The sequence below is a fragment of the Leptosomus discolor genome, chromosome 27 (genome assembly GCF_034619465.1).
Source record: "Leptosomus discolor isolate bLepDis1 chromosome 27, bLepDis1.hap2, whole genome shotgun sequence".
In the NCBI taxonomy this organism is placed as follows: Eukaryota; Metazoa; Chordata; class Aves; order Leptosomiformes; family Leptosomidae; genus Leptosomus; species Leptosomus discolor.
In genome coordinates this window covers 3,105,432-3,246,102 of record NC_141417.1, presented here as the reverse complement: position 1 = coordinate 3,246,102, position 140,671 = coordinate 3,105,432, and the positions used below count along the sequence as shown (strand labels likewise).

Genomic DNA, 140,671 nt, shown 5'->3' with positions numbered 1-140,671 from the left:
CAACCCTTGGGCAAACGCCATGGGACTGCAAAATGTGACATGATGATCTAGAAGAACAGGTCCTCTGTTCATCTTCCCCACAAGTCCTCTCCAACAAAAAGGCTCCTGCCTAAATAAGCAGACCCGAGAAGACCCACAGTCACTAACGCACTTCACTTGGGAGGGCGGCATTGTGTTCCCGGGCAAGAGCAAGCCTTCGGGCAAGGCTCACCCTGTTCAGGACACCCTGCAGGATGCAGAGGACTGCAGCCGCCACTTTCTGACCCAGTGCTGGGCTTCACCCTGCTTGGAGATGGAAAAGTCCTAAGACAGACCGTCCCTCTCACAGACCTTGCTGCCCAGGTACACAGGTGTAGCTGAGACAGGGAAGTGGAGAGAAGACCAAGCCTCTTCCAGGCTTCTTCCTCAGGACAGGGCTGATCAGTCCCAAGGCAGCTTGCAAGCCAGCCACAAAAGGAAGCGTCAGCCACCGCCCCAGGGGAGACCCACACTTTCCAAAAGTGAGCCCAGAAGCTGAATTTCACACCGTCACACATGCTCAGGACCATGGGCTCAGGGGAGGTACAGGGTTGACATCACTGCCCCCTCTCCATTCCTGGGGCTGTACATACCCACCCCTGCACCCTCCTCAGGGACCAACAAGTTCCCTCGCCAACACCCTCTCTGCCCCAAGAGCTCCCCTCTCTTTTCCTTCACCACATCCAACGGTCACCATCAAGCCCAGCTCGGAGCCATCATGCCCCATCACACTCCCTCTCACCTGGCTGCCTGCCCTTCTGACTCCAAGGACACATTCCAAGCAGCACAGCCTGCGGCCAGGCCCCGGGAAGCGCAGAGGGGATCACACTTGCGCACAGCCCAGGCAGAAGCCAGCCAGCCACCGCAGCACTTCAGACAAGACACCCTTCTCCACCCTAGCAGGGTCTGACCAACCCAGGCTGTTGGCCCTGCTCTCTTCAGAGGCACAGGTACCGCTAGTTCATGCAGGGAGCTGCTCTACAGGGCTGAAAATCCTTCCCCCTTCCCCTGGGAAAGGCAGTTTACCCAGCTCCCATCCCCCTCGCAGACCCCAAGGAGCATAGAGCCCAGGGCAGCAGGCAGGCATGTTGCATTATTAACCTCTCCTTTGCTGCAGTGCTAGAAGGACACAGAGCACTATCAGCCAGCGTCCTCAAAAGCCCTGCTGCAGGCTCTGAGGTGAGACCTGACAGCACAGGCACTGTCTCCTTCTGAACACCAAAACCAGAGCCCCCGGGGGGGTTGAAACATCTTTCCTGTCATCATTGCTGCACTCACCAGATCAAACCCACAGAGTAACTGGGCTCACTGGGTCTTGCAGAGGACACGGAGCTGCAGCAAAGGCAAAGACAAGGGCTGCAACGAGGATTCAGCGAGAGGAGGGAAGCGCTGGCACAGGCAGCTCACACGAGCAGATGGGAGCATTCACTGCTCCCAGGTTAGCCCAGCGCTCGGTTAAAGAAGGGACTGACAGCGAGACTCCAGTCACTTGAGCTGCTATCAGAACGCTTCCTACCGAGCGACTGCGGGGAGTGACTGCGGCGAGATCACTTACCCAGCTGCAACTTGATGAAGTCACAATCATGATGTCACAATAGGCAGCCCGTAGTCCTCTTCAATCCAAGCAGGGTTCGTATTGGTTTTCTTCTCAGAAGGAAGGAAAATAAAGTTGGCTCATTTAACCACGTTTCCCCTGCCTTCCTCTGAGCAATGCAATCCCATATTGCAGGGGGGAACACTGACAGTTTTGGATAACATAGACCTCAACAAACAGCCCTGCGTTTGCTTTCTCCCTTTTTATTCCCATGACAGGAACCAATTTTATTTCCTCACTTTTTGCTTATCTTATATCTCACTTCCAACTCCTGAACTGCTTCGCTACTCCTTTTCTAAATCAAGACAATATTTCAAATGCCCACATTTTTGGAGACCCTGACATTAACTGTGCAGCCATGAAATCCAAAAAGCGTAAATTGGTTTTTCCCCACTGCTTTTTAAAACAAAGTCAAGTCCTTGGCCCCAGCAAGTGTAATGCCTCCTAGGTTTTCTTTTTCCTTAATACTATGAAACCATTTAATCCAGCCAGTTGTCTTTGTGTAAATACAGAAGAAAATTTATAAGCTTCAAGACATTACTCACGCTTCAAGGGGAATCTCTGACATAGAGGTTAGCAAGGCAGTAACTGAGGCTGTGATTGCCAGGAGACAATGCCACAGGAAGATGGGTAGATTTTGCATGGAGGTTCAGGCCTGACTCAGCAATGGCATCTCAGCCTAAACAGGAAAGCTGACAGACGCCAAGGGCACTGATCACCTACGCAGTTACCGCATGGTTCGACAGTTGTTCCTGGGGCTGAGACTCCCTTGATCCCAACTGTCTCGGCCTCATGTTTCCCCTGGCAGCTAAAAACCATCTAAACCCCCATGATACTGAGGACAGAAACATGCTGCAGTACCACCACACGGTAGGACGAGGGCTTAGTGGTCTTTCACAGTCAGAGGCAGAGCAGGGGTCAGTCTCTCCTCCTTCACACCCAGCTCTTTTCATCTGGCAGGGTCCTGCCGGGGCATTCTCCATCCCACCCAGTGCCATGGGGCACCACAGGCTGGGGAGCACCAGGCCCTCCCTTCCTCCACCCAAGGCACAGGACATCCTTCAGAGCCTGAGCACATGGCAGCTCTCTGCTCCTCGGCACCACGCGCATTTAAAACCGCGGCGATACCTGAGCACCCCCAGCCCAGCAAGACCCTTCGGTGGGCAGCTCCGAGGGCCACGCTGAACGCCACAAGCGGTCCTCCCTTCCAACTGCTCCAGGCCAAGAAAAACACCTTCACCTGCTTAAGCCGGGCCACAGCAGCTTGGCTGGCATTTGCAGCTTCTGGCATCACTTGGCAGCTCCATTTGCAGCAGGACGAGGCTCCTTGGCTCCCGGCTTCACAGCGAGTCGGGCGTTCACAGCCCCAGCAGCTCTCACCCCTCTCCTGCAGGGGACTGTCAAACACCAACATCTGCGTCTGTGATTTGAAGCCTGGCAGAGGAAGATTAGAAAAAACAACGGTTGTCAGTGGGACACGGGGAAGGGACAAACCCAGCCCATGACACGGGTTCCAACATGAGCCCACAGGAGCCCCTGGCACAATCCCAGCAGCTACGAAGCACCACAGGGTGTTCAGCAGCAGCGCTGGGAAAGGAGGAGCTGGTTTTATTTATCACTTGGGAAGCACCAAAGGGACAAGCTGGTCTCCTTGCCACTGCCAGGCCAGCTGGGGCAGCTCCCTGCAGCACACAGGGCTGTGCTGAGAGGTGCTGGGACAGCCTGCAGGCACCAGCCCTGCTGTGCAAGAAGTGACAACCCGAAGCAGGCACTAAGAAAAAAAATGTCAAAGCTGAACGTGGCTTTACCTGCTCTGGGCAGTTGCCTTCACAGACCAAATCCAACCACGCAACAGCCACAGTGGCCGAGTTTGAACTCAAGCAAAATCCTGAAGCGATTCCCGATTTGCTCAAGGAGGGACTGCTGGATCCCCTTTTGCTTAGGCAAGTATTTGGCTGCATTTGTGTCCAAGTCTTTTGCCAAAAAGACTGGGAGTTTTGTTAAAGAGTAGCTACGCAGAGGCTGTCCTGGGCTGGAACCTGAGCCAGGGCTTTCTGGTTTTTAAACAGGGCACCTACTGCATCCCTTAAAAGAGCCTCTGCTCTCTGCCATGCGTGTACCACCAGACTCTACAGCTTTTACGTGATCCAGGCCTCCATGCCGACCCCCAGCACATCACATTTTGGCAGTGGGGTCAGAGGGGCAGGTTTTCATTTTCCACATCGAGATTGTCCAAGCTGAACTGTTAAATGAGTTCCTCGGGTTCTGCCTTTGAACTGATTCCCATCCTTCACATGTCCCAAGAACTACCAGGAATCAAAGAGCCAGCAACAAAACCAGCCCCAAGCATCTCCTGCAGATTGTTCTTGAGAGAAACCGTCGCACTCATGAAAGCCCAGCTTTGGAATAAATATATGGACTCAAAAGCAGAGGGGAAAATCCTTCAAAACACAAAGCAGGAGTGGAGCCACTCAGGAAATTAAGCGTGGTTGATCAGAAAAGCCAATCGGTCTGTGCAGAGAGCACCAAAGGCCTAAAAAATGAACCTGTCAAGTCGCTGATGTCATTTAAAACAGCTGGGATTTTAGAAGACAAGACAGTAGCCACATTGAAAAAACAAAGATGAGGATAAGAACATTAAAAGACGGGCACCCCAGTGGGTCCAGGAACAGCCGGGTTTGCATCTCTGTGACCGTCAGCACAAGCACCTCTGAGTTTCAAGGCTCGGAGTTGCAGGACAGACCCACCCGACGCAGAGCTGCCAGCCTCACTGCAGAGTTCTTGTTTCCCCTTACCAGGTCTGTTACAGGAGCAGCTCCAGCGGGTGCAGGTTTGATTTGAGCAAGCTCTCTCTGCCAAGGATGAAAGCAAGAGCCCAAATACCCCATTTGTGACTTCCTCTCACATTAAAAAAATCTTCCTAGTGCACTCTGGCACCCGATCCCATTCAAAGGGAAGAGAGGGAACCGATGGAAACGTGAAAAGAAGCTGACAGCTGCCAACCACTGACCCCATCTGACTCCATCCCTCTCCCCGCTGCAGCAGGAGCACAACTGGCTGCTCTTGGAAGGACAGCAAGGCCAGCAGGAGACAAGGAAGATTTCAGGCGGGCAACAAACAGCAGAAGCAGATGAAATCTTGGTGAGTAAGAGCTCCTTTTATCAGGAAGAAATTCATCTGCAATCAGGAAAGACAACACATGAGGACTGTGCCTTGTCTGGGAACCCTCCTGTCCCTGCAAACAGTGAGGAGCGCGGTGCTGGCTGGAACAGCCGTGGTCCCTGAGGCCATTCCAGCATGCCTCTGCCCCCAGGCACCAGCAAAGCCAGCAGCAGAGTCCCAGCACACAAGCTGGGATCCCCAGCAGGGCCTGCAGGAATCTCACACTCCTGTCTCTCAGCCTACTGAACTACTGCCTGTAGTTCAGGCAGTCACGCGTGCTAGGAAGCCTCAGCAGACCCAGCTGAGGTCCTGTACCCAAGACCATGAGAGAAGGTACGTCTATCCACCACCCTTCCTTTCAAGGGGTTTGCTTCATTCCTGTCCCCAGAGCATCCCCCTTGGGCTCCTCCAGAGACAGCCCTGCAACTTTCCCTTATCAAGCAGCACAGGGACTCCCAGGGCACCCAGGCCACAGAGAAGCCTTCCCCATTTCCTTACCCAACCCAAAACCTTTCTCTCTTTCCCATAGGCAGGAAAAATCCCCCCTCTCATGTCAGAGGTAGCACATAACATAAACTAAGGAGAACACTGAAGGTCACCAATTTGCACCCATCTATTACAGCTCTGCCAGGGATCAGGCAACGTGTTTCATCTCTCAGGGACTCAACTTTCCTACCTACGAGGCAAGTCCAGCAATACTGATTTGGAAAAGGCAAAGTCACAGGGACTAGCAAAGAGCTCACATTCACCACCATGCTGTGAATATATGGAGAGGCTGATCTGTCCTCCCTCTCTGTAATTAGCCTCTCTCTAATGCCTGAGCAGCCCAACGTTTTTAGCAATGTAGAATAAGCTTGCTTGGTAGAAAGTAGTATCTTTTACCAGACTGACTTGATGGGAACAAAAAGCATTCCTGACAAACCTTACCTTACCCATCTCCTGACAGCACGCTGGCTAGAGCAACAGAGCTAAAACGCGCGCCTGCAGCAGCTCTGAAAGACGGGGGGAAAAGCAGCTCAGCTTTGTGGCTGGAACGGCGATGACACTGCACGGGAAAATGAAGGTTTAAGTTTATTATACATCAGCTTTTCTCCAGCATCTGCCTACAAGCAGGGTCCTGACCCACAGAAGACGCAAGGTGTCATACTGCACATGTGCTGTGGGCGTAGATGCCCACCACATCTGCAGTCAGGTTACAGCTGCCTGCCTCCTGCCTTGGTCACCCACCTCAAAACCTTGGAGAGGGAAACTGAAGGGCACCGAGCATCCAGCTGGTGCCTTCAGCCCTCAGCATCCTCTCTCTCTCTAAAGAAAAACGGAACAGGGCAAGTCAAATTATGCCCAGGCACCAGGACCTTCTAGAGGCATCCATCAGCTGAATGTCTACCCAGAGACAAATACCCACAATTCCTCTTTAGCACAGCCTCGAGGCAGATACCTTCTTTTAACCCTCCCTGGCTGCTGCTCCCACCTTTTTGACTAGGAACTGGACGCTCATTTCTCCCAGACGGGTTCACAATAACTTGCTGGGCTGAACACAGAAAGACGGCTTTGGTTTAGTTCTCCTACGACTAGAAGGCAGAGGTTTCCAAACCGGTTCGGAAACTACTTTTTTCCCTGGCTGGTCCCACCAGCACTGAGAACTCCTTTTAGAAACGATGTCTCGTTAAAGATACATCTGGGATTAACCAGGCTAGCTACATCAGACCTTCACAAGGAAGAGCTGGGCTGCAAGGGGAACTGATGGCTCCCCTTCCGGAGCAGATCCGGGTAATTAGCCCAGCAATGAGACTGCTCAGGAAGCCAGCTTGTGAGTAACACTTCTTCCCCATGAGCAAAGACAGTGACAGCTTGGCAGGCTGACTCTGGAAGGCTCCAGCTGCTAACAGAGCACAGCTCCCTCCTCCACTGGCTTGCAAGCCCTCCCTCCCCAGCCAGAGGCAGCGGATTGGACAGCAAACCTCTTCAGCCGCGGCACTGGAGTCCATAATGGCAGCTTCGGTCCCTGGGCTGAGCTTTGCTCCTCTCCACTGCTCAGAAAGCTTTTCTGCCTCCATGGACACGCTGGTCCCTCCCTGCCCTGAACTCGGGAGAGGCCCCTGGGGAGGTCAGACCAGCCCCTCCACGCTTTCAAGCTTGCTGCGCTGGATCTCTGGGCAACCCCCAGGCCCTGCACAGAAGGGCAGCCCTTTTTTCAGCCTCCCTGGCAAAGCAGCGGGGGAGGAGCATTCACTTGGGAGAGCAGGATTTCTCCTTCCCAGTCAGCAGCATTTGCAGGGCAGCAGATAAACTGGCTGACATCTGCAGAGAGCTCTGAAGGCACACAACCCTCTGGAAATGCCCATCATTAGTCTTGCTGTTCTTGGCCCACACAGCTTGTTTGTCTCACAAAAGCCGCGAGAGAGCACAACTCTCCCACACACCCTGTCTCCCTGGGAACTAAGGAACTGTGCTTGTCCTCCTTGCCTTGACTGTCCATTTGAGCCCACAGCAAAATTTCAAGGCCTAGAAACACCCGGCATGGAATGAAAACAAAGGTCAGACACCAAGTACAACCTCTCCTGGGGATGTATGCCCAGCACAAACCCCTCTCTCGTTATGGGGGTAATCCAGGTGAGCCTGAAACAGCTGCTCTGCAAGGGAGAAGCAACACAAGGAACTCCTCAGCACATCCCCCCCAAAGCCCTGCTCGGTCCCCTGGCAGGGCAGGGGCTGCTGCCAGCAGGGGCTCCCTGCCTTCCCAAATTCCCCCCTTGACATTCTCACTTGCCCCAAGCCTACACACAGGTCCATCTGGCAACTTCACACCAACCAACAGCACTTTTACTCTTTCCAGGAAAATAACTTCATCTAGGAAAGAAGAAAGGCAGCTAGCATCCGCTCCCTGCCAGAGCTTGCAGCAGACAGGAAAATTGCTACGTTTCTACATGTTTTATAAAGCTTTTTTCTCTTCCTCTCACTTCTCATAAAGCAGGTCATCAGTGGGATCGGGCACAGACCCATGGAAAAATTTAGGCGAAAAAGGCTTTGGATGTCTCTGGTCCAACCCCTCCACACAAAATGGGTAATTCAAAGTTAAAACAGATTGTGCAGGGATGCATCCAGCACCGTTAAATACCTCTCAGGGTGGAGATTCCCCACCTCTGGGTCACATAAGCCTTTACCTGCCTTTAAACTTACCAGACACACACGTTTGTCCTCAGCTACAGCACAGGCTCCAAGAGATAGTGTGTGTTGTGATCATCCTGCAGCCCTTGTTCTGGAAGTTGACCTCAGCACACACCTTCAAAGTCCTTGGCTCCTTGAAAAGAAGAGTCTCCTGTTTTGCATGGGTTTTGTTTTTAAGCGGCCATCTGCTGAACTGCCATCTGAGCCCAAAAGGCCAGCTGCTTCGTCCCAAAGGGGAAAGCCACTGTACAGCAGAAAGGCACTGAGGTTTTCTGCCTCGCACACACAAGTGCCAGAGACGTGCGATGGACCAATAACCCCACGGAAATAAAAGCCACCTTTTTTAGCAGCCTTTATCTTTGGTCCTGCAAACGTACTAAGGTACCTACCGCTTCTTCATGGTCTCCTGCAATCCAACAGCACCCAGAGGGCCGGTCGTCACGGCCAGGGCAAACACTAGCCCACTGCTCTGTACAGGGGTGCCGCCAGGGAACAGTGGGCAGAGAAGCCCCTGGTCCCACACCGGTCAGAAGAGCTGAGCGTTAAGGTGGAAGAACCACCAGGGCTCTCAAAACTAAGACAACGCAGAGTTGGTAACAGAATAGGAAGTGCCACTGCCAGATCTTTGACTGGCAGCAGGAGCCATAGTCCGGGCTGGGTTATCCAACAGACTCCCAGGACGAGCCTTCGCACCTTGCTCTGAAAAAGCTGGTTGCACCCAGCCCATGGGGACCCTTGCGTGTCCGGGGACCTTTGCAGTAAGAAGTACAGGCAGACACAGGCCTCCAGACTCGTGCCAGAGAGAAGGGGAAGGGTCAGCATGTCGGTGATTCCTGCTGAGCTGGCTCTGGTAACCAGTCAGGAGGAAGAGTTTGATTGTTTGGTATGTTGTGCTGCATCTCTTTGTGCTGCCTTCCTGGCAAAACTGAAGGTGATCGTTGGAGCGGTAGCGCAGAAAGGGCACATCCCAGCCTCAGTCCTGGTGACAGGAATGGTAAGGGCTGGTCTCCCAAAGCCAGCCGGAGCTCCCTGCAGTGGCAGTGCTAACTGTGAAGCACTGGTGTCTGTTCCACTTCCTGGTCTGCCAGCTGAACACACACATAGCAAGGCAGAGATGTGGCAGAAAACACCAAATTTAGGATGTTACAAGTGTGTGTGTGTTTTGAGGCTCATAACCATAGAAACGTCACCAGGTGGTTACAGTTTAAAAACTAGAGAAACTTGAAACCTGCCATGCATCAGTGATACTGCCTGGAAATCCCCTCACTTTTCCCATCTTGATTTGAATATCAAGAATTCTAATTAGTGGATATTAGTAGGAGAAACTAATGATTATTTTGGGGAAAATAAGTCTCAAATGGAATAAATGATCAAATATAAACTAAAATCTGTATTGCCAATGGTGCTAGCATACCCCTGTAAAGTCCCAGACCTAAGGTATTTATTAACCAATAATTAACCAATAAAGTGGTTAGAAACAAGGATAATGTGTTATTGTCCAAGATGTCTGCTGGACAGGATTTATTATGGTGCCCATTGTGTATAATCTTTGAATTGTGACCAAAGCAGGTACGAGCCAAGAGCCTACGAGCCAAGAACATGTTCCTTGACCACACACGGTCCATTCGAGGAGTGGTCGAGACCTCCGACTCACGGACCACCTACCCAAATTATATCCCCTACTCACAAGGGAACAATGGAAGACTACGACTGAGGCTGCATGCTAATTTGCATCAGAAGCGAGAGAAGAAGAACCAGTCAAGAGGATGATGCTGAATATGCATTGCATAGACTGAATATGTGTGAATTTAATGTACAAATATCTGTTGACCGCAATGTGCAGGCGGACATCTTGGGGAAGGATCCCATGTCCCCGGGGCGCATCGTTATTAAAGGACGTCTCTACTGATCTCACTGTGTGCAGAGGAGTTTTCCTTACCAGTGCAGACTGGCAACAGGGACAGGCCACAGGGCAGAGAGGGAGGATTTAAGAAAGGGCCCAGTAAGGGGGGCAGAGAGAGACTCAGAAATACCAGAAAGCCTCGATGAGCTCAAGGGGGGGAGACAGAGCAATTAAAGACCAGGGACAGGGAGCCAGGCAGAGACCAGCGAAGGCAAGAACAGGCTGTGGGACAGATGGGGAAGAATGAAAACACAGGGACAGGAACCTGGAACGAGAGAACGTCAGGGGCTTCTGGAGACACTGTCCACGTCCGTCTTGCCGCCAGCATGACAGCTTTCTCTCTTGCTTGCTTCTGGAATCTGCCTTTCCAATGCTCTGGGTGATCCTTGTCCTGTCACACCCTGAAGCTTTGGGATCTTGGAAAACTGACAGCGGAAGTTCCTGCTCAAACTGAGAGCTTACAAAGGATGATGAGGTGGAGCTAACGCTTTCATCAGCCTCTTTGGTCGTTTTGTGAATAGAAGACTGCAAAGATGCTCTGTTGGAAGCTGCTACTTCCACCTCCCTCCATCTCTTCTCTGGATTTGCCCGCTCAGGCGGCTCTTCTGGCAACGAGCTCCGACAGCTTCTGCCAGGGCTCCCTTTGGAGGCTGTGGCCAGCAGTGAGGGGACACGTGGCATGCAGGGGTGCCTGAATCGCTCCTCGGGAATGCCCAGCATGTGGGTGCAGACCCCCAGGGCCCCCTCCTGCTCTCATGCTTTGGGTGAGCTGAGCCAGCAACAGAACCTGGTGGAGGGTGGGTCTGTCTCATGACGGGTGCCTTTCTCTCCCTGATGCCTTCTCCATCTCCCTGCCTCCCTGAAGGCTGCCCTGTAGCTCCACACAGCCCCCAGCCCCACTGAGCACTGACCGTTACTCTGCCCCGGCTCCTGACAGGCCAATGCTTTCCCTGTCGCCCAAGGGCTACTGACATCGACCATGGCACAGGAGCAGGCAGAGGTCATCTCTGCCTCAAGAAGGGCTGCCATGATCCAGCCCAGATCTTCCACACACAAGTGGAACTGAGCCTGAAAGCAGGAAAGGAGGACGGAGGTTTGGGATCATGGTGCCTGCTGGGTTGCACTGGGATCCCGCGCAGAGGTGAGCAGGGAGGGCCTGGTGCTGACGTCCTGAGCTGTTGCCTTCATCTCCCCTTGTACTTCCATCTCCTCCATGGAAAGAAAGGACAAGACGTGCCGGCAGCACTCAGTCAATCTGTTGAAACTTTCTTCACTGCTCAGAGGTGGCTTCAGCCATCTGGCCAGGAAAAAAAAAAAGGAAGAGCCACTTTATGGAAGCGCCCCACTTCCTTTATGCAAATTAAAATAAATAATGGCTCTTACCATTTTGAAAAACACAAGAAAAGCTTGTTCGCAAGAGTAGAAGCCAAAGCATGTGGATAGAGTTGACATGTTCTTGCTACTAGCATTGCCCAGGAAACCCCACCAAGAAATCCCCGCAGGCTGGAGGAAATGCCACGCCCTAGAATGGATGCATTACAGTCAGCCTGTAGTCTTTCAATACCTGAGTATATTCCTTCAAATCTGCAGCACTTGCTTCACAATATATAGAATACTTTGTCCACTTCAGCCGAGAGCAGATCAACACTGTGACTTTATACTGTCTTTGTTTAAAGACAAGACCATGCAAGAACTAGTAAGAACAAAGAGGACTAAAACATTTGAGAAAGTAAGTGCGAAAGCACTGACAGCAGTCGCTCAACATGTGTAAGTGCTTACGCTGTGATCACTGCGGGGTGCTGGCTTTGTGGAGTTACCACCTAGCATACGTCTCTGTGGAGACATGAATTAAACAAATATCTCAACTCCATGTGTATTTTGGCTCATTGCACACTGGGTAAAGAACCCTGATTTTTGGGACAATGGACTGAGTTGCTCCCGAACCAAAAGTTGTGTTATTAAGCTGCAAGCAGGCTAGCACTAATACGGTACTAATACTAGCTTTAAAAAGTTATTTAGCCAAGAGATTTGGAGGCTGATCATGTATTGTAACGAACAAACAGTGCACAACGAGCCATCAGTATCAGACACCGTAAGGTACTTACCTTGGTGGTGAGGAAGAACAGTGAGACATTTCTGTAGCTGCCTTACTACTGGTTAACATCCAGAGAAATGTAAAAAATTTGACGGTGCACATGTCTTTGGTATTTTTACTTTCTACCACACCTGAGATGCTATCAGCTGCCTCACGGGGTAGTTTTCAGTGCTGCAGACCGCTTGTTAGAGCCGTGCCACAGCCCACTGCCAGTCTGTTGGCAGGTGACTGTCCTCTAAAGGAAGGCCCCTCAGCTGTGCGCGTGAAGTCTTCCAATGCGTCTGCGTGAGGAAGGCCAGACCAAGAGAAACACTTCTCAGGGCTCACTTGTACAGGCAAAGTACGCCACATGGGCACCTGCGTGTGATTTCACAGAGCAGTTTGTGTGCTCCTAGCACAGCTCCTGCTGCCTCTCTGCAGAGCCGACAGCACAGCCCTGCCGCAAAGCCTCCGGCTGAGCAGCGGGAGAGGAAGGTGATCAGAGGAGAATGAACCAAAGGTCCTGCAGGACACCCAGAGGAACACCATGGCAGAGGTACTGACAGAAGCCTTTCCACTGACAGTCAACTACCTCAGTTTTCAGGCTGCCCCTCCCTTTTCCTGCATGCAATTACCTCATTTCCAAGCCCCTTCCTACATCTAAGATTAAAGCAAGGCTCCTAGGGACAAGCTGGCTTTTTGATGCAGCTGACTTATTCCCAAACCATGAGCAGGGGAGAAGGGCACCACCAAGATTCTTATCTGATGTACAGTCATCGAGGAAAGGTACCAAAAGCTCGACTTCAGCCTTTTCGTGCTGCATAAAATAGTATATTAGAAGATGCTCAGGAACAATTTATTTTAGTTTTGGCTTGTAAGACATTCACTACGAATACGAGTCTTGAACATGAATAGTCTTATTGTAGAAGTTGCACAATCTATCAAGGAGAAAGCTTACTCACTCTTAAATTTATTTCCTCTCGATGTTTTAGTTTTTCAAACTGTAATAGGTAACATATTGTGCTTTGTTCATTAAACCTGTATGGGAGGGTATGGACGATTTATGTATGGAAAATTTATGTATGGAAGATTTATGTGCTCGCAAGGCTTGATAGCTTAACCGAAGGACATTCGGCAAAATAAACAAGACCCGTAGCTGAGGGGAGTTGAGTAATCACATTTTTGCAAAAGTTCAGCCACAGGGCAACGAGGAAGACCTTCAGCCTTCATCCTTACGACTACCAGGAGGCAGAGAAAGACCCCCTAGCAACACAATGCAGAGGCGCAGAAAGCAGCAGAAGTATACATGGTACAAGGAAGTAGAAGAGTATAAAAACCAAAGACTCTAGGGGGGAAGGCGCGAGCCGTTGGTGGAGCGAGGACTCCCCGGCCACCCAGTGCTGTTTGCTTGCTATCACTTGCTTGAATTTAATAAAACTTGAATTGGATTTTAGCTAACTCTGTCCAGTCAATTATTCGGATGACCTAACACATAACAATTCCTGTATCCATTGACTCTTAATTTGACTATAACATAAGTACCCCTTGGGCGACAGGGAAAACATTGGCCTGTCAGGAGCCGGGGCAGAGTTACGGTCAGTGCTTAGTGGGGCTGGGGGCTGTGTGGAGCTACAGGGCTGTCTTGGTTTGAAAAGACAGGTGTCTGTGGAGGAAGGCAGGAGCCTCCCTTGAAATGGAAAGTGCAACCCCCTTCCCTCCAAATTATTATAATTTTGAAATTAACAGGCCTTCAGGCAAAGATATGGGGAATAGGAATAACAGTTCTTTACTAATATATATATATATATAACACAAGGCAGGGAAAAACAAACAACCCCCTGGTTTACACTGACAGAGTCAGAAATACAACCTGCCACCCTGTTAGGGTGGCAGTAGCAGTCCGATAAGATGCTGGCTGCAGTCCTCCTGAAGCGATGGATGTAGTTCTGTGGAAGTAGCTATCAGGGAAAAGAGTCTGGTCTTCCTCCGAAGGTCCAGTGGTAGGTAGGTAGATCTGTCCTCTGGAACTCCAGTTGGGGGAAAAGCTCCTCTGGGAATCCAGTGGAAGAAGGCTGCTAGGGTGTTCAAAATCTCCGTTTTTATTTGTCATGGACTGCTTGGCTCCTTCCCCCCCCCCCCCCCCCCCCCCCCCCGGGCGGAGCATCTCACAATGGGATGGGGAGTCGTGAGGCAGTTCCTTGATGGGCCATTAACCAGAGATAGTCCAGGAGGGAGTTATCGATGGGTCAGGCGATAAGGCATTGTTGTGCCCGTTGACAGAAGATGGTCCAGAGGGAGGAGGCAGGGAGCACCACCCCACCTGGTCTCAACAGCTCCTGAAGATGGTAATAGAATAATTTTTTTTTTTCCTTTTGGCGCATTTTACACTGTAACCCAGGACAAGGGCAGCTTTCAGGGAGGTAGGGAGATGGAGAGGGCATCAGGGAGAGAAAGGCACCCGTCATGAGACAGACCCACCCTCCACCAGGTTCTGTTGCTGGCTCAGCTCACCCAAAGCATGAGAGCAGGAGGGGGCCCTGGGGGTCTGCACCCACATGCTGGGCATTCCCGAGGAGCGATTCAGGCACCCCTGCATGCCACGTGTCCCCTCACTGCTGGCCACAGCCTCCAAAGGGAGCCCTGGCAGAAGCTGTCGGAGCTCGTTGCCAGAAGAGCCGCCTGAGCGGGCAAATCCAGAGAAGAGATGGAGGGAGGTGGAAGTAGCAGCTTCCAACAGAGCATCTTTGCAGTCTTCTATTCACAAAACGACCAAAGAGGCTGATGAAAGCGTTAGCTCCACCTCATCATCCTTTGTAAGCTCTCAGTTTGAGCAGGAACTTCCGCTGTCAGTTTTCCAAGATCCCAAAGCTTCAGGGTGTGACAGGACAAGGATCACCCAGAGCATTGGAAAGGCAGATTCCAGAAGCAAGCAAGAGAGAAAGCTGTCATGCTGGCGGCAAGACGGACGTGGACAGTGTCTCCAGAAGCCCCTGACGTTCTCTCGTTCCAGGTTCCTGTCCCTGTGTTTTCATTCTTCCCCATCTGTCCCACAGCCTGTTCTTGCCTTCGCTGGTCTCTGCCTGGCTCCCTGTCCCTGGTCTTTAATTGCTCTGTCTCCCCCCCTTGAGCTCATCGAGGCTTTCTGGTATTTCTGAGTCTCTCTCTGCCCCCCTTACTGGGCCCTTTCTTAAATCCTCCCTCTCTGCCCTGTGGCCTGTCCCTGTTGCCAGTCTGCACTGGTAAGGAAAACTCCTCTGCACACAGTGAGATCAGTAGAGACGTCCTTTAATAACGATGCGCCCCGGGGACATGGGATCCTTCCCCAAGATGTCCGCCTGCACATTGCGGTCAACAGATATTTGTACATTAAATTCACACATATTCAGTCTATGCAATGCATATTCAGCATCATCCTCTTGACTGGTTCTTCTTCTCTCGCTTCTGATGCAAATTAGCATGCAGCCTCAGTCGTAGTCTTCCATTGTTCCCTTGTGAGTAGGGGATATAATTTGGGTAGGTGGTCCGTGAGTCGGAGGTCTCGACCACTCCTCGAATGGACCGTGTGTGGTCAAGGAACATGTTCTTGGCTCGTAGGCTCTTGGCTCGTACCTGCTTTGGTCACAATTCAAAGATTATACACAATGGGCACCATAATAAATCCTGTCCAGCAGACATCTTGGACAATAACACATTATCCTTGTTTCTAACCACTTTATTGGTTAATTATTGGTTAATAAATACCTTAGGTCTGGGACTTTACAGGGGTATGCTAGCACCATTGGCAATACAGATTTTAGTTTATATTTGATCATTTATTCCATTTGAGACTTATTTTCCCCAAAATAATCATTAGTTTCTCCTACTAATATCCACTAATTAGAATTCTTGATATTCAAATCAAGATGGGAAAAGTGAGGGGATTTCCAGGCAGTATCACTGATGCATGGCAGGTTTCAAGTTTCTCTAGTTTTTAAACTGTAACCACCTGGTGACGTTTCTATGGTTATGAGCCTCAAAACACACACACACTTGTAACATCCTAAATTTGGTGTTTTCTGCCACATCTCTGCCTTGCTATGTGTGTGTTCAGCTGGCAGACCAGGAAGTGGAACAGACACCAGTGCTTCACAGTTAGCACTGCCACTGCAGGGAGCTCCGGCTGGCTTTGGGAGACCAGCCCTTACCATTCCTGTCACCAGGACTGAGGCTGGGATGTGCCCTTTCTGCGCTACCGCTCCAACGATCACCTTCAGTTTTGCCAGGAAGGCAGCACAAAGAGATGCAGCACAACATACCAAACAATCAAACTCTTCCTCCTGACTGGTTACCAGAGCCAGCTCAGCAGGAATCACCGACATGCTGACCCTTCCCCTTCTCTCTGGCACGAGTCTGGAGGCCTGTGTCTGCCTGTACTTCTTACTGCAAAGGTCCCCGGACACGCAAGGGTCCCCATGGGCTGGGTGCAACCAGCTTTTTCAGAGCAAGGTGCGAAGGCTCGTCCTGGGAGTCTGTTGGATAACCCAGCCTGGACTATGGCTCCTGCTGCCAGTCAAAGATCTGGCAGTGGCACTTCCTATTCTGTTACCAACTCTGCGTTGTCTTAGTTTTGAGAGCCCTGGTGGTTCTTCCACCTTAACGCTCAGCTCTTCTGACCGGTGTGGGACCAGGGGCTTCTCTGCCCACTGTTCCCTGGCGGCACCCCTGTACAGAGCAGTGGGCTAGTGTTTGCCCTGGCCGTGACGACCGGCCCTCTGGGTGCTGTTGGATTGCAGGAGACCATGAAGAAGCGGTAGGTACCTTAGTACGTTTGCAGGACCAAAGATAAAGGCTGCTAAAAAAGGTGGCTTTTATTTCCGTGGGGTTATTGGTCCATCGCACGTCTCTGGCACTTGTGTGTGCGAGGCAGAAAACCTCAGTGCCTTTCTGCTGTACAGTGGCTTTCCCCTTTGGGACGAAGCAGCTGGCCTTTTGGGCTCAGATGGCAGTTCAGCAGATGGCCGCTTAAAAACAAAACCCATGCAAAACAGGAGACTCTTCTTTTCAAGGAGCCAAGGACTTTGAAGGTGTGTGCTGAGGTCAACTTCCAGAACAAGGGCTGCAGGATGATCACAACACACACTATCTCTTGGAGCCTGTGCTGTAGCTGAGGACAAACGTGTGTGTCTGGTAAGTTTAAAGGCAGGTAAAGGCTTATGTGACCCAGAGGTGGGGAATCTCCACCCTGAGAGGTATTTAACGGTGCTGGATGCATCCCTGCACAATCTGTTTTAACTTTGAATTACCCATTTTGTGTGGAGGGGTTGGACCAGAGACATCCAAAGCCTTTTTCGCCTAAATTTTTCCATGGGTCTGTGCCCGATCCCACTGATGACCTGCTTTATGAGAAGTGAGAGGAAGAGAAAAAAGCTTTATAAAACATGTAGAAACGTAGCAATTTTCCTGTCTGCTGCAAGCTCTGGCAGGGAGCGGATGCTAGCTGCCTTTCTTCTTTCCTAGATGAAGTTATTTTCCTGGAAAGAGTAAAAGTGCTGTTGGTTGGTGTGAAGTTGCCAGATGGACCTGTGTGTAGGCTTGGGGCAAGTGAGAATGTCAAGGGGGGAATTTGGGAAGGCAGGGAGCCCCTGCTGGCAGCAGCCCCTGCCCTGCCAGGGGACCGAGCAGGGCTTTGGGGGGGATGTGCTGAGGAGTTCCTTGTGTTGCTTCTCCCTTGCAGAGCAGCTGTTTCAGGCTCACCTGGATTACCCCCATAACGAGAGAGGGGTTTGTGCTGGGCATACATCCCCAGGAGAGGTTGTACTTGGTGTCTGACCTTTGTTTTCATTCCATGCCGGGTGTTTCTAGGCCTTGAAATTTTGCTGTGGGCTCAAATGGACAGTCAAGGCAAGGAGGACAAGCACAGTTCCTTAGTTCCCAGGGAGACAGGGTGTGTGGGAGAGTTGTGCTCTCTCGCGGCTTTTGTGAGACAAACAAGCTGTGTGGGCCAAGAACAGCAAGACTATGATGGGCATTTCCAGAGGGTTGTGTGCCTTCAGAGCTCTCTGCAGATGTCAGCCAGTTTATCTGCTGCCCTGCAAATGCTGCTGACTGGGAAGGAGAAATCCTGCTCTCCCAAGTGAATGCTCCTCCCCCGCTGCTTTGCCAGGGAGGCTGAAAAAAGGGCTGCCCTTCTGTGCAGGGCCTGGGGGTTGCCCAGAGATCCAGCGCAGCAAGCTTGAAAGCGTGGAGGGGCTGGTCTGACCTCCCCAGGGGCCTCTCCCGAGTTCAGGGCAGGGAGGGACCAGCGTGTCCATGGAGGCAGAAAAGCTTTCTGAGCAGTGGAGAGGAGCAAAGCTCAGCCCAGGGACCGAAGCTGCCATTATGGACTCCAGTGCCGCGGCTGAAGAGGTTTGCTGTCCAATCCGCTGCCTCTGGCTGGGGAGGGAGGGCTTGCAAGCCAGTGGAGGAGGGAGCTGTGCTCTGTTAGCAGCTGGAGCCTTCCAGAGTCAGCCTGCCAAGCTGTCACTGTCTTTGCTCATGGGGAAGAAGTGTTACTCACAAGCTGGCTTCCTGAGCAGTCTCATTGCTGGGCTAATTACCCGGATCTGCTCCGGAAGGGGAGCCATCAGTTCCCCTTGCAGCCCAGCTCTTCCTTGTGAAGGTCTGATGTAGCTAGCCTGGTTAATCCCAGATGTATCTTTAACGAGACATCGTTTCTAAAAGGAGTTCTCAGTGCTGGTGGGACCAGCCAGGGAAAAAAGTAGTTTCCGAACCGGTTTGGAAACCTCTGCCTTCTAGTCGTAGGAGAACTAAACCAAAGCCGTCTTTCTGTGTTCAGCCCAGCAAGTTATTGTGAACCCGTCTGGGAGAAATGAGCGTCCAGTTCCTAGTCAAAAAGGTGGGAGCAGCAGCCAGGGAGGGTTAAAAGAAGGTATCTGCCTCGAGGCTGTGCTAAAGAGGAATTGTGGGTATTTGTCTCTGGGTAGACATTCAGCTGATGGATGCCTCTAGAAGGTCCTGGTGCCTGGGCATAATTTGACTTGCCCTGCTCCGTTTTTCTTTAGAGAGAGAGAGGATGCTGAGGGCTGAAGGCACCAGCTGGATGCTCGGTGCCCTTCAGTTTCCCTCTCCAAGGTTTTGAGGTGGGTGACCAAGGCAGGAGGCAGGCAGCTGTAACCTGACTGCAGATGTGGTGGGCATCTACGCCCACAGCACATGTGCAGTATGACACCTTGCGTCTTCTGTGGGACAGGACCCTGCTTGTAGGCAGATGCTGGAGAAAAGCTGATGTATAATAAACTTAAACCTTCATTTTCCTGTGCAGTGTCATCGCCGTTCCAGCCACAAAGCTGAGCTGCTTTTCCCCCCGTCTTTCAGAGCTGCTGCAGGCGCGCGTTTTAGCTCTGTTGCTCTAGCCAGCGTGCTGTCAGGAGATGGGTAAGGTAAGGTTTGTCAGGAATGCTTTTTGTTCCCATCAAGTCAGTCTGGTAAAAGATACTACTTTCTACCAAGCAAGCTTATTCTACATTGCTAAAAATGTTGGGTTGCTCAGGCATTAGAGAGAGGCTAATTACAGAGAGGGAGGACAGATCAGCCTCTCCATATATTCACAGCATGGTGGTGAATGTGAGCTCTTTGCTAGTCCCTGTGACTTTGCCTTTTCCAAATCAGTATTGCTGGACTTGCCTCGTAGGTAGGAAAGTTGAGTCCCTGAGAGATGAAACACGTTGCCTGATCCCTGGCAGAGCTGTAATAGATGGGTGCAAATTGGTGACCTTCAGTGTTCTCCTTAGTTTATGTTATGTGCTACCTCTGACATGAGAGGGGGGATTTTTCCTGCCTATGGGAAAGAGAGAAAGGTTTTGGGTTGGGTAAGGAAATGGGGAAGGCTTCTCTGTGGCCTGGGTGCCCTGGGAGTCCCTGTGCTGCTTGATAAGGGAAAGTTGCAGGGCTGTCTCTGGAGGAGCCCAAGGGGGATGCTCTGGGGACAGGAATGAAGCAAACCCCTTGAAAGGAAGGGTGGTGGATAGACGTACCTTCTCTCATGGTCTTGGGTACAGGACCTCAGCTGGGTCTGCTGAGGCTTCCTAGCACGCGTGACTGCCTGAACTACAGGCAGTAGTTCAGTAGGCTGAGAGACAGGAGTGTGAGATTCCTGCAGGCCCTGCTGGGGATCCCAGCTTGTGTGCTGGGACTCTGCTGCTGGCTTTGCTGGTGCCTGGGGGCAGAGGCATGCTGGAATGGCCTCAGGGACCACGGCTGTTCCAGCCAGCACCGCGCTCCTCACTGTTTGCAGGGACAGGAGGGTTCCCAGACAAGGCACAGTCCTCATGTGTTGTCTTTCCTGATTGCAGATGAATTTCTTCCTGATAAAAGGAGCTCTTACTCACCAAGATTTCATCTGCTTCTGCTGTTTGTTGCCCGCCTGAAATCTTCCTTGTCTCCTGCTGGCCTTGCTGTCCTTCCAAGAGCAGCCAGTTGTGCTCCTGCTGCAGCGGGGAGAGGGATGGAGTCAGATGGGGTCAGTGGTTGGCAGCTGTCAGCTTCTTTTCACGTTTCCATCGGTTCCCTCTCTTCCCTTTGAATGGGATCGGGTGCCAGAGTGCACTAGGAAGATTTTTTTAATGTGAGAGGAAGTCACAAATGGGGTATTTGGGCTCTTGCTTTCATCCTTGGCAGAGAGAGCTTGCTCAAATCAAACCTGCACCCGCTGGAGCTGCTCCTGTAACAGACCTGGTAAGGGGAAACAAGAACTCTGCAGTGAGGCTGGCAGCTCTGCGTCGGGTGGGTCTGTCCTGCAACTCCGAGCCTTGAAACTCAGAGGTGCTTGTGCTGACGGTCACAGAGATGCAAACCCGGCTGTTCCTGGACCCACTGGGGTGCCCGTCTTTTAATGTTCTTATCCTCATCTTTGTTTTTTCAATGTGGCTACTGTCTTGTCTTCTAAAATCCCAGCTGTTTTAAATGACATCAGCGACTTGACAGGTTCAATTTTAGGCCTTTGGTGCTCTCTGCACAGACCGATTGGCTTTTCTGATCAACCACGCTTAATTTCCTGAGTGGCTCCACTCCTGCTTTGTGTTTTGAAGGATTTTCCCCTCTGCTTTTGAGTCCATATATTTATTCCAAAGCTGGGCTTTCATGAGTGCGACGGTTTCTCTCAAGAACAATCTGCAGGAGATGCTTGGGGCTGGTTTTGTTGCTGGCTCTTTGATTCCTGGTAGTTCTTGGGACATGTGAAGGATGGGAATCAGTTCAAAGGCAGAACCCGAGGAACTCATTTAACAGTTCAGCTTGGACAATCTCGACGTGGAAAATGAAAACCTGCCCCTCTGACCCCACTGCCAAATTGTGATGTGCTGGGGGTCGGCATGGAGGCCTGGATCACGTAAAAGCTGTAGAGTCTGGTGGTACACGCACGGCAGAGAGCAGAGGCTCTTTTAAGGGATGCAGTAGGTGCCCTGTTTAAAAACCAGAAAGCCCTGGCTCAGGTTCCAGCCCAGGACAGCCTCTGCGTAGCTACTCTTTAACAAAACTCCCAGTCTTTTTGGCAAAAGACTTGGACACAAATGCAGCCAAATACTTGCCTAAGCAAAAGGGGATCCAGCAGTCCCTCCTTGAGCAAATCGGGAATCGCTTCAGGATTTTGCTTGAGTTCAAACTCGGCCACTGTGGCTGTTGCATGGTTGGATTTGGCCTGTGAAGGCAACTGCCCAGAGCAGGTAAAGCCACGTTCAGCTTTGACATTTTTTTTCTTAGTGCCTGCTTCGGGTTGTCACTTCTTGCACAGCAGGGCTGGTGCCTGCAGGCTGTCCCAGCACCTCTCAGCACAGCCCTGTGTGCTGCAGGGAGCTGCCCCAGCTGGCCTGGCAGTGGCAAGGAGACCAGCTTGTCCCTTTGGTGCTTCCCAAGTGATAAATAAAACCAGCTCCTCCTTTCCCAGCGCTGCTGCTGAACACCCTGTGGTGCTTCGTAGCTGCTGGGATTGTGCCAGGGGCTCCTGTGGGCTCATGTTGGAACCCGTGTCATGGGCTGGGTTTGTCCCTTCCCCGTGTCCCACTGACAACCGTTGTTTTTTCTAATCTTCCTCTGCCAGGCTTCAAATCACAGACGCAGATGTTGGTGTTTGACAGTCCCCTGCAGGAGAGGGGTGAGAGCTGCTGGGGCTGTGAACGCCCGACTCGCTGTGAAGCCGGGAGCCAAGGAGCCTCGTCCTGCTGCAAATGGAGCTGCCAAGTGATGCCAGAAGCTGCAAATGCCAGCCAAGCTGCTGTGGCCCGGCTTAAGCAGGTGAAGGTGTTTTTCTTGGCCTGGAGCAGTTGGAAGGGAGGACCGCTTGTGGCGTTCAGCGTGGCCCTCGGAGCTGCCCACCGAAGGGTCTTGCTGGGCTGGGGGTGCTCAGGTATCGCCGCGGTTTTAAATGCGCGTGGTGCCGAGGAGCAGAGAGCTGCCGTGTGCTCAGGCTCTGAAGGATGTCCTATGCCTTGGGTGGAGGAAGGGAGGGCCTGGTGCTCCCCAGCCTGTGGTGCCCCATGGCACTGGGTGGGATGGAGAATGCCCCGGCAGGACCCTGCCAGATGAAAAGAGCTGGGTGTGAAGGAGGAGAGACTGACCCCTGCTCTGCCTCTGTGACTGTGAAAGACCACTAAGCCCTCGTCCTACCGTGTGGTGGTACTGCAGCATGTTTCTGTCCTCAGTATCATGGGGGTTTAGATGGTTTTTAGCTGCCAGGGGAAACATGAGGCCGAGACAGTTGGGATCAAGGGAGTCTCAGCCCCAGGAACAACTGTCGAACCATGCGGTAACTGCGTAGGTGATCAGTGCCCTTGGCGTCTGTCAGCTTTCCTGTTTAGGCTGAGGTGCCATTGCTGAGTCAGGCCTGAACCTCCATGCAAAATCTACCCATCTTCCTGTGGCATTGTCTCCTGGCAATCACAGCCTCAGTTACTGCCTTGCTAACCTCTATGTCAGAGATTCCCCTTGAAGCGTGAGTAATGTCTTGAAGCTTATAAATTTTCTTCTGTATTTACACAAAGACAACTGGCTGGATTAAATGGTTTCATAGTATTAAGGAAAAAGAAAACCTAGGAGGCATTACACTTGCTGGGGCCAAGGACTTGACTTTGTTTTAAAAAGCAGTGGGGAAAAACCAATTTACGCTTTTTGGATTTCATGGCTGCACAGTTAATGTCAGGGTCTCCAAAAATGTGGGCATTTGAAATATTGTCTTGATTTAGAAAAGGAGTAGCGAAGCAGTTCAGGAGTTGGAAGTGAGATATAAGATAAGCAAAAAGTGAGGAAATAAAATTGGTTCCTGTCATGGGAATAAAAAGGGAGAAAGCAAACGCAGGGCTGTTTGTTGAGGTCTATGTTATCCAAAACTGTCAGTGTTCCCCCCTGCAATATGGGATTGCATTGCTCAGAGGAAGGCAGGGGAAACGTGGTTAAATGAGCCAACTTTATTTTCCTTCCTTCTGAGAAGAAAACCAATACGAACCCTGCTTGGATTGAAGAGGACTACGGGCTGCCTATTGTGACGTCATGATTGTGACTTCATCAAGTTGCAGCTGGGTAAGTGATCTCGCCGCAGTCACTCCCCGCAGTCGCTCGGTAGGAAGCGTTCTGATAGCAGCTCAAGTGACTGGAGTGTCGCTGTCAGTCCCTTCTTTAACCGAGCGCTGGGCTAACCTGGGAGCAGTGAATGCTCCCATCTGCTCGTGTGAGCTGCCTGTGCCAGCGCTTCCCTCCTCTCGCTGAATCCTCGTTGCAGCCCTTGTCTTTGCCTTTGCTGCAGCTCCGTGTCCTCTGCAAGACCCAGTGAGCCCAGTTACTCTGTGGGTTTGATCTGGTGAGTGCAGCAATGATGACAGGAAAGATGTTTCAACCCCCCCGGGGGCTCTGGTTTTGGTGTTCAGAAGGAGACAGTGCCTGTGCTGTCAGGTCTCACCTCAGAGCCTGCAGCAGGGCTTTTGAGGACGCTGGCTGATAGTGCTCTGTGTCCTTCTAGCACTGCAGCAAAGGAGAGGTTAATAATGCAACATGCCTGCCTGCTGCCCTGGGCTCTATGCTCCTTGGGGTCTGCGAGGGGGATGGGAGCTGGGTAAACTGCCTTTCCCAGGGGAAGGGGGAAGGATTTTCAGCCCTGTAGAGCAGCTCCCTCCATGAACTAGCGGTACCTGTGCCTCTGAAGAGAGCAGGGCCAACAGCCTGGGTTGGTCAGACCCTGCTAGGGTGGAGAAGGGTGTCTTGTCTGAAGTGCTGCGGTGGCTGGCTGGCTTCTGCCTGGGCTGTGCGCAAGTGTGATCCCCTCTGCGCTTCCCGGGGCCTGGCCGCAGGCTGTGCTGCTTGGAATGTGTCCTTGGAGTCAGAAGGGCAGGCAGCCAGGTGAGAGGGAGTGTGATGGGGCATGATGGCTCCGAGCTGGGCTTGATGGTGACCGTTGGATGTGGTGAAGGAAAAGAGAGGGGAGCTCTTGGGGCAGAGAGGGTGTTGGCGAGGGAACTTGTTGGTCCCTGAGGAGGGTGCAGGGGTGGGTATGTACAGCCCCAGGAATGGAGAGGGGGCAGTGATGTCAACCCTGTACCTCCCCTGAGCCCATGGTCCTGAGCATGTGTGACGGTGTGAAATTCAGCTTCTGGGCTCACTTTTGGAAAGTGTGGGTCTCCCCTGGGGCGGTGGCTGACGCTTCCTTTTGTGGCTGGCTTGCAAGCTGCCTTGGGACTGATCAGCCCTGTCCTGAGGAAGAAGCCTGGAAGAGGCTTGGTCTTCTCTCCACTTCCCTGTCTCAGCTACACCTGTGTACCTGGGCAGCAAGGTCTGTGAGAGGGACGGTCTGTCTTAGGACTTTTCCATCTCCAAGCAGGGTGAAGCCCAGCACTGGGTCAGAAAGTGGCGGCTGCAGTCCTCTGCATCCTGCAGGGTGTCCTGAACAGGGTGAGCCTTGCCCGAAGGCTTGCTCTTGCCCGGGAACACAATGCCGCCCTCCCAAGTGAAGTGCGTTAGTGACTGTGGGTCTTCTCGGGTCTGCTTATTTAGGCAGGAGCCTTTTTGTTGGAGAGGACTTGTGGGGAAGATGAACAGAGGACCTGTTCTTCTAGATCATCATGTCACATTTTGCAGTCCCATGGCGTTTGCCCAAGGGTTGGAGGTGTCCTGGACTGATTCTTAATGAAATGCTGGTGATGCTCACTACGAAGCAGGAATTAATCTCCAGATAATCCCATTTGGAAGTGCTCTTGTTTGCCATCTTAGGCAACTTCATTTTTCCCCTGTGGTGGAAACTGCTGGCTGTTTTCCTCCTTGCAGCAGCATCTCTGGCCTTGAAATGAACATGAGGGATCTGAGCAAACCTCAGCAAGCACTGACTCGCTTTAGTGTCAGGCCCTGCACAAGAGCCCTGGGCAGAGGCAGTCAGGTGGAATCCGTCTGGGTGAGCAGAGCAGAGGTGGCTGGAGCTGAGAGCCCATCCGGAGCTCCTCAGTGAGGGCAGGAGGGGGAGTCTGGGCTCAGGGAAGAGGTTAGAGCTGTGTCTGCTGGGCTGTGCTGATCAGGGTTTATTTATTGCAGTGCTTCCCTGAGAATGACAAGGTCGGTTGTGCTGGTTTGTGCATCGGTGTCAGCCTGTGCTGGGAGCCCTGCCAGGGGCAGGCTGGGAGGTGGGGGTGCCAGCAAGGCAGGTGAGCTGGTTGAAGTGGGATCCAGGTTACGCCAAAGTGTGCAGGAGAGGAAAGCAGACAGTCCCTTTGAGGGCAGCGCTGGCACCTGTGGGTTGTGTGTGACTCGATTTTTAGGTTCCATGGACATAGTGGGTGTTTCCCGGCGGTGTGCGGGTCTTTCCTGACCAGTCCAGGGTGCTGGCTCGCTTTCTGGGAGCCGGGAGCCCCCCTGCGGGTTCTGCCGGGAGTTTCTCCGCCGCTGCTCGGTGTCGGGCTGCCCCGGGCAGGGCTGTGGCTGGGCTGCAGCCGCAGGGTGTGTTGGAGGCAGTGTCCTCGCTGGGCGCTTCCCCCGCGCTGCTGGGAGTGCTGGGAGGGGAGGCCCTGTTGGGCGGGCGGCTGCAGTGCCCGTGCCCCGACAGCCGGGGGGGGCAGCTGGTTGGGGGGCCCGGGGCAGCCCCGAGGGGGCAGGAGCTCCCTGCTGAGGCTGTCGGGGGCCGTTGGGCAGCCTGGGCTCCTGCCGCGCTCCCGGGTCTGCCCCTCCGCCGAGCTGGGGCAGGGGGCCCGCCGGCAGCCCCCGCTCCTCTGCGGGCCGGAGCAGCCCTGTCCCCCGTCGCCATGGCAGTGTTTGGGCCGGCCCTGTTGCCGTGGGAACGGGGGCAGCGGCCTGGCTGGCTGCAGGGCCCAGTGTGAGTGTGCCCGGGCAGACTGGGAGAGGAGGGGGGCACTGGGGAGACCCAGAGTAAATAAAAAAGGAGTTGCAAAGTTGCAAAGCCGGGATAGCAGAGAGCAGATGCTGGGGGAAGCAGCTGGGAAAGGGAAAGTAGTAATAGTAAACTGTAAATACTTAAGGCGGGAGCCACAGTTGTAAATTACAGTGTGTAGAAGTGGGGAAGCTCCATCAGACCCTTGAAGGGGAGCTTGGTCCATCTCACTGTCAGCTGACAGCTGATGTTCATGAAAAGAAATATCAGGAAGGTATAACACCAGGCTCCTATTAATTTTCTCAGCTATGGTAGAGCTTTTGTATTACAGTGCAGGATGACAGTACCTAAGTGATAAAATACAGAAGGACTGGAATATAAAGGTAAGATGGCAGGTGGGACTTCCTGGGTAGCAAGAGTTGATTTAGAAAGCCCTCAGCCACTTAGCAGTGGGCTGGAGGGGCAAGAGATTAGTCCTGGAAATTCTGCTTTTCCATTCCTGGCTTCCTTGAGATGCTCTTTCTATGGTGATTGCAGCTAAGGAGGGGATTTCTAGGCAAGAAATGTGATCTTGCTACTTAAGCCTGAACAGGGCAAAATGATTTAACTGAACAAAATTGTTCACATAGCACCCTGATTCTCACGTTTAACAGATCTCCTGTCTTAGTCTTCCAGCAAAGTGTACTAGAAAGGCAAATTAACCAATTACTCCAGAGAGAGATGGTTTGTCTTTGCAGAAGGAAGAAGAAAGAGGGTTTATGGTGTACACTGAGGCAAGATTCAGCCACCAGTCTGTGCTCCTACAGAAAAGCTGAGTCGAGCGTACTGTGGTGCAGAGTGTGCCGATATACACCCAGCCTTTAAGTTCGGAGGGCAATCGGTTGGTATCAGAGCAGCTCTAAGGCTGGTGCTGCTGCTTGAGCCCAAGAGACGTGGGATCCCTTGAAATGAGGGCACTGGCACGTGGCATAGTGCCAGCCACAGGATCTGTGTAGACACAAAGCTGTGCCTTTACATGGAATTCCCTTTTTTTAATTAATGTCTGTTAAGAAATTTGCTGTGTATTCTTGATTTCCTGTCTTTTTCAGCCCAGTGTCCTCAGACAGCTGCTCAGTTGTATTTTAGAGAAGGAAGCTGTTGGACATGTGCACAAAGGGAGTGGGACGCTTTAGGGCCGTATCCAAGTGCTCGTATCAGCTTCTTCCCCGGCCGCCAGCCCAGTGACAGTTATTGCTGCACCGGTGGGTGCACGGTCACACCCGTGGTTCCCTGGCCTGCTCCTGTCCCTCCCAGCTGTTCACAGCCACCAAATAGCCCCTGGGGGTTCAGGAAGCAATGCTGGGCGCTACACATTGTGTAGTGGCTCCTCCCAGAGAAGTATGAATTACGTGTCCTGAGGTGGTGTGTGGCCACTGGGCAGGATGGAGGCAGTTTTGTTGGCAGGAGGGCCAAGAGCCGGGAGGCAGCAGCTCTGTGATACTCGGCAGGATTTAACTATGTACCTGGTCTAAGAGCAGGTCTGGGGAGGTAGAAGGGCTTTTAATGCCTTGTAAAATTGCTGTGGAGCTTGCAGGGGTGGTAGAGTCTTCTAGCTGAGCTGTAGATACTGGAGTAAAGGGAGCCTTGGGGAGGAGGCTGAAGCTTGGATGTCCTTGGTGATCTTCAGCTTGGCACCCTGCTCTGCCACATCTGGGTTTCTGTGACATGTCAGGAATTTCTGCCCCAGCCCTGGGCGTATTTCTTCATTGCTTTTCTAGGTGGTGTTAGCTGTTGTGTCCTGGCCCAGCTGGTTCCTCTGCCCAGGCTCAGGGCATTCATGCTCTGAACCGAAACCTGAGGTGCCAGAGCTGTCTGTGCCCTGAGCCTGGAGTAGATGGGGATTTCTAGTCCTTCCTTAATTTCGGGGCGGGGCGGGGGGGGGGGCGGTGGAGGGCTGTCTGAGGTGGGGAAGATGGAGATCTCCCCCCACCAGACAGGGGTGCTGGGCTGGAGGCGTGCTGTCTTGTGGGTGCTGTTTTGTCCTGCCTCTGCAGAGAGATGGGTCTGACTTGGTAGTTCTGCGCCTTTCCTTCTAATGTGGGAGGCTGATCCCTGGAGGCTCTAGGGCAGTGGGGCTGTGGGAGAGCCTTACTCCAGGGCTAGAGGGTAGGGGAAGCTGTAAGACTGGGATGGGGGGCGTGAAGGTTGGAAACCCTCTGGAAATAAGCATTGTGGGCATGATGAACAGGATGAATTTCAAGTGAAGTGAAATTGCAGTTAGAAAATTGGAACAAATCATCCAGTTATTCTCAAGACCCAGTAATAAAACGCTGAAATCCAGATTAATGTTGTATCATCCCCATTAGATTTGTCTCTTGAAAAAGAGTTACTTCCAGCTTTAAATCCTAGCTCTTGCTGCAGCAGGTCCTAGTATCCGTAGGACAGTGCTGTGCTCTTGTTTCTTGCAAGAACTAAAGGAAACGGCAACCTTGTTGTTCCCTGAAACTCTAAAGGCCCAGTACCACAACCACGTGCAGTACTGTAGCTGTTTTGGGAGGAAAGGAGTGAAGTTGCTGCTTTGCGTGCAGGATGTGGGTGAGACTTGAGGGGAAGGGAATGGTCATCTTTGTGTAGATGACGTCTTGCTGTACACAGCAAGTCCGCACAAAAAATGATGAGGAAAGAATGGAAGCAGGAGGGAATGTGATCTGTGATTTTACTCAATGTCAAGATCTAAAAAAATTCTAGAGTAGAGCTGGGATTGAGAGCACTGGTCTGTCAAGTCCCAGAAAAGTGGGCAAATCCATCCGTTCCCTGGTCCAGTTAGCCAGAAGGAGAGGGGAAATGATTTCTTGTCCAAAGTAGTGCTTAGTAAATGCTGAACATGTTTATATCTTTGATTTTTGTTGGTGCTTGAGACCTGCTTTCTGGAGTTGTCTTCTTGCCCTTTCTTGCACCCCCACTTTGTGTGACACAACAAAGGGAGGCGGTCTGCAGGCTGGTGATTGGAAGAAGAGTGGCCCTTGGACCTGTTACCCCATGCTACTTGTAGGATAAGAATGCTGGAGAACTGCCATTAGGATAAAGCCTGAAGTGGCCCTGTTTTCACGTGTGTTGCATTTCTATTCGAGCTAGTTGCTCAGGTTCCTTCAATGGTTTCATGCTGCTGGTACAGGCTCTGTAATGCCTGTAGGGAGCCTTGAGTTTGGGTGTTAATAAGTGAAAATTAGGGCCCTTGTTCTCCGTGGAGCAATGGTCTTGGGCACTGTGGTAATTTCATGCCTGGCAGGAGCCATATTTGCTGGATAATTTTTGTAACTTTAAACAACCAAGTTAGCCTTGAGAAACTCTAGTTCTTCATCAGAGTATTGAACTCGATGCTCCATTAGTGAGAAACATCCCCAGGGTTCTTGCACAAAGGGTGGACATTTTGGTTTGCAAAGCAGGAAAGTGGTCTGATTTTGTTAGTGCTCGAGGCAGCAGCAGTTGCTGGGGTTAAGGTTGTTCACAACAGTCTGAGCACTTAGTAGGGTCAGGCAGAAAGTCAGGTCAGCTGCTCTTGCAAAGTGAAGCAGCTGAGTGACACCTTGCTTCTGTTCCCACCAAAAGAGTAGTAGAGGACAGTTTGGATATTAGAGATTTGGATAATCATTCCAGTAAATGGAGTTCCAAAAGTAATGAAAGTGTGGGGAGAAATGCCAGCAGGCGCTGGGGTGGGTGTGTGGCCTGTGGGACTGCACGCACAGCAGCAGGCTGTTTTGGCTCGGAATGTTTGTTCTGGGGTTTTACTTGTATGAATTTTAACTCTGCCACTTGCTATGGTCTGATCCTGAAGCAGGGTGGGGAGGCCTGAACGTTCTGCGCTTATGAAGGATGCCCCAGCCTGGAGACACAGGCGTATCCTTTGGGTCTGCCGTGAAGGGGACTCTGGATTGTCAAAGTCCCTTTGTTGCTTCTTCCAGGTGAGCTGAGACATGGCTGCTGCCAGGATCCGTCGCTCCATGGGGTCCTCCAGAACGGCCAATGGATTCCAGAGCAAAGTGGTAGCACCTTGCAATCCGAAGCTGGTCAGAGAGGCAGAGGAGCCTGTAACTGTAAGTACCTGCTGAGGCCAGGTAGGAGCTGGTTAAGGCTGGAAACTGCCCGTGTTTCCCTCCTCTGCCGGCCCCCCCTGTTGTGAAGCAGCATCGCGAAGCCAGCCACCCCCTCCCCATCTCTTTGCTGCCATGCTGCTGTTGGAGGTGGCTGCCATGGTGCAGTGGGGGATGGACTGTGTGCTGCTTGAGAGAAAGTCCAGAGTCTTGCCTGGATGTGCCGCCGGAGCGGAGTTAAACGGATGTACTGGGCATTGCACTGGAATGGCTGAAGCACGAGCGTGTCCTTCTCTCCATCCTCTTGGCGTGGGCAGTGGTATTTTCTGTTGGGCAGGCGCATTTGCCAGTGCTGCTCTGAGCATAGCTGCCATCCAGGCAGCTGGGCATGTGGTGGGCTGCTCCAACTCTGCCTGAAGACTTGACACCTGCTGCTCCCAGATAGAACAGGCTGCAAACCAGTTGTTTGTAGCTTGTGTTCTTTGTGGAGCCCCGATCCAGCCCTGCAAAGAGCAGTGGAGTCAGGGCAATTCCTCCTTCCCTTCCACAAATGTCCCCTTTGCTGACTGGAGCTCACTTGACTGGAGATGACCTAGTGCTGAGGCTCTGTCCAGGAGGTATCTGTGTATACTTTTGTGGAGGGGTCTGTGAGGCCGGAACAGAGATAGAGCAAGTGCTAATTAAAAAGAGAGAACTAAAACTCGGACCCATTCCTTTCCACCTCCGTCTTGGCACAACACTGCTGTTCTGCTTTCCTCTGAGGCACCCAGCAGAGACGTCTCCATACGCGTGTTGGCATTGTGCAAGGGTGGAGTTGGGGGATTTCTGATAACTCCTCCCCACTCTTTTCAAAGGTCATTGGCTCGATCCAGCAAAACTAAAGAGGAAACCAGTGCCTGAAGAGCAGAAATCCCCAAAATGTCACACCAAATCATGAAGAAGCTAATGGGACAGAGCCACTTGGTTATGGCATGTGTATTCTGCTCTATATCATTAATTTACTGATGTTAAATATTTCAGCAGGTGACGTAGGGTTCTTCCAGGACTATGCGAGTGGCTGTGATCCCAAATTTTTCATCAGTGGCACTTGACGAGAAAAGCCTTCCTGAACAAAGGCATTTCTGTACATCTTGCTGGTGTTTTGCATTTCAGCTGACTCCCTCTGCCTTCCTGAAGGAGATGTCTCTCACCACCAAGCAGAGGCTGGCCAGCACTCGGGAGATGAGGCGGCCCCGGATTATCCATCTTCTAGACAGAAGTGAAACCTTTCATCCAAAGGTAGCCTTTTCCTGCCCTTTTCCTTGCTGTTTGATGTGACATGTGAAGAGGAGGCGTGCTTGTGACAGCCTTGCCTCCAGCTTATCTGAATACCTCAGTGACTAGGTCCTGCTGTCCTTTCAAACCGCTGGTGGTGGTGGAGTTCCTTCTGCTGGGGGAAAGGTAAAACATTTTTCCCTGGTGAGAGGTTGAAGTCCTGATCTGCACTAAGCCGATGTAAATACCCTCCGCTGAAGCTGGTGGGTTTTGCTGGAGTTTAGCTGATGTTGCTGACAGCACGATCCTGGGGGAAGGCTGGGGCGGGACACGAGGGCATGAGCTTGCCGTGTTCCATCCTGCTGAAATAGCCGCCTCTTGCTTTGGTGTAGTCACTGTCAAATGCTTGGGGTCACAGGACTCCCTGGGTGGTGGCAGCATTGGCCTTTGCAGGCTGAGGGCCTGTGGTGTTTACTCAGGATTTAACAAAACTAGTTGCATTAGTGCTTTGGGTTGGAACAACGTGTGGGACCCGTACAGGGTGTTGGATTTTGCAGGCTGCCAGGTATAGCGGGGAATTGCCCCGGGCAGAGAGGAGTGGAGGTGCTTTATCTGGGTCCATGTTTGCTCTGATGTATGTTTAAAGCTGCTTTTCTTGCAGAACTGCTCAGTGTAACACAGTCCAAGTGGGTAGGTCACCGAGGTAGGCTGTTGAGTGGAAAATTGCCAGCAAGAGACCTGTAACCAATTGGTTCAGGATTGCCCTGGTCAGCACGGGAGGTTGGGAGGGCATCAGATGAGGGCACAAATAACTGGCGGTGTGCTGCAGCTGCTGGCTTCAGTGTGACAGTGACTTCTGTGGAGAGGCAGGAGACCTGCCTGTGCCTTTCGAGGGGGGACAGTGCAGCTGAGGGGAGACAAAGCAGGGAGGATTTTTCTCAACGTAACGCCTCTGCTCTGTAAGCATTTGCTGATTGTGTGTATTTTCAGCATGCTTCCGCAGTGGTGTTAAATAAAGCAGCAATAACAGAATACAATAGCAGATCCATTTAAAGCTCATGGAAACAGGAGATACCAAGTCCAGTCTTACTCAGGTTGGCCAGTAATGCTGAGAAAAGAGCTGAGCCCTGTCAGCATCCAGCATTCACCTCGCTTGTCTTTCCTAGTTAGTGTGTTACTTTTTTTTTTTGCCTTACCTCCTCTGGTACTGTTCTCTTCTTCCTGGTTTCCAATATCCAAAAAGATATTGGGGATGTGTGGGACTCGGTCTCTCTGTCTCAAAGATTACCCCCAAATTGTCTCCCATGGAGTCTCCTGTAAATTCTTGGGTTTCACTTGCTCCATGAGTGCTCACGGCTCTGGCAGCAAGTGCTCTGGAGCTGTGTGACCACATTAGCGCAGAGCTCTGCTGGAGGTAAGTGCTGCCTTCCATTTTGGAGACGGAAACCTGGCGAAACCCCTACCAAAAGAGCTTCTTAGCTTGAGCGTGCTCAACGTGGTCCAGAAACCTGATCAGCTCAGAACACAGGTGGGTGAGCTGCCGCTTCCCTGGTGTGAGCTGGGCAGACGTAGTCACCCAGAGACTATACTTCCCTGGAGATCAAGGTAGTGTAGGATTCTCCTTCATGAATCTTTCTGCCAGCAACTGAACTCTCACTGCTCTGTCTTGCATCTCCAGTTCTCAGCAGTTGACCCGGAACAGAGCTCATTTCAGCCATTCCCATCAGAGGTGGTATTCCAGAGCTACGTCCCCCATGAGGTCTACGAAGTGCCCCTGGTTCTGAGGAACAAGGACAAGGTAAGTGCTGGGAGGCGGAGGTCTAGCACTGTGTTGGAAGAGGAGAGCAGTGCAGTTCCCGTGGTGTACGGCATAGCAAGGTACCTGCTGCAGCACAGCGCATCCAGAATGGAATGTCTTCCACCTTTATTTTGCAAGATGGTGGAAATCTTCCCATAGTGGGGATTCTCCGTCTGATTTTGGCCAGGCGTTGGTGGTATCTTAGCCAAAGGAGCTTTTCTAGTCAGCATCCTTCCCCTTGAAAGCCCTGGATTGATGGGGTGTTGAGGGCTGTACAGTTCTACCTGCTCTTGTGCTTTACCTCAAGTGTGCACCACGTGCTGGTGGCTCCTTGGTTAATCTCGGTTTCTGGCAGGACATCTCTGCCTCTCCCAGCCTGTTGAGCTGCCTCTGTGCAGCTTCCTGTCAAAGCACAGGGGCTGAGTCTTCTCAGCTTCCTGATGGAAAGAGTTCTAGTTAGTGGCATCAGCACTCCAGGAAAGGTGTTTTGAAAGAGCGGTGGGGAAAGACTGATTCAGCAGCAGCGGTGGGAGGCCTTTAGGTGCCACTTGAGGTTCCTGCTAAGCTTAATTCAGTTCTGCTCAGGTTGTTCTAAGCCAACGTGGCTCTCTGCTTTCCCTTTGGAGAGCCACAGCCCATCCAGAGTAATGTGCTCTTGAAGGTCTGCACCTTAAAATGATTCGTTTTGTCAAGTAGAGATTTCCCAAGAAAGCTGAGAAGGGAAAAGATGAAAAATGTCAGCAAATTTGTTCCTCTGTAAATAGGAAAACGGAGACCTTTAGAATTTCAGCAGGGGAAGCATTTCCTCAAGTGGGGCCTGCGCCAAGAGCAACTGGTGGGAAAAGACAGGAGGGAGGAAAGGAGCCGAGTTAAAAAGTGCTCTGGGAGAGAACATTGTGTGCGCAAGGGTTTGTCTTGAACAGTCAGGGTACTGGAAGCAGAGAAAGGTCAGAAGAAGAAAGGTGTAATTAAAGATACTGTTTGTAAGGAAGAAGAAGAGGTATACATGAGAGGAGGGCAAGATGGGGAGATGGACTTGTACCTGAGAGCCGGTGCATGGACCCCCTCTCCAAATCTGCCTGTTGGGGGAAACAACCAAGTGGACAAAAAAAAGCTGTCAGGGCATATTGCAGGTGGAGAAACAGCAAGAGAAGTCAAAGTAGCTTCTGAGAGAACAGATTTTGACAGGGAGACGGTTGAAAATGGGAGACCCTTTGGCAAGGAAGGATGCAGGTGTGGTCCCTCCGTTATTCCTGGAGAGTCCTGTGCCGTTCCTGGCCCGGTGTTCAGCCTGGGAACATCAGAAAGGTGCAGCATGGATGCCCGTGCCCAAGGGATACCATTCGAGTGGTCCAGACTGATCCTGGGCACTCTTTCCTGTAGGTATCCTCTTTTCCAATTAAAATGTGCCTCAGTTTTCCTTTTCCTATGGCTCTGCTTTATTCCCACTAAGTCTTTTGGCTTCAGATGCTCCGTTATCCATGTGACACTTCAAAATGTCTGACTTTGCCTGTTGGCTGGTACTTGGCAAACAGTTCATTTGCTCTCTTCACGCTTCCTCAAGTGGAAAAGAACCTGTGCCTCAACATTTCTGCTGTTCCCAGTAAAAAAAAAAAAATCAACTTGTCGAGCTGCACCTTGGGGTTTGTCTGCCCTGTAAAGGGGAAGCAGTGTGGGACCTGTTGATTTTTTTCAAAGTGAATTAGTTTTGAAGCTAGTAAGACCTCAACCATTGGACAGCAGTGGGGTAAAAGTAAGATCAGTTCTAAGGGAAATCCTTGGCATGTCTAAGTACACAAAGATAGAGGTGATAATGCCAAGAGAGGTTTTTGTATTCTAATTTTGTTGGCTTTTGGTAATATCCTGGAGAAAAGCAACGTTGTGCTCTGTCTCAAAGTTTTCTCACCCGTTTCCCAGATTCCTCTGAATACTGACTTCTACTACGAGGTTGTCTGCTCCATAAAAATCTGGCTAACAGCGAAGTGTATTCCAAACAGAGGCTCTGGAGTCATTCCAATACAGAAGTGTTTCGCCATATGCTTACTGCTCTTACCTGTGTGTTGAAAAATGGCTTCTCTATCTTCAGGCTGCTCCTCGCCACCCTCAGAGATGATCTGGGTGGCTTTTGCTGAAGGTCTTGGCCACGTGTGCTCATCTCCCAAGGGACTTGGTGACCAAAACATTTGTCTGCAGAGTGAAATTGGCTCCTGGAACACACTGCCCTGGAACTTTTGCTGGGAGCAAAGGGCGTTTGGAGAGTTCAGGACTGCCTTGGCCGTGGGTTGTCAGGCTCGGATGAGTGGTGCAGAATGAACCTCCATTTTTCCCAAGCCTTGGGTGGGTTTGTTTCTCATCAAAGCTGCCTGTCAGTCAAAATTGCCTGTTTTAGCCGTTCTGAGATGAGATTTGGTACTCCGGGGTTGGCATCTGTGTGCTAGAAAATGCCTCTTTGCTCTCTTTGTGCTCGTGGTATCCCAGAGGGCAGAAACCTGCAGCAGGGTGCCTGCAGGGACTGCTGGGTGTGGGGAGGAATACCCCTAAATCTGGCTTGCCTGCACTGGCAGCTGCCTGGCTACAATCGCCAGGCAGCAAGAGCCTCTGGAGAGCAGAGACTGGCTTTTCATAACGAAACCCCACTGTGAGTCAGTGCTGGTCCTGTCTTTCAAGGCAGAAAATGCCTTTGAAGCCCGTAATTGGTAGGCACAGCTTGGGGGGTCCTCTGGCTTCCCATCCTTTTGGCAAGTTGACTGCTCTGATCTTCTGCATCAACCTGTCCTTGAGAGTGTCTTGCTTCTCCCTTGCTTCTTTACAGCCCCCTTTAAGTTCTCTTGGCCATCTTGTTTCTGGGGTCGTCTCTTTGCCTTCCTGTGTTCCTCCTCTTGCTCTTCAGGTTTGCTTTTATTCCCAGTAAGGCCACAATATCTGGGATCTCTGTCTCTTACTGGTCTGCCTGCATGACTCTAGCCCTGCAGCTTGACTGTCACACTCCAACCCAGTAGGTTAGAAGTGAATTTCTTCCTTGTCCCAGTATAACAAACACTATTTTGCCTTCAGATAATACATTCTCCCTCTGGAGGCATGACTGCATGGATGCGTGCAGGCAGAAACAAGCAGGTTCTTTGGGCTTGGTGAATACGGGGATGACTTGATTCAGGTTCTATATCTGCGTACTGCCGGTGTCTTACCTGCTTGGGGAGTCCTTCACAGCAGGGCACAGAACTCTTTTGGCCAGGCAGAAGGGATTCAGGTCCACCCTTGTGTATTATGTGCGTGTACCTCTGGAGCTAAAAGTGCTTGGGAGGGGTGGCTAAGGAAGGATGTCACCAGGGCAAGGCCAGGTCTCTTCTCATGTTTCCGCGAGTGGCAAAATCTTAGTTTCATGTCTTTCCTGCAGGTTTCTCGGCTGCTGAAGGTCGTCTTGGAGAGCTCCCCTTATTTCAAGTTGATCGGCGCCAATAACGTGTGCCGTAAGGTAGCCCCTGGCATGCTTTCAACGTTCCGCATCGTTTTCATCCCTGACGAGAACAAGGTAAGGCTGGAGGTCCCCGGAGACTGGTGCCTTCAGCGGACGGTGACCCTGGGGGGTTGGATTTGGAAGAGGGCAGCTGGTGTGGGCTTTTGGGAACTCTCCTGGTTGCAGGGGCTCGCGCTGGAGCTGGAACTGGGAGAAACTCTTTCCCCATGGTGAAGATTATGCTCCCGTAAGCTGAAGGCTCTTACATGCTTCAGACTGTTTTTATCTTCAGTGCTGGAACATTTACTGTCTGTTGGCTTCAGGCGTGAGAGTCCACTGTCTGCGGTGGAGCAGCCTCTCAAGATGTTGGTTTCTAGTATCTGTCCCTTGCTGCATAGGTATGGGTTTGCTCCACTACCTATAAATACAAAAGTCTGTTTAAAAGCGACCAGTTACTTGGAGGACCCAAAGCGAGCCTGGCGAGATTGAGGACCACTACCTCTGCAAACTGGAGTCACCTTAGTGTATGTCATGTTGGACACAGTAGTGAGAGAGCAGAACATGAACAGTGTCCTTTTTCTTGCACACTGGGATAGCCCACCCCTTGCTGTGAGGTCTGCTGCAGGCTGTGGTCGGGCAGGCTGCAGCTCCTCACACCCTGGCATTGCGTGGTGCTGCGAGCCACTGCGGTGGGGACTGACGGGCTGTGCTTTCCCTGCCTGCGCTTTCTTGAGCGCTTGCGAGGGAAGATGCACACGGAACAGTAGGAAAAGGGCAGGGAGGGGTGTTGATAAGATGTTTAGCCATCTCTCTACTCACTGGTAGGGGTTTAATTATTCTGGAAAATCCTAGAGGAACAAATAGATCCAGAGAGCTTTTCTCTCTTCCCATCTGGCAACCACTTGCCTGCCTCACCCTGGGCTGGAGCGAAGATGATGCTTTTTCCTACCCTCTGTTTTCAGGCCTTGCAGCTGTGCTGTCCCTGAGGGCACTTGCCTGCCTGCGATCCAGCTGGGAGTCTGGGCGAGAGGGTGGGCTGTGCACACAGCAGGGAGCCAGCCTGGCACAGGCACGCTGAGCTCTGGGTGTCTGTAACTCAGCCGGAGGTTGGTGTGCTGCAGGTGACTGTGAGACCTCTGCCTGAAAGAGCACGGCTAGAAATGAAGGGGCAGGTACAGTCTGCAGGCAGACACGTCACCCCAGAGCCTGGGGGGTGCCTGGGTCCTCACGCCTGGCGTTGTGGTTGCTCTGCCGACAGGCCCCTATTCCGTGCCCAACACGTCGTGCTGCTGCTCGGAGGTTTGACCACCAGTGCTGTGGCCCTGGCCAGTCTGATTGTCAGTGCTGTGATGGGAAGGGTCAGTGCTCTTATCTGGAGGCTTGTTAGTACAGAAGGATTTAGTACATGGCATGGGAGGGAGGAAGCGTCGCAGGGAAACAAAGGCAGGTTGATTCCTTCCACCAGCATCCTGCTACCACTCAGCGTGACTTTGTTGGAGAGGCAGGTCAGGGGATAGCTTTGAGCCAGCAGATGTTTCTGCCCTGGGCCAGAGGTGCAAGATTTCTTTGGGTGGACCTGTTTTCTCATCTTTCGGTTGCTGCTTGATTTTAGTTTAGCGCTGTGTCCTACCCTCAGACAGCATGGATATAGAGAACTGGAGAGGAAATGCCCTGTGGTGCCTAGCTCCCCATGCTGGTGAAAGAATATGTTCCTTTGGAGGGACTGAGAAATTATTTAACGTCATTAATATTTAGGGTAAAAATGATGTTGGCCGAGGGCAGTTCTCCCAACTACCCAAGTGACAAAAGAGCTTAATCTCGCTGAGGTAGGTTTTGCAAAGGATCCTGGTGCCTTTAAAATGGGATTTATTAGCATTAATTAGTGTCCATTTTTGGGGTGGAAGAGGTAAATTGGTGCCCATGAAGGGCAAAGTGCTGCTCTTCAAGTTCAGAGAGGCAGCAGAGCAACACATGACCATCACCACAGACAGAAGCAGGGCGAGAGAACCCCGAAGAGCACTAGTGTCCCATACTTTGTGCCTTGTCTCACCCTTGAACTGGCTGGTGTCTGGAGCAGGGAGCTCTGCCAGCGAGAGCTCCTCTGCACAGCTTCAACACCCCGGCGGGTTCTGCCCACCTGGGTTTTGTGCTCTTTGCAGGGGTTGTGCCGGGCACCGGGAGGGGGATGCACGCTGCTCGGTGAGGAGCACGTGGGGATTTATACAGCAGAATCAGAATTTTGTACAAATGGAACGTTTTGTCTCGTGCTTGATGACGTGTGAGGCAGCGAAGTACCAGAGTGCTGTAGCTCAGCTGGAAATGCATCGACAGCGCAGTCGGGAGGCGCACAGCACCTTGAAAGCCCCTTGGCAGAGAGGGGCAGGCTTTGGGAAACGGCCCTGTAAAGCCGCCTGCGTTGGCCTGCCGGTCGCTGGCGTGCGGAGTATCTGTGTTTTAGTTGGGGAAGGCTTATGAGTGCTGCCTTTGAACAACCTCTGCATCTCTGCTGCACCGTGATCCACAGGGACTGGGGAGAACCCAGTGACCTGGGATGCAAGTCCAAACCCCTCTGTCAGGGCTGGAGAGTCCTGCTGTTGTGGGGTCGGTTTATAGAATTCTCTTGCTTCAAATCTGCTCTTCCCTGGGGCAAATCTGACTTGAGCGAAGTCGCTCCTGAGTCAAGGCAGTAAAATTGTATCAAGGCACCAAGTCGCTTCTTCTAGAGCCCTGACAAGAGCAACTTGATGGAGGCATCAGCCACCCAGCAGAGAGGAAGCAAGGCTATTTCCTATGTCCCCTGAGGCTGGATGAGAATTGAAGGGAAATTGAGATTAGACACAGGAAAAACTCTAGGGTGGAGCTGGAATAGGCTGCTGAGGGCAGGGGTGGAGTTGTTGGTGCTTTTAAGTACTTGTCAAATATCTCCATAGTTTGGGTAGTGAGGGGAGCCAGTTCTGGGGTGGGGGGAGGGATCAGATAGCTTTTTAAGGGTGTGTGTCCCCAGCCTTGTCCCCGTAACACTCTGGGAAAGGGTGGGGCATACACAGGTACCCTACACTCGCCTGGCATTAGAACAATTCTTATGTCCAGCTTGTTCAGTATGTCACCAAAGACGGACTGTGGGCAAGTCCTTTTGGAATTGTACCTGAGCATCCCCTGCCAAGCTTCCACGAGGTCGCTGCATTGCTGGGCCTGGAGTTAGTGCTGTGGCACAGCTGGGTTCTTAGCGGTGCCTTTAGTAGCCTGCAGTGGTAATCGAAGCAGGTTCTGTTACTGCTGTAATCCCTCACGGGGAATTACTCTGTTTTGGTGCCTCAGGATCAAAGTATCAGATAACTCTACCTGGTGCTGCTAGCTTGCTGCGAAAGCAGGCGAATCAACGGGCTTGTTTCTCTGCAAGTGACCAGCCCCATCCCAGTCATGCTGCTGGAATGAAAGGTCATTCAGTTAAAAAGCACCACTGCACTGCTGAACGCTGCTGCTGCAGTCCTAGGAAACAGCAGTTTTACTTCTGCCATGGAGATGGTACTAAATGGGCTGTGCTGGGACTGTTTCCTTCCCTGCAGGATTATTTCCACCAGCTCATCTGCATCACAGAAAGGGAAAAGTTCATTGTGCCTATCCGAGCGATTGGTGCCCGAGCCATCCTGGACTTCCCTGACGAGCTGAACTTCTCTGTCTGTCCAGTCAAGCACAGCACCCAGAAAACCCTGCTGGTTCGCAACATTGGGAACCGGGAGGCCCGCTACTGCCTCAACACCCAGAGGTAAGGGAGCTCATCTCTCTTGTGCAGAACGCTGTTGTGTGGTAATAGGGTTGGTAAAGAGTAACGAAAAGTGAAGCCGAGAAAACTCACTGACAAGTCAGTGTTATTCAGCAGGGATTCTTTATTGCGGCGCCGGGCAGCACGGGGGAGGGCTCCTTCCATACGTGCGCGCCCAAGCGTTAGGGTTCTTGCCTTATATTTACAGCTTTCATGGTTATTCATTACATTTCTAAGAAAAGGGTGGGTTATTCTGCTTATTTCCAGGAATGCATTAACATAAGTTCCTCCCGTAGTCCCGTCTCAGTCCGCCCAAGTTACACCCCCCGTGGGGGGTCCTTGGTGGTCGTTGGGGATGAAGGTCTGAGTCTTCCTCAGGGTTGAACTTTTGAACTTGTCCTGTGGCGCATGCCCTGAACTGTCCTGGGTCTTTTCCAATTCACAGAACCAGCTCTTGCTCGCTGCCCTCCCTCTCTCTCCTGCTTAGTCTTTTGTGTTCTTTTGTGTTCCTTGAGCCCCACAGTCTGATGGGAGGATTCCACCTGGTGTCCTTCGCTTGGCGGATTCTGCTTCATTCTTATCTTTAAAGTGTTAGTTAGTCAGCAATGGAGATATGCATAAGGGTTAGTACAAATCAGCCTTCCTTCCTATCTCTAAAGGCTGGTCAGCAATTCTTTTCTAAAATCTGGTTTTCTAAAGGCTAGTTAGCCATTCTTTACTACAATTCCCCTCTTTCTTTGTTCCTTCTGCAAATTCTTTTGCAGACAGCTTACAATAAATCATTTTCTTCCCATGCGTTGGCAATACCTATCATTACCGATACCAACACATTACTAACCCTCATTCTGCCTGTGCAGTTTGAGTTTAGATGGTCCTATCAGCTCAGAAGTCCATCCTTTGCGAGGTGCTCTCTTCACACAGGAATAGGGAATCCAGGCCGGTCATTCTTGTAGCTTGATGGCTGTCAAAGTCGTTAACAACACTTGATATGGCCCATCCCATTTTTCTCGGACGGGGTCATCTGAAAGAGTTTCAATATAAACCCAGTCTCCAGGATTGAAAGGATGTATTGGGTGATCCAAACCTTTAGCTCTAGTTCCCAATACATTATTAGTAATTTGTTTCAACTGCTTTCCCAAAGGTATAAGATAATTCTGTAGATAAGAATTTCCCACTTGATTCAGATCTTCCCCTTTATATCCAGCGTGATGCGGCCTTCCATATAATGTTTCAAAAGGACTTAGATTTTCCTTCGCCCTTGGTTTTACACGTATTCTGAGCAAAGCTATTGGCAATGCTTGCTACTAGTATTAATTAGCTTCTTGACATATTTTAGCAATTTGTTGCTTAATTAAATGATTCATTTTCTCTACTTGTCCGTTTGCTTGTGGCCTGTATGGGGTATGTAATTGCCAATCAGTTCCCGATAGTTTGCTCACTCGTTGAACAACTTGTGCACAAAAATGCGGCCCTCTATCTGAGGAAATGACCACAGGAACTCCAAACCGAGGTATTATTTCATTTAACAGTACCGTGGTTACTTCCCTTGCTTTGTTTGTTCTACAAGGGAAGGCTTCTGGCCACCTGGAAAAGGAATCTGTTAGTACCAATAGGTCTCGATAATCCCCCTTTCTTGGAAGTTCAGAGAAATCAATCTGCCAATTTTCTCCTGGAGTATTCCCTTTTCCAGTTGTGCCCAATTGTGCCCGATTTCCTGTATTAGGATTATTCTTTAGACATATTTCACATTGTCGTGTTACCTGTTGAACAGTAGTATACAAATTCCTCCCTATCCAATTATGATTTAGGTATTTACATAGCGCGTCTGCTCCCCAATGCGTTTTATCATGTTCTGCTTTAACTAGACCCCAAATCAAGGTAGAGGGTAGTAGTATTCTTCCATTTTTCGTTTGTGCCCATCCTGTAGAAGGGACTTTTACCCCAAGTTCCGATATTCATTCCTGATCTATTTCACTATATTTAACATCTTCCTGTTCACTTAATTCAGTATTTCTCTTAGTCGGAATTAAAGCTAGAACTTGATCCCCTAGGTCTCTTTCAGCTGCCTGCTTAGCCTCAAGATCAGCCAATCTATTACCTCTCTCTGGATCAGTGTTACCCTTCGTGTGTCCTTGGCAATGCATGATGGCGACTTTGGTCGGTAGTTGTACTGCCTTTAAAAGTCGGAGCGTTCCTTCTGCATGTTTAAGATGTCTCCCTTGGCTTGTCAGAAGTCCACGTTCTTTCCAGATAGCCCCATGAGCATGCATAACCGTGAAGGCATACTTAGAGTCCGTCCAGATATTTATTTTCTTCCCTTCTGCCAGTTGCAGTGCCCTAGTCAGGGCAATGATCTCTGCCTTTTGAGCTGAAGTTCCAATAGGTAGAGGCGCTGATTCCATTACCTTATCGATGGTGGTGATCGCGTATCCGGCTTTACGGGTATCTTGTCGGACGAAGCTGCTACCATCTGTGAACCAGGAATCTTGAGCATCCTCCATAGGTTCCTCTTTCAGGTCGGGCCTGCTAGAACACACAGCCTCTATGGTCTCCGAACAGTCATGAATCAATGGCTCTGTAGTCGTGTCACTGAGAAAAGAAGCTGGATTCACAACGTTAGTGACTTCTATTACAACATCATCAGACTCCACAAGGATAGCTTGGTATTTCAGGAACCTAGACGGGGAGAGCCAGTGATTTCCCTTTTGTTCCAAGACTGCGGATGCAGTGTGAGAGACCATTACTGTCATCTTCGGGCCCAAGGTGAATTCCCGGGCCTCCTCAATGTTAAGTATTACAGCAGCCACCGCTCGCAGGCACCCTGGCCAGCTTTTGCTCACTTGGTCTGGTTGTTTGGAGAAGGAAGCCACTGCCCTCTTATGGGGTCCCAGACGTTGGGCCAGGACTCCCAAGGCTACACCTTGTTTCTCATGAGAAAAGAGCCAGGTGGGTTTGGTAATAGCCGGTAACCCCAAAGCTGGAGCTCTCAGGAGTTCCTTTTTAAAGATGCTAAAAGCATTTTGAGCCTCTTTTGTCTGCACTGATTGGGTGGGATTGTTCTTCAAAAGTTCTTAAAGAGGCTTTACTATCATTCCATAGTTATAAATCCGCAATCAACACCAACCTCTCATTCCTAGAAAGGTCCTGAGTTCTTTTACCACCTGAGGTGGTGGGGTCTTGCAGATAGCTTCCTTCCGTTCAGTCCCCAGCTCTCGCTGCCCTCCGGAGATCTCATATCCCAGGTAGGTTACCTGCAGTTGAACCATCTGGGCCTTCTGTCGAGAGACTCGATATCCATTTAGTCCAAGAAAATGTAACAGGCTTACAGTCCACTCGATACACTCCCATTTTGTCTCGGTTGCTATTAATAAATCATCTACATACTGCAAAAGAGTGCCCTTCTTAGTAGGAGGTTCCCATGCCTCCAATTCTTGGGGCAGTTGATTTCCAAAAATTGTTGGACTATTCTTAAATCCTTGGGGTAACACTGTCCAGGTTAGCTGGGTTTTCCTCCCAGAAGTGGGACTCTCCCACTCAAATGCGAACAGATTGTGAGTTTCTTTGGCTAATGGCAGGCAGAAGAAAGCATCCTTTAGATCTAACACTGTAAACCAAATTTGGTTTTCTCTGAGCTTTGGAAGCAGTGTATATGGGTTTGCCACTACTGGGTGTGAGTCTTTGCCATTATTATTTATGGCCCTAAGATCTTGAACTACTCGGTATGTCCCATCAGGTTTCTTAACTGGTAAAATAGGAGTATTATATTCTGATTCGCACTCCACTAGAAGTCTGTGTTGTATAAAATTATTAATTGGGCTCTCTATTGCTTTACGGTCGTCCAATCTCAGGGGATACTGCTTCTTACGGACGGATGCTGCTCCCTCCTTAAGTTCAGTTACGATTGGGGTGGCAATTTTTGCTTTTCCTGGAATTCCTGAGCCCGTACACCTGGATATACCCAATTAATGATTTCTTCAACTTCAGGTGTTACTTCAAAAGGTTTAACAAGGCTTATCTTCTTCAAACCTAAAATTTCAATCAGCTGTTCCTCTTTTATTTGTAATTCCATGTTTCCTTGTTTAAATTCAATCCTTGCCTCTAATTGTTCCGATAAGTCCCGTCCTAGCAATGATTTGGGAGAATTTGGAACATACAAAAATCTGTGTATTCCAATTTGTTTTCCCAATTTGAACTTAAGAGGTTCACCAAAAAATGCCTTTTCCCGTTGGCCAGTTGCTCCTATTACATTCACAAAATCCTTACCTATAGGTACCATTTCTTGATTTAAATTGAAAAAGTCGCACCCGTATCTTCCAGAAATTCCATCTCCTCTTCTTCTGTCCCTAGCTTTATTTTAACCAGCGGATCCACTGGGGTAGACGCCCCAGGTCCCCATCAGTCCTGATTCACTGAGGCTATGACTGCTTGCCCTTTCCCTGGCTTCTGTGGACACTCATTTTTCCAGTGTCCCTCCTTTCTACAGTACGCACACCGATTCATGCCTAACGCACCTCTAAACCCTCCCCGACTTCTGCGGCCAATTCCTCTACTCCGGTTCCCAAAACTTCCCCTACCAGCTCCACCCCTTTGACCGAGGGCTGCCACAGTTGCAACAGCTATAGTCTTAGACAACTTTTCTCTTTCCACCTCTTCTCTATTTCTAAACACCCTCCATGCTTCTTCCAGTAATTTCTCGAGATCCCTTATATCCACTTCCTTCAATTTCTGCAACTTTCTTCTACTATCCGGGGCAGATTGTCCCAAAACCAGAGTGACCAGCTGCCCTATCCCATCATTTGAAGAGGGGTCCATGCTAGTATACTTTCTCATGGCAATTCGGAGCTGATCTAAAAAGTCAGTGGGAGTTTCCCGGGGTCCCTGTTTAATTTTGTATAAAAATGAACAATAAACTGATGTCGGCATAGCATGTTCGATACCAAGTCTGACCCATTCCCTGTACTTCCGGAGCCTTTCAGAGTGCTGGGGAATATTCGGTTTCCAGTGGGGACTGTCCGTAGGAATCTTTTGTTCCACAGCGGTGCCTTGGAGAACCCCACTAGTTATTTGTGCTCGTACCTGTACCCGGGCTGTATTTCAGATCAGCTGTCTCTCAGTTTCTCTCATTTCCCCTAGTAGCATGTCCACATCCTGCCCATCTGGATTTTGGTTCTTCCCGATAAATTCAAATCTTTTTGCCACTTTTAGTGGATCATCCCTGTAGCACTTAGATCCTTCCAGATCTCTATTTCCACTGAAGGAAAGGGGGCTTTTACCAGGGCTGGCCCATCCGGCCCCAACGCTTGTCTCAAAGGGGCAATCATCTTAGGTTTTTCCCCACTAAATTCTCCCATTTTAGTTTGACTACGGGTCCGTCCTCCGACGAATGAGCTTTCCCCTGATTCCGCCTCTTCCCCTGTCTCGGATGGAGGCGGCAACGGGTACAACGGCTGGGCTAAGGGAGGGGGCTGATGAGGGTAGTCCAGCTGCCGTCACACAGAAGAATGTTTCCTCTGCCTTATCCCTAAGCATTAAAGCACAGAGTCTGTCTGCGTCTGTCAGCCAAGGGCTGTGCCTGGCAACACATCAGCAGTGCTTATATTAAATCCAAAGGACACCAACACGTTTTCTGTTTCCAACACGTTGTACAGAATTTGTTGGGTGGGCCAAGCAAACAGTTACCGAGCTTGGATTACAACCCAGAGTCCCAGATTGCATTCTTGTGAATACACAGAAAACCTCCTGTCAAACTCGCCTTGATGTGCTCCTGGTAACGGCGCTTCATTTAGCTGGGGATTTAACCGTTCAGGCTGCAGATGGAATACTCCTTGACAAAAAAGGAGTGTTTCCCTGTCATTGTGTCGCTCTAATCTGCATTTGCATTCATTGAGATTTTTCTGAGTGTTCTTTTTCTTAGAGCAGCTTTCATTGCAATGAAATAGTTTCTGATTATTTCTGCTCTAACCTGCCGTTTCTTAGGCTGAACCAGGACGTCTTCAAGGCAAAAAAATGAATTCTACCAGTTAAACTGTAATTATTCCCTAGTCTTCAAGAGAGACTTTTATTCTCCCTGTCTGATTTCTAGGCTGTAATCTCCCTGGGACAGGTGTTGCCTTGGCATTTGCATCTCTTGAGGTGAGGTTTGTAGGTGGCAGGAAAAGGCAGATTCCTGAGGAAGTTGTGTCAAGTTGTGCGTGCAAACAGCTCTCACCACCTCTGGGCTCTTCAGAAACCATTCCCTCTGTATTGCCAGCAGTCAGACTCTTGAGCCTCACGGTGGAGAAGTGGATGCAGAGCATGGGGGAGACGAGGTCATTTTATCCCATAGGATCTTCTGAGGGCTGGATGTCTTTGGGAGTGGGAGTCAGCAGCTCTGTTTCTGATCCTGTATGTTCTGTTTGTCTTCCGCTGGGTGTGGTTTGTTTGCTCCTGGCTTGCCCCGGTGACCTGAAGTGGACTAGACTGCCAAAGGAATGTAGTCCCCAAATCTCCCACAACAGTCCTGATGTGTCTCTTTCTCTGTTGCAGCCCTTTCTCTGTCGATCCCTCCATTGGGACTCTTGGGATCGGTGACGCCATGCAAGTGACAGTGGAGTTCCACCCGCTGAGGACTGGGGATCATTCCAGATCCCTGATAGTTCACTATGACACCGGTAAGTGCTGGGCACGCTCCCTGCGTCCTTCGAAACAGCCCTTTCTGAGCAGAGTGATGTTAAACGTGCTTTGCAAACTACTTCTGAACCCTTTTCTTGCAAAACCTCTGCGTGTTTCATCAGTGCTTAGGAGTGAGCAGATAAGGGGCAAAGGGCGACTCTGTCCTTATTCTGTGTGTCCTGTGTCCCTGGGTGCTGGTCCGTCCCTGGGGGACCCTGGTGTCAGCATGGTGTCCTCCACCCAGCACCCCCCTGTGACAATCATCTACCATCATTCCCCGTTTTCCCTGCCACCTTAATTCCCTCTCCCGTTGTATCTGCCCTGTCCCAGCTTTACGTGAAAGACAAGTGAGAACTGGTCGCTGTTTAGGGGTTGTTAAAGTGCATCCCCTCAAATGGGAATGAGGTTTTAGGAATCCCATTTTGCTGGGAGTTGCTGAGTGGAGGAAGGAGGATCCTTGATTCTCCGTTACGGCGTGCCTATGCGTGTGGGAAGTTTTATTGTTGGACAGCGCTGTGTTTGAGATGTGACACGGGGAAGGCACGTCTCTGTCAGGCTCTCCCCAGTGCCCGCTGTCTCTCTCACACTGTCCCCTATACTGCCTCTCTGTTGTCTTGCCACAGTCCCTTTTCCTGCGTTGCCCTCTGCCCATCTACATCCCACAGGTCACAACATCAGGACTAAAGTAGCCAGGACTCGAGGGCTCTTGGGATTTGGCAGGAAGTGCTTGCAGAGCTGTCTCTCGTCATCCGATGGTTTCGTTGTCCTTTTAACACATGCCTCGGTGCCTGCAGCCAGGAGCGTAAAGGTGGCGGTGTCCGCAGCTCCTTTCCAGGAGAGCAGCAGCAGGGGACGCTTAGCAAAGTGTGCAGGAACAGGCAGTGCATATGCTTTCTTCCTCCTGGGCTCTGGAGTTGGCGTTTTTCTGTGCTGGAGGCTTTATTCTCATCTTTGTTGAATAGCTTCTGATGGTTTTCTCTTCCAAGAATTTATCCGGTTGCTCCCTGGCTTTATAGCTGTTAGCCCCTACAGCCTCCTGTGGGAGTATGTTCCAAAGGAAGGCATATTCCCTGGAAAATTACCACTGTTGTGTAATTTCTGACTGCTGACGTTATTTCAGGCCCTTGGGTTCCTGCTTTATGACAAATCGTGACAAATTGTTTCCTGATTCACATTTCCCAGGCCATTCTTGCTTTTCCAAACCTCTCCCATCTGTCTCTCATATGATTTCTAGGTTGAGGAATCCTATTCCATCTTCGTATGAAAGCTGCTTCGTCCTTTTAATTGTTCTTTCTGCCCTTCTCTATTTAATTTCAAACGCCTTAGATTGTTTTTTGAGATCAGAGCTAGACCCAGTATTTCAACACCTACATGGCCATGGGCTGAGACGATGAGATGATGATGGTTTTGATGGTGTGTCTTTTGTAGTAGTTTGTTGTCTTGATCATCGTAGAGCGTTAGCTCGTGTTTCCATGAACCCGAGTTGTGCACGTCTCCCATTTCTTGGGTCCTGGTTCCTCTGCTTGCCAATGTACGCTGAGGATTCAGTGGAGGGGAAAGGCAGTGCTTATAAAGCATACCTGCCTCTAACTCTTCTGAACTTCAGTTGTGTTTATTTGCTAAGTGGTCCATTATAGAAAGCAGATTGTCCAGTCATTGGAAACACGGCTGGTTTTCTCGCTGTGTAACTCATGTCTGGCCACAAATCCCTACCACTCCAGACGCCCTTAAGAGCAAAGAAATTGAGGGTTATGCAGGCCTGAAGGCTGAACCCTCCATGTGTGGAGATGCATGAATGACAGTAGAGATCTCCTGTTTGAAGGGTGAGTCTTGCTTCATTCCCCAGCCCCCTCCCAGAGTGAATGCGATACTGCTGTGTTGTCTGGCTCAGGGCTTAAGGAGTCCATCCAGCACCCATCCAGCGCTCTCCTTGCTGCATGGCAGCCTTTTAAAGGCAGGTCCATCCACCGGCTGCCTTGCTGTAACCTGTGCAGTGAGGAGAAGGCTCTGCCTTTGCAGGGGGATGCTCTCCAGTGTATGACCAGGTTGCTGCACTTGTCGGGTGGGACTGTCTGTGAGGCTTTAAGCACCACTCCATAGAAGTTCCACTTCTAGAGAGCATGTGTGGTGCTGACTCGTTGCACAACACCTGGGAAACACTCACCTGCAACAGGAAGTGTGGGCTTGGTACTGAAGCTTGAGCTCAGTTGACCCCCAGGAGTTATTGGTTGGGAAGAATGAAGGTTTGAAAGCTGTGGAAATGAGGGAGCCTTTGGTGGGAGCCTGTTCTGGAAGGTGAAGTGCTGGCAGGTGCTCCAGCAAGACTCGAATCATCAATCAGGTGATGTGCACAGCCAGGGGCGCTCTCCTCTTCAGCTCGGTCTGAGGTGGAAGGCAAAGATGTCCTCGCTCTGGTTGTTGAAGAGCTTGGGAATAGTCAGTGTAGACTTGCACGCTCAGGCCTAGGCAACAGGATCCAGGCTGAAGAAGTGGGCTTGCAGGACTGTAATGGCAGGCTGGTGTGGGCCGTGCCCCACTGGTCTCATTTTGACCTATCTTCACAAACCCACAGCAAGTGAGGGCACTGCTTCTGCACCAGGGAAGTTCTCTTCCGTGTCCCATCCTGCCACGGGCTGTCACTTCCCTTGTTCCTCTGAGCCTCCCTTTACTGCCCGCGTGCCCCCAGGCATCTTTGCTTGTCAGCAACAAGGGATCAGGAGAGACACAACACTGGTGGTGTGCCCGCAGGAGACCCTGGGCGAGCTGTGGCTGAGGCGTGACTCCTCAGAAGCATCTGAATGGCTTCGATGCAGAATTCCCTGTGAGCTGAGTGGGATGGCAGCCCAAAGGTCACCTGGGCACATCTGAAAAATCTCACTGTAAATACTGTCGTTTGGGGATAAATCTGGACAAACACACCCAGAAATAAGGTGCTTAAGGTGGTGTCCAGGACATCCTCATGCCGTACGCATGCAGCTATCCGGGAGTGATACACGTACCGATCTGTGGAACTGCTGATACAGCTCAAAGCTGTAACGCTTTGTTCTGTTTACCCGTGGTTTGCTCTGTTTCTTGTACTTCCATCAGCAAGTGAGATGAGCAGAGACTTCCCTCTGCTTTGTTGCAGGTGAAGATATTCACACAAGCCTTTATGGAGCGGCTGTGGACGTCGACATCAGACTAGAGAGGAACTCCTTGACAGTTGAGAAGACTTACCTCACGCTGTCAAACTACGGATCTGTGGTCATCCACAATCGGAGTGACATCATAGCCCACTTCCAGTGGAAGGCTTTTGCTACTCAGGAAGAGGAGGAGCATCAGAAGCTGAGGTTTGTCTGAAAGATGAATTTCAGTAAGATACACTGCCCAAGGGTAAACTAACTTATGCCTCAAGGGGTATGGGTGCTTTTGAATGGTTTAGGACAACTAAACCATCCCCAGCATCATGGTTTGTGTTGCTGGGCTTCAGGGTAATGGGGACCCTGCACAGGGGTGTGACCCCAAAAGACCTGGTTCATTAGAAGGTCTGTCCAGGGGTTTGCTCTGTCTCCCTCCTGCAGGACTCTCTGGGATCTAATGGTGGAATTACTGTCTGTGGGCAGAGCTTGAGCTGAGGGTTGCTTATCTCGGTGGCTGGAAGCCCTCCTCATGCCCAGCACTGTAGGTCAGCCATGGAGAAACGTTTCCCGTTGCACTCGCTCCCCGGGGAGCTTGCCAAAGCACGTAATTTTGGCGCTGGTGACAGCACTTGCCCGAGGCTCTGTCTGTGCAGCTGGTAACGTCCCTGACTGTATTTCCTTTCTAATTGTGTTGGGATTTAGCTGGGTGATGATCGCTGTCCTGTGTATACTGCGTTGCCTCCATTTGCTACCTATGGAGCCTTCCACTCATCCCCCCCCGAGCTGTCACTTGTCACTTGCTGGTTCTTCATGGCCAGGGGACTGGAGCGTGAAGAGGGGACAGCGATATGCCAGCTAGGAAGCAAGTGCTTTGTAGCAGTGCTCTTCTCATCTCTTGGTGGTGATCCTTAAACGCTAGAATGATTTCTGCTACAACTGCTGAGGGAGGGTGTGTCAAAGCTCTGCAGAGAAGGCCAAAAAGAGGAACAAGAGAAGGTGGTGCAAGGCTAGATGTAAGGGTTTGGATTCAGAGATGCTGGTCCTGGCTTCTTTATTGGGTGATGCCAGGCAAAGCCCCTTCCCCTCTCAGCACCTCTGTTTTCATGGATATAAACCCATTAATTTCACCAAAGTAGTGCAACGCCTGAATTCATTAGTTTGCTGTCAAGTGCTCTGGGATCCTCTGGTGGAAGGCAGCACAGGGAGCAGAGAGCAGACAGTTTGTTTATCCCTGCAGGTCCAAAAGGGAAGAAAAAGAGCGATGCTAGTAACCTGCAGCTGAAACGCAGCTGCTTCTCCCGTTCCCGGTGAAGCACTGCAGTGAGTGCTCCTTGATCTGCCTCCCGCGAGCAGCTCTATGGCAGGAAAAGCCAGTTCAGGTGGCTGGTGGCTTCTCCACCAGTTGTGGCAGTGGCTTTGAGCCAGGAGGCTCTCCTGAAGGCTGCTGGCTTTCAAAACCCTCTTCTTAACTTCGAAGCGTGGAGTAAAAGTACTTGCCATGGCGGCAACCAAGTGAGAATGTGATCCCTGTGGGACCCCGTGGCTCGGGGTCAGCCCCTGCTGAGCGGCTGCGGTTCCTCCCCGAGGGCTTTGCTGCCCCTGCACTTGGCGACAGTCTCTGCACACGTGGTGCTTATTAAATTGGCCGCTTGGTTTGTCTCTCCCCGGGGCTGCAGGCGGTGTCATGGGCTGCTGAAGCAGGAGGAGGACGAGAAGGATTATTGTCTCCAGGAGAGCACGGTGGACCCCACTCTCCGAGAACACCTTTCCCTTCTCTACCACACCTTCCGGCACCGGAGGGCGAAGGTGCCAGACGACTCCGTGCTTTTCTCCGACGACATCTTCACCATCGAGCCGGCGGTAAGCGATAGCCGAGAACCTCTCTTCCTCCTCCTCCCTCTCTTCCTCCTCCTCCCTGAACGAGGTCATGTGGCAGATCCCCACATCAGCTAGCTTGATGTGCCAAGAGGGACGCTGTCAGGTGTCTGGTGAGGCGGGGAGAGCTTGTTGTGAAAAGCATTTCTGAAGTGTGGCCTCCTGACAGGCTGCAGGAGCCTGCCTAGAGCTGAGCTCTGCTGCAAGGGCTGTAAATTAAGGGCTCTTAACGTCTGTCCTTACAGTGTTCAGGTGTATCCATTATTACATGGAAGGGCTCACCTCCCACGTAGTGTGTGGGGATTAACGAAGGCAATTAGAGCACTGTCCGTTCACATGTTGACCTGAGGAATGAAATGGTCCTCTGTGGAAAGGAGGCCAAATTTAATCACAGAAATACCAGTCCCTTTGTATAACCTGCATGCATACCACGTCCGAATCTCCCTTCCAGTGTCATCTGTGAGCCTGGACACAAGGCTGGCAGGTTTAAACGGACTTTCTGAGTTCTGTTGCACATAAGAACAGAAGAAATTGCTCTTGTGCTTACGCAAGCAAAACCCCATGTCCTTCAATCAACCAGAGCCCTGATTCTGAGTATTTGCGTGGTCTGAGATGAAGAATGCCTGCTGTCTGAGCAGCACAAAATCCCTTCTCACTTGGACTAAACCCTAGAATAATCCCAACCTCTTCTTCCTTTTAAAAGAGGTGAAAGTATTCTTTTTTTTTTCCAGGGAAGGGGATCATGTTCTCTCCTTGGTTACTCCTATAGCCCCTCTAAGGCTGAGAGCCGCCAGTGTCAGCACAACTGTAGTTTCACAACCTTGTAGCCTACAGCAACGTGATGTGACCAAGGGAGCAGCAGTGTCAGAGCAGTAGGAATATTGTAGAGAGCGGGAGCTGATCAGCTGGGCGTTAAGAGCATCCTGCACTGTGTCAGAGCTGGTTTTGGTCCCCGGGCTCCTGCTTCATTCCAGTCGGGCTATGTCTCCACAAGTAGCTTAACGTGCTCTGGAGCTCCTGAAGTGCAGTCAGGTGAGGTCTAGAAGTCTGGCTGCCCACCGTACTGAGTGCTGGTGCTGCCTGTAATGATGTACAGACATAAAGCGTAGCCTGGCCTCAAGTCTTGAGTGGAAACCTTTCCTAAATGGCCATGTTTGTTACACAGACGCTCTGGGACTGAATGTAAGTGAGTTACTGCAGGAGTCTCTCCCCTTCTGTCTTGTCCAGCATTCTGAATCTTTTGATTTCTGTTTATTCCATTATTTATGGAACAATCAGTTTCGCATTCAGAGTTTTGCTCATGTCTCTCTTCCCTCCTGGCACGTGGGTGTCTTTCTGTCAAATGATAGTAAGTATTTTCTCCTCTTTATCCAATGTCGAATCTGAAAACCTGCTGTTCCTGACTTCCACAGCCACCTCTCTGGTGACGGCCCTGTAACTTTTCGCTTGGAGGGACACCCTTCTTGCAGTGCCATGTAAATCTGCTGGAGAGGCCCCCCAGAGCTGGGACCTTGCTGCCTCAGACCTTTTGGCCCAAAGTGGCTGCTCTCTTCTTCCCACCCGTCACTTGTGGTGTCCAGGAGCACCCTACAGAAATCATCAAAGCCTTGTAACAAGCGACTGGAGGAATTAATTGCTTCCAGAGGTGAGGAAGCTGGTGGAGGGATAGTCTTGGAAATGTTTTCTGGGCAGGGTGGCTTTGCAGGGTTTGTGCAGAAGCTTTGCTGTGTGAGTGGACCAGTAGCTGCCAGTATTTTCAAGTGCTGCTGTCTGTAGAAGCTGCAGCAGGTCCCTTTGGCCTGTATAGGGTTAACTTGCTGGTGAAAATAATAACAAAAAGAGGAAGCAGTGATTTTGGAATGACCGTGTGACCATGAACACTTTGAGCAGCGTCCAAGCCTGTGGGAAACAAGCTGTTAGGCAACTCTGACTTTCTGAGTGCCTCTCAAGTCTGATTTCATTTATTTCTGCAAATACACGTGGTATGTCAGCAGAAGCAGCCGTGGTAGAAGCCCAGGTGGCTACCAAGGGGTAAGTCCTTGCTTTTTGCTGCATCCTCCCCAGTACAGCTTAGCTATAAGTGACATTGGGGACATCTGGAAGCTGACTCCTTGGAAATGGAAAGCAGAGGAAAGGGAGGACAAGGATTTGTTACCATTGCAGCGACCTTGACAAGTCATCACTGTGCTGTCCTTGCCTGGTAGTGACTCCTCAGTGTCACGTGTGGGCCGATGGAGGTGGTCTTCAAGATGTCCAGGTTATGAAACTGCTACTGGTGTTGACCCAGAAGTTGGGCCAGGAGGTAGCGGCGTTGTTTGTTCCTCCAGATCTCCCCCTCAGCTGGGGAACCAAGCTGGACCCTGTCCCAATGAGAGGTTCCTGCAGAGCACTTCAGCTTCTGGCAGAAAGCGCCATCTCCAGTGGGAGCTATGGTGTGTCCCACAGCTCGCTGTGGGTGCAGTTACTTACGGAAAGAGGCAGATGTTGGCTTTGGCACTGCCTTTCTCCTAAGTGCCCTGAACAGGATGCACTTTGGGTGTCATCTCAGTACTTCTGTTGCCAGGTCTCTTTGGTTTTTTGTCTGCTTTGAGCAGGGATTTCCTTTCCGTGGATCGCCTTCCCCCTCTGCAAACCAAAGTAGGTGATTTGGCCAACAGTTGGTGGTGCCCAGCTTTTCCAGACCGGCCTTTTCTTACTCAGCCTGGTGGGGGTGTAGGAGATTCTCATTGTTTAGGGGCTGAGGGAGGGGAAGTAGGTTCTGCATCTCTTTAGGATTGAGCTCTTGCACAGAGATCACTTCCGTAGCCGTGAGTCACGGTGTGCCGTCCCCTCCCGTATCACGTTGCTTTCCGCTGCAGCGAAGCCAGGGTACAGCAGCTGGAGCGCTTGTGCTTTGTCATCGTACATCCACCGCCTGTATTTGATGCCACCTGCCAGTTGCAGCCTGTCTGAGGCTGACATTAAGCCAGAAGTGTTGCACCATGGTGTTCCCAGCACTGCAGTTTTATTTCTGTCCTGGTTAGCATCCATGGCAGTTCTCCACGCTCTGACTCAAGTGCCATCCTATAGAGAACACGCCAGGCCAGGCAGACTGCCGGCTTCTGAGGTGTCCCGAGGCTCGTGCGCGTGTAGCAGTAGCCTGCAAGGGTGGGTAATGAAGCATATCCTTTTAACCAGCAGTTCTTTCTTCCCTGTGTGGTAGCAGGAATGTGAGGAACCTCTTCAGCAGCCGATTTTCATTTCCCCGGAGAAATAACTCACAGTATTGTCTAGTTTTGTAGTCTGACATACAGCAGTAATGAAGGGAGAAATGACAAAAGTTTCCCAGAATAGTGATGTCTTTAAAGAATTTGTTGTAGCCAGGGAATAGTAGAAGAAAGCGTAACTGATTATTTCTTCTTGCCCTCCGCCTTTGCAGTCAATCGGCCCGGCTCATAGCTTCACTGACAATACAGGGAAGCTGTCTGTGGATGTGCTGCCAAAAGTTTCTGTCCAAATCCATGGAATCCTGCAGAATGGTGATTTCCTATCAGGAGCTCAAGAGACTTGAGTCTGTTAACTGCTGGTGCAGGTTTTCTTGGGAGTGAGAGTATGAGTGCAAGGCTCCAGTAATAATGCTGCCTGAGGATTGCTCCAGAGAGCTCTGCTGATGCATTGAAAAGGGTGGGTTTTACTGCTTGTCCGCAGGCTTGTTTCCCCTGGTGCCTCAGAGGAGTCTCATCTGACTGTGCCTTGGGATCCAGCAGCTCTGCAGACGTACGGAGACGTGTCCCTTGTCGGGATCTTGGTGCATCACTGAGTGGCTTCTTGGAGCATGGCAAGACATCCTCCCCGGCAAGGGGGGTTTGTGCACTGCAACCTCATCTGTTTAGGCTGTAAAAGAAGAAATGACACCAGCCCAGAGCTCTAGGCTCCCTCCTGTCCTGGTTAATTATAGAGCGTACAGAGAGATCCCAGCAACACTGCAGCAATCCCTGTGGTCTTGGCGGTATTGAGCAAATCATCCCACCAGGGGCTCAGGCACTCCGAATAACGCCTGCAGGGGCTCATTTCCCCTGCCTTGCAGTTTGGAGATGGACGCTTGCAGCGTTCTCCCAGGTCCTTGCTGAAGCTGTCTTGTTTTGGTGCAGTGGAAGTTGACTGTTTTGATGTTTGGTTTGGGTTATCTTGGGCCAGGTTCAAATTCTGGTGTCAGACAAACGCCCTGCAGGCACTGACGCAGCTCTGGTTCCCCTTCTGACAGCAACAGTGATGCTGGAATGGGGGCAGGCCGGGACAACTAGGGCTTTCTGTGTCATGAGCAATGTCTCCTAGCCCACGTGGAGACCAGCAGGCAGCGGGGGCAGATTGCAAAGGCCTGGTGCTGCTCTCCTGCCTTTTGTGCCCACTTGCCCGTAAGCAGAGGGCAGAATGAGTCCTGGCTGGGGTAGCCAGCTCTCGGACAGGGCCTTGCCTTTGTTTGCAAGCTGGTTTCCAAATAGCTTCTGCAAAGATGCAGGCAGGCATGGTTTTCTCTCCAGGAGCTGATCTGAGATGTCCTGCTGGGCACAAGCCCTGGCACCCAGCAGGAGGCAGAGTATCGCTGCTGGCTCTGCCAGGGTCCAGCTACCTGGTGCCTATTAGATGTGTAGGGACTGCTGGGGACAGGGGTTTCATGGGGACAGGGGTTTCATGGGGACAGGTCCCAGGGTGGAGAAGGAAAGGGTGCTGAGGCAGACTTGATTCCCCAAGGTGGTTTTGTGGCAAGAGGAATTGTCCCTTGAGAACAGGCTAAGTGTGGGCATTGCTGTCCCAAATCCCAAAGCAGGCTAATCCAAAGCTGCAAAGACTGGAAGGGATTGCTCTGTGGGGCAGCTCTTGGTGTCAAGCTCAGTGTCTGCAGGGAGCCCAGGGCACGTACAGAGGCTGCTTTCTGGATTATGAGATAGCACATCACCGTGCACTCCTGGGGCTAGTACACCGCTGGTGTGGTGTGAGGACTATCAGAGGGTTTTGGGTTACTCCCAGGAGGAGGGGTATCCTTATCACCTGCCTTTGACACAAAACTCAGGTGTCGCGGCTTGGTGGAGAGCCTGGGATGTTCAGCTTCTGCACTGAAGGGGAATGTAGGCTTTGTAGCCTGAGGCTCCCTGTAGACGGCCCAAGTTAGATATATAAACTTTCTGTAAGTGTGAATACTCCCACATCTGTCCTGAACGCTTGGGCATTCAGGCCTCGGAGATTCAGCGCTTACTGCTTCTGTATGTTGGGACCTCCTTGGAGAAACTGGGGCTAACGGTGCTGCCCGGCCACCGAGTTGCTCCTGGAAGGTTGTGGCTGCCCTGAGAGGAGCCCTGGAAGTACCACAGAAGCCTGGATGCACTCTGGTGGGTGAAAGCCTTGCTATGCCTCCGTTCCTGTGTGCTGTGAAACGAGGAAGTAGAATTTACTGAAACACTTTGTCTCCCTGTGCACACTCACGGCTGCAGTCAGAACTGTTGCTGTGCAAGTCGCATTAGGGGCTCAGGCACACAGAGTGTCGGTCTGTCTGGCTGCCAGAGCTCAGTGGGGGAACAGGTGAGTTTGCCATCCTGGTCCTGTCCACCTAAAGCTCAGTTGGTGACGACCAGAGCAGGACAGGGGATGTGGGTGCAGCTTGTAGGGAGACAGAGCTGGCACAAGCATCAAGCACGGGCTGTTTCTGATCTCCCCCTCCTGCCCTGCCTTCTGGCTCTGCACCACCTTCCTAGGTCCTCTGCCCTCTCAACTCCGTCCCTGTCCCTGCCTCTGGGCTCTGTGGTTGTTACCCCTCTGTTTTGGAGCACAGTAAGATCCCAGGGTTGGTTATATTTCTGTCACGGATGTGCTGGCCTTGGTGTTCATCAAATCCCAGTCAGCTAAACCCGCTCGGCTAGCAAAGTACGCTGTGGTTAGCAGAGGCATATTCATCAGGCCAATGGCTCTTTTTAATTTTCTTCCTTTCCTGCTTAGCTTCATTTTTGCTGATGAATTGTATGACACTTGCTTCCATTAATGGAGCTGTATTGCCTCTGTCAGCCTCTGAGGAATAACCAAACTGGCCCAAAGTGTCCCCAGGGCCAATATATCTGATTGCAGCACACAAAATAGACCAGCAAGTACCATCAGCTTGTGATCCAGCAGAAGCCAGCAGCCAAATGGTGCTTTGTCAGATAGTTGACCTGAAAGACTGGTACTGCTGTGTTAGGCTCAAAGAAGTTTTTCTGTCCTCAGTGGAAGGCAGGATGCTCTTAGAGTTTCCCAGGAATGATTTGGCTCTGAGTCCTCATTCTTCTTCCTAGGAACTCTGCTTTAGAGAAGCCAGCGTTGCTCTAAAGGATGGCATGGTCTAAAATCTGACTCTGCTTTTTCAGTTAGAACCTGAAGTCTCGCAAGAAATAACACAGTCCCAGCAAATCAGGTGCTCAGGTGATGGTAGGCATCGTCTGTCTGACAGCCAGCACAAAATCTAAGCTGCCTGCCCCTGGTCATCTGGCTGTGCACAGCCCTCGTAAGCCTGATGGCAGAACTGCAGTCGAATCCCGGCATCAGTTTTCACCCTCAGCCTTGTTGGTCCTCTCCTGTCTCATTCAAATCCCTTCTCCCCAGTTTGCTGTCTACAGAGCAAATGGAGACTTTCCCTTGGAGGGATCTGAGTGGCTCTTCTGAATTTGAGCTCATTCCACTCCAACTTGTTGCTGAACTTCCCTCCCTTTTACTGCACCCCTGTGTTTGGTTTTCAGGCTCAGGACGTGCTCTCCTCCCCTACCTTATGGCCCTCTCTGAGATGAAGACCTCGAGCATCATCACTGCTCTCAGCATGTCATTAATGTCCTTCCTGAGCGTGTCAGCAGCGAGTGTTTGTGCAGCGGGTGGTGCTGGTGAGCCCGGCAAGGCGCTGCTTGCTGGGCAGGAGCTGCAGGAGGGCTGTCTGCAGCTCTCTGGGCAGAGGGCCACAGCAGCTGGGGGATCAGGCAGCAGCGCTGGGCAGCTCAGCCCCTGCAGCACCCTTTGAGGAGGGGCGCAGAACGCTGGTGAGGGGAGCTGTGTGTCCAGCCGCAGCTGCCAGGCTTGAAGCAAAGGCAAGCAGCTGCCTAGTGCCTCCCCCCTCCCCAGGGGTGCTCTGCCCAGGGTGAGAACCCTGAATTCAGTCTGTTAAACACCCAGCGAGCAGCTGGTTGACGAGCACTGCTGAGGTGTTCGACTCTCACTAGCCAAGCCAGGGAAATCCATCATCTGAGTGTTTCTTCTCAGCGACTCGGCTTCGGCAAGCTCCAGGCGTCGTAGCAGGGCTTCTGTTGTTCGGAGCCCCCCAAATGCTTTTGTTCCTGTAAATCCAAGATAACTCTCTGGTTGCTTGTGAGCCCGTGCAGCGTCGCTGCGGGATCGAGGGATCCGATCCCTGGCGTGCTGACTGAGGCTTGCAGGGTGATGTCCCCAATTTCCTTCCTCAAGCAAGTGTGTTGTCGCATCGTAAGGCTTCATCTTCATCCAGTTGCTTGCTGGACAGAAACATGAAGTGCGCTTGAGCTGGCAAATGTGTTTGCTCTGGGTTTTGAGAAGAATTCAAGTGACTTTTTTCTCTCAGACTTCTCTTTTCTTGTTATTGGTTGGTTGGTGTTTGAAACAGTTTTGTCTGCTTGTTCTTCCCTCTGTTGTGTTGACTCTGTGCAGGCTGTGCATTAAGGAGTTATTTGCAGCTGCAGCCCAATAACTCCCCATGTCATCGCTCTCTAATTTGGGGGGGGGGCTGTCCTTTGAGCTGTAAGTGCTAAGTCGATGGGAAGTATTACAGTTATTTAATATTGATGCTGCAGGAGTGCTGGAGGCTCCAGTCAGTTCAAGACCCTTCTGGACAAAGCACTGAGGATACCCAGCAGCCAGCAGAATCAAAGCCTCACTTTGTTGATAGAAAAATAACTGTTCTTTTTGTCTTCTTCTAGAAACTAGATTTTTCATTCCGTGTAGAATATAGTTACAGTTGTCAGAGGTGGCTGTATGTCAACAAATGCACAAAGAAACATTTGTTATGCTAGAGGTTAAGGGGATGTAAGCGGTGTCTTTGTTTAAACCAGTCCTAAGATGTAAGAAAGAGCCTCTAGAAACCAGAGGTGCCTCTGAAAATGCGTGGCAAGGCTCCCTGGGGCTGAGCACCAGTGTCAGGACTCTTTGGGAGAGAAGCAGAGAGGGAAGACCCCAAGGAAGCAGCAGGCAGTTGCAGACACACTGGCAGCATGGCCCAGATTTAAGGAGAAGAGCTTGTTCGTTGAAAGAGGTGTGGAGCTGTAAGGAAACCCCATCTCTTGTTGTTTGAGCCTGTGTTCAGGGAGACAGGAATGTATCTGACTGTCAGCTCCTTTCCCAGATCACCCATCAGCTGGAAGAGCCTGCGTGCTGGCTGACTGCTCACAGCACGGGGCAGAAGCAGCCATCAGCGGGAAGGAGTCCGTTCTTCATTGATCCCCAGGCGGGAGGGCTTGTTCTGCTGGGTGCTGAGTGCCCCAGCTCACCAGAGTGCGCTATGTACTTAAATACAAGTGTAGGTGGAGGGTATGAGGCAGCAGCTTCGCAACTAAGAATGAAACCATTTGATTTGCTAAATCTCTTCTGATCTGAGTAAAAGTGTTGACGTAGCCATGGTGATCCTGGGGTATAAGGGAAGGTTTGGAGGAGAGAGGTTCCTTTTCCTTAGGCTGGCTGGTACCTCTGAAGAAATCCTGCTTGGTTTGCTGGAGTGTGAGCCAGTTTGGTTGCTTTGTTGTAGCCCTGACTTAACAAAATGCCTCTGCCAGGTGCCAGTAAAGGTAAGGGGCCTAGAAAGTTTTTTGCAGTTGCTTCCAAACTCTCTTTTGTTGATAAGCATTCCTTGCTCTTCATTGATGCTCTAAATAAAGGGCACAGGGCTGTGGTTGAAAACAAGAAATGTAATGTTTGAAGATAAATGGTTTACTGTCTCCTTCTGTTTTAGGAGGGAGAGATCTGGCCAAATTCTTCGGCTGAAGTGAAAGTCATCTTTAAACCCCGAGAAGCCAGAGTCTATCGACAAGTGCTCTACTGCGACATCTCAGGTACAAGTGCTCTACTGCGACATCTCTGTCTCCTGCTGCCCACAGGGAAGGTGAAGCACAAATAGTCTTCCAGCCCCCTCGGTGTAGTGCCAGGAAGGGTCCGTGGTCAGCAGGCCAGGGCTGGCACGTGCCCACTGTCCCTGGGGTTTCCATGTTTCTCCTGTCCGAGGCCCTCAGGATGCCTGGCTACAAGCTTGGATCACTGATCCCAGAACAGTCCAAGCAGTGAAGGGTTAAGTTTCCATGCCATGGGTTTGTCAGCATGTGCTTGGCTGTGAGGGGTCTGTAAAGGCCAAAGAACTACAGAGCAAAACAGCTTGAGTGGACGAGCACCAAGTCCCTGTAGACCATTTCCCTCCAAGAGGAGTCTTTATTCCACGGATGCGTCGTCAGACTGCTGAGGTGGTAGAAGCTGAGTTACAAATGTGCTCCCAGACCCTGGATCACCTCCCGCTACCCAGACACAGCCAGGCCTTGGGTGGCTGAGCCCCGCTGAGCACGGGCCGTCTGCGGAAGGACCACTTCTGGCCAGCACGTGCTTCTCTCTCTGCGTGGGAATTGTCACCTTGTGGCTCCGAGTCGATGGCACGTCTGGGCAGCATGGCACAGGGCTTGCTGCACCCAGCAAGGTGAAAGCTGTCCCTGGAAATCAGAGTCGGAGCAGACTGCTAGACAAGCTTTGTGCTCATCCTGTCTTACAGAAGTGCTGCCAAGGCTTTGTCTGGGAGCAGTTATCATTGACCCGCCTGAGTGACACCATTTTTGCCCTTCCGGAGGGGATGGCTTTGCTGTGCTAGCATGGGGCAGGGAACGCTTGCAGCAGGCTGCGTGGTTCGGGTTACCTTGTCCTTCCTCTCCCTCTCTGCATGGTGCTGCTTAAGGTGTTTTTCACGAGTGGGAAATGGCTGTTGGATTTCTATCCCGGGAACGTTATGGTTTTCCCCATCTAAGAGGAAAAGATGCCAGGCCCGGGGTCCTCCAGCAGCCAGGCTGCTGTTCTGGAGGGTGCTGCTGTCACTAACCCAGCCGCTTTGCTGCTCTCCTTACTGCTCTAAGCTACCGGGTACAAATGTCATGAGACAGCTTTTTATTTACACCGTAACTGTGCAGGGTTTAGTTGGCAAATGCCACCTCCGGTAATGACCCAGGGCCTGGGTTGACAAACTGTCTTCCTGCCCAGCAGCTGCAGTTAGAGCTGGGGGAGGAAAGGATTGATTTAAGAAGCCGCTCCCAAGGGATTCCTCACTCAGTGCTGTGCTCCTGGCTCTGGGATTTTTGCTCTGGCAACGAGGGTGCCCATCACTTCGCTGCAGGGATCTCCAGGGCTTGTGCCAGGAGAGCTTTGTTTTGTTGCAGAGAAATAGGAGAACTACTTGCATGCAAGCCTTGAGCTGGTCTGGGAGTTACAGGAAACAGAGCTGGGCAAATGAGCTGCGTTTAGAAAGCGGAGCCTGCTCTTGAAAGACTCTGATGGGCCCTTGGGAGAGCTTAACTCTTCTGCTGGCTCCATGGAAGAGGACCTCGAGGAGGTGTGTGCCCCTTGCTGGGAGTATTTGGAAGCCTTGCCCCAGGGCAGCACTGTGAACGGTGCAGCTGGATCTCATGCCCCACTGGAAAGGGGTTTTGCTGGCCTCCACTTTTTTTGCAGGTGCCTCCATAAGTTGCTTAGCAGATGCTTCTGGGTGAGGTGATTTTTGGAACTGACCAGCACTGTGCAACTTGCCAAGCTGGCAGATAAGAAGTGGTTTGAAATTAGCTCTTGGCAAATAGTTAAGCTCAAAATGAACTCCTTAGTTATTCATGCAAATAAAGCCGTGGCTCTTGATTGCTGGAAGGGAGCACACGGTGGGGGCTCAGAGACCTCAAATTCTTTCTTTTTTTAGGATTTTCTGCATATGAAAATATATTGGGTTACCTCTGATTTCTTCCAAAACCCCTATCTAAGCCACTCTTGTGGGGAGAAGCAAAATCCCAGATGATGATCGCTCCTTAACCTTGTGATGTCCTGCGTCATGTACAGCTGTGGATCTCTGCTTATTGACTTGGTCAGATGGGAATCATGTTCAAAACCAGTCACAAAATACAGGGACGTTCTGAGAACGAGAAACTGAGCGTCAGAAAATAGCAGAAGTTAAGGAGTTTGGCAACCAAGTCCTGTGCTGTTGGGCCACCTACATGCCTATGTATTTGAAAGCAAGGCGGCGATGCCAAACTGTACACCCTGCGTGATGTACCAAGGTGTTATTCCTGCTGAGATCCAGAATCTTCCTCCGCAGTACCTGGTGCAGTTTTGGGACTGAGGATGAGGAGGCTGTAGCCCTCCACACCCTTGGTCTGTGTGCTGTGAGACATGTTGTGGTGGGAGCATCACAGGGCCACAGCCCAGCCGTACCCAGGCCTTGGGTGAAGGCTGGATGCTCCGGAAAGCCCCAGCTCCTAGCAAAGAGGGGGACATAGTCTCTTATTTTCCCTCTCAGCTCTCCTGAATGCTGCCCATAGTTCAGTCTGCTCCTCCTCCTTTGGACAAGCCCTCTCTGAGGTTCACCCGGAAGGAGGAAGAGCAAAACTTTTGGGATTTCCTGACGTTTCAAGTTCAACGTAGGGGTAGAAGAAAGGATGGTTTCCATGGACCTTCAGGAGAGGATGGGGACCACCTGCAGAAGGGGAAGAACTGCCATTGATTTTTCCGATCACAGTGGCTGTGGGACATGTCTCAGCATGATCGTGGACGAAAGCGTGTCACTTGGAAATCTTTGCCATTTCTTAAGAGCTTTGATGGTTTAGACATAGTTGTTAATGGAAAGTAAGGCACACGTGGTGCAAGATGAAGCAATCTTTTGCCAGTGAGCACCCAGTACTGCCTCTCTTACGGTGTCTGGGAGACGGAAATACACAGCCCTCCAGTTAACGCCTGAGCTGTGAGCTCTCATCTCTGCTGTCAGCTGGGCTTTGGCTGGACCCACTTGAATGTTGAATTCAACAAGACCTCCCTAGCTCTTCTTTTCTGGCTTTGGACGTTATCCAACATCCTCATCCCATGGCTGCAAGTCAGCAATCATTGAAAAGGTTGTTCCAGGAGAGTGTGGGGTTGGTTTTTTTTCCAAGTTGTGATTTAGTCAGTGTGGTGTCACACCTGGGCTGCTCTTTGCAGTAAGTCATTGTGGACATTCTTGAATAACTCTATAGAGAAGATTTTTTGAAAGCAACCTTCAATCCCTAATCTGTAATAAATGGTCAGCATCACACAAAAGGAGCTTGAAGGAAAGAGGAGTATTTTTGCACAAAAGCTACAGTGAAGGTTGTATACAACTTCTGGGGCTCTCTTCTCCTCCTTGTGCTACTCACTTTCCATGCAGAGGAGAACGGGACGGCAGGGAGACCCAAGCTGTATTTTGAGCTAGGATTTGGGCCTTTTGGGCTGCTCCGGTGGTTCAGACCAGCCTTCAGATGGAAAGATCTTGCACTACGTCATCTTGGCAGACTTCTGGAAGAAAATTAGCATCCTGGGAGTTTAGCTGGAAGCCTTGTGGTCTCAGTTACCTTTGCCACAAAGGGATGTGTGTATTAACAGTACATTTATGGCTTCTCTGATCTCAGTAGTTTTCCATGACTGCTCAGGGTGCTCCAGGTAAGGTGTCTTCACAAAGCTGAGCTCTTGGTATCATGGTGGGAAGAGGTGAGTGCTTCACCTTCCTGGAGATCATAGAGCCCTGTGCTGTTTAGGCGCTGCTGCAGGAGGTGAGCCCTGGAGCACCCAGGTGTGGAGCTGTATGTTGGGCCCAGGCGGTGGCTGAGCTGTTCTGCCTGCTCTAGGCAGCGCTTGGATGCGTGTGTCACCGTTAGCAGGAGCTTTGCGTTGCTGGGGCTCGTCCTTCTCGGCTCCTGTGCTGTCATCTTTGACTGGCTCAGAACAGATGGCGTGTTTTTACCTTCAGCTCTGTTTGGTGAGCTTTGCGCCTTCACTGACTGGATTTCAAACCTCATCTAAGCCCATGGGAAGAAATTCAGGGGTCATGTTTTAAACTCAGCATTGCCTTTTTGGGGTGCAACCTGATGGCTAAATTAAAAACTAGCTGAAGGGATCGGTTAGAAACTAGAAACCAGCCCCAAGGAATATCTCCTGAGAGAAGGGTCCCTTATCTTCTCCTGCAACATGTAGAGCTGGTCCCATCCAGCCTGGAGTCAGGGACTGGCATTGAGGCAGCCTGGAAAACCCGGGATAACAGAGGGAATTCTTGTACTGAAATAAAACTCTCTCCTCAGGCCGTGAGACAAGGCTGCCCCTGAGTGTCAAAGGGGAAGGCATTGGGCCCCGTCTGCGCTTCAACTTTGACCAGCTGGACATCGGGGAGGTTTTTGTTGGATCAGCCCAGAGCTACGAGGTGAGCAGCAGGGGTTTGCAGGGATTGGGCTGCGTCCCGATGGCTCCCGGGGCAGCAGTGAGCCTCGGGGACCTGTGGGATTTCTGGCAACTCGGGCAGCTGTGAGCAGGGAATATTTGACGTAATAGTCAAATTGGGGGGGTTTCACGGAATCTGGATACTTTTGATGGGGTCTGAAAGGTGTATATGCTGTTTGTGAAGCCCCAGTCCCTGCTTTTTGGCAACCTCCCTTTGAAATCAGCTGGGAGGCTTCATGCAAAAAAAAAACCCACCCACTTGAAAGCCCCTTGACCCATGAAAGCAGCCGTGGGTCAAAAAGGTGAGTGTTCAGAGGCTTTTGGTTCAGCCCTAGAGGCACTGCACCTTTGTACTCTGGCTGTTAAAAAGCAGCTGGAACAAATTTACTGTGTTTGAACTCAAGTCTGTTGCAAATGCTTTTCAGTGAAGTGCCTCCTCCTGATTCCTGGGAGTCGGAGGAAAGCCATCAGCCTCCTGGCTCAGAGCTGTCCCTTGCCAACCGGTCTCTCACCGCACTTCAGACTTGGTGCATCTCTGGCTCTAAAAAGAGCAAAGCATTTCTGGAAATGAAGCAAAGGTACTTTTTACATGTTTGCCTCCCTAGCAACGGTGTGAAGTTTTCTGCCAAAAAAAAAAAAAAAAAATAGAGCACCCGAAAGAGGTAGAAAACGCGGCGATACATCAGGCCAGACGCTTTCAAAAGCTTGACCGAGGCAGGGAAGGACACATTAAGGTGTTTTCTTACCAAAATATTGTGCACTCTATGCATTTGTAATGCTGATACTTCATTGAGTCTCTCTCGATCAATTTATTATTTTCATTACTTGAGAAAAAGTGACTAAGTAATGATACCGTTAGTGCTGTCCTAAGCAGCGAGGCTGGAGGTAAACCTCAGCTCAGCATAGGATCCCTAAGTGCCGTTTGTAACTAAGGTGTAGAACACGTGAGAGGAGAGAGTAGTTTTCGAGTTACCATTGCGGAGTTCGAGTGATGTGAAATCCAAAGCGGAGAGACAAGTCTGTGGAAGTGGCAGGATTTCACCCTGCAAAACTTTGCAGCCTACCCAAAGCAGAGCTACTTGTTTGAGGTAGTGGATCTCTCAAGAGTTCAACAAAATATGTCTTGGGTCCAAATTTGCCTTTTCTTCTAAATAATGGTGAATTTGTAAATGATTGCTGTGAATGTTTAGGAAAGAGACATTCTTTAGACTAGGCGGAGCTGCCATGCACCTCACTCTCATCCTTTCTTGACGTGTCTGGTTGAGCAAAGACTAAGGAACTATCACATTAAAGAAAAAATAAAAGAAACTCAAATTATATACCATAGCAGAGTTGGGGGGTGCTTCTGAAGTTCTAGTGCTGTCCTGAGGTGTCTTCTACATGCCATCAACTTGTCGGCTGCAATGGAAGCTGAACATGTTCTGCCCTTGGCAGGATCAGACTCGTCTGGAGCAGGAGCAGTTGTGTGGTGATTCCCTGGTAATGCTGCAACCGCCCACCCTTGCTCTTAGGGACGGGTCTGAATGAACCTGGTGATGCTGAGCAGGTCCTCTGCACTGCAGCTGCGAGGGGACTGCTCTGCGTCAGCGGAACGACCCCAGGGTGACTGTTTCTGTGAAGTCATCACCGCTTTGCGTGAAAAAACCCCAAAGCAGAACTTGGCCTGCTCTGCTGTATTTTCTTTGCCTTCTGCCGAGCAGCAGCACGCGGCATCCTCTGCCTTTTACAGATGATCGTTGTTTAACCAGAAGACAAGTCAGTAAGAAAGGCAGGTTCCTTACGTGTGCCCACTTTGTCTTCTGGCTGCTGCAGGCGATCCTGTTTAACAAAGGACTCATCGACGCTTCCTTCAGCTTGGTCCCTCCAGCTACAGCTTCGGGCTCCTGCTTCACCTTCCTGCCCCGGGAGGGCACCGTTTTGCCAGACGGGCTCCAGGTCATCCAGATCTCCTTCAGCTCCACCATCCTGGGGCAGTTCACGGAAGAATTCAGGTTCAGTGTGGATGGAAGCCCTGAGCCTGTGACCTTGACTATCAGGTGAGGAGGGTTATGGGAGCTCGGTGGGCACCTCTGCAGCTATCTCTGGGTAACCATCTCCCTCATACCTCATTTTCTGATGGAGCAGAGAAGAACGATGTTGTCTGAGTCTTGGCTCTGACCCTAGCGTCCCCACACCAAGAGCCAAGACTGTTTAACCATGACTCAGTTTGAACCTTGCAAGTGCAACAGCAAATGCAGTGTAAATGTGAGAGGAAATCATAGCCTGGTCTGGGTTGGAAGGGACCTTTAGCAGTCGTCTAGTCCAACCCCCCTGCAGCGGGCAGGGACATCTTTAGCTGCATCAGGTTGCTCAGAGCCCCGTCCAGCCTGACCTTGGATGTCTCCAGGGATGGGGCTTCTGCCCCCTCTCTGGGCAGCCTGTGCCAGTGTTTCACCACCCTCAGTATAAAAAATGTCTTCCTTACAACCAGTCTAAATCTCCCTCTTTCAGTTTAAAACTGTTGTCCCTTGTCCTGTCACTGCAGACAGTGCTAAAAAGTCTGTGCCCATCTTTCTTATAAGCCCCCTTGAAGTACCATTAGGCCGCAATAAGGTCATCTCAGAGCCTTCTCTCCTCCAGGCTGAACAACCCCAACTCTCTCAGCCTGGCCTCATAGGAGAGGTGTTCCAGCCCTCTGATCATTTTTGTGGCCTCCTCTGGACTCGCTCCAACAGTCCATGTCTCTCCTGTGCTGAGGACTCCAGAGCTGGACGCAGCACTGTAGGTGGGGGCTCACCAGCGTGAGGTAGAGGGGAGAATCACCTTCCTCGACCCGCTGGCCAGCTATGACCGTGCTTCCTGTGCTCGCAAGACCCAGTTTGACTTTCAAAGTCTTGGGTTCCTCTGGGAAGCAGCTTTGCCTTCACGGTTGAGCCAGGGTGGCTCTGACTTTCCAGGACATTGTTTGCACAGAATTTGGCAGCAGCAGGTTCCTTTTGTGACCCTTTGATATCTCTGTGTGAGGACCCCGGGGCTTTAAGTGACCACCCATGCTGGAAAAAATTTGAGTGGAGGCTATAGAGGAAAGGCTGCCCAGCCTGGGTACCCAGGAGCTGGGGTGACTCCTTCCTACGGGTAGCTCGTTCCCCCTTGGGCCACGGCAGACAGTGTGATGGCTTTGGGCAGTAGATGGTCCAGGATGTCCCACCTGAACACACAGCAAGGCCAACGCGGCTTTGGAGATGGGCCAGCCTGGGTGATTCTGCAGCCAGAAGCAGGGGTTTTAAAATCCTCTGTTAATAATCCCTACACAATGGGTAGCAGCAGCCTCAACATCATCTCTTCTGCTGATGTGTTGGGACAAGCTGTCCTCCTGGCTCTTGTGCAGCGAGTGCTACGGTACCTCCTTTCTGCAGCCAGAAGAGTGCTGATGCAGGAGATGGGGAGCTCTGCAGCAAGTACTGTCACAAGGACTTGGGCACCATCCCAGGGGCTGGTGCCATTGCAAAAGAGAATCTTCACTGAGCAAAGGGGAGAGGGGAAAAAAACCCAAAGACCTGATGACAGGAGAGGTAGAGCTCACTTCTCGGGACCACAGCAGCATGCGAACTTGTCCCAGCTGGTCTTCCTCATGGGCTGGTGGGATATCGTGGTGTAGGCAGGAAAGCTGGTGCTGGGTGCTCCTGGGCTGCTGCTGTTGGGAGGCACCAGATCAAGGTAGTAAAGAAATGAAAGGAATCTGCAGTTGATTTTACCAATAAAGTAAGGGGAATGAATAAAAAGGAACAAAAAGGTTATTACTTTGCAAGAGAAGAGGGGTGAGTAGGTCTGTTGGCCTCAGTAGAGAAACGGTTATGTTGGCTTTGTGTCTGGAGAGGAAGTGCTGCTTTTTTTGGAAATGGAGAGGGAACATTTCACAATCAAATAATTGATTCTCCTCTGTCCCTCCTGCAGATCGGTCATGGGATGTTACTGCATAAGCAGCTCTCTCCTTGAGCAAGGCAGGTTTCACTTGTAAAGCCGTGCTTATCGTGGGTAGAACCCAGTATTGCTAGGACAGTGCCCGCTGCCTCTGCCCCGCCATGGCCTTGCTCCTGGGGAAGGAAAGAGCTTGTCAGTGGGGCAGCTGTCTTTTGGCTTCCCCACAACCCAATGAAGTGGTCCTTTTTTCCCTGCTGATGCCCTGGCTCCCAGTGCCCAGCATCTCCTCCCCTTCTCTGCGGCCACTCTCTGCCCTGTTCTGCCAGCACCACCCCGGGCTCAGGGCAGACCTTACCTCTCGGTGAACAAGGATTCTCCAGCCCCCCAACTCAAGCTGTTTGTTTTCAAATGCTGTTGAGATGTCCACCCACCAGGTCAAGCTGAGCCTCCCCCTTCAGGAGCTTTTGTGCACTGGATTTAGTTCTCCACGGAGAAAAACTCCCAGTTCTTTTGAACAGAGGCGAGCTGGCTGGTGGGACACTGGGCTGCAAAGGAAGGAACGGGGATGAGAGTTCACGTGGTTCCTCTCCCACCTTGTGTTGTCCTTCCTGCTCTGCAAGGACCTTGATCTCCCTTCACAAATGCATTATTTAATGCTACTGTAGAAGACCACTGTTGCCAAACCCACTGTCTTTCCCCCCCTTTTCTTGCGAGCTGTTCTGTTACCAGCTGTGGTGCACAGAGCTCTGGGCTGGCTCCTTGCCTGAGCCTCTGGGCAGCCATTCAGGTCTACCTGACTTGAGCACAGGTACGGAGCGCTCAGCAGAAATGGCAGTCATTTCCCCACTTGGCTGGCAAGGCTCATCCTTGGCAGTTGCCCAGTGTGATCCCCAGTTGTGGTTGGTGTGGAGGTAGTTTTCCATCGTTTCCTGGCAAGCGCTGTGAGGGAAACCATGTCTGCTCCCTTTGCTCTGCCCAAATTCAGCTGTTGGGGCTTGCGAGGTGAAGTCTGATCAGGTGATGTCCTTGGAGAGGGAACTTGAGCAGCAGCAGGGATTTGCTACCTGATATTCTCAGGAACGGATTCAGCTCCACGAATCGAGAATTAGCGTGGGATTGAAAGTCCTGAAAGTCAGTTTTGGAGTGCTTTTGGACTATGCAATCAGAAGATGCCCAACCCGTAGGTGATTAGTCTTGACTTGGAAACCAGCCTGACAAGGTCCTGAATGCTTGTTTCTTTGGTGCTTAGAAAGAGATGCTGGAAATGGGACACCACAGATGACCGCAGGTCCCTCCTGCGGGACACTGGGCTCTGTTCATGTGCAGAACAGAGCCAGTGGCAGGCCTGTGGATAAAAGGAGAAGGCACAGTCCACTGTGCTCCTTGATTTTTAGCTAAGAGGCAGAGATGACATTGATTAGCATCAACCATGAAATAAATTAATGAACGTTATACAGCTTCGGGTGCTGATTTCAGTGGATGTCAGTGGGTTTTGGAGTTTGGAGCCTGCCTGCTGAATTTAAGGACAGGTGAGACAGTGTAGTGCGTTCAGGACGCCCACGTTCAGTGGTTTAAGACATGTTGTGCTTGGATGTGTCAGCTGGTGCATTGGTGACAAGCTGATACTTTCCTCCAAGATTCAGGTCTTCGCTGTGTAGAACTGTTGCTGCTCTTGTCAATAGATGTTTGGGGCTCCCTTGGATTCATGCCTCAAAATCCTGCATGCATAATGGTTGTGTGGCTCAAGATCTTCTAAGTGTTCATGTACTCCGTGGAAACACCAGTTGCAGCTGAGGAATAGCCAAGCAGGGAACCTGTGGCTGGGAAGGCTGGTTACAATGAGTCCACTTTTGTGTCCATTTCATTCTAGGTGGGGAAACTGAGGCACGGAGCCATCCCTTGTTCAGGGTCCTTCATTGGGCCAGCAGCAACTTGGGGGCATACCCTGCCTGACACGGTGCCCTAAGCCCCACCAGCAGCTCTCAGCTGCTGACCGCTTTGGCTGCCTCCTGTGCACACGGAGGCTGTGCTGAGCACGAGGGTGACGGGCTGATGTGAAACCCTCTGTGGTTCTGAGACCCGCTGTTCTCTGTGGGAGCTGTAACGAAGGCCGAGCACTTTGCGATTCTCTTTAACCAAGCGAGTGCCTCCTCTGCCTGTCTTTGTCCTCACAGGGGCTGTGTCGTCGGACCGATTTTCCATTTCAACGTGCCTTCCCTCCACTTCGGTGACGTCTCCTTTGGTGAGTGTGCCCTGGGCTTGGACCACAGGTTGAGAGGTCTCTGCATGACCAAACTGGAGCACTTTAACACTTGAGCATCTGTCACTTGTGTCCCTCCATAGCAGCCTTCAGGGGTTTAAAACCAGGGCTGCTGCTTGCTTAGGCGGTATTTTGCCATCATGAGATCAAATAGGACCAAAGGAATAGGAAGTCGGTATTTTCTGCTGTCCCTCAGAGTTTGTTCAGCCCCAACCCCCCAGTCCTTGGCAGCAGAATGACTGTGAAGGTCCTCGTCCCCAAAGGGAGTTCAAACTGCATACTGGCCTGTGGCTGCTCTGGGTAAATGTTCCTGTTGCAAGGCAAGGACACCATTGACCCACCTGACCTTTAGTGTGAGAAGCTAATTAGTGCTGTGAGGACACCTCCTTATCACCTACCAGGTAATCTGCCCGAGCAATAGCTCTGCACCAGGCACTGACCTCCTCAGAGATGTGGGCTCCTCCTTCCCCACCGAAAGCCCAGCTCTGCTGACAGAGCCCGTGGCTGAGCGTCTCCTTTGAAATGCAGATTCTGGTTCTCCATCTCAGTCTCACAAAAGGCTTTTTACTGAGATGATCCGAAGCTTCAATGTGAAATCAGCTGTGGAATGATTGAAGGGCCATTATCATTCTGCCCCCAGGATGCCCCTGTGTTTTCATGCTGTTCAGGGACTGTTTAAGAAAACTCATTACCTTTCCTGAGCTGCTTCCTCCCCTCTCCATCACCACTCTGCCACTTCTTTGTTTCCTTTTGAATACATAAAACCCCAACGCACCAGAAATAGGGTTGTGCAATAGGAGATTCTTCCTCCTTAATCTGATTTCATTAATAAGGCCTTTGCCGCGGAAGGCAGCTGTTGTATTTTTGCTTTTTAACTGTGCTGCTGACAGTTTTCTGCATCTGGCGGCTTCAGTTCTGTTCGGGGTTGTGAAGTCTGTGTTTGTCCTTTCTGTGCACCTCCTGCCTCTCTGCTGGAGTGATCGCTGGAGGTGGCCATGGTCACTGTTGGGCATGGAGAATCTACCAGCTGTAGGCACATGGAGAAACTACCTCCTGTAGATGGTTTTCCCTCGCATTGCATTCAAATAACTGTTGGTAAGCAGGCGGTGGCAGGCATCTCCTCCTCGCCAGCCAAGCCAGATGTCCGCTCCAGAGCAGGCTGAGGGCTGATGTCCTGTCTCTGCAGGACATCCCCACCAGGTGTGGTTGTATCCCTGGTTTTCCATTATCGAAAGCGAGTGTCAAAGCTAAAGTGCCGCAAACCTTTGCAGGCAGTAGTCAAAGCCAGCGTGCAGCGTGGGGGTGGTGTCCCCATTTGTCAGGTGAGGTGAGATGTGGTTCCTGCTAATGGCTCAGCAAGTATCAGGTTTGCCTCCAGGGAAGGGGCTGTGAGTTGTCACGTGCTCAGTCTGGTTGCTCCAAACCAGGAGGTGCCCTAAGGATCCTGCCTAGAGAAGCTGCCTCAGATTGCTTTGCATCATGCTGTAGTTCCCAATTTCATCCTTCCTTTCTCTTACTGTAGCTTCTCCTCGATGACAATCCACTCCTTTTATACATTGAAAACTGTGGGAGGAGTGTTTGTGGAGTTAACAGGGAATGTTATGGGTTGAATTTTCAGAAGAAATAGTCTGTCTGGATGCAGACTCCTCCGTGAGAAACAACTAGTACTAGTTTTGGTGAGAGTGCTCCTCACAGTTAGAGAGAGAAAAACTGGTGTTCAGCATCGCTAAGAGTGGGCGTTTCCAAGGAAGCAATCCGTGATCAGCGTAAGAGGGAACTTAAGTGACAACCAGTTCCTCGCTTAGCTTCTCCATCAGCTGTAATTCAGATCAAAAAGAGCTGAACTCCAAGTGCAGTTTGAGCATAAGAGAATATTCATATGAGGAATCATGGGATAACTGGCAGATAAATTCATATTTGTGTTGTTTTCCCAGGTTTTCCTTGTACCCTGTCATGTCGCCTTACTAGCAAGTCCTTGGTGCCCCTGACCTTCAACCTTCGCATTCCTGGGGATGGCTCGGGAGAGCCCAGTGTCAGCAGTTTTGTTCAGGTGGCAGACAACACTCGGTCATCCTGGAGAAAAGGAGCCCAAAGTCACGTCAAGCCGACGGAATTTACCATAACGCCCTGCAGAGGGACCCTCCGCTCCCAGGGACACCTGGATATCCAGGTAGGGGAAGAGTCCAACCCTACGTGCTTCAGCAGGTGGAGCTGAAGCTTCACGGATGTATGGGAGGGCTTTGGTGATGCTGGCTTGGAGCATAACAGAGTGAGATCCCTGCAGTAGCGTTGGGCTTTTGTTAGCTGGGTTACTGGGGGGCTTTTCTGAAGGAGAAACGTTCTGTTTCCAAAACCGTAAGCTGAAGACCATGTACCATGTGTTCAAGTACAGAAGCCATTCATGTGTTTGAGAGCTGCTTGGAGCGATTTCTTTGATTTAGAGTGGGCAGAGGAAGGATGAGGACAGAAGGTGGCTGTTAAAAAGAGAGATGTCACTGTATAAAGCAGTTTGCTTTTCTTCCCGATCTTATTTCTCCTCTCCTGTTATGCAGAATGAGTTGTGTTCACCGCGGCCATCTCCAACGGATACTACAAAAGCTCTGGCAGCCATGAGTGGCACATCTTCTGTGTTGTCACGCTGTTTGTGGTCTTTTGCTGGGCGCCATTTTGCCCTCTGCTTCCCGCTGTAAAGCTGAACTCATTCTGTTAAAGTCAACAGATTTCCCCTGGATTTTTGCTGTTGTAGTTGAGATTAAAAATTAGTCCCTTGATTTTAATACGGTGGTGGGTAGAGCATTAGTCTAATTGTGCTTTAATTTGCCCTACATGTGTCCTGCTAACTGCAAGGTGTATTTAACAAAGCAGATGTTGTCAGAAGCCTTTTGTTCCTCCCAGAGGCAGTGTTCTACCCGTGGGCCAGCAGCAGAATTAAGGCAAAATTGTCCCTTTCCTTACCATGGAACAAGAACCGGAGGGCACCACCCTTGGATAATGGCTTTTGGGAGTCATGAAGTGTTTGATGCTCTTCTCTTCCACCAGGTCACCCTGTGCTCCAACACGGTGAGGAGCTACGAGCTGGCACTGGTGGTGGACGTGGATGGTGTGGGCAAGGAGGTGTCGGCGCTGCTCCTCACAGCCAGGTATCAGCGCTTTCCTTGCAGCTCCTCGTCTCTCCTTGTGCACCCATCACCAGCACGTTGCCTCGCACCTGGTTTGTTGGCTCCAGCTCCAAATGAGAAGTGTTGCTCAATGAGCGAGTTCTGCCCAGCTGGCTACGAGGACAGCAGGGCTTTGAAAGCAGCCCGTGTGGAGAAGCACCCGTGCTCAGCGGACAGGCACGGCCCTGAGCCTTTTTTGAGAGGGAACAGTAATTATACTCATTATTGGCCTTGGTTTTGGTGCTTGAGGTGTAACAAATTTCCAGAGGGCCACCTCTCCTCCCTGCAAGTGGTGGGCTTGTGCTGGGCTGCGACCGAAATACAACATTTGTTTGGGACGCAGCGAGCAGCCTGCTGAAAGCTGGTGTCTGGTTCGGTTGGTGAAGACACATGCAAATGGGAAAGGGGCTTAGGGTAGGACTGGTGAGGGAAAAACAAAGGCAAGATCTTATGAAGGGGAAAGCAGTCCTTGATGTGGAAGGTGAGTGAGCTCAGGTTTCTTTTGAGCATCAATGTTCTCAGACTTCAGCCAAAAGTTGTTCTTGCTGCAGCCAGACTCAGTCCTGTTGGGCTGCAGTGGGTGTCAGTTTAATGACAAGAGGGGTGCAGTTCCCTGGTGCTGTTCCCTCGTCCAGGCAGAGTCATCCAGTCAGCGCCTGGGCTGCAGTTTTGTAAAAGAAGAGCAAGTGGGCAGAGACAGCGCACGGACCCGTGGGGGTGAAGGGCCAAGGTAGCTGTAGGAGCTGGGAGAGAATGATCACCCGCTGCACGAGGCAGGTGGTGGCCTGTGCCCTCCATCTCTGGGGCAAATGGCTGAGTTTTCAGACAGGGCAACAGTGGTGTGGGAGAGGAGGGAGTCTTTTTACTGGAGTCTTGGTTCCTTGAGTCTTGGTGAGCCGTGGTCCTCAGTGGGAAGGCTCCTCCAGAGCTCGTGCCTTGCTGGGACCGTTGGGAGGGTCCTTGCAAGCTTCCTAGGGCAGAGGAGGGGCAGAGCTGGTTGGACAGCTCTGGGACAGGGCACCGTGCTCTGCCTGGGCCCTTGGCAGCCTCTGTGATGCTGAGTCTCAGGGTTTGCCTCTCCTTTACAAGAGGTTGTTGAGTAAAACCAAGTCAAAGGTGATTTATGGATATATCCATACAGGATATGACCCTATCACTGTAGGGGTATTAAAGGTCTATTTGACAGTGACAAATGTGTTAGGCTCCGTTTCACGCTGTCTGGGGAGTGAACATTCTACATTCTCTCAGTGTGTCCAATTCCCTTTCGGCCATCTCTTTGCCTAGATGCGTGGTGCCTCTGCTGCGAGCGCTCATCCCCGTCGTGACGTTTGAACAGTGCCTACTGAAATTCCCTTGCCAGCAGACGCTGACCCTTGTCAACGACAGCGATCTTCCAGGCTGCTACAGGGTTCTTCCTCAGGTTTGGCATCGCGTCCGCCTCCTGCCCTCAAATGTTATCGAGGGGTTTATTAAGGAAAAAAAAGTGATTTGGATAAGACCTTGCTAGTTGAAATTCAAACCTAAAGGTTTGCTGAGAACAGGAACCTACCTGAGTATAATCTTTAGGAAGCAGTTAAAGAGGAGCCTACCTGAATATAAACTTTAGGAAGCAGTTGATATTCTGGTCTTTGGGATGCTTTCATGCAGGAGAACTTAGAGGGTTGTGAAAAGCTGCTGCGAGGAGGCTGCCGGCACAGGAGTGGGTGTTTGTGGATGCAGCAGCTTTTGAACACCCTGAGGGTGCTAAGCCCATGCAAGTCTTGCATGTTGTGTTGTGCCTTTCTGCGTTTCTCCTAGGGATTTTTAAAAATGTGTGTGAGTTGCCAATACGGTAGATGTTAAGGAGTTTAAAGTTTCCTCAAAGGTCCCTCTGAAGTGGCATTTGCTTCTGTCCCTTGCAGAAACGCAAGGAGGACGCTGCTGTGCGGTACTACAGCCCTGTGCCGTGTGGGATCATCCAGCCTCACAGCTCGGTGGAGGTCCCGTTCACACTGGAAGCCCAGGTGATGGGGAAGCAGGACACCATCGCTCGTATCGCGGTGTTTGGGAGTGAAAGATCCCCACTGGTGAGTGCGAGGGGAGAAGTGTGCCTTTGTGCGACTCATCTTGGTGGGGCATGAAGTGTAGAGGGCTTCTTCCAGGGAAAACAAGAGCTTGATATGGCTGGTGTGGGCGAGAAGAGGAGGGATTCATGGCGTAAGCAACAGCTAATGCCTAGAGAAGAGGAAGGATGGTATCCTCTTCGGTGGTGATCTACGTGTCCGATACAGCATGTAATGATGGATATGGGAGATGCCATAAGAAGCCCAGTCTGAAACCCAGCACAGTCCCTGGGTCTCGTACTCTGCTGTGTCATTAGATGAACAGTGACTGCTGCTTCGTTGGGGCTTTTGTTCGGGAGCGCCCAGGGACCTCCCCGAATGCCGCTAAAGCAAGCGCTGTGTAAGAAACCATGCTGAGGGGATGTTTTGTGCAAGGCTGGATTTGAGCTTTCCTGAAGGTAACAGTGTGGAAGAGGTGTGAAGACGGCAGCGTGGGGAACAGGGTTTCTTTATCCTCTGGTAGCGGGAGCTTGTGACTTTCAGATGGGATCACTCCGGCTTCCACACTTGCTCCAGGCTTTCTGTTTCAGTCTTACAACACTGAAAACTCCAAACAGATGTAGTTATCCCCAGCCTAGGAGTACCCTTAGAGCTGTCTAGTCTTTTTAAACTTTTGCTGTTGTTTTTTTTTATCTTTCCTACCTGCATCTTGGAGCAGAAAATCCATCTAGTGAGCATTGGAGAAGGACCGGTTGTCTACGTGCAGCCGAGTAAGATAAATTTCGGCAATATCCAAGTTCTACAAGATGCTTCTCGAGCTCTCTGCCTCTCCAATCAGACTGTCATCCCTGCGTCCTTCCGGGCAGAGATGGTAAGTAGCTGTGGGGCTATTTTCCAATGAAAAGGACTGTGACTTGATTTTTACATGCAACGTTTCCATATTGCTGTCTGAGAGAGAAGGCAAGCTATTCCGTCGCAATGCGGCACGAGGAGCCTGGCTCTGGGGGCAGCTTTAGCTGGGGCACCCCTCAGTTAAGTAGAGTTTGCATAGATTTTTGAGCAGAAATGAGTCTGGATCATTTTTACAAGTTCTGCCTTTATTTTGTGGAAGGTATTTAGCTGTGAGAGTCGTGGGGTTTGGAGCTCTGAGCTCAAGAGCACCCTGTGCCCTTTTGCTCCTGAAAGAGCACGGATTTCCCTACGGTTTGCCTCTTGCATCTGCATTCACTTTGTGTCAAACTGCTGTTAATGGTAGAAACGAGGGTGTGAGGTCTGTCCTCAAACTGCTCCTGGCGAGGCGAGTTTCACACCTACTGGGGGTCAAACCAGCTGGGTTGTTGCAGAAAAATACACTTTCAAGGTTGTGTACTTTCAGCCTGCGGACTCCGTCGTGTGGCAGAGCCTCTCTGGAGACCGGCTGCAGAAAAAGGCTGTTTAATTCCTGGAGGCTGCCTCGTGTGCCAAGCTGCCTAGCAGAAAGAGATTGGGTTGCTCCCCTGGCAGGGAGAGCAAGGCTGCTGCCACCAGGAAGGGCTCGTGTGCTGAGGCTGGGTGGGATGTGCTCCCTGCTGTGAGGGGCTCGGAAGAGGTTTGTTCTCCATGCTAGGTGGGTTGGACTTGTGGAGCTGGTAAACCCAGCCCTGGCACGGCAGGCTTGGCTGTGTCTGTGGATAAAGCACCAGGCAGTGTGTGAGAGTCCAGGCTCAGCCTCCTGGGCCAAGGAGGAAGGGGCTGAATTTCCCTCTTGCTGCTTTTCCAGCTGTTTGGGGGATAAATGTAACCTCCAAGTGGGGGATTCCCAGGGCAGCTTTCTTTGACTCCACACTGAAAATGCACTTTCCATCTCTGCAGAGAGCAGGCCACCTCGGATGGGTGGTGCTGGTGTATAAATGCTGAGTTTTGCATGCTTGTACCAGGCACTGACAGGCAGAGCTGTTGAGGTACTGCTGTCCCGGGGTGATGCCTTCCCTCCCTCCCCTGGGCAGCTTGCAGTGGACCCGGGGGGGCTGGCAGGGGTAGATGTGCCTCTCCATTGCCTCAGGGCCCTATTGTATGGGACTGAGCAATAAATCCTATCCTGCTTCACTGCAATCCCTGCCAATATTGTGCCTAATCAACAAGCAGAACAATAATATGAGTGGTTCGGGGATGGTTTCTTTCCCTGCAGTGAGATGGGCTCTGCTGCTCCATAGTCCCCGCTGCTGACTCCCCAGGGTTGAGTTACCCCCTGGTGAGCATCTCAGCTTCTCAGGACAGCTGCTGCTATCATGGAGATGTTCAAGCAGGCAGGTCCAGAGAACCTGCTCGATGAGTTGTTTCAACGAGGGCCCTTCAGACTCCTCAGCACGGTGATGCTGAGCCTGCCGGGCAGGAGCAGCACTGTGGAGGTGAGGTGTGCTCCAGCTGCTCCCCTGCCCTCAGCAGCTGCCTGCTTTGGTGCTGTTTTGGTGCCTCAGTTGAAGTTTTGCCCTTTTGCTGCTGCCTTAGGCTGCCTGGCAGTTTCTTGATGGACAGAAGAGAGGACTGGATAATTTTAGAACTCAAATTTGAGATGCAGTGGGGTGTCAGGGTGACTTGCACACGTACATCCGAGAGCAGAACTGGCTCCGGCTGCCCCTTAGCCTAGCTGGTGGGTGGCTTGGGCATCCTTCGTTCACTTGTGCCCTGAACCCAAGTCTTGTGCTCTCTAAGATGCCAAAGCCTCTGCTTTGATTTCCTGCTTGGAGATCACTGCAGGACGGTGAGCTGGGATTTCCCCAGCTCCCGTTTGATGGCTCATCTCAAAACCGTGACTGTTTGCAGTCAGGCTTAGAGATCACGGTCCCTGCTGGAAAGAAAGAGCTGTTGACTGAAATTTTCACAGTGCTGTTGGATCAGCAATGTTACAGCACACTGACTGGCAGCTCGACAAACTGAGGGAGATTAAATGAAGGGGCAGCAACAGGGCAAGTAAAAGGCTGGTGTCTTGTCCGAAGGCAAATGCTGGAATGCAGATGGCCACGCTGCCACCTTGGTGGTATCCTTAACCGTCATGTGCAAATTGCTGGGAGAAATTTATGGGAGAAAAGAGCATTATCCGAGCAAGCAGAGATGGTTTTGGTGGGTACCTTCAGTTTGGGATAGCAACATGGGATTACCTGGAGTACCCCTCGTGCACAGGCTTTCCCATCCCCCTGTCCTCTCTGTTGGACGAGTTGCAGGGAGCAGCACTGAGCATCTCTGCCACCAGAAGGAAATAAGTAAGGAACCTCCAAAGCTGTGTGCTGAGATGGGGCTTTTTGGGTTTGAAGAGGAGTTTGAAGGACTTGATACCTGAGGCCTCTGTTGGCTTATCCCTGCTTGCCAGGGTGTCTGCGGGTCTGCGACCCTTGGGACCAGTGTGTCATCCCATGTCATCCTCTGAATCCTGTGTCTGATGTGCTTGTCCTTGTCAGGTTGCTTTCCCAGCTGCCAGGCAGCCCCTTTAGAGAATCGTCTGGATCCAGCAAGGGGAGGATTTGGTTTTTTCTTGGGTAGAAAAGTCTGGAGGAGTAGGTCAACATGCAGGAGCTGCTCATGCCCTTTCAAAATTGCTGTATTTCAGTAAGGGAAGAAATTGTTATTCTGCTTGTCTAGGGCAACTAAACTTGTCGTATTGTGCTGCACCCGCTGGCCAGCTGAACTGAAGAAGGGCAGAAGTCTTCAAGGCAATTAGGCTCCTGCAAGCAAGAGTGACTCCACTAAGTGCTTTTCCCAGAGGAAAAGCAGGAGGAGTTTGGTTATTAACCGTTGTGCTTGGCCGCAGCCGGCCAAGCTGTGTCCTGGCTGGAGAACCCCGATGTGCAGAGTGGTGGCACTGGTCTCCCCAGCCCAACGGGGAGAACAGATGGGATCTGGAGGGGTGAGCTATGGGCAGGGGACACAAACGGAGACAAGCCTCGTCACCTCACTCGGCAGTCTATTAGCTGAACCGAGCGTGACAAATTAGGCTCCGCTGTCAGTGGCAGCGAGTGCCACGCTTCAATTTTTGTCTTTTCTGCTGGCTTTAGAGGCCATGTCTCTTGATTTCAGTAGAACATCCCCTTGCTGGTGCTCTGGGGCAGAGGCTAAACCAAAGTGGTGCCTGTGCTTTTGCCAGGGAGATGCTGGTGCTGAGGTGCCAGGAGGAGGCTGGTTGTTGGTGGGAGCATCTAGCCAGCCTCAGGCTCTGATCTCCACCTCCTCTTGGGGCTTGGGGTACTTTTGGGCTGTCTTCTGTCACTGGCAGCCTGTGTGGTAAAGAGTAGCTTTGAAAGGAAGAACGCGAGGTCCCCCACCTTGGGCCTGCTGGGACAGACAGCTGGGACAAGGCTCTGTGCACAGCTGAGGTAGGAGGGGGCTTTATTTCCCCTTCGTGTGCAACCTCTGCGAGGAGCGACAGGTCAGCCTGACGAGGTGCGAATGCTGTCTTGCTAGAGCTGGGCCTTGGTAAAGCACAGCTGCATTTTTGATATTGAGTTCTGCTTCCTCGTTCACTTGCGCAAGGCCAGAATGACGGGATCCCTTTAACGAACGGGGCTGCAGTAGCTTCCGGAGATCTGAGTGCGGTGGCTCCTCAGTCGTCCCTCAGGGCAGCCATCCAGCCATCTCTCAGATGCACGCTGGTTATAACCAAATGTTGGCAGCTCTTCTTCACACTGGAAATCTGGCCTGGGAGAAGCTAATGATCTCAGCATTGAACTTCTTGTTTGAGTGATTGATCCCAATGCTTGCCTAGAACTCAGGGACTCTGATGTCCAGTAGTGCAAGCCCCTACAGGGGCAAAAATAGCCACCGTCTTTGTCTACCCAGTGCCTACAGCTATTGCATCATTTTCCGGAGCATTCAAGGATAAGCAAGTAGCAGGGATGTTATCAGAAGTTAGAGCGTGGTCTTCAAAGTGGAGGAATTTTTTTAGTGTGACCCTGAGAGACTTCTTGTCTCTGGGACACAGCCTGGATGGGTGTAGGCAGAAGCTGACCTAGAAATCCAAGTGAATCTAGCCCGGCAGAGCCTTTTGGTCCTGGCAGCTCTCCTGTTCAGTGATGCCCTGTGCTGCCCCTTGGACCCACACCAAATGCTACCTGAAAGAATGAGGACACGATGCAAATGGTGCTCCTCCGGAGCGGGCTGTTGGCCTGGCAGGGCCTGCTGGGTCTGCGCTGGGCCACTCTGGGAGGTTCAGAGTCTGGCTCCATCGAGACAGCCTGTCATTATTCCTCAGTAATAGCTTCTTGGGTACAATTTACTGCCCAGCTTGTGGCCAAGCTTTGATAAATGAGCTTTGTCAGAGAGCAGACTTGCAGCTTCACCTCTGGAGCAGAGCTGCCAGGTCTCCTTTTCAAGCGAGCTACCCTGTGCCAGCCTGAATCAGAGGAAGAGTTGTACATTGATGTCAGTGAGAACCTCCCGCCCAGCGGCTCGGTAGGAACGTGTTGGCTGGGTGGCCCTGGGCCGATGGCAGCGCAGTGGCTGCCTCTGAGGCCTGGCGATCAGCTACGGGCAGGATGCAGCGACAGCAGAAGAGGGTTGGTGGGATCCTGTGTGGTCAGTGAGTGTTCACCCTGTGCCAACCACCTTACTCCCTCCCATTCTTACCTAAGACTTTCTTTTGCAGCTCTAGAGGAGAAATTAAACGGAGCTGAGTTTATTAGTTTTGCCAGCGCCTGAATCCTTTTGATGCCTTTGGCGTGCTCCATCCTGGGATGCAGGCGTGCAAACCTGACCTGCTCTCCGTGCTGGGCACAGCCAGCCTAAGGAGATGCCGTAGCTCAGGCACCTACACACACTGCGGGGACCCTGAGTGCTCACCAGGTTGTTGCTTCCCTGGCCTCCAGCTCGTCTTGCCCTTGTTAGCAGAGGTCGTTCTGAGGGGGTTATTTAAAATGCTTCCCGTGACATTGGAGTGCTGCTTGGTTTTCTGACGCTTCTCTCCCCCGGGCTGGCTGGTGGCCTGTTAAAGCTCAGTGCTGCCAGCCTGACAGATGGAAACTCGAGCGGACTTCACCTGGATCTAGCCTTGCTTGGCTTGTGTCAGGCCTCCAAGCACAGTGTTGGTTTCTATTTAAAAAAGAAAAAAAAAGGAAAACCCCCTTCTGTTACAATACTGCAGAGGTGTGGGTGAGTAGTGCCTGTCGTCCCAAACCCAGCACTCAACTGTGGCGTGCAGGTACCACCAACACAGTGATGGACACTTGGAAGGCGTACATCTACACCCCAGTGCATTCCATGCTGGACAGGGAGCATTGCATGCAGCTTCTCTTCTGCGAGCAAGCTTGCTCCCTGTGACTGTGGTTTTAGATGGGCTGGGGGTCCAGCACCCTTATTGCCCCATTTGTAGAGGGAGGTGCAAGAGAAACAAGAGGAGGAGAGTGTTTGGGAAGCTGGGGTCATGTCCACAGAACATGTCTTGCAGTTTTCTTTGTGCTTACGGCTTTACTGCCCTGCTGTAACCACTTAGAGCTGAATTTTCCAAATGTGGCCGCTGTTGTCGGGAAGCCAGGAGAGAGAAAGCAGCTTCTCTTGGCACACACTCCAAAAGAGAGGCTGGAGGGGGAATAACTTTCTTGGAGGATGAGCATCCCTTGGCTTGGGCAAAACTGGGTCAGTGAAGTGAGTCTGTTAAAGGAGGGTAAAGTAGAGGTTGTATAAGCTCCTGCATAGCTGCTGTTTCCAGACACTGTAGCTTAGATTTAGGGAAATTAAGCCTTTGTGGTTTTTACCCTCGAATCTTTAGTCTTTCCTTTTCCTGCCCTCCCCCAGGCTCCCTGGTTTCCATCCTAAGTTAGTGTTTGCCCTGTCTTACAGTCTGGCAAATGCTCGTGCTGGAGGATTGAGCCCAGTAAAGGAGTGATCCCCCCCGAGGCCGAGGTGTCTGTGGCTGTCATAGCAAACTTGGACGACACTGAGAAGTTCGAGGATGAGGTGAACGTGTACATCGAGAACAGCTGTACCTACGTCATCCCTGTCCGGGCTGTGGGCATCGGCACCACGATCGTCACCGACGAACGATTTGCTCCGGAGCTCAACTTGGGACCTCACTTCAGGTAGGGTATCTCTCAGCATCCACTTCTCCCGTGGGCTCAGCAAGGAGGAGTTTGGCTGTGGTCCTTCAGGCTGGTTCTTTAGTGCTCAAGGTCCTGGCACTGTTTCACTGAAGCCCCGGGGATTCCTTTAGAGACATTTTATGGCCACTTGAAAGTTCTTAGATACCCTCAAAAGCCATCCAAATGGAAAGCAGTTGCTCAATTGTGACTGCATTGTCTCCAGTTAGAAACCATTTATTTTCTCACTCTACCAAACAAAGATTTGGAGGAAAACAGCAGGTCCCAGAAGCCTCCGGCTGGAAAACGCTACATTACAAGTATAAACCTCTTTCCCTTTGCAATAGCATTGCTTGCTTTTCCATTCGCTATGGAGTGTCGTCTCGCCACAACAGCAAACCTTGGCGGTAGCTTGTTAGCAACCCCTCAGCTAAATGAATGGTGCTGTTTTGTTTCCCTTCTGCCCAGCAGTCCTGGAGGAGCAGCAGAATTTCTTTGCCCTGCATTATGCTTCAGTTCACTCCTCTTTTCCAGCCCCCCTGCCAGGCTGCTCTTTATCAGACGTAGTCGCTCTTCCCTCGTTTCTCCTGCAGCTTTCCTGGCTGTCTGCTCCGCAGCAGCAGCCCGAGGCACGGGCAGGCGAGGCGGCTGCAGGAGCAGCTCTGAAAGGGAGAGGGGGAGAAGCCCGCTGAGGTTGGGTGGGATAAATTGGGAGTGTTAATTGAAAGAGCTTAGCTCGAAGGAGGGGATTCCCTGCTCTTAATGCCTGTGTCTGAAGGTGGGCACGTTCTTATAAAGGAGAGAACAATAAGGCTTTTCAAAGTGCTGTTTGCCTTGTGTTGGAGACCTGTTGGGATGAGAAGAATGGTCTTCTCAGTGTCTGTTCCTTTCCCTGGCTGCAAAGAGGGTCCACAGTGCTCAGATACTGAAATTTTGGGCTAGAAAGGAGAGGTTAATCCTACCTTAAGCATTTAGGATAGATTTGGGGCGGGGGGGATAAATGTGCACCCACAAGCCATCCACGTAAGCAGGGACGTTGCAGGGAGGGTGGTGCTTGTGCTCTGCGCAGCCACGAATTGGCTACACAACAGAAGGGACAATGTCAATGGGATCCATGTCGTTGTCTTCTGCCACCCTTCATGTCTTTGCCTGCATACTCGGTTTGGAGTTGTTGCCATCGCTGTTGGCTGTGGAGCTGCCACTGGGTGAGCTGAGATGGGACCCAGGTAACACCTCGGACGAGTTGGCCTTTCCCAGAGCCACAAATTCTGCATCTACCCAAAGCTTCTCCAAGCTTTTAGCTGTTGCTGTCCGCAACATAAACCATTTCATACTGAGCTGGTGCACATCATTTCCACCAGTCTGTTTCAAGGACAAGTTTGTTCTGTGCTGTCACTTCTGTGTTTGTATTTAGCTGCTTGTGGCAGACATGCGTTTTGTCAGCCGCATATTCCGTACCTTTCAAAAAAAAACAGTCACTGTTCCAGGAACATTTCCTGGCCATGCTCAGATCTATAGAGGGTAAAAGAATTGCTCCAGACTAGCCTGCAGTTAGTGTTTCTCTACCTGAAGGAATCAATTTCCACTGAATATCCATTTTGGCTTATATCGGCTCCAGTTATTCATCCCTTGTTGTCACTCCGTTCCCCCTCAGCAGCTAGATCCGGTCCTGCTGCTGTGTTCGTGTTGGGGAAGCTTCTGTTGATCGCGTGTTCTCACAGTGCGTTTGTCTTCCTAAAACACAAAACCAGCTGCACCGTTCAGGCAAAGGGTGCTGTGTTGGGGGCGATGAGAACTGAGTGCTCCCTAAGGGGTGGGGGGATGAGGGGGCTAACATGGGTGCCAGGGCAGGGGCCTCACCAGCGAGGCCAGTGGTGCCCAGATCACCAGATGAGTCCATACACCCTGCAGCTTCCCAATAGCGTCTTCAGAGGAAGCCACCTGAGGCAGCAGCTCCCCAGGGGAAGGTGAGATGGCAGTGAAGCTGTTGCTCCATCCCCTTGCAGCCAGGACAAGGGCAGCTGAGCGTCCGATGCAGTGAGACCTGCAGGAAGCACCGTGGAGAAATGCTCTGATAATTGAGCAGCAAAGGCTGCTGATGCTCTGTCCACAGCAACTGAGGTGGTGATCTTGAGGAAGCTTTTTCTTGCTGTATGCAGAGACACCAGCTGCTGGATGGTGATAAACTTAGGGGCAGCCAAGGTCTGACGTTTGCTGAAGCTTTGATCTGGGTCAGTCTTTTCGGAGGTGGTTTTATTGCTGAGTGTGCCGTCAGAGAACGTCGTCGGGGTGCTGCAGCGGGGCGACCGCTGGGAGACAGCAGCTCCCATGACGTTTTCCATCTCTGCTTCTCTCCTAGCCTGGATCCCTGCCGTTACCGCTTCAAGGTAACGAACAAAGGGCGACAGACCTACCTGCTCTACTGGACAACGGAAGGTTTTGCCCCGTTTCACCGGCGTGATCGCCCCCCTGCCAGCAGTAAGGCCAAGGGCAGCAGCTCCTCCCAGAGGCCCCAGCCTGCCTGCCCTGTGTTTAAGCTTCGACCGCTGAGGGCAGAGCTGAGGCCGGGCAAGAGTGTGGAGATGATGCTGGAAGGCTCCTCCAGCACTCCCCAGGTGAGGTCCCGCACGAGGGCTGTCCCTTCCCCGTCAGATCACCTCCCCTGGGACTTCTTCTGCAGCCCCTAGACATTTGCCTGCGAAAATGAGCAGGTGCTTTCAAGAAACTGTTTTAAGGCCACAAGTTACCGTGGAGCCCCAGTGGCTTTCCTTGCTGGCCACCGTCAGTTGCTAAGGCTTTTTCGTCTTGCCATAGCTACCATAAACCCAATTTGCTGATACCAAAATATAGGCTGAAGGAAGCGTTGCTGCTTCAGGGGCAAATGGGGGGTTACAAGGTGTCGTGTGCTGAGGCAGGAAGGGAGGGCAGAGAAAATAAGTTCACTGAGATGATGAATACAGGCAGAAAGTAAATTAAAAACTGCCAAGTAATGTGTCTGGGGGAGCAGTGAGTAAAAGCACCTGCAAAGGGAGGGAGTGTCTGGGAGCAGCATCATTTTTCCTCTGTAGACAAACATGGGCAGAGGGCTTGTCTAGCGCTGAGTCCTGGAGGAGAAAAACGAACACAGGGTGTCAGCTCTCATGATCGGAGTGACGTTCGTCCATGTGGGAAACTGTTCCCAGGGATCATTATAACTGACAGTTTGACTTTTGTCAATGTTTCCGTAAGAGCCTGCCCCAGCGTCCCAAGGGCAGTCGGGTCTTGCAGCACCCTCGGGTGGCAGCTCAGGGGGGAACATTTCAGCAGGGTCCCTGGGTGCCCTTCTTCCCAGGGGAAACCCAGCTCTGCGCAGAAGCTGCCAGCTGACCCTGGTGTGCGTTCCCTGGCTTCAGGACCGCTGGGCACAGATGTTTTAAGGAAATGCGGAATAAATCTGCATTAAGCTCCTGCTGATACTGGTGTTTTGAAAGGTGTCTTAAAGGGTTCCCTCAGCAGTAGCTTGAGGCAGACTTCATTACTCCCCTGGGTGCCTGCAATGGGGCTGTCCCTGTGCAGTTCTGAGCCCAGAGGTTTTGCTGAAGAGGGGAAAAAGGTTCCAGAAAGAAACTAGTGATGAGGGCACTGGTGAGGGTGTCTTGCCTGGAAGGCCAAAAGGGGATCTGTGAGCTCAGCTGTGGCTACCTGGCTCCTGCAGTCAAAGCCAAGACCATGGGAGCAGGCTTTCCACCTTCCTGAGGTCTTGAGAACTTAATACTCTTCAGGTTGGCCAGAAGCCCAGCCCCCTGCATTGCACGTGCAACACAGATGATTTTCAAGTCTGTAGGCTCTGAGGAGGAGTTGGGTTGTGGTGTTGTACCAGAAGGAAGAGTGAGAAATGAAGGGAGGAATTTTGAGGCAGTGAAACCATGCGAAATCAGGAAAAAGTCTTGAAGCATCCCACTTAAGCAGAGGGTTTTCACCTGAAGGGCAAGACATGTCTTTCCTGGGGAGATTTCTTTTAAAACCAGCTCTAGGAGGGCACAGCTCATCCTAGGAATGAGCGATCCCTTTACCTGAAGGCTGGCTGGCTATTTGATTTATTTTTTTTTCCCAAGGAAGCTTTCCACTTGGCTTCCAAGGAGCGTTTGCTGCAGTTGGCCCTTCTATCACTTCTTTCTCTTAATATAGTTCCATACTTTTTTCTAATTAGTTCCTACAGCTTTCTGTAAGCCTTATGCTTGGCAACAGGACAAACCAAACCAATAATCCTTTGGGGCAGGGGTTATTACAGCTGTAGGCAGCACGTGACTCGCGAGTGCCGTTTGTGGCTGTTGGGGTGTAGCATTGCGGGCCTTTGAGGTCAGAATAAACAGGACGCGGCACGAAGAGAAAAGGGGGCGATTGAGGAGACCAGGGACTGTAACTGTGTGGCAGTAACACGGCCCGTGGTTGGGTGGCCAGCAAATGCAGGGTGTTTTCTGGACCCTCTGGGTGACGTGTGACTCTTGCATGCAGGTGGTGAAGGAGCGGCTGCTGTGTCACGCCGTCGTGGGGAGCGAGGCAGGGAAGGCACAGATAATGCAAGTGGATGTCACGTGTGAGTTTGTTGCTCCCGTTCTGCAACTGTCCTCCAGAGAAATCACTTTCCGGGTGGAGAAGGTAAGTCTCTGGGTTGCATCCTGGCATTCAGTAGCGTGGCTGAGGACTGGAAGCCGGTGGGGCGTGTGTGCTGGTGTTCAAAGGAGGGAGTTAAACAGCTTCTCCAAGTCCGCGGGGCTTTGGCTGTTGGTCTGAGCGGGACGAAGCTTTTGCCCTTAACCCCGAGATCATCCTTTTGCTCCTCTGGGGTCAGGGACAGTCTCAGATTGGGGGCTGAGCTCTATTCTGCCCTTCTTGATGTGGAAACAGAATTGAGCTGCTGAGCCAAGGGCACGGGGTGAGATGGTGTGTGGGGACCCAGGAGAACAGCGTGGGCTTTGCACAGCTACCTCGAATGCTGGGGCTGCAGGTGGGAGAGCAGATCGCTGCAGCTGAGCGATGCTCAACCCCCTCCTGCCCTTTCTGAGGTGCTTTGTAAAGTAAGTGAGGTTGTTTTCAGAGATGGGACTGGGTTTTTTAACTTCACCAAAGTAAAACTGAGATGACAGCTGCTCAGGGATCATGGGGGGGATCATGGCCACTTCTAGAGAGCCACCAGTTTCTGTCCTCGGTATAAAAGGGAGGTTTTTGACGCTCCTCGGAGGCACGGTGATGTCTTAACACCGATCCTGTAGAGAAGCTGAGACAGACTGAGATTCCTGTCAACGCCTCAGTCTGATGAGGAAAAACTGTCCTCTCTTGTCCCTCTTTGCCTTCTCTGCTGTTGGTATGGATGCTAGCTCTGCGTTTCCCCAAGCCTTACTTTCTTCAAAGGACCTGCAGATGTCCTTCAGCTGCAGTGATGATGACACCAATGCAAAGCAGATGCCCTTTGTTCTTCTGATCCTGACTCCTGCATCATCTTTTCCTCTCCCATGAGGTGTCAAAAAAGAGAAGATATTTCACTATTTAGTTTCTGTGTTTTCAGGTCTGTCCTCTGGTTCCCAGGCTTCCAGAAAAGCACAAATTCCTGTGAGCAGGCAGTTCAGATTTTAGTTAGAAGCTTTTCAGCCCCCCCTGATGTCTGCCTGTGGTCTGCTTGATGCCACGCGCTCCGATTTTTCAAGGGCTATGACACTGCAGCTGTTTGATATCAGGACATCCAGAACTGGTTTCCCAAACACAGTTTAGTTTATATAAACCGTGCAGGAAGCCCAGAGCAATGCATAAACAGGAAGAAATAGCTTAGGCTGAGGTAGCTTTGAGGCTACAGACACCTTGTCGCCGTAGCAGGGACAGCAGGAGACACGTTGCAAGCGGACTGTTGAGGTTTCTAGCTGGCTGTATGTGCCTTGAAGTGTTCAAAGCCAACCTTGGGCTACTGCAGGCTCTCTGCTACGGGCCAAATCCTGCTTGCTTTTCTCCTCTGACTGGCATCACTGCTTTTATGAGGCTACTGGAACCGATAAGGTTGTAAGAAATGACTGTCTGTGAGTGAAGATCATCTTGTGCCTTTCTGCCCAAGAGAGCATACGAAACTGGAGACAAAGGGTCGGTCTGGGTTCACTTTCTGGTTTTGCTCTTGTTCAGGCAGCTGCCGCCTCTCAGGGTCCTGTTCCCTCATCCGTACCCAAGACTGTTTCCCTGTCCCCTGGGGGATGCTGTGGTTTCTGAACATGAGAAACATCCGATATACTTAGAGAAGAACTTTCTTGAAGGGTAGAAACTAATAAAAATAGTAAATAGAGATGTATGCACTTTGGGGGTTGAAAAATTTGAAATGCATCAGAAGGGGAAGGAGATCCATGGGCACTTCAGGTTATTTTTTCCTTGTCTTCGGTTTCTGTAGCAACCCAGTGATGTCCTGACTCTTCAGTACAAGCCTCTCTCTTTAAAAAACGTCTGCTCCCTGCCACTCAGCATTGTCCTGGCCTTAGGGCAACCCTTCTTAATCTGCGATGTGGACCAGCAGCCCCTCCCTGCAGACGTTCAGGTGAGCAGCCACAGACCTTCCTGCTGGGGGCGGGTTGCAGAGGGAGGAAGGTGGTGGTGCGTTTGTGTGGGGAGGTCCTCTAGCAGACAGATTTATTCTGTAGAGTCAGCAGTAGACTGGCCTGAACTAAATCAGGTTTGAAATGAGCCAGTGAAGGAAACAGAATATACCTGACTTGGGAAGAGACGTCCTGGCTCTGAGACACGAGGAGAAGGGAAGAGACAGCGAGGTCTGGGCAAGCCACGTAGTAAAGGTGTCTGCTGGAAACCATCCCAGCTCTGCAGCAGCCATCTCAGATAACCTCCAGAGCAGCTTGCTCTCCAAGGGCAGCCCTGCTTTCCGGGAGGCTGAGGACGCTTCTCCAGCTGCTGCCTGGCGCCTGCCCCGTTGTCGGTAGAAGCTGTTGGACATGGACTCTGCTAAACACGTGTTGTTGTAGGCATGGCCGCCACGTCTGTGCCGTGCCAGTGAGTAGCCTCTGCAAGGGCGAGGCAGCGACGCTGTGTCACTTGTGCTGTGAGGTGAAGGAGTTCCTGTAGAGGCAGGGCAAAAGGCTCTGGCGTGCCAGAGCGCTGATCTGGTTGTGTATTTAGTGTGTAGCTTCTGTGGGTCCAGAATTCAGGAGAACAATATTTATTTCCCTCTTGTATTGGTGCAGAGCACAGTGACGTGAGCCTGAGAGAGTCTCAGACCAGAGTCTCGTGGTGCTTGCAGTCAGGCACACTCTGGGAAGAAAATGAGGGATGAACTGAGAAGCCTGAGCTGGGGGTCACCCTTTGAACATTGGCATGTTTTGTGTTATCAGACCCTGAGACTTCATCACCCTGGTGATTAATACTCTTCATCTCCTTGCAGCCCATCAAGCTGGAGATAGGGGAGGAACTTCATCTCTCTATCAGGTTTAACCCTGCTTATGAAGAAGATTTGAGTAGCCGGGTAGTAGAGAAGATTCTGAAGATCAAGTTCCTTGAGCATCCTCATGAGGAGCTGGTCACCGTTCGGGGAGAAGTCTGCTTCCCGAATCTCCGTATCCACACCACAGCCCTGGACTTTGGCTGCATCTTGAATGACACTGAAGCCGTGCGTTACGTCGAGATGACCAACTGCAGCCCGCTTCTCGTCCGGTACCGCTGGTTGTTCCTGACAGACGGCCACGTGAGCCAGATGAGGTACGTGCACCTTTGCCCTCTCCTTGAAGCTCTTCTCCTTCCCGATCTCGTGTTTGTAACTTGCAAAGCCCAAGGCTGTTTGCCTGGGGTGTGACAAATCACCTTCAGCTCTCCCTTGAGGAAATAACGCCTACGGGCTGTGGTCAGGCTAGGTGCTCGGGGGAGAGGTGATCTCCACGGGTGTGACTCTCAGAAGGAGACAACGTTCTCCAGCCAAGCTGGGACTGTGAAACACTGCCAACACTTCTCACGTAGCCCGTAAGCCAGAGTCCTGCTCAGTCTCTGGAGCTACAAAGCCGTGCTTAGGCACTTGGACACGTAGATATAGAACATGACCTCGTGTCCTTCCCTACCAACCCTGTGTGTTGTCACCTCATGCTAAGAGCCTACACAGGCACTGCCACCAGAATGATGTGCTGCTGTCCCAGTCTCGTGCTGCTGCTTTGCTGTAGCCTCTGTGCTGGTTCCCTGGGAAGGAAAGCTGGTGTGGAAAGCTGCTTTCTCAGACCTTTGTGGCCTGAGGCAAACACCACCTCGGTGAAGTGAGTTTTTGTCTGTCGAACTGCACGCCACGTTCACAAAGCTGCTACTTAGTGTTTGACGGCGAAAGGGCAGGTTCTGCTGCGGCTGTAGGTACAGCTGTAGATGTTGGTGGGAGCACTTGTCTCTGAACATCCCTGGGAATCCCCAGGGCCATCCAGAGCTGCTCTGTGGTTTCCAAGCCCAAGAGCAATCTTGCAGTCGTGCTGGGGCACATCTATAAACACGTTTCTAGCAGTTCCTCCCACTGTGGCCTCTCTGCATAGTACGAAAGTCTAGTCTGGGCAGTTTTAATTACAGTAGCAAATGGTTTTTCCATAATGCCTCAGGAAACCCAGCAAAGTTAACTACTGTGCATTGAGGTGCTGCTATTACAAATAATAGAGATCATCAATAAAGAGTTTTGTTTAGGGAATTGGGATTTGGCTCAGAGGAGACGACCTATTGGGAGCTGGAGATTAGCTGTGGCTACGAGGAGGGCTTGGGGGAGAAGACCTGGGGTAGCCCACGCACAGCTGGGTCTTACCAAGTAACAAGCAGGCTTTAGTGTGGCCCTTGATGCATGGCACCTCCAAGAACAGACCCTGAAATGCAGAGGAAGGTCTGCAAAAGCAGGTGGAGGGAGATGGGCAGGGAAGGAGGAGCAGGGCTGTAAGCTCTGTTTGGAGGCTGCTGTCATCTCCTGGTAAATTAGATGAGGGTTTAATTCCAAACTAAAGGGAAAATGTAACAATGCATATATTTTGTAATAACAGAGAAACAAGGACATTACAGCGAAGCCTGTGTGGAATTCATTTCCTCTGGGGAAAATTCCACTTGTTTGCCAGTTGCCTGTTTACTTTCCTCTTATGTCTTTGTTTGGAACCAATTCAGGTTTTTGGAACCGTGAATGCCGAATCAGTTTTCAGTTTTTAATTACCCAGCTCCACCTAAATTGGCTTTGCTGGTCCTGAGCCTGCAGGTGCTCGTTCTTCCAGCAGAGGCTGAGTCACCTGACTCTGCTGCAGAGAGTAGCAGCTGAGGGTTCTGAGCATCTGGCAGGAGAGGAGCCTCTGCTCCAGAGGGTTTGGCATAGCCCCTTTGCTGGCTCGTTAGCGCTGTGCATGTTACGAGAGCTCCCTCTTCTGCTCTGCCTGTTAATTAAGCAGTAATGTACTCCCGGTCCCTCACCGGGGCCAAGCCTTGTTCTTGTGTGCAGCTGCAGGAAGGACAAGTCAGGTGGGACCTCTCAGGTTAGGAAGAGCAGGGCCTCTAATCCAGATATGAAAACCAGCCTTAAATAATTAGCTCCAAAGCTAAAGAGAAATATTGATTTGGGAGCACATCATTGAAGGCACCGACTTCCCAGCTGGGAATGAAGCAGCCAGGTTGCTGTAAAACCTCTGCCTTGTTTGACTGTGGGGGGAACACTTGCAAATAGGCACGGTGCCAGGCAGGCACGGTTGGAGTGTGTCCATCCATGTGCATTAGGAATACAAACAGAGTTACTGTGAGTGCCTGCTGTGATTTACACCAGGGAATGTAACCTGAGTCACCTGGGAATGTTTGAAAATGTGAAACCATTTACTTTTTACTGACAGATGCTGGTCAGACTATGAACAGCTTGTTTTAGGAAGGAACAGAGCTGAGTTTGGACTGCTTTGCTTGAATCATTTGCCACGTTGGTCCCCAAATGGTTTGTCTTTAGAAACTGCTGGGGAGGGAATCACACCATCGGCAAGTGCCACATGGGCTATAACCTTATTTCAGCAGAGCTGCTGCCCTTTTAGCGCGAGGTGCAGTTAGAGGTGCTGTTCTGCAACCAGGGAATACCTGCAGCCCAGCAGGGAGCTGAATCTTGTCATCATGTATGGGTTAAAAATGACCAGAGCTTCCTTCCCCAAAGTGCTGATCGCTGCTGCTTTGGTGCTCATCAGGGGTCAACGGGCTGTTGAACTGTGAGTCTCTGCCTGCAGCTGCTCGATGTGTCTTTCCACGTTGCCTTGTGTGTGCGAGGGTGTCCCGTGCGGGGCTCTGTGGGCGCCCCTGGGCGGTGCTGGGCTCTGTCGGGGTCGGGGCACAGTGGGCTGCGGGCTCCATCCCTGCTCCTGCCGGACGGTGCTTGGAGAAAGCCACGGGGATCACCGCTTGCTGGTACCGACCTGAAGCTGCGGGTCCTTGTCAGGGGCAATATTCAGGATAAATGCGGAGGAGAGCTGCAGAATCTGTCGCTTCGGCCTGCTGGGCGGGGGAGGCCCATTCCACGGCCGTGGGTGCTTTCAGGAGGGCACTGGTGGCTCTGCACTAGCTCATCGCTGTCCGGATCTGCCCCTTTGGGTCTCCGTCTCAGCTTTTTGCATGGTTTGTGTGTCTCTTGCTGTCCTGCTGCGCTTTTTACCTCCCCACAAGGTGTTCACCGCTGTCCTCTTCCATTTCTCCTTGCAACCCGCTGCCTGCACCGCCGCTATACCAGCGTCATCCCTGGGCAGCCCCAAGCGTTGACCTGCTCCATGCTGGTTTCTGCTGGGTCAGACCCATTGCTGAGCTCACACCACCAGTGCCCGCCCAGGAGCCCCATCCTGCTGAGGGGCCTGTGCAGGCTCCCCTCCCTCCCACTGCAGGTCCGTGATCAAAGTTACATTATTTTCCAGGTTCAGTCCTCCAACACGTAAACCCCAACCACCGAAGGAGGGGGGAGCCTGGTCAGAGCACTCAGCATCTGCAGAGAGCAGCTCCAGTGGTGGAGGTGTGGAGGAGCCAGACCAAGCCCTGGGAGCAAGGGGGGATCCTGCCCAAGAGCCAGCAGATGCAGACGACTCCCCAGAAGCGAAGGTACGTTTTGCTGTACCCCTGCCGCTTGCGTTGCCTCCCCAGCTTCCAACGAAAAGTCGAGCTCGTGCCAACCTCCCTTTCTGCTGCCCTGCTGTCGCGTGCCCTGAGAGCGGGCTGGGCAGCAGGGCCAGCAGCTGGAGACGGGGCTGCTGGAGAGGGAGAAATGGGGTAGTTTTGCTTGGAGAAGCCCACTCGGCTCCTACTGACCTATGTTGAGTTTGGAATTTTTTTGGCTCGTTTTATTTTTTTACAATGTAAAATGAGGCTTTTATCTGTGTTGAATGCGAAGGCTTCCAGTTTCCTTCCAGTATCGAGCTGTGCCAAGTACTGGCACCTTGTTCTGCACCATGTGGGGCAGAGGCTGCTCCTGGGGCAATAAAAAAGGATGTGAGAAAGCACAGGAGGTTCTGAAAGTGCAAGTGTTGGCACTAAGTTCAAGGAGAGGGGTTGTACCTTCTTACATCCAAATATCAGTCATTTTAACGTTACAACTCTGCACGTTTTTTCTGAAATAGGAGAAATGATACCCTGTAGGCATCAGGAATAGTGTGGCTGAATGTTTTCAGATAGAAGTATGAAATCATCTTGATTTCCTGTCTTGTTGCCATATGTGCACAAATAAACCAGGGAAATTCAAGTGGATATGGCTAAGTGGGATCCAGAATTCCTTCAAGGGATACATCTGGATTGCAGCTTCATCTTCTGCCTGTGTCACTGGATCAAGGCAATATCCACACAACACCTCTGGGGTGGTGGGAGACCATAGGCCTAGGAAAGATGTGGGGTAGGATCTTTGGGAATATGCGCTTGGCAAAGCTTTGCTGGGTTGGAAAATGTGGAGACGACGGAAAGAGCATTGAAACATGAGAAGACTCAGCCCTCCCCAGCGCTTTATCTGCTGGGGAGATGTAGCCTCTGGTTAGGTCTGAGGGTGTCCCATAAATGTTCTTGCAGATTCTGCTGATTTTTAAGGCCTCAGCACAAAACACTTCTTCACGCTTCTGAAGAAGCAGGTATTCTTCAACTTCAAGAGCCCTCACAAAGCCCTCGTTTAGAAATAGGGGTCAGAAGCCCAGGAACAAGGGTCCTTTTGAAAAATGACATCTCTGAGGTTAGACACCAGCTCTCAGCTGCTGCAACACAGAAGAACATCTCGGCTGCCTTCTTCAGGAAGGTGTCGTTTGAGAAGAATGACCCAGGGGAGATCCTCAGCCCTCCAGCACGGATGGCTGCACGAGATGAAATCTAAGCGCCATCTGAAATTGGATGGTTGTGCCAAGCACTTTGCAAGTCCTTATTTTCCTGGTTTTGATACTTCTCCCTTGCAGATGTGTTCCTGTGTTTGTCATGGAGAACCTGACCTGTCCCCGTGGGGGGTTCTCAGTGTGTTTCTTGGGCAGGAGTGACCAAAGCTGGGCTGGCATGAGGGTGCAAAATGGCCTTGAGGTCTCTGCCAGGACTGAGTGCTGGGTGCCTCCAGCTTCCTCGTGCAGCTTGTGTGTAGGAAGCGCAGATGGAGCCCATGTGTCATCTGTGGGCGGACTTGGTCCCATACCCAACTGATGGCATGGACATACCCGTACTTGATTTGCACCTAGGTCCTGTCTCAGCTGCTCTTGGGTGGACTTGGACCCATACCCAACTGATGGCATGGACATACCCGTACTTGATTTGCACCTAGGTCCTGTCTCAGCTGCTCTTGGGTGGACTTGGACCCATACCCAACTGATGGCATGGACATACCCGTACTTGATTTGCACCTAGGTCCTGTCTCAGCTGCTCTTGGCTTGATGAGGTGGTGGAGCCTGCAGCAGAGTGGTCTCACCCAGACCAGCCAGCTGCTTGCTACAGCCCATGGTGCTTGTTTTCCAGATGCTGCCATCAGGTGGTGCAGAGCCTCCGAGCCTGGTGGAGATCAAGAAAGTGATGCCGTTCATGGAGGCAGAGCCCCTCCCCTTGGGAATGGAGGAGGTAAGTGGGAATCTGTCTTGCTTCTGTGTTGCCAGTGTGGCAAGCAGTTCTATAGCCCCGACTCCCACTGGTGGCCCTCAGCACCGCTCACGGAGCAGCCTCACAGCCCTCCAAGCACCTTGCACAGCACCGCTGAAGCAACTGGTCGTTGGAGAGGCCACGCGGGACACGTCGTGGGGCTGACCGAGGGTGTCACCTGCGCAGCAGCTACGGAGGGCGTTGTTCATCTTGCTACTAATCAAGTGGTTGACGGGAAATTTCTGCAGTAGCTTTGCTGTAGCATCTTGAGAGAGAGCAGCGTGCAACTGGGAGAGAGTGAAAAGCATCAGGAGTCAGATGAGGTGGGCTGCAGTCCTGCCCCCGGCCCCAGGGGCTCTCACCTCCGAATCTCATGGTTTTGTAGAGGCAGTACAAGGTGGTTTTAAAGGCAGGTTCTGCAGTGGAGAGAATTTCTTGCTGCCAGGAGACGTCCCAAATTACTTTAATGTAGTGTATTAATTAGGGAGTCTGGGAGAAGATTTTTCCCATGGTCCCTCCACTGGTAAGCGGAACGGATGCAGGATGAGGTTCAGATGATTTTGCCTGTGTTGAGGAAGAGGCCCCTCCAGCCATGTGTGTATTTGCTCCAAGCTGTGGCTGCTCTTCCACATCAATTTCCATGCTTGACATCTCGATCTCTCCTCCCCTCCCTCCAGGTGTTCGACATCCTGCCGCTGTACGGCGTGCTGCAGCCAGGCAAGAGCCAGCGGGTCACATTCACCTTCTTCGGCCACGCAAACATCGTTGCCCGTGTCATGGCGCTGTGCAGGGTGGAGGGAGGCCCGACCTACAAGGTTGCGCTGAGTGGGGAGGCCTCGGACATCAACTACCTCCTAGACACCACAGAGATCAACTGCGGGCTGCAGGTACTGCGCGCTTCTCTTGGCCAAGGTCCTTGTCTTGAAACCATCCCCGGCGGGTTGCTGCCCACCTAGGCCTAGGGCTCACTTCCCCTTCCCAGCTCCTTTTTTGGCTCTATGGCTTGGAAGTAGAACCTTTGAGTGGTACGTCCTTCCTCCAAGCTGGTTTTTAATGGCCATCACCAGCCTCCCCAAAGCTGGGAATTGCTCCTCTTCAAGGTAAGTAGTGCTGCCTCATGGGGCAGGCAGGATCCCAGGGATGATCTCCAGAGGGGCATGCCCAGAGACATTCATCTGCTGATCCACTCCTAAAGCCTGAGGTCCCAGGAGATGCTTTCTCCCAATGCTTTTGATCAATCAACAGAATGAACCAGGGAGGAAGTTAGCTTGGGCTTCCCAGTCACAGTAGCTGGAGAGCGTGTCCCAAAACAGTCCCCACTTCTCTTCAGTGAAAACCCCCCAGATGTTTCCAGCTCTTGGCCCATATGTGTGTTGCACTGTCTCCCCTTTTGCTGTCGCTGCAAGCTCCACAAACACTTGTCTGCGAGTGCCTTTTCTTCTGCAGTGTCTTGATGCCATCTCCTTTGGTTCAGGTGGGCGTTAGATGACACCTTACAGAGCAGAGAACTTGTATCCTCTTTGGTTCTTTATTACTGATCTTCATGGGGTTGGCATTGCCCCTCTGCATGCTGCCAGAAGTGTTTGTTCCTGTGTAGGGCTGAGAGGCCCCCTGTGACTGTGGGTTCCCCACGTCAACCGGGGAGAGTCAAGTGCCCGAACCTGCTCTGCCTCTGCTTCTCTCCTGTGTGGTGTTCATTCACTCTCACCCCAATGAAAGCAGGAGATTGCCAGTATCAGGCTGTGTCTTCAGCCTCCCACTCCTCTGTCCTCTCTTTAGATGTTTAACAAAGTCACCGAAGCGGAGGTCACCCTGCAGAACAGCGGGAAGGTGGGATTCGCCTACGTGGTGCCAAACCCCAGCGCAGCCACTGCAGACAGCCCTCTGCCCGGCGTGCCCCTGGTCGTGCCCGGCGCGGTGAGTACGGAGGTGGCACAAGTGATTAACTCTGGCCCTGTGTCAGGCTGCCCAGGAGAGGGTTGTAGGGGAAAAGAAGGGAGAAAACAAAAGGGAAAAAACCAAAGCAAACCAAACCCCACAAAAGCAGCCGGGAGAGAGGCAGGGCTGTAAGCAGTTGCTGCTGGGGGCAGAGCAGGCCAAGCGGGCGCAGTCCTAATAGGCTCCCTTAATGGCCTCTGCTGGCGGGTGGCCCTGCCGTCACACCGCATCTGCCAGCGGGAGGCTCGACTGCTCCGGTGGCTCCCTGGGCCCCAGCTGCTGAGCGCTCTGCTGGTGCTGGCACCGGAGCCGGAAGGTTCGGGCCCTGCTGAGGGTCACCTCACCCGGGCTGTGTGATCGGACGGGATTTGCTCCTGCCTGTAACCAACGCTGCCTGCCCTCTGCCAGCAATCGCCAGGCGAGACCTAAACGCTTTCTTGCTCGGGCATGAAGCTCCTTTGCCAGAAATCCGAACCGCCCCGGTACCGCTCCCTCCCTCCTCCAGCTTTGCTGTTCTGCGGCAGCTTTGTGGGGCAGGGGGCCAGTGAGGGGAGGAGTTTGCAGCATCCCGCCACCCCAGCTTCAGTCCGGCGTGGATGTCTGAGCTGGAGCAGCCATCCTATCTATGTCCCTCTGTTGCAATGGGAAGAGGAAGCCAAATGGCTTTCACACCTCCTCGCGCCGGCCCCTACAAGGGAGGACACACGGACACCCTCTTCCCGCGAGCTCCTACAGACACAGCTCTGCCTGGACCCGCGCAGTCAGCGGTGTAACAGCACCATCGGTGCTGGCAGCTCGGCGGGGCTCGCTCTCGCTGCACTGTGTTGTGCGCTGGAGCAAGGGCCCAGGGAACCGAGTGGCAGGATCTGTCCCACTCAGCAGCTTGTCCCTGCAGCAGGGGAGTGGGGAGCCAAGGGTCCAGCCCCACATGCAGGGGGCGAGCCAGGGAAAGCTGCAGCTGTGTCCTGTCACCCAGAGCCGTGTTGCTGTCTGCTCGCATTTGCTCTCCACCTGGCTGGTGTGAGCCCAGCCCGGGGCTTGGACAGACCTTCTGGAAGCCCGGAGAGGAGGTGTACTAGAAGTGTGTAACCAAACATAACAAAATCCACAAATAACCGTTGTCCAACATCCCATCCCAGTGTGCCACCAGTTATAGAGAAAAGATGCTAAAGTGTATTCAGTCCTGTGGGCAGGAAGGAGTCAAGTGGAGATGAACTAAACTCTTGTAATGAACTTGAAACAAATGGATTGGTGAGGGCTGGAGGAAACGGCAAAACCCAGAAAATGTTTGAATAACAAAAGTAACCTCAGGATAACCATTGATACTCCACCTGTGCTGAAAGGCAGAGGCCTGGTGCAGGTGGAACAGGGAAAATGACTGAAATCTCTTCAGAGATGCACACAGCATAATGCTGTGCAGTTTGGATGTGCCAGGTAAAGCATAGTAAAGCAGCTGGAATGGCATCTTGTTAAATAGTCTAGAATTTAATTTGGATTGCTCTTTGCTTCCATGTTTTCAGCTTAAAGACTTTCAAAGTCTATTAAATAAGCTAGAAGCTGTTTTCTCTTGGGGGCAGGGGTGGGTGTTTGAGGGTTTTTTACCTGCAAAGCCTGACTGGTATGAGAATAAGGTGAATCAGGGTGAAGCTTCCAAATCGAGGCTGGTCCTGTCTTCTCACAGACAGCACATCCTCATCCCCCCGAGGCTGGTGCACAGCCAGGACTAAGGCCAGGGACTGCTGTTTGAGCCAATAATAGACCTGGTACCACTGAGCGCCATGTTTTGGGAGAGACCTCTCCCAGAGTGAACGTACCCCATTGTTGCAGGCAAAAGCCAGAGCATCACGAATGCATTTTTAATCTTTTTTTATTTTTTTTAATTTTTTTTAACGCAGAGTGATCTCTAGAAAAGTTCCCTGAAAAGCAAGGCTTCCAGAGGTCTTTGGTTTGAGAAGCATATGAAGAATTTGGTAGGAAAGACACTAACCTTCACCTTGTATGTTCCAAGCAGACAGATTTGTATCGTAACAGTCCCAAGGGGATCAGGAGTCAACTCAGCTGTAGCCTCTAAATTAAGGTTCTACGACACAAAGAGATACTCCATGGCTGTACATTTTCTTTAGGCAGTTTAGTGTCCCTCCAATAATCAGTGTAGCATCTAAACTGAGTGCTGTGGCCCCCACTATTTTTAAAGCTTGCAATCATAAATACCTCAAAATGGTTTATGGGTACTATTCTTTTATTCGTCATGGACACCTTTTTTTTCTTCCAAGTTTCCAGCGTTAGCAGACACATGTAACTTTTTTTATTCCTGACTTTACTAGACTTCATTAGTTGAAAATCCCTTCTCACAGGGCAAGAGCCTGTAATATCAGATATTCTAAAATAAAGTTAGGAGCTGTCACTGTATCTTATTTGCAGGTGAAAAAAAAAAAGACTATTTCTACTTAGCCTCCTCATAAGTGCATAAAAGCCTTTTAAAGTCAATCAAGACAGTCCATAAAAACTGAAGAGGAAAGGCTTTAAAAGTCCACTGATAGGTTTTCTATTAGGCTAATACTTTAAAGCTTCCTTAGCACCTTCTGTCAAACGATTTCATTTTGCTTTATGAACACCTCTGGAACTAGGTATTACATTCTTTTAATATTTGAGCAGATCAACAGTTTAAGTACCAGAACCTTGGAAAAGTCAAGCAACATTGTTAGACAGTGTTTATAAAAGCAATTAGCCCCAGAGGAGCAAAAACCCACTTACAGCAGAAGTAAGTGGAGATTTCAGGCTGTGTAGTTTTCTATTTAACTTTCAAGATAACCCGTGTCTATAATACAAAAATGTAAGGTCAGACATAACTGAGAATGAAACCACCAGCAGACGAGAACACAGCAACCACAGCCTCCTTTAAAACACCACTTCAGTGTTCTGCTTTTTTTCATTGGCTTCTCACTGTATTCTAGCTAAAATCCAGCCGGCTTTTTTCACCTTCACGTGGCTGGACAGCCCAGTTCCAGCTACCCAAGAGACGTGGAGTTCCTGGAACAATTCCCCCCCACACTTTGGATTGCTCAGCCTCAACCACAAGAGCTACACGTGCAGATTTTCCAATATTAACATAATAGATCAAGATTAATCAAACTACAGCTTTTCTAAAGTATCCTGGAATACCGCTCCCAAACTTCAATTACACGCCACCAGTCAAAAAATACAAGGTTCTGCTGGAAGAAAATTGCATTCAGGAAAATTAATGTTGTTGATCAAAATACGGCAAATAGATACTTTCCATCCACTGAATGGTGGTGGTATAGGAATTTATCAGAGCCAGCTTTGCTTCTCATGACTGTACATGTCACTGTAATGTCTGAATACTTTCAAAGAGTGCGCTGAACTAGGTGACTAACACCTGCTCGTCCTCCCTCCCATCAAAAAGGCAGCAGTATTGTGTTGGGGTCTTCGCTGTCTATGGTGGGAGAAGAAACACTCAAAGAAATGGTCCTTCCAATTAAGGCAGAAGGCAGTGAGATTCTAGACGATTATTGGTTACTGTTGAAATTTGTTATACCATCTTGTACTTACAGTTACTGCACAGAGAAGTTTTACCCTTATTTCAGAAAGTTCAGTTACACCAAAGAAATAACTGGCACTGGCTTGGCACTCGTGGTCTTCATCCCAGAGCTGAGTCCAGGCTGTTGAAGAGTCTTGAAGAAAAAAACCCAGACCTGGAATATAACTGGTAAGTTTGCTAGATGGTGAAGAGATCGCATATGGTGGTGTGCTTCCTCCAGCAGTTAAAGAGATAATTGAAGCTAGATGACTGACCGCTAAGATAGGATGGCAGCTCCAAGAAGAGAACAGTAGAAAAGTATTTTTTTTGGAAATGCTGCTATGTGAGACCATCATCAATGTTCTCTAAAGCCATCGAAAATGCACAGACCAATTGCCAATATCCAACTTCAGAGAAAATGGCACATTTTTTAAAAAATGTTTTGATCTCACCATCGGTCTATTATTTGCCTTGCCTGAGTTCAGCTTCAGTTGCTTGCTCCTCATCCATGAGCTAATCCCATCTAAGCATTGGGTCATCTTGATAATTGAAGTTACGTGAAATGTGCAACTGAATGAAGGAAAGCTGATTATTCAAAAAGAAAGAAAGAAAAAAAAAAAAAAAGTGCCAGGAGTTTAAAAGCTAGATTACATGAATTTTTGCTCATCTGAAAAATACAGGAAATTATTTTCCTTGAATTCTGCAAGATCAAGTGTGCCACTGATTAAAACTTTGTCTACTGAAGTGGAAGAGCAGAACACTGATGAGTTTGATTGTCCTGCAAGCAAGATATTTTCAATGAGACTGTTAACAAAATGAAGCCGCTATGATAATTTAATTCCTAGTTCAGACCTTCCAGCAGCTTTTCAACATGAGTAATCTCCAGTTCAATACCCTCAAAATTATAAATAGCGACCAGTGAATACACGCCATTCAAATGTAGGCAGGCATGAACTTAGGAGGTAGTTGGTAACTTTTACAGTCTCTCACCACCAATTAACAGTGTAAATAAATTACTAAAGCCCTATCAGAATGTAATTTCCCAAAAATAACATTTCTGTCGTCACACTTATGAAGTAACTATATGAAGTAACTAATCAAAGGGGAGGGGGGAAATCCTAGAATATCCCAAATTAGCAGGAATCAAGATGGCTGGCTTGCCGCAAGTCTCTGCCTCTAGTTAAGTGTCTTTCCATCCGAGAAGAGCCCCACAGCTATTCTGCCTGCTGCTGGGTACGTTCGGATCATTAGCGAGACAGTGAGTGACACAAATGGAGCAGATTCACCGCCGTTTTAGTCAGCCATGTGCTGAAGGGTATGACGAGATCGCTCGTCATCGCTCAAACGAAAGAGAGAAGAGGCTTCATCATTCAGCACATTATTCAAAGCTGATGGATAAAGCAGCAGCATGTCATTACAAAGGTGTATTACAGACATTCAAAAAAGACTTGGCCACTCCTTTGGTGCTATATGCTCTGTCGTGTGGGGGGCACGTGGAGGGGGGAGGAAGAAACGCTCCCAGTCACACACTGCGGAACTCGGGGAAATGGCATTTCACTGCCTTTTGCACAGTCCCGAGACAAGCTTTGATCGATACAGAATTCCATTTTTACACAAGAAATACCACAAAGAGGCAGCAAACCCTCAGAAATAATTGATAGATATTTCAAAGGGATTTGACAGCTCATTAACTTTGGATTTCTTTGGTGACATCATCCTATTTGATCCGATTAATAAAACCAAAACTCACCAGGAGAAAACCTGGGCAGGCGCTTGTACCAGGCATGGTGTCACAGCTTGTAAGCACATGGCCCTTCTGTTACATATCACCCCAAATCAAGGGAAAAAAATAGTTGTTTTTCTTAAAGCAGGCTAAAGTGAATGCAATGAGAGGCAATCAGAACACCTCTGCAAATTTTTACTTTTTTTAATGTTGAAGTTTTGGAAGTAGCAAGAACAAAGATCTGCTGCTGACTTTGTTGCTAATTTAGGAAGTTCTGAGTCTAGACAGCCCAGCATTGATAAAGTTTTTTTAATCAAATTAGTTTGATCAAGAGACTGCTAAAAAAGGCAAATTAATTTCTGAAGCCTCCCTGTACCTAATGAGACCCTGAACATTAGTCTCCTATCAAGGCAGTAGAGTACAAGCAGTTGGATTCTTAAGCTTTACTTGCAAAAATAATATTAATTACAGGTGATTATTGTGTGAAGAACAAATATGATTATGAAGGAGATCATGAAGTGGGCCATTGCCGTTTAATACAATTGAGTACTTTCCTATTCGCTTTTCCGTCCACAATTCTCCTCCAGAAACAGACAGTATTTCTCCAGGCTGCAGAGAAACCACAACTGCCACCACGTCACTGTTTCACCTCGTATTTGACGATGCTCGAGAACGTGGAGAACAGAGATTTGAGCAGAGCATGTGGATTTACACAGCAGCGAGTCCCACAAGGAGCTTCCACAAGCACAGCCCCGCTCTACCGTCCAAAATGAAATAAACGTTCTACTGTTCTTGTTTCCATTCTTGTATGGGCTTTTCTTTAACACCAGTTTGCTTAGAGGCAGAAGCTGTTCATTGTCCATAAATCTAGTGAAAATGCCATGTCTGTTTCCACCAACCAGGGCACGTAACACCAGGAACACCAAGCCTGGAATTTTAAATTCTTGCCAGTTCTCATCTTTGATTTTTGCTTTTAATTGAATTACTTTTTTAAAGTACATAAAAGTAGCAGGAATTCAAGTTTGCTTCCATTATATTGCCGTAACCCAGTAACTCGTCTGAACAAAGCTGGCGATACCCTGCTGGGCAGCTAGCTGCTCATAGAAACGCTTCGTGGGTCGCACCGCTTTTAACCCACTGCTGCTGCTGCTGGTCCCACCGTACGCCTTGCAGGAAAGGCTCGCAGCGCATCAGTTTCTTTAGAAGGACAATATTATCCCTGCCATAGTAAAAGGCTTATCAGTTACTTGTTATTCAACATGCAAAATGGAACAGCCTCAAAGACACCATTCTAAGGTTTGAAAGGTCGAGTTTGGTTTGCAATTCTTTAAGACTACATGTGAATTTTGATAGTAAACACTAGCCCCTCCATAAAGCTGAAAAGGTTGATATTTGGGGGGATAAAACTGGTTACTAATACAGCAGAAGCGGTTTCACTACATGGCTGAATATTTAAACAGACGAAGCAGTCAGGAAATAGGTCCACCAGCAACCCTCCAGCCGATGGAGCCCAGGAAGCGCTCAATGCCTTAAGTGTCTGTTGTTTATGCTGCGGGAAGCAACGAGGCTGGGGCCATTAACGTGATACGCTTACAAAATAAACACTGAAAGCAAATGGAAGGCAAGAGCCTACTTTAGCTAAAAGAAGACCCACCCAAAATAATAAATGTTTAGAGCCACAGGAAGTATTTATTATCAACATTAATTTGTGCTGTGTTTTATTTTTCTGTACAACATAACTACTGCATAGCTTTCATGGCTGGAAAAAGCTGCAAGAATCACTCAGAGCCAAGATGTACACAATGAAAATTATTTTATCATCTGTCCAACATACATTCCGTGTTCCTGAGAAACTACCACATCCGAGCTGAGACTGCAAAACCAGAACAACCCCCTCAGCAGAGCCAGTCTATTACCGCTGCCACGGGAATGTTACTGTACTGCCGTGACCGTACTTAGTTTAATCCCTTGATACTGGAAGCTGGGATCTCCTTGATGCCAACCACTTCTCTCCAGCGCATCAGTGCAAACTGGAGGCAGCCCAAGCTTGTCATGGGCGAAAGGGAAAGTGAAAAGAGGGCTCTCGCATAATGGTTTTATCCTGGTTTTCGAGCTGCTCATTTCAAGCTCAAACATATCTGACATTTGTCTTACTGAGGACCAAGGCCCAGCGCTGTACCAGAGCAGCTCTAGGAGGCACACCGCCACAGAGAGCTGCCAGTGTACCATGCTTTAGTAGAAAAATGAACTAGGTTGACCAAGTAGATAATTTTTCCCTCTTTGCTTCACATAAATCTTGTGTCACATACACAGTCCTGAAGTGAAATGATTTTAAAAGGTCAACAGAGCACCCATACAAGATTATGCTTCTAATAGTAAAAGATGTTTATTATGAAAATCTTCAGCAGTTCTAAAAGCAAGATAAATGGCTATTCCTCACAAATTGCAGTAAGCGAAGGAATTAATGTACTTTAGAATACAACTGCTTCCTAGTTATCACAGTGCAGCATGGCTTTTTATTGCTAAACTGTCAGAAAGTGAAGAAAACTATAGCAGTCTGATTACAAATGAGTAGTTGTAGCTTGACTGGACGCAAGGAAAACTCACCGCCCTTTGACTTTTGTTAAGGTGTCTTTTTTAAATGACACACAGAGAGCTAATATCAGCATTTTTGCTTTACACGTCACAAACTAATGCTGTTTCACAAGCCCCAGTGCAAAAATGGAGAAGGCAATCAGAAATGGCGGTACTGCGCTGCCACGCAAAGCTGACCGAGCCGGTACAAACACAGCAACACAAACTGGCCTGTACCAACAGCTCTCCACCCTCGGGGACAACCGCAGACCCAACAAGCAGCTACGTGTCTGCAACCCCCAGAGGAACACCAGCACCTGTCTTCCGCACATGCAGATCTCCCAAGAGCAGAAGTTCAAGGGGTTTTATGAGCTCAAGACGTAGCGAAGCATGAGGTCACCATTTATCTTTTTCTCTGACAAAAATTCTAAACGCTATAAAATCCCTACAAATCTAAACACGGGTCACTACTTTCACAGACACACATCTAAACACAGCTTTATGCACTCAGTCGTTAGTAACTACCTCTGCATCTAACAAACCTACACATTACCTCGCATCAATATTAGCCCTTTACTGCTTTGAGGTATTACACAGAAGCACAATTAGGATGGAAGACACTCCTCAGAAAATACAATCCTCAGTAATCACTTAGTACTATTTTCCTATCGTCTAACCCGTTCTCTATTTTCAAAAATCCCGCACTATGAATAGTTTATTTTATACAAACCATGTATTTTCAAAAGCCACCAGAATTCCTCTGGTAAAAAAAAAAAAAAAATCACCGAAAGTAAAGAAAGCTTTTCCTTTTAGATTGCTCCAAAGCAGACAACCAACTGACCCTAAAGGAGCGATTCCTCCTTACTCCAAACCGCCCCAGCCAGCAGTCTGAACGCTGAGCAGCGACCTCGGTAAGGCCGGGAACGCAGCACAACAGCACCAGCCAACACACTTTGAGCAGAACCCCTCGCTCCGCAGCCCGGCAGAAAGCACCGCAGGGCCCGTCTGTCAGCTGCGGCACTTCACAGAACAAAACGGGCAGGACGCTGAATTTCCACTTGACATTAGCAAACTCCTGTATATTTTGCAATCTGAAACGTTTTTCCCCCATTTACCGCAGACAGCAGCAGAGCAGCCAAAACCCAAGCTCTGATGATGGGTAGGACAGCGGGTGTTTAACTCTCCCAAGAGGGAGGCAGTGGCCTTCACATGCTTATAGATAACGTGGCCTCGTTCCTACACCTCCTCCTTGGTCTCCTTTTGTTTCTCTGGGCAACCTTTTTTGACAGTTTTTCCACCAGAAAAACAGGAATGAGGTTTTACCTTTCAACACGTAACTTAGAAAAAAACAGGGCTGTTCTCCAAACCAAGCCATGCTGCATGCATCCCTTGTGTCCCCAAGACAGCTGCAGTTAGGGGCAGAGCTCCTGCTACTGTTTCCCTTTAGGGCCTAGCAACTGTCTTTCTCACGAAGCCGCACTGACCCTTCCATCACTCCTTCAGAGCGCGCCACTTCTTGGATAACTGGCTCCCTTCCCACTGCTCTATGGCTCTAAAGATACAACGAAGTAAAAAAAAAAAAAAAAAAAAAAAAAGACATTGAAATTTGCAGTAACTCTAAGGCTTCCACAGTGATGCAGGTGAGTCCGTACGCTGCTGCCCCGGGCCCTTACGCACCCCGGGTCGTCGGCAGCCACTACCGTGCAGCAGAACAGTGACTGCCCGACGCCTGCACAGACGCTCCAGCCCCGGGGCCGCACTCCGCTACATGACTGCTAGCGCCGGAACAACTGTGCGTTTAGCGCACACCGTCCAGGATGAGGAAACGCTTCAGTCCTGAACGTTGGTGTTGCAAGCGCTGTGCTTGTCAGTTCTTCAGCCAGAGCAGCATCTTCCAGGGAATCACGATGACACATACAAATGTCACGCAGGTGTCAAATCCACTAGATCCCCCAGACGCGGGAGCTTCAGTACCTCCTCAAAGCACTGGCCCCCCAACTCCAGCGGGGTCCCAACAGCCAAGCTGCTTCCCACAGCTCACGTTCGTGCTGCCAGGAGGGAGAGGGCACCGGGCCTGCTCTGTCCCTGCTGACAGCTGGGACACCCGACAGCCTTCCAATTAAGCCAGTGACACCAGTGCACCCCAGTGCCTTGCGGCGGATGGCACAGGTGTCACCGACTTAATTGGAAGATGGCAGGGTTGCGCAGCTGTCAGAGGACATTAACTTGGCCTCTAGTATTTGCATTCCTGGTAGCAGAGATAAGAGGAGAGTGAAAGATCCCAGGTCGGCTGTCACAGCCCAAGCTGAGTCTGTGGGTATGACAATCAAAAAAAGAGAAAGCCAGGCCCAAGTCTCTCCCGTGTCAAGTTCCACTCGCAGCCGCAGCCATCTGCTCCCCTGCTCATGAGTACCAACGCTACTGTCGTTAGTGCCAGCTGGTTCTGGGGTCCTCCAAGGATTTCACGCTGGGAACGGACGGTGTTCGTGGCCCCTGCCATGCCTAGGGAAGTCACACAGTGGTTCTACGCCGCTTAGCTGACAGCCGCACACGAGTACTAGAGAAATCCTTACCCAGGGAGCAGCCCCTCTCCAGCATTGCACAAAGCAGCCCCCTCTGCCCCCCAAAAGGGGGACAAGCAAGCCATCGTGAAACCCCACACACTGAACCCGAGTTACCCTAGAGCAGGAATTTGAAGGGACACACGTGTCTGTTAGGAATACTAGTCCGAAACCAAGTTGCTTAAGAAGTTCAGGATCCCTATGTTTTCAATAAAAGCTCTGCTAACTGCAGTCAGAACACTTAATCCAGTTCAACGTTTTAAGGAGAGTCAGCCTCCCTCCTTCCTACTGAAAATCATTTCATCGGGCAGGAAGGTCCACACCATCCCAAAACGCCTGAAGTCAGGGAGATCCCCCGCTCCCTCACTTCCTTATCGAACTTGAGGCAGATTCGCAAGTCCCACTGTGCATTATAAACTCACTCAAATGCTAACCCTCAGGCATGTTTTCCTTCACAATACTGTTCTTGTTGCTAATGAAAAAGTTTTCAAATTTCTCCATTCCCCATCATATAAATGGCATTTTAGAAACAAAAAAAGTTGGAATTAGAAAATCCTCAAATTATTTGATTCCAAGTCATTTTATAGCCAACTGCTGTGATTTAAGGATACCCCAAATATCAGTGCTTAAGATCAGTCTGAGGAGGTTAGTTCCCATCTCCCAGACATAACCTTTTTTCACCTCAGCCTCACAACATGGTAGCACACTGCTCCCATTCCAGGGGAACCCGTTGCAGCAAGAGCTGCCCCAGCTTCTCTTTCCCAGAAGGACCAAATCTCAGTGTATTGCAGGGAGAGGAAAAACTGAAAGTGTCCAGGTATGGTAAATCATAGAATTCCAGAATGGGCTGGAAGTGATCTTTAAAGATCATCTAGTTCCAACCCCCCTGCCATGGGCAGGGACACCTCCCACCAGACCAGGTTGCTCAAAGCCCCATCCAACCTGGCCTGGAACACTGCCAGGGAGGGGGCAGCCACAGCTTCTCTGGGCAACCTCTTCCAGGGTCTCACCACCCTCACAGGAAAGAACTTCTTCCCCATATCTCATCTAAATCTCCCCTCTTTCAGTTTGAAACCATTACCCCTCACCACTACACTCCCTGATCAAAAGTCTCTCCCCGTCTTTCTTACAGGCCCCCTTGAAGTACTGGAAGGCCACCATAAGGTCTCCCCGGAGCCTTCTCTTCTCCAGGCTGAACAACCCCAACTCTCTCAGCCTGTCCTCACAGGGGAGGTGTTCCAGCCCTCTGATCAAATCTCACTACAAATTCCACACAGGATTAGCCTTCCCAAACTGAAGATCCTGTCAAGTCACACCTCACTAGAAATCACTGCACAATTACAACGGTGCAACGTAATCTGACGTACAGCATCGCCGGTGCCGTTATCTGCGCTGACCTTAAACTGCAGCTGAACACGGCCCACAGACTGGCCACACAGACACTTCACAGGACACCTTAGTACAGTTCTGTCCAAGAAATAACTAGGAGCACGTTTGAAGAAAGCATCCTCCAAAAACATCTGCATTCATTTCATTTTTAAAACAATTTCCTACATAATTTAAAGAAGTTTGCAAGGGATCAACATCATATGCATTATGCTGATGTCATTATCAATGTGCTTAAGCATCTGCAATATTAAAATATTAGACTACTGCCATGTCAATAAAACAGCAGTTTAATGGGAGACTAAACAGCTTCTCATGTTTTGATCAAAACAATACTGACATACTGTGGCACAAAATTAGTATAAATAGACTTTATTGAAGTCAGTACCTTTGTACTGCGGCCGAAGATTGTGTCTACATAAGCACAAGTTGTAACATTTCACAACTTCTAAAAGGAATGTCAACAATTACAACGATCATGCATACCATGGTCGATAATCACATTTTTAGAAGCATTTTCAACCATTTCTAAAGAAATGCTTATAACATTGTTATATATAGAACTACTTTCAATAAACTGCAAAACATTGATCAGCTTTTCCAGTATGAGCTACAGTGTCAACACAAAAGGGAGGCATAAATGTTTAATTTATGAAATCAGAATGGAATATTTACTGTAAAGAAAAATTAAAAAGCTTTCAAATAAAGGCCATTATTGAACCAAAGTGAAGAGCACAACTTGAACTTTGAATCCTTTCATCTCTTAAAGTTGTCCTCTGAGCAACTTCAGTTCAAAGCATAAATTCAGTACCGTGAGTATTCCTTGGACTGAAGTTTGGCAATGATGCGATCCAACTGTCTCTTTGCTTCGCACTGTGGAAAATTGCTCACGTCATAATATTGAGGGGCAATTTTCACCAGCCTGTCAAAAAAGGAAGATTTTGTTACTAATACTCAAACTTTAAGATGCATCCTACAGAAATTCTACAACTGAGGGAAACAAAGATTATCCACTAGTTTCAGCTCACCCTGTGATTGTAGGATTAAGGCAAGTTTGCACACACGCGTTCAAATCTCACTCCCACCCTGTGCAAGAGCCCAAGTCCAAAGCAAAAAAGCACCCACGTGAGTCCGGTGGGATGCTCCCGTGCAGACCCACAGAGCTGCTGCTGCAGCATGCACCGCAGCGGCCCACGCAGTCAGAGCTGCTGCTTCCTGTCAGAGTCCCCAAGCTCCAGAAGTCCACCCAAATACCCGTCTGTGCCAGAGCACAGTGCAGCCTTTGCTGTTTTAGGCTTGAAAATGCAGCGAAGGCCACAGGATCCTGCTTTAGGCTTCACAGCACTTGTTCAGAAAAAAGTTTCTAAGGAAGGATTCAAACACCTATTATTTTCCATCAGAATACTACCGACAACACATATACACTACGTTTTCCAGCTTATGAATCTTTAAACTTTCTGCACAACTTCAACAACAACTGAAGAGCCTCCCGTGTCCCCAAAGCTTACAGCTTGGTGGTTTAACTACAGCCTTAACGAGAGGCAAGACAATTCAGATCTCTGCTTGCCTGCAGAGGATCAGGCCTCCGATTTCCTTGACATAAGCTCTACAGACAAAGAACTATCATGACAAGACAGGTCATACCAACATTACCACTTCTTTCCTTCCTATTTTAAGGCAGCACCAACCAAATCCTGTACGGATTCTTCTGGAAAAATTAAAACACTTATGCCAAGAGAGGTCCTAGATCTTGAGAACAGAGGCATCTACCAGTTATCTTTCAACTTCAGGACACAAGCGGGTGCTAGGACCTATCCCCGAACCTCGCAGCTCCAAGCAGCTCCTTCCCAACCGGCTTATTGCAGTAACTGGTTTTAAGTCAAGCATCTCTCTGCACACTGCGGAGCCTGGGCACCTGAGGGCCACACACAACTCACACGAACAGGAACAAGTATCCACAAAGAAAACCCTTAGTCATTGACAAGATCTCAAGTCCATGCTATCGCCATTCCCCAAACCACTGCAATAATATTAGCTTCAGGAAAAGTGAAAGGCATTACCTCAATTTAAAAAAGGAAAAAGAAAAAGTAAGAGCTTTACAGTAGGTCACGACTGTTTCAAGGCTTCTGGCTTACCATTCTGGCTTGATGTCTGTACATGTCTGGATGTAATTCTTTGTTGTAAGGACAAACTCATTACAGAGCACCCATTCCGGTTTATGGTCAAGAACAGTGGAGGGATGCAGCTGCACCACCCGGTTATCTTTTACTGTTAAGTAATGCCCTGTTCGTTCCAAGTGCGCCACCTAAGCAAGAAGAGAGTCTTCCATTAATACAGGCAATTTTTAAATGAGGCGATTTCAAGCTGACTGTTAAGTGTTCTATACAAAATATTACATCTTTCAAACCTCATCTAAATTTGGCACATTGCTTGACCACTTCAACTAGTCAGGTTTTTGGTTTGGTTTGGTTTGGGTTTTTTTTGTTTGTTTGGGTTTGGGGTTTTTTTTGTTTTTTTTTTTTACAGACTCAATCAAGATGCCAGATGTTTCTGCCAACTGCCATGGTAAGTGTATATTCCAATACACAGTTCAAGCAACATACAAAAACAGTCACCCAAAGAGAAGAACCATTATTAGAACAACAGCAATGCAAACAGAAATATTGGAAGGGACTATCTACTGCACAGGTTTGTGACATCACGTGAAGTCAACTGTGGTCTATTTCAAGCCCTTCGCTGCAGTAACGCTGCAGTAATGGGACCAGTAAGCTACAGTGCCGTCCTCTCAAGTTTTCAGTAGTGGTTTTACTGATGCACATATTATTCTGCAAATCCTCTCACACAGTGGGCCTGAAAAAAATTATGTTAGTCCAGTAAGAATGGGAAGTTAGTATGTCAGAAATAAGCACAGTCTTGTTACAGCATGATCTTCAGAACTGCAAAATGTAGGTTCAGCAACACACTTCTGCTGTGACCTTGGTGAAAATCAATTAACCTCTGACTAAGCTTCTTGCTCTATGAAAGGGAATAATGCCGACCTCACCAAGATGCTCCGATACCTAGCTCATTAGGATTTGGTAAAGCAGACAGCCTTAGAAGGATACCTATCCTCTGTAAGAACAGTTAACGGAACAGGTAACTGAAATTAACCTGTTGATACTGGTAATTCAAGGTGACCTTTATATACACACACAAAAATACTGTGAAAAGATTAAGGAGGACAGACAATGTCTGAAAGACATTTTTTAATACGATCATCATTAGCTGCCTTGCTTTAATGTAGACTCTGTTCTTCCTTGTTTTCTTAACTCCTAGGTATACCTAACCTTTTTTTTGGTGGAGTCAAACATAAATTCCATCTATTAGACTAAAATCCCAGGACTTCTAAAGAATAGCTACCTCAAATTTTAAGTCAGAATATCTCTTTAGTAACAAATCACTTATTCTGAGCGTGCTTCTCTCTTGTATTTTATGACTTTAATATCCAGAACATGTTTTAGGAGTGGAACAAAGTATTTCAACAGTCTTTTCACCCAAGATTTTAGAGATTACACTGCTACCTTATTTCGTGCCTGGGGAACCAACAGAGGCTCTTTTAAATGGGGATTAACAGCGCACTGTCTGTAACAATTTAGGCTTAATTTCATCCAACTCAATCTAACGTTTGCAAAATTAAATAGCACTATAGCTGCAAACCAGACTAGACTAGAAACTCATCTGTCACAGACAATCACATATGTTGCTGTGGGATTATGCCTTTTTTTTTAAAAAAAAAAGTTTTTTTTTCGGTTGTTTTTTTGGTTTTTTGGGTTTTTTTAATCAATTTCATTTTTCAGATCAAGAGCACAGCATGCATACAAAAACATTTAGGTGCTTTATCTAGGTTCTTCCTATAAAAGGACAAAATTAATTTATTTAGGTTTCATTTGAGAAAACAGTGTGTTGTTAAATTTAAATCAATATCATTTACCTTTAGCACCTCAGTATCACTCAGGTTGTATTAAAACAGTGAAGTCTTATCATCTAGCTTTCCCAAACACACCATTTTCTTTTCCCTGTCATTTATAATTAAAGACCTGTATTTCCTGTTTACTTTGTGTAATTCTGAACTAAGTGAAAAGATTCTGAAATAACTAATTAAGCGTACTCAAAGAAAAAGAAATGCTACAGAAAAGTACAGCTAGGTCTTGATTTCCAGGGAAGGACAGGGACTGCAATAACCTCAGTTAAGGAAAAAAAAAAAAAAAACCAAACACCACAAAACAAAACCACATTTCTTTAGAACATGGATATCAGGGATAAGTCACCTTTAAGTGGTTACATACTATTGCAACTTATTTCAATCCTGAGCTACAGTATTTACCCTATTTGGAGGTTTCTATCAAGTACACTTGTTAGCGCACGGGTTGGTGGAGAGCTTCAGGTTCAGTAAGGGCAACACTCCATCATGAAACACGCACGGTGAAGCGATGGCCCCACACCAAGCCATGATGATCTAACTGCCGGCTACTACATTTTCCTGCTCCCTCCTGGCCTGAGATGTTTCAGCCCAGCTGACAGAGCCAATTCTGCTTCTTCTCTGAAGGTGTAAGAGGTCTGCCGGATCACCACGCTAAAAGAATTCAGAATGGGCTCCGGCAAGCACCAAGGCTGACGTAAGGGAGCGAGCAAGGACACACGGGAGGCAGCTACACGCTTATGCTCCTTTGAACGTCTGGCACACAACCCATTCCAGTGCCTGCAAAATAGATTGTGGCGGTTGGGCCAGATGTCCTCCACAGGCCCCTTCCAACCTCAACCACCCTGTGACTCCCGGGCATTTTTCAGAGCGTAAAAAGCAGGAGCTCCCACTGAAACCACAGAAACATACAAAACATGTCTAGGAAAGGGGTTCCTTTTTCCACGAGTAGTGGTAGGGAACACTTGAACCCTGAGATCATCAAGGAATCAGCCTTAGTATAAAACATTTACGAATCAGTCTACCTGACCAAAGAATGGGGCTGTAAGTGGTGGGAATCACTATTAACACTATTGACTACACAACCTAAGGAGCTACACAAGCACAATTCCTAAAAGGATCGTAAAGAGCCAAGCCAGCCCATGCATCTCTGCAAGAGGTGGCTCTGCAGACCAAGAAAGCCCTCCTGCTGATGTCTTAAGGGCAATCATAGTGCGTCTATCAACACAACAAACCCACACGGAAACAGTGGCCACCATGGCACGTGCCACTATAGGGAAAGCGTTTAGTTCAAGTTGTCATAACAGAGGTTTCAAGGATGTCGCAACTTTATTAAGAATGACACACCCTCCTCTGAAATTTTAAGTGTGTTGGTGCTTATTTATTTTCCACCACATCATTGAACCTCGAGAGCCCAACCAGGGGATCTTTAGTCAAACACTGTAAATCCAAATACACTTAAAAGGGCAAAAGCAGGATCACTATCAGAAGATCCAGCCTTTTTTAGATTTAAGGGTACAAATTTCAGCAGGCTAGTCTTGATAGTCAGTTTAGAGAAATTATTGTTTCTTCTCTTTTTGAAAAAAAAAAAATTAAATGTTAGCGTGCACCAAAGGAACAATGTCAGTTGCTTGGGATTCTCAAATTTCTGCTTGCAGAGCACACAACAGTGTTTCTGAAGCTATTAAAAAGTTTTAAGCTGTTCTTGATTCTTAGAGCAAAATGAATACCATTAAATGCACTGGTGACCACCTGTGTGTCATGGGTTTATTTTATTACCGTTCTACTATTGTAGGAGCCTGATTATGTAAAGACTTCAAAAAATATTCATCATTCTGTACACGAAACAGCACCAAAGACTGAGTAGTACCAAGATTTTAATTAGTAGTCCAATCATCTCACATCTAACTTCCCAAACAGCACAGGTCATTTAATTTCATCCTCTGTAGTGACCCTGATACAGCCTGTGTTTGACTAAGACCTATGTCTTCCAAAAAAGGTTCCAAACTTGATTTGAAGATACCACAGGACTTTGTTCCACCTTTAAATTCTGACTTAAATTTTCAACTATCAATTCCTATTCTGTCTTTGTTACTAGATAAACTCAACTTCAAGACAACTGGTAATATCAGTCTCAAAAAGAAAAGTCGCTAAGATGACCCACCTTTAAGATACTCTGGCATTTGCCTGCCTTTTCCAATTCAATTCAAACCACTTCCTTAGCTCACTTCCTGTAGTACAATTATTTTTTGCTTAGTCTTTATCACACAGTTATTTCAGTTACATGTCTACTAGCACTTTAAAAATGGTAAGCTTAGTTTTTCTACTTCTGTTGAGTAAATAATCCTCTCTACCTAGTTCTTGAGTTTTGCTGCCAAAATCACAATTGCGTTACAGTTGTACAATTTTCCAATTTCTCCCTTCTTAAGACAGAATATGTCTAGCACTAAAGTATTGAGAAAGCACTACTTCTCTGACGTATTTTATTTGCAGTGAGCTCTATTTTATATCTACTTGGCATATTCTACTGTGTGATCTAGAAATAGCTACTGAAAAATGCCAATAAAAGTTTTCCATTATAAAATCTAGAAGAAACTGGGGACATAGCACACAAATTTTATAGGACACTTAATTTCTTATCAATATCTATTCTTCCAGAAGCTTTTCTACACAGAGAATTGTTGGCAGTTCTGAACTATTTTACTATTCCCTTTGCTTGTCTATGGCAGGATTTACTGGAATTCAGGTCTGTAACGAAATATGAAGGGCAAAGAGATGATTCGTCACCAGCAGAATTTCCACATGTATCAGTCACTGACACACAACTGAAGGCAGGCAAATTTACAGCACTGAGTAGTAATTATATCATTAGTACTATTTCAGTAGTTAATACAGGCCCACACTGTCTGACATCAACCACAGGCCTTCAGGAGTACAGAAATTCCTGCATCAAAATTCTGCAACTGTTTTAGGGCACTAGGCAACTACCAAAGTGTAAACCAATGCAGTCAATAAGAACTACTTCAGAACAATGGCTGCTGCTGGTTTTTCCACTTCACACTGCATTTTTAAACTTAAAAAGAATTAGAAGGATCAACTTCTGCCGTGTGGTGCCCATAGACATTATGGCACCTTACACGCAGACTTTCTACTGTAAGCGCACACACTGTGCAAGTGCTCAGACTTGGAATTCCATGCATGTTCTGTACTAAAACCACAAATACTGATGTATGCATTTCACTACTCAGGTTTTCTAAACAGAAGTCCCCAAACGCCAGATCCTGAATATCTGCTTACAGACTACATTTTTAAGTACTTCAGTTGCTGGCAAATGACATGTCTTTTAAGTATTTACAAATTTTTATAAATTCTCTACTGAAGGTTACTCAAAGCAACATGGAATTAATGAGAGAAGGGTTGACAGTCAAGGTCAAACAAGTATCACACTATCATGGAGGTTAGAGTGTCAAAGAAACCCAACTAAAGTGGACTCAAACACACCAAAGGCAAAGAGAAACTGCTGAAATGGCTTCCACTCCAAATGCCTTCAACAAGTCCACCATACCTGCTCTTGATTCAGCCCAAAAATTCAATTAGGCATTTTGAGTGAAGTGGGTAGTAAACAACTATTGATGATGGAAGCCCAAGACGACTTCTGGAAAGGCCTTAATTTTAATCTACGTGAGCTTACTACTCTATTCACAGCAAAAATACTTAGTCGGATCTTTAACTTCTGAGCAGTAGAGACCAAAAAGCTACCTACACCAACAGCGCAGTTCCACATCCATGGCAGGAAAGCATCTATTAGAGGAAGAGCTTCACTCCGAGTAACATAAACCGACAGTACACAGACCTCCACAGACATGCCCTCCTATAGCTCCAAGCCAACAAAGTAAGCCATAGCGTACCCTGCCAAACAGAAGCGCAACTATGGCGGCGACCAGACCTGCCTCAACCAGGTGGGGACCCACAAAGACGGTTGGGCAGTACTGTTCTTTGTCTTGCAAAACATCTACAGAACTAAAGGTGTAGGTGGGAACATGTACTAAGGCGCCCCCCAAGAAAAATGAAGAAAACATGTCCCAAAAGCAAGGACTGAACACAGTGACTGACTAGCCTGCTTGTCGGAACGGTTACAGCAAGTCAGTCTTTAGAACCATTTTAATATTTAAAAGCAGCCAACTGCCCTAATCTCCTATTTGCATTACAGTGAAATGCAGTTGCTGACATTGCTATCCCTGTATTCCAAAAACATATTTCTGCTACAGCCTGGCTGGCTCAGCCCTGAGGAAGGCACTGTTTCCTTGGGGGGGGGGGGGGAGGGGGCGGGGGGAGGTGGGGCGTGTCAGTGTTTAAACATACATGGTATCCAAGTCTGTGCCCCAGTGAGGATGTGGTAAGTGCGTGCCTGCCAAGCTGCTGGCCATTCTAACCTGCATGGCACTGACCAATGGTTCCCTTTCCAACTGGTAAGCTTTTGTGTTCAAGTATCACTAGAGCGTGGCTCTAGTGGAAAAATTAGGAAATGCCATGGGAACTAGTCAGCCTCTTCAGGGTAACAAGGTTGTGTTCTCCAGGAGTGAGATACCAGGGTCTAGCAGAGGTCTTGCCAAGATGCATCAGAATGCACGTTTGCTAGGAAAAAATATTATCGCAACAGTCCAGAGTCAATGCGGATGAAGACTTACTCCCATTTACGGTTCTGTATGCCTGGGCCTGCAAGAGCCAGCAAAGGGACTCTTCTAGCCTCAGGGACAAATGTTGAAGAGAAAAAAAAAAACAAACCAAACCAAAACAAAACAAAACAAAACAAAAAAAACAAACAAAAAACAAAAACCAAAACGCCACAGCACAAAGGGACTACACAAAAAAACCAAACCAAACACAACAAAACTGAAACCCCAACAAAGAAAAAACACAGCCTGCATTCTAGCTTGGAGGCATGCTTAGCATAAATGCAAAGCATCCAGGAGGTAGCAGCGGAGACTGGCTTCCATACCATCCTGGTTCAAGAGGGAAACCAGTTACAAAAAGCATACATCCTGAGATTACACACCTGCTCCAGTACTCCAGATGTAATTTAAAAGTGAAATATAAATATGGAAAAGTATGCTAAATACTCTTCTATAAGAATTACATATAATTAATATTTATATACAACTATACTTCCCCTATTTGTATCAGATTACAAATAATTTAAGAACTACATACTCTGCAGTTACTTTCAAGTGTTTTATGAAGTTACTTCCTCAGCTATTCAGAAGTTAGCGGTCAATTCCTGACTGATCATGCCAGAAACAGTACTTTGATACTAGTAAGATTGCCTGCCACTTCTCTTCCAAATACGATCTTACTTCAGAATGTACTACTTGAGTAATGACCAAGCAACGTGACAAAGACTAAGTGGTAATATAGTCAGCCATATATAATTTAAGTAATATTCATAAAGTTTTGATAACTTGTAATAACCATACTAACAGAAACATCAAAAGCACATAAACACTGAACTATGTTCCCTCCAAGAATGCACACATACCTGCATGAAATACCCAGTAACTAATGCCTTTCTTATGTTGATGTAATAGTCTCTGCTGGTAAAGTCTGTGCTTCTACGAGGCAAATTAAATCTATCCATCATTCGTGACAGCTGTTGGCGTACATTGTCTGCAGACATTAGGGACCTGTAGTTAATGAAGTTGTCATAACACCACTGAACCGACTCATGATCTGCAACATTAAAAAACATGAATCAAAAATGAGTATTTCATCCAATTAGAACAAGTAAATAAAACAGCCACAAACCAATTGATCAGTCAGATGAACCAGAAAAAAATATCCATAAACTTTACAAATGACAACAGCTCTTAGTTTATTCAGCCCATTTCTTGCATTAGATAACTTGCCCAAATTGTTTTCTATTCAGGAAGCGTGTGGTCAGGACAAAAGAAAATTAGCTTTTTTTCCCCCCTCGCCAACATAATATACACACAACACAACCACTGATGTTTTGCTGAAATACCACACCAATGCATCTCACACATCTCAAAAATCACATCCTGCAACTAGAAATCGTCTTCCAAACCTGCAGTGTAAAACATAACTGAGCGTAAGGAATACTGCACAACCCTTAACTGTAGTGTGCAATGAACACACAAGGAGATTGTACGCAATTATACCGTATTTGAGAAACAAAACCCTCCTTAAACTAAGCATTCAAGTAACAGTTAAAAGCTATACAAACAGACTAATCTAACACTAAGTGTGATGCACCTCACAGCAGTTTGAGTAACTGTAGGTGACTGGTAAAATGCAGCATAAGTAACAGAATTCTGTACTCCCAAGTTACTGTTTCTACTCCTGACAGCTCTAGTAAGAAATCGGTTAAGACAGCAAGCCTAAGCCATTCTGTCAGGATAAAAAGCTGCATATTTAACCAAGAATCCCAGTTCTCCGTACCAATTCTGTTATTTCGCAAACAATGCTCTTCTAATCTTTGTCAGTTTAATAATCCAACAAAAATTAAGACGTAAAGTATCTCTTGTAGAGAGACTATTCTTTGTTTGCATTGAAAAGAAGGAAGGTTACATGATTTGAGGAGAGTTTCAGTTTTTCCTGCGCTTTATCTTACAGAATGTATTTTAAATGAAGGAGGAATCCTGAAGCTCTTGCACACTGTACAGCAGAATAATGGTTGAAGTACCACAGCACGTTACTGTCTGTGCCATTGGAACTGTGCATTTTAGATGACCCATAACTGGTTTACGTTGTTCTAAATACAAACAGTAGCAGTATTTTGCATTCTGATCCTGAATCCCAGAAATACTACTCAATTTCACAGTGAAACTGAACAAAAGATTATTCCCCAAATAACTCCATCGCTCAGTAGCCTGTCCATTAAAGCAGTGGCTTTCAGAAACATGCACGCACAAAATGTCTGCAAGACACACTGGATCCTGTTCAGTGAAAAGATAATGGAAAAAACAAGCAACAAGTATCTCCAATTCACAGGTGTTTAGTAGAAGTTTCTCCGCTATTGTTTTAAACAGTTCTGAATACTTTTGTTTGGACTTCTATTCTGAAGATACCCTTATTTTGGATTGCCACATACTGATACAGTGGTAGAATGTTTCAATGCAAAATTTCTACATCAAAGCTGCAACAGAAAGGGGCACAGTTCTGTTTCTTTTTACTTAGGGTGAAAGTTGCTTTTGGGTTTGCTTACAGAAAATGCAGCAGGAGCACCTAATTTAACCTGGTTGGCAGTTAAGAGTAATCTTTTTACTTACCACCAGCATAAGTCACTGTTAAAAAAGTGTGCCACCTACATAGTCATTTTTCAAGAGAACTCCTACCTTTACCTGTTCATTCCCATCTTTTTCTGCACATTTTTCTCTAAAATCCATACACAGAAATGAGGTAAAAGGAATTTATCATACGGTCCTAAGCTAATTCTCGTTGCTGCATCACGCCTTTGCCTCTCAATCCATCCCAAAGCCTTATTACAGAATTCCTAACTATAGTAAAAAGTTAGAATTAAAAAGGTTTTGGATATAGGAAACTGCTCTTCTCCAAATTCACAGTATTTTCTGCACTTCTCTCTGAAAAATTACTAAGCAATTATGCAGATTTTTCTACAATTAATGTCAGGTAACAAACTTCCAATATTTCTTAATTACAGGAACAACACTTAGTTCTTTCTGTCCAAGCTTACCTGGCATTGATTTAAAAGCCTGGCTTGTCTCCATACTCATCAGTTTACTACATAATCTCTTGGCTAGTTTTTTGCTTTTGTTTCCCTCCCTCAAAGGAAAGCAGCACTTTAAAAAATAATAATTTAAGATTACGACAGAATGGCTCAAAAAACAAGCCCAAGCCTTTCAACTGCCCTTGGAACCCAGGAACGACAGCTGGCAGCATAAAGTACTACAAATAGTTTTGCTAAAACAGGTATGCACTTACTTTGTTTGAAAGCATGGTAGACATTCAGCAACGTCAAATGATCTCCATCTATGTGGGCAAACCTCATCTTGGCTTCATCTGCTGCTTTCTTTGCTTCCGTGGGGCGAACAAAACACTGTGGGACTACACAAGGTTGGTATGGGCCCAACACAAACGCCCACATCGATGAGTCACGCATTCACAGACAGAGGAACAAGGCCTAGCTAGGTCAGTTCACAGAGCACAGGGCAGGGCAGGATGGCCTCCAGCTGCATCTTGGACTGTTTACTACCTTGATTTGGCACATCAACACCTAACCACATCTGTAAGACAAGAGGGTTTCAAAGCTGCAGAGTACCTGATTATTTTAATAGAACTATATGTAGGCATCAAAATCTCTAGTCTGAAGGCCATCAAGATTGCTTATGTATACTGGAAGGCTAAACAGACCTTAGTTCAAGACCCAGTGCTGATAGCTCTACCAGGAGCTAGTATCCCATGTAACAAAACACTGTCATTGCAAGTGTGCTTTCTCAGCAAGCCTCTACAGAGTGAAGAAGATAGTTCTGAAACTGTACTGCACTAGCACACTCTAAACAAGCACAGGTTTTACCACAAGTCCACTAGTGTGTTCTGTCTAGTAGCAAAGTCAAGTCCTCTTCCCCAGCTGGTATTGTTATCGGCACTGCTATACAGAAACATGTGAACAAAGGTATTAATAAGTCTAAAGGCTGTGACGGCAGCGGTAGTGGTGGAAGGTTAAACTGTCCTTTGGCACTACTTGAAAGAAATAAAAAAAAATTAAAATTGCCATGTGATGAGCTTTCTCTATCATTATATTCTCTTACGTAATTCTGACTCAGTCTGACTTGAATCCAAAAATCATGTTTTAATATTCCCTTTCCAAATACAGACTACCAAAGACCACAAATAGTACTGAGGCCAACTTAATTCACGGTCTGTCAACATTCTTACAGGTTTGTAGTAGCAATACTAATTCACAAGATGTTGAAAGCAGTTACAAGAGATCTTCACTTTAGAGAGATCTACAGGAGAAAAAAAAATCAGTTTTGTTTTAAGTAGGTGTAATTTTTTTTAAAGAGGCTTATTTCGATAAAATTTATTCTAAATAAGATGCTACAAATCCTTTATCTTTTTCCGGCTGCTTGGGACTACATTAGCCCACCAGCCTCATGAGAGCACCACTTTGCATCTCATCTGTCCCTAACACAGGGCCTTTGTGGGGCATTACATGGTTTTACTTTATTTTATTCTTGAACTCCCATAAAAGCTCCAAAACACTACACTTGAAAAATATGTTGAGTAATGAATGGAAATTGAGAAAATAAAATAAACACTGCAACAGTGAATCACATGGTAACAAATCAAGAAAGACCAATGCATTAAAGAAAATGGAAATGCAGGTGCAAAATAAACACCCTGTATTTTGGGTCCTGCATTTGAAAACAGAAATGATAAAGTGTATTTTAATTTCAAACTCAGACTAACAAAAGCAAATTCCAAATTATTCTATCACTGGCTTAACTCCCTGTTTTGAATAAGTCATAGCACTTTCTACCCCACAGAAAACAAACAAACAAACAAACAAACACTGTTCTCAAAATACAATCATTTAAACTACTAATTTATTTGACGCTATTCTCTTTTCTGGTACCTAGTTTTCCATTCAGTCCAAGCTATTAATACAAGGATTGCTATCCAGAGCCTGACAATCTTTATGTGGACTTGAGGCACCGTAACATACAATCATACTGCTGGTTTTAAAAAACTGTTTACTTTGATAGTCCTCACAAATACGACGACTATGATTTTTAAGAGCAGAATTTTAGTTACAACCCATGCATTAACCAACTAACCAACTTCAACCAAACTAACTTTTTTTTTTTTTAATTTATTTATCATTACATTAATTGTGCCTTAAAACAAAAAGTGTATCATGGCCTGGGAAAAGGTAAATATAATAAAAAGGAGTAAGACAAATCAGCTGAAGACCACAGACAAAAATACAGACTTACGGTTCTATAGTAGAGACTGGGGGGAGAGGGGGGAAGGGAAGAGAAAGACAGGCACCAACCTACCACCACCTCCACCATTAAGCCTACCATTTAATTAAAAAAAATTATTATGATTCTGCCCTGCCCATCTGCTCTGAGTCTGAACAATCATAACTCTGCAACAAACATTTTAGCTTGTTCTTAAAAACTTTCATATAAATATACTGTAAGGCTAAACTGAAGCAACAGATTTTACACTTAGCCAAAACATTTTTGTTCTCTATTCACCCAAGTTAAGCATATAACCAGTACACCTGCATTGTGAAAAGCCTGCTAAAATAGCACAGCCAGGACAAGAGTAGTTATGAGTCAGAATATCCCCATTTTCATAATAGACTACATCTTGCTGCTTGTTCTGTGACCACTAACTATAAAAGTCAGTTCTACATCACTGGGAAATGAAATAGAAGGCTTGCAACATTTTTCTCTCATCAAGCTCTCTCGACAAGCAGCTCTGCTCTGATGCAGTGCTATTCACATAACGCAGCAAAGTACAGCTGTGCACACAAATTAATTCTTATAAATATACATCCTCCCCTGAAGTTTCTCTCTTCCCTTTAAAAGTAATGACTGTTCTTCAGCTTTGCCACTTAAGGACTGAAAAATGTATCATCATTTCATGGACAAGCTTATGGTTTAATATAAATTACACTGAAATCCTTTTGGAAACACTGGGATTTATCGAAGCGCAGAAGAATGCACAACACAAAATAGATTTCACTGCCTTAAAAACAGAGTGGTTGAGCTGACATTTCTGGTCCTGACTTAGAAGCCTAAAAAGAAATTTCTGTTCCACTACTCTCATTTTTCCTCTATCAACTCAAATATATAGACCATTTAAAGCAGCCAAGTAATTCAAAAGCTCTAAGGCTCTCATCAGAGTTTCAGGAGCTAAAAGAAAAAAAATATTTAGGTAGGCACATTAATCAAACTGCTGTGAATAAGCAAAAAATGAGGAAGCACAAATTATTATAAGCCATCTTATTTTTCATTCGCCATCTAGCTGACTTGCAAACACAAAGTTTTTACCCAATTCAGTTGTATACATCCAGATATGAATGACTTGTGGTGGGGTGGGGTAGGGGGAGAAGAGATCACTTATTTAGAAAAACTCTTAACTGGATCAAAAGCTTCGAGTATTTGAAGATTACTGCTTTTCAAAAATCTGACAGCAGTGGCATTGTGAGATATTCAGTATCATAGCAATATCACTTCCACCCCCAATGCACTGATGTGTTTTCCGTTGTTCCATACAAACCAGATTGATACAGTCCTAACATCTCAGCCATGTCGACTTTAGATATCTACAGTCTTTCACAAATCTGAGCCTGTGAAGAACATTGTCTTAATCCTGCACTCCTCATAGCGAGTTTATATTATACCCGCAAAGAAAAACGGGAGGAAACCCAAAAGCCTTCCTGCTAAGGTATCATACATTCTGCACAGCACAACGAAAGCAATTGCTCCACAGGGCTATTTCAAAGCTTACAATTATTGTATTTTTAGGCGGGGGGGGGGGGGGGGGGCTCAGCAGCATGGGGAACAAATCAACTTTCATGTATTTATACATGGCTGATCTACACTTTCAATTAGAAATATAACCCAGTTATTTTTAAAGTATATATGAACATTTAACACTGTTAGAAGGGAGATGCACATTAACTTTATCATTTGAGCCAAAAACATGTATTCAGCTTCAAAAACACTAGCCAACTTTATTTACACACAGTTGTTAACTGATGCACAATTGGATTGTGTAATCAAGGCGATAAAATAAAATAATCGCATCAAGTAACAGATTCTCTAATGCCCATAATTTAGTCTTATCCTCTGCAGGTAAGAGGCATTCAGTAGATTCCTTGGTTCCATTAAAAGCTGTTATGCAGACAGCAATATAAAAACTTACTTTGATAAAACACCAAGCACAAAATTTCAGGGTAAAAGAAATTCCTTCCAGATTACAATAAAAACAGTGAAAAAACACATGAAAGAATTTATCTCATGTTATTATATAAAATATTCACAAAAATAAAGAATTCAGAAAGCAAAACATAACACTGACAGTAGAGAAGATAAAATAGATATCGTTACCTGGAGGATCCATAAAATCAAAATGCACCAAATCGTCTATACCAAGCTTCTTGAGCTGCAATACCACAGATCCTAAGTTAGACCTCAAAATTTCAGGGTATGTGTTGTCCTGGGGGAGGGGGAAGAAAGGGAAAAAAAAAAAAAAAAGAAAATTATGAACACTTCCAAACACTTTAAACTACACAAACATTCAATTTTATTTTGTTTGATAGTATGGCACTTGACTACTGTCTTGGTTTGAAAAGACAGGTGTCTGTGGAGGAAGGCAGGAGCCTCCCTTGAAATGGAAAATGCAGCCCCCTTCCCTCCAAACTATTATAATTTTGAAATTAACGGGCCTTCAGGCAAAGATATGGGGAATAGGAATAACAGTTCTTTACTAATATATATATGTATATAACACAAGGCAGGGAAAAAAACAAACAACCCACTAGTTTACACTGACAAGAGTCAGGAATACAACCTGACACCCTGTTAGGGGGGCAGTAGCAGTCCGATAAGATGCTGGCTGCAGTCCTCCTGAAGTGATGAGTGTAGTTCTGTGGAAGCAGCGATCAGGTAAAAGGGTCTGGTCTTCCTCCGAAGGTCCAGTGTTCGGCAGGTAGCTCTTGTCCTCTGGAACTCCAGTGGGGGGAAAAGCTCCTCTGGGAATCCAGTGGAAGAAAAGCGGCTAGGGTGTTCAAAATCTCCGTTTTTATTTGGCATGGACTGCTTGGCTCCTTCCCCCCCCCTCCCCGGGCGGAGCATCTCACAATGGGATGGGGAGTCGTGAGGCAGTTCCTTGATGGGCCATTAACAGGAGATAGCCCAGGAGCGAGTTATCGATGAGTCAGGCGATAAGGCGTTGTTGTGCCCAGTAACAGGAGATAGTCCAGAGGGGGGGGAGGCAGGGAGCACCGCCCCACCTGGTCTCAACAGCTCCTGAAGATGGTAATAGAATATTTTTTTTTCTTTTGGCACATTTTACACTGTAACCCAGGACAACTACTTGTATCACCCATAGATGCAATCTGAAAAAAGTCGTCTTACCTGCATTTCAGTTTTGTAAGCCTTCTCTGTATAAAGCCTGAAACACTTGCCTGCTCTAGTACGACCAGCACGGCCAGCTCGCTGCTGAGCAGAAGCTTTACTAATCGCAGTCACCAAGAGAGACTCCACTCTGATACGAGGATTGTATACCTATTTGAAAGGGGAATCAGAGCAGGAAAGAAGGAAAAGAATGAACACGGCTCATGGGTAAGACAACTATGTAAAAAAAATAGGAAAAAAGACTGCTTTAAACTTGGTTTCAAATGCAGCTTCTGGCTATGAAATCACAAGTTGTATGTATCTGAAGGGGGAGGGGGGAAATTGGCTCGAAAAGCCTTTGGATCAGTGACAGAAAGCTTCAAATACAACTGCCTAGAGAACAGCATTTACTTTTTATTCATTTGTAAAAACAACTCCTGCCAGGCTCCCTGTCCTCCTTAAATGTGTGTAGTTTTAGATAAGATTTTCATGGCAGAAGGAATGTGTCCAACGTGTTCTATAGAGGGCTAAACACACTCTTGATGCTCCAATAATTCTATGGAAAAAAAAGTTGTCTTGATACAATTAGAAGGTTGAATAATCATGTTCTAGAGGTCAGAAAAATCTAACATCAAGGTTGAATGCAACTCTAAAAAATGAGACTGATGACAGCAAGGCTGTATTTCAAGGGTATGTGCAGACTATCACAGTACAAAATATATGCTGGAATTTACTGTAAAGTTTCCATTGCACACAAACATCAGCCTTGCCAACTCATTAGGGCTCATGCAAAAGAATATACTGTAAAAAAAAAAAAAAAAAAAAGAGTAATTCAGTCAGTTTCAGTTTAGTATGTTTTGGTCCACGTTTTAACACCCTCCTGGTGTGAACAGGTATAAAACATGTACAAAAACTTTATATTTTACTGCAGAAAGTATTCTTCCAGTACCAGAACTACTTGTGAAAAAACGGCAGCCTAAACAGTGACTGAAACTTGTGTATGAAGATTCATCGATGGTGCTCAGATTCTGCTGTATCTCTCGTTTTGCAGAAGTTTAAAAGGTTGACAATGTGTATGAGTATTAAAGGAAAAGACTAAGAAACCAAGTTATAATGACAGTTATAGCTAATCTTAATTTAGTTTTTTCCCCCCTAAGAGATTTGTATGTTATTCTTTCTTTAGTTATTAGGTTGACTGTAGGTAAGCTACTTCAGTTCCTCTGAACATCCCATAACGTTAAGCACAATACAAGCTTGATGACAATCTTTAGAGCTGCAACAGTTTATGATAAATACTGAAAACAAACAGTACTACCCCAGGTATCATTTCTCTTTCCTCATTTTAGTGCTGGAATTTTCTATGTTAACATGATTTAGAAAGAAGTGGCTTCTAGCACCAGTTTTACTTACTTTCATACAATTTTTTTGTTTTTACTTGAGCATCCTCAAGCACAGACACAGCACAAAGCCACCCTTCCTAAAGTATTTCGGAAATCTATATTCCAGGCCTAACTCTCAAAATCCTCACTCTTCAATTTTTTGAAAACAAAATTCTTCTGCACTGCACTGTTTTGGACTACTCTAGACACCTAAAGTTTGCAGACTAAGTCCAAACCTACCTACCTTAAGTTAAAAACAAAACAAAAACATCACCACCAAGGTCAAGATTTCAACTGGGAAAGACTGATACCAGTGTTTACAAAGGGAAGAGTTACCCGAGCACAACAGATTCCAGTATCTTTCCTACTATAAAGAGAAAACAAATTACCTTCTGATTTGCAAAGCCAGGATCAATCACAAACACGACACCATCTATTGTTAATGATGTCTCAGCAATATTAGTGGGCACAACCACCTGTTGAAAAATAAAACCGTAAATGTAACTACTTTGTCCTGAAGATGAAGAGCTCTAATTCTGTCTCTGCACGAAGAACATTTAGCAAACTTTTCTTCATTTAATCAATAACCACCAGAGCTGTGCTCCAATACTTTTACAGGACAATCTGAAGTCAATCAGATGAACTTCTGCTGAAATCTGAGCAATCTTTGCCCACTATTAACAATATAACAAACATTAGTTTCAAAAAAAAAAAAAACAAAACAGAAGAGCAAATATTTTACTTACAAAACCACTAGGCAAAATTTTTCTCACATCTCTGGTACAAATTGGTAAGTCACACTGAATCCCTTTAACATCATCTGTTAACTCCAGCTTTTTAAACTTTATTTAAAAAATCTAAACAGGGCAAACTGATTAAATGGACGGTCATGTAACTGTACCAGCACAGGATGTTCTTTTACTTTGTTTGGAATAAAGCAGTTATCAATACATTCCAGATAAAATCCTGAACGATATATATTTAATTTCAACTTCCACCTTTTTAAATTACCAGACATTTAAACACCTTTACATGTATTTAAGGTTACATTCTTAAATTTCTATAAACTTTCTGCAGGTGAAATCTCATGCAAAAATTAAACCAAAGATGATACCAGAATTCTAAGGCTCGATTCCCAATCATCTAAATTTTATGTCCAGAGACGCGGTGTAACAGTCTATAGATATCACTATTTCTCATCCCAATAGCGATCACTTTAAATCATAGGTTATTAGCAAGTTTAATCAGCTACCTCAGAAAAGACCCAAATCCCATTCAGCACTTCATCTAAACTAGTTACCTTTCACCTCTTACTTTCTGAGCATTCTGTCATCATCTGTTTTCAGTTTAGCAATTAGAATTTGAGAGATTCCCAACAATTTGCTCAGAATTACAAGGAAGCCAGTGGCTGGACTAGACTCATAATCCTGCTGATTTCTCTTTCCTCCTGATTGATCACTTCACCAGTCAAGCTAATTATTACTCTCAGCTTGTCTCTTCTTAAGGAGACTCAAGGTCTAAGCTTGCCCAAATACTACTATATATTAAAAGCAATATTTCGGCAGAAAAAAAATTGAAATTAATTTGGAATTAGTGTTCCACCCTGAAAGAACATGCTACTTAGAACTCCCCAAACAAAAAAACCCATACACCTTCCATTCACAGATAACCTGCGCAGATTAGTCAGAAACAAAAGCCTCAAACATCAATGTAATTAAGTGCTGAAACAAAAGCACAATACACTTTCATTACAAAATCACAAGTCATTGAATATGCAAATTAAACTAGCACTCCCATGTGAAAAGGCTAGTCAATCTGCATCCAGCTCACTGGTACAGTGTACCTTATCTAAAGAGTCTCAGCTTTTTCCAGATCTACTGATGTACAGAAGCATCCGTACCCAGAATCTCCAAATACCAATTACAGAGCAGCATCAAAAGGTTTTGGTCCTGCTTTTCATCATCAATTTCTACTAGGACACTTCAACACCAATAACCCAATACTGTTGGTACGCATAGTCCACAAGGGTCCAGCAATTTAACTTGTGCTTGAATCGTACAGACCTTCCCAAAGGTAGAAGGAAAAACTGTTATTTACACACCAGATTCTGTTGTACGTGCTGATCTCATTTGTTAATGTCACACTGCTTAAAAGTCATAATCAATGAATGTAAGAACACAAGAAATTTAAGCAAAAAACTTGAGGAAATCATGTCACATCTTTCAAGCCTAAATCAAAGTATAAAGTTACTTGGAAATCAAACAAATGAAACAAGCACTAAACTACATAAAATACTAAATTGTACCTAATTAGCTTAACTGCAGTTTTGCAACTACTGAAGTGGTTATATTCAAAATGTTTTTAAATAACGGATTAACAGGTTGATACAAAGAGTTTTAGACATTAATTTAAACATGTTACCTTGAATATTAAAATAGACATAGTATCTATATATAAAGATATCTCTATATGGCCTATGTATTAACTAGCAATGCTTAAGACTCCTGAAACAGAGAACAGAACAAACACAGTTTGGGAAGAAGGGGTAAGATAGGAAAGGGGAGTAGAAAGGCTTTTGTTAAGTCATCTTCATCCTCCTCCACAGTATAAGTGAAATACGCTGGTTAACTAATAAAAGCCTTTTTTTCATCTTTAATCTTAAGCTTTCTTGCAGTAATAGCTGATCTTGCCTAGCACATCTAAGGAGGACGAAAAAAAGAAGTGCTAAGTTATCAAGCTACGTCAGTACTAGCTGTTACCACCACTACTACTGCAAGATGCCACAGAACTTTCAGTACCTTTTCTTTCACAAAGTTAAAGCTCAGGAGATACATATGGAGATATTGTAAGCACTTCACTTAGTCTTACCATCCTACTTTACATATCTTGATTACTAACAATCAAAACCTACGTTTAAACAAATTTACAATACGGACACAGTTTCACTCATTGCTAGATTTGTAATGGAGATAAAAACCAAAACATGGAAGCCAGAACATTTCAGCCAAAGCAGGCAAAGAGGAAAAGCTGTCTTCTTTTTGGTCCTTGTTTTTGCCCACAGTTGATATCCTTCCAGCATGGTTTTTTTTCCTTGTAATAAAATACTTGCTACACTCAGTGTCTTAGGCACCAGTGCTGGCTTTGTCAGTTCAACATAATGAAAGCTACACACTGCATCTGTTATCCTCTTCTCAGGAAAACCAGAAACTGCCTATTTTGAAGGGCACAGTTTTAAACATGAGTGAAAATTTCATTAAATATGCAGCTATCACTTGTTCATCACTGAAAAGCAATTTCATTCATTTAGGTAATTCGCTAATACAATCTCGTTGCAGCATTAGTTTCATGATTTCAGATTGAATGCTTTCTGCAATCAACTTCACTAGGAAAGAGGATCACTTCACTAAATTTATTAAGTGATTTATTCTTCTAAAACACTAGGAAGTTGTCGCTAGCGTTCTACATGCTGCACAAAAAAAGCAAATAATCAAGGAACAAACCCTGCCTACAGCAGATAGTATGATTCAGCTTTGACCTTCAAAATCTGAACTTTGCGATTGCTACAGTTTCTTATAGCATTAGTTTAACTTGAGGAAGGTCTACTAAGACTCCTTCCAAATGTTCAGTTTTAGTGAAATAAGCACATAGTTTTGGAAAGCGTTTGGTATTCAGCACGTCTGAAGCAGCTGAGCCAGGGCCAGCAGCCAGGCAGAAGCTGTCGGAGCTCGTTGCCGGAAAAGCCGCCCGAGCGGGCAAATCCAGAGAAGAGATGGAGGGAGGTGGAAGTAGCAGCTTCCGACAGAGCGTCTTTGCAGTCTTCTATTCACAAAACGACCAAAGAGGCTGTTGAAAGCGTTAGCTCCACCTCATCATCCTTTGTAAGCTCTCAGTTTGAGCAGGAACTTCCGCTGTTAGTTTTCCAAGATCCCGAAGCTTCAGGGTGTGACAGGACAAGGATCACCCAGAGCATCGGAACGGCAGATTCCAGAAGCAAGCAAGAGAGAAAGCTGTCGTGCTGGCGGCAAGACAGACGTGGACAGTGTCTCCAGAAGCCCCTGACGTTCTCTCGTTCCAGGTTCCTGTCCCTGTGTTTTCATTCTTCCCCATCTGTCCCACAGCCCGTTCTTGCCTTCGCTGGTCTCTGCCTGGCTCCCTGTCCCTGGTCTTTAATTGCTCTGTCTCCCCCCTTGAGCTCATCGAGGCTTTCTGGTATTTCTGAGTCTCTCTCTGCCCCCCTTACTGGGCCCTTTCTTAAATCCTCCCTCTCTGCCCTGTGGCCTGTCCCTGTTGCCAGTCTGCACTGGTAAGGAAAACTCCTCTGCACACAGTGAGATCAGTAGAGACGTCCTTTAATAACGATGCGCCCCGGGGACATGGGATCCTTCCCCAAGATGTCCGCCTGCACATTGCAGTCAACAGATATTTGTACATTAAATTCATACATATTCAGTCTATGCAATGCATATTCAGCATCATCCTCTTGACTGGTTCTTCTTCTCTCGCTTCTGATGCAAATTAGCATGCAGCCTCAGTCGTAGTCTTCCATTGTTCCCTTGTGAGTAGGAGATATAATTTGGGTAGGTGGTCCGTGAGTCGGAGGTCTCGACCACTCCTCGAATGGACCGTGTGTGGTCAAGGAACATGTTCTTGGCTCGTAGGCTCTTGGCTCGTACCTGCTTTGGTCACAATTCAAAGATTATACACAATGGGCACCATAATAAATCCTGTCCAGCAGACATCTTGGACAATAACACATTATCCTTGTTTCTAACCACTTTATTGGTTAATTATTGGTTAATAAATACCTTAGGTCTGGGACTTTACAGGGGTATGCTAGCACCATTGGCAATACAGATTTTAGTTTATATTTGATCATTTATTCCATTTGAGACTTATTTTCCCCAAATAATCATTAGTTTCTCCTACTAATATCCACTAATTAGAATTCTTGATATTCAAATCAAGATGGGAAAAGTGAGGGGATTTCCAGGCAGTACCACTGGTGCATGGCAGGTTTCAAGTTTCTCTAGTTTTTAAACTGTAACCACCTGGTGACGTTTCTATGGTTATGAGCCTCAAAACACACACACACTTTTAACATGCTAAATTTGGTGTTTTCTGCCACATCTCTGCCTTGCTATGTGTGTGTTCAGCTGGCAGACCAGGAAGTGGAACAGACACCAGTGCTTCACAGTTAGCACTGCCACTGCAGGGAGCTCCGGCTGGCTTTGGGAGACCAGCCCTTACCATTCCTGTCACCAGGACTGAGGCTGGGATGTGCCCTTTCTGCGCTACCGCTCCAACGATCACCTTCAGTTTTGCCAGGAAGGCAGCACAAAGAGATGCAGCACAACATACCAAACAATCAAACTCTTCCTCCTGACTGGTTACCAGAGCCAGCTCAGCAGGAATCACCGACATGCTGACCCTTCCCCTTCTCTCTGGCACGAGTCTGGAGGCCTGTGTCTGCCTGTACTTCTTACTGCAAAGGTCCCCGGACACGCAAGGGTCCCCATGGGCTGGGTGCAACCAGCTTTTTCAGAGCAAGGTGCGAAGGCTCGTCCTGGGAGTCTGTTGGATAACCCAGCCCGGACTATGGCTCCTGCTGCCAGTCAAAGATCTGGCAGTGGCACTTCCTATTCTGTTACCAACTCTGCGTTGTCTTAGTTTTGAGAGCCCTGGTGGTTCTTCCACCTTAACGCTCAGCTCTTCTGACCGGTGTGGGACCAGGGGCTTCTCTGCCCACTGTTCCCTGGCGGCACCCTTGTACAGAGCAGTGGGCTAGTGTTTGCCCTGGCCGTGACGACCGGCCCTCTGGGTGCTGTTGGATTGCAGGAGACCATGAAGAAGCGGTAGGTACCTTAGTACGTTTGCAGGACCAAAGATAAAGGCTGCTAAAAAAGGTGGCTTTTATTTCCGTGGGGTTATTGGTCCATCGCACGTCTCTGGCACTTGTGTGTGCGAGGCAGAAAACCTCAGTGCCTTTCTGCTGTACAGTGGCTTTCCCCTTTGGGACGAAGCAGCTGGCCTTTTGGGCTCAGATGGCAGTTCAGCAGATGGCCGCTTAAAAACAAAACCCATGCAAAACAGGAGACTCTTCTTTTCAAGGAGCCAAGGACTTTGAAGGCATGTGCTGAGGTCAACTTCCAGAACAAGGGCTGCAGGATGATCACAACACACACTATCTCTTGGAGCCTGTGCTGTAGCTGAGGACAAACGTGTGTGTCTGGTAAGTTTAAAGGCAGGTAAAGGCTTATGTGACCCAGAGGTGGGGAATCTCCACCCTGAGAGGTATTTAACGGTGCTGGATGCATCCCTGCACAATCTGTTTAAACTTTGAATTACCCATTTTGTGTGGAGGGGTTGGACAAGAGACATCCAAAGCCTTTTTCGCCTAAATTTTTCCATGGGTCTGTGCCCGATCCCACTGATGACCTGCTTTATGAGAAGTGAGAGGAAGAGAAAAAAGCTTTATAAAACATGTAGAAACGTAGCAATTTTCCTGTCTGCTGCAAGCTCTGGCAGGGAGCGGATGCTAGCTGCCTTTCTTCTTTCCTAGATGAAGTTATTTTCCTGGAAAGAGTAAAAGTGCTGTTGGTTGGTGTGAAGTTGCCAGATGGACCTGTGTGTAGGCTTGGGGCAAGTGAGAATGTCAAGGGGGGAATTTGGGAAGGCAGGGAGCCCCTGCTGGCAGCAGCCCCTGCCCTGCCAGGGGACCGAGCAGGGCTTTGGGGGGGATGTGCTGAGGAGTTCCTTGTGTTGCTTCTCCCTTGCAGAGCAGCTGTTTCAGGCTCACCTGGATTACCCCCATAACGAGAGAGGGGTTTGTGCTGGGCATACATCCCCAGGAGAGGTTGTACTTGGTGTCTGACCTTTGTTTTCATTCCATGCCGGGTGTTTCTAGGCCTTGAAATTTTGCTGTGGGCTCAAATGGACAGTCAAGGCAAGGAGGACAAGCACAGGCTTAGTTCCCAGGGAGACAGGGTGAGTGGGAGAGTTGTGCTCTCTCGCGGCTTTTGTGAGACAAACAAGCTGTGTGGGCCAAGAACAGCAAGACTATGATGGGCATTTCCAGAGGGTTGTGTGCCTTCAGAGCTCTCTGCAGATGTCAGCCAGTCTGCTGCCCTGCAAATGCTGCTGACTGGGAAGGAGAAATCCTGCTCTCCCAAGTGAATGCTCCTCCCCTGCTGCTTTGCCAGGGAGGCTGAAAAAAGGGCTGCCCTTCTGTGCAGGGCCTGGGGGTTGCCCAGAGATCCAGCGCAGCAAGCTTGAAAGCGTGGAGGGGCTGGTCTGACCTCCCCAGGGGCCTCTCCCGAGTTCAGGGCAGGGAGGGACCAGCGTGTCCATGGAGGCAGAAAAGCTTTCTGAGCAGTGGAGAGGAGCAAAGCTCAGCCCAGGGACCGAAGCTGCCATTATGGACTCCAGTGCCGCGGCTGAAGAGGTTTGCTGTCCAATCCGCTGCCTCTGGCTGGGGAGGGAGGGCTTGCAAGCCAGTGGAGGAGGGAGCTGTGCTCTGTTAGCAGCTGGAGCCTTCCAGAGTCAGCCTGCCAAGCTGTCACTGTCTTTGCTCATGGGGAAGAAGTGTTACTCACAAGCTGGCTTCCTGAGCAGTCTCATTGCTGGGCTAATTACCCAGATCTGCTCCGGAAGGGGAGCCATCAGTTCCCCTTGCAGCCCAGCTCTTCCTTGTGAAGGTCTGATGTAGCTAGCCTGGTTAATCCCAGATGTATCTTTAACGAGACATCGTTTCTAAAAGGAGTTCTCAGTGCTGGTGGGACCAGCCAGGGAAAAAAGTAGTTTCCAAACCGGTTTGGAAACCTCTGCCTTCTAGTCGTAGGAGAACTAAACCAAAGCCGTCTTTCTGTGTTCAGCCCAGCAAGTTATTGTGAACCCGTCTGGGAGAAATGAGCGTCCAGTTCCTAGTCAAAAAGGTGGGAGCAGCAGCCAGGGAGGGTTAAAAGAAGGTATCTGCCTCGAGGCTGTGCTAAAGAGGAATTGTGGGTATTTGTCTCTGGGTAGACATTCAGCTGATGGATGCCTCTAGAAGGTCCTGGTGCCTGGGCATAATTTGACTTGCCCTGTTCCGTTTTTCTTTAGAGAGAGAGAGGATGCTGAGGGCTGAAGGCACCAGCTGGATGCTCGGTGCCCTTCAGTTTCCCTCTCCAAGGTTTTGAGGTGGGTGACCAAGGCAGGAGGCAGGCAGCTGTAACCTGACTGCAGATGTGGTGGGCATCTACGCCCACAGCACATGTGCAGTATGACACCTTGCGTCTTCTGTGGGTCAGGACCCTGCTTGTAGGCAGATGCTGGAGAAAAGCTGATGTATAATAAACTTACACCTTCATTTTCCCGTGCAGTGTCATCGCCGTTCCAGCCACAAAGCTGAGCTGCTTTTCCCCCCGTCTTTCAGAGCTGCTGCAGGCGCGCGTTTTAGCTCTGTTGCTCTAGCCAGCGTGCTGTCAGGAGATGGGTAAGGTAAGGTTTGTCAGGAATGCTTTTTGTTCCCATCAAGTCAGTCTGGTAAAAGATACTACTTTCTACCAAGCAAGCTTATTCTACATTGCTAAAAACGTTGGGCTGCTCAGGCATTAGAGAGAGGCTAATTACAGAGAGGGAGGACAGATCAGCCTCTCCATATATTCACAGCATGGTGGTGAATGTGAGCTCTTTGCTAGTCCCTGTGACTTTGCCTTTTCCAAATCAGTATTGCTGGACTTGCCTCGTAGGTAGGAAAGTTGAGTCCCTGAGAGATGAAACATGTTGCCTGATCCCTGGCAGAGCTGTAATAGATGAGTGCAAATTGGTGACCTTCAGTGTTCTCCTTAGTTTATGTTATGTGCTACCTCTGGCATGAGAGGGGGGATTTTTCCTGCCTATGGGAAAGAGAGAAAGGTTTTGGGTTGGGTAAGGAAATGGGGAAGGCTTCTCTGTGGCCTGGGTGCCCTGGGAGTCCCTGTGCTGCTTGATAAGGGAAAGTTGCAGGGCTGTCTCTGGAGGAGCCCAAGGGGGATGCTCTGGGGACAGGAATGAAGCAAACCCCTTGAAAGGAAGGGTGGTGGATAGACGTACCTTCTCTCATGGTCTTGGGTACAGGACCTCAGCTGGGTCTGCTGAGGCTTCCTAGCACGCGTGACTGCCTGAACTACAGGCAGTAGTTCAGTAGGCTGAGAGACAGGAGTGTGAGATTCCTGCAGGCCCTGCTGGGGATCCCAGCTTGTGTGCTGGGACTCTGCTGCTGGCTTTGCTGGTGCCTGGGGGCAGAGGCATGCTGGAATGGCCTCAGGGACCACGGCTGTTCCAGCCAGCACCGCGCTCCTCACTGTTTGCAGGGACAGGAGGGTTCCCAGACAAGGCACAGTCCTCATGTGTTGTCTTTCCTGATTGCAGATGAATTTCTTCCTGATAAAAGGAGCTCTTACTCACCAAGATTTCATCTGCTTCTGCTGTTTGTTGCCCGCCTGAAATCTTCCTTGTCTCCTGCTGGCCTTGCTGTCCTTCCAAGAGCAGCCAGTTGTGCTCCTGCTGCAGCGGGGAGAGGGATGGAGTCAGATGGGGTCAGTGGTTGGCAGCTGTCAGCTTCTTTTCACGTTTCCATCGGTTCCCTCTCTTCCCTTTGAATGGGATCGGGTGCCAGAGTGCACTAGGAAGATTTTTTTAATGTGAGAGGAAGTCACAAATGGGGTATTTGGGCTCTTGCTTTCATCCTTGGCAGAGAGAGCTTGCTCAAATCAAACCTGCACCCGCTGGAGCTGCTCCTGTAACAGACCTGGTAAGGGGAAACAAGAACTCTGCAGTGAGGCTGGCAGCTCTGCGTCGGGTGGGTCTGTCCTGCAACTCTGAGCCTTGAAACTCAGAGGTGCTTGTGCTGACGGTCACAGAGATGCAAACCCGGCTGTTCCTGGACCCACTGGGGTGCCCGTCTTTTAATGTTCTTATCCTCATCTTTGTTTTTTCAATGCGGCTACTGTCTTGTCTTCTAAAATCCCAGCTGTTTTAAATGACATCAGCGACTTGACAGGTTCATTTTTTAGGCCTTTGGTGCTCTCTGCACAGACCGATTGGCTTTTCTGATCAACCACGCTTAATTTCCTGAGTGGCTCCACTCCTGCTTTGTGTTTTGAAGGATTTTCCCCTCTGCTTTTGAGTCCATATATTTATTCCAAAGCTGGGCTTTCATGAGTGCGACGGTTTCTCTCAAGAACAATCTGCAGGAGATGCTTGGGGCTGGTTTTGTTGCTGGCTCTTTGATTCCTGGTAGTTCTTGGGACATGTGAAGGATGGGAATCAGTTCAAAGGCAGAACCCGAGGAACTCATTTAACAGTTCAGCTTGGACAATCTCGATGTGGAAAATGAAAACCTGCCCCTCTGACCCCACTGCCAAAATGTGATGTGCTGGGGGTCGGCATGGAGGCCTGGATCACGTAAAAGCTGTAGAGTCTGGTGGTACACGCACGGCAGAGAGCAGAGGCTCTTTTAAGGGATGCAGTAGGTGCCCTGTTTAAAAACCAGAAAGCCCTGGCTCAGGTTCTAGCCCAGGACAGCCTCTGCGTAGCTACTCTTTAACAAAACTCCCAGTCTTTTTGGCAAAAGACTTGGACACAAATGCAGCCAAATACTTGCCTAAGCAAAAGGGGATCCAGCAGTCCCTCCTTGAGCAAATCGGGAATCGCTTCAGGATTTTGCTTGAGTTCAAACTCAGCCACTGTGGCTGTTGCATGGTTGGATTTGGCCTGTGAAGGCAACTGCCCAGAGCAGGTAAAGCCACGTTCAGCTTTGACATTTTTTGTCTTAGTGCCTGCTTCGGGTTGTCACTTCTTGCACAGCAGGGCTGGTGCCTGCAGGCTGTCCCAGCACCTCTCAGCACAGCCCTGTGTGCTGCAGGGAGCTGCCCCAGCTGGCCTGGCAGTGGCAAGGAGACCAGCTTGTCCCTTTGGTGCTTCCCAAGTGATAAATAAAACCAGCTCCTCCTTTCCCAGCGCTGCTGCTGAACACCCTGTGGTGCTTCGTAGCTGCTGGGATTGTGCCAGGGGCTCCTGTGGGCTCGTGTTGGAACCCGTGTCATGGGCTGGGTTTGTCCCTTCCCCGTGTCCCACTGACAACCGTTGTTTTTTCTAATCTTCCTCTGCCAGGCTTCAAATCACAGACGCAGATGTTGGTGTTTGACAGTCCCCTGCAGGAGGGGGGTGAGAGCTGCTGGGGCTGTGAACGCCCGACTCGCTGTGAAGCCGGGAGCCAAGGAGCCTCGTCCTGCTGCAAATGGAGCTGCCAAGTGATGCCAGAAGCTGCAAATGCCAGCCAAGCTGCTGTGGCCCGGCTTAAGCAGGTGAAGGTGTTTTTCTTGGC

At 49.0% G+C, this 140,671-nt stretch overlaps 2 protein-coding genes and 1 long non-coding RNA gene across 3 annotated transcripts; 1 reads left to right on the top strand and 2 right to left on the bottom strand.

The window, feature by feature from the left end:
* Positions 1 to 30,231: 30,231 nt before the first annotated feature.
* On the top strand, positions 30,232 to 99,453 carry LOC147413516 (axonemal central pair apparatus protein HYDIN-like). Its single transcript, XM_086478741.1, has 28 exons — positions 30,232 to 30,324; positions 31,474 to 31,599; positions 33,254 to 33,373; positions 36,768 to 36,902; positions 40,394 to 40,593; positions 47,116 to 47,240; positions 50,369 to 50,570; positions 52,145 to 52,220; positions 61,201 to 61,300; positions 65,564 to 65,682; positions 67,512 to 67,735; positions 71,774 to 71,841; positions 73,794 to 74,029; positions 74,899 to 74,999; positions 76,302 to 76,437; positions 76,919 to 77,083; positions 77,778 to 77,930; positions 83,864 to 84,102; positions 86,459 to 86,714; positions 88,594 to 88,737; positions 90,506 to 90,649; positions 91,505 to 91,818; positions 94,164 to 94,295; positions 94,959 to 95,169; positions 97,042 to 97,140; positions 97,836 to 98,045; positions 98,938 to 99,075; positions 99,373 to 99,453. The coding sequence occupies exons 1-28, from the start codon at positions 30,232 to 30,234 to the stop codon at positions 99,451 to 99,453; spliced, it is 4,347 nt and encodes a 1,448-aa protein (XP_086334867.1).
* A 12,229-nt stretch (positions 99,454 to 111,682) lies between these two features.
* Positions 111,683 to 122,958, bottom strand: LOC147413515 (ATP-dependent RNA helicase DHX15-like). Its single transcript, XM_086478740.1, has 4 exons — positions 122,796 to 122,958; positions 120,373 to 120,563; positions 113,014 to 113,183; positions 111,683 to 111,800 (listed from the first exon to the last, which is right to left on the bottom strand). Exons 1-4 carry the CDS (start codon positions 122,956 to 122,958, stop codon positions 111,683 to 111,685), a joined length of 642 nt encoding a protein of 213 aa, XP_086334866.1.
* A 2,733-nt stretch (positions 122,959 to 125,691) lies between these two features.
* Positions 125,692 to 128,010, bottom strand: LOC147413514 (uncharacterized). The gene is made up of 3 exons (XR_015184037.1): positions 127,970 to 128,010; positions 126,941 to 127,049; positions 125,692 to 125,740 (listed from the first exon to the last, which is right to left on the bottom strand). It is a non-coding gene; the product is annotated as an uncharacterized LOC147413514 (long non-coding RNA).
* Positions 128,011 to 140,671: the final 12,661 nt, after the last annotated feature.

Excerpts from the sequence above, each read along its gene's own strand:
- LOC147413516 (XM_086478741.1), top strand. The coding sequence starts at position 30,232 with ATGGGGTCCTCCAGAACGGCCAATGGATTCCAGAGCAAAGTGGTAGCA. Across the intron at positions 91,819-94,163 it reads GGCCACGTGAGCCAGATGAG|GGAATACCTGCAGCCCAGCA; the intron begins GTACGTGCACCT and ends TTCTGCAACCAG. Across the intron at positions 99,076-99,372 it reads CCCTGGTCGTGCCCGGCGCG|CTGCTGAGCGCTCTGCTGGT; the intron begins GTGAGTACGGAG and ends CCTGGGCCCCAG.
- LOC147413515 (XM_086478740.1), bottom strand. The coding sequence starts at position 122,958 with ATGTGGGCGTTTGTGTTGGGCCCATACCAACCTTGTGTAGTCCCACAG. Across the intron at positions 113,184-120,372 it reads TTACTGGGTATTTCATGCAG|GTGGCGCACTTGGAACGAAC; the intron begins GTATGTGTGCAT and ends CTTCTTGCTTAG. Across the intron at positions 111,801-113,013 it reads ACAGACATCAAGCCAGAATG|GCTGGTGAAAATTGCCCCTC; the intron begins GTAAGCCAGAAG and ends CTTTTTTGACAG.